The 144,179-nt window shown below is 39.7% G+C and overlaps 4 protein-coding genes and 3 long non-coding RNA genes across 9 annotated transcripts; 2 read left to right on the top strand and 5 right to left on the bottom strand.

Moving 5' to 3' along the window:
• Positions 1-369: 369 nt before the first annotated feature.
• Positions 370-37,103, top strand: LOC115195625 (uncharacterized). Its single transcript, XR_003878722.1, has 4 exons — positions 370-523; positions 12,662-12,813; positions 32,626-32,679; positions 37,085-37,103. It is a non-coding gene; the product is annotated as an uncharacterized LOC115195625 (long non-coding RNA).
• LOC115195621 (myosin-7-like) lies at positions 2,899-20,880 on the bottom strand. The gene is made up of 40 exons (XM_029755678.1): positions 20,538-20,880; positions 20,368-20,410; positions 18,945-19,153; positions 18,460-18,603; positions 18,208-18,364; positions 17,307-17,334; positions 17,109-17,214; positions 16,538-16,630; positions 16,044-16,107; positions 15,856-15,954; positions 14,783-14,886; positions 14,559-14,697; positions 14,335-14,453; positions 14,001-14,150; positions 13,727-13,897; positions 13,243-13,552; positions 13,056-13,129; positions 12,650-12,855; positions 12,428-12,551; positions 11,382-11,518; positions 11,037-11,292; positions 10,535-10,777; positions 10,270-10,446; positions 10,027-10,172; positions 9,859-9,949; positions 9,389-9,778; positions 9,158-9,284; positions 8,946-9,064; positions 8,661-8,857; positions 8,304-8,487; positions 6,084-6,249; positions 5,848-5,972; positions 5,454-5,762; positions 5,124-5,327; positions 4,531-4,827; positions 4,282-4,386; positions 4,070-4,165; positions 3,842-3,976; positions 3,500-3,548; positions 2,899-3,021 (listed from the first exon to the last, which is right to left on the bottom strand). The coding sequence occupies exons 3-39, from the start codon at positions 19,143-19,145 to the stop codon at positions 3,528-3,530; spliced, it is 5,814 nt and encodes a 1,937-aa protein (XP_029611538.1). The 5' UTR covers positions 19,146-19,153; positions 20,368-20,410; positions 20,538-20,880; the 3' UTR covers positions 2,899-3,021; positions 3,500-3,527.
• Positions 36,597-54,424, bottom strand: LOC115195622 (myosin-7-like). Its single transcript, XM_029755679.1, has 38 exons — positions 54,224-54,424; positions 53,714-53,857; positions 53,462-53,618; positions 53,353-53,380; positions 53,156-53,261; positions 52,562-52,654; positions 52,073-52,136; positions 51,887-51,985; positions 51,343-51,446; positions 51,118-51,256; positions 50,885-51,003; positions 50,552-50,701; positions 50,279-50,449; positions 49,795-50,104; positions 49,608-49,681; positions 49,227-49,432; positions 49,005-49,128; positions 48,130-48,266; positions 47,785-48,040; positions 47,283-47,525; positions 47,020-47,196; positions 46,764-46,909; positions 46,596-46,686; positions 46,114-46,503; positions 45,890-46,016; positions 45,673-45,791; positions 45,388-45,584; positions 45,035-45,218; positions 41,258-41,423; positions 41,022-41,146; positions 40,626-40,934; positions 40,310-40,513; positions 39,668-39,964; positions 39,419-39,523; positions 39,207-39,302; positions 38,979-39,113; positions 37,093-37,141; positions 36,597-36,719 (listed from the first exon to the last, which is right to left on the bottom strand). The coding sequence occupies exons 1-37, from the start codon at positions 54,422-54,424 to the stop codon at positions 37,121-37,123; spliced, it is 5,814 nt and encodes a 1,937-aa protein (XP_029611539.1). The 3' UTR covers positions 36,597-36,719; positions 37,093-37,120.
• A 19,827-nt stretch (positions 54,425-74,251) lies between these two features.
• On the bottom strand, positions 74,252-94,071 carry LOC115195619 (myosin-7-like). Of its 2 annotated transcripts, XM_029755676.1 has the most exons (40): positions 94,035-94,071; positions 93,865-93,911; positions 90,988-91,196; positions 90,544-90,687; positions 90,292-90,448; positions 90,179-90,206; positions 89,982-90,087; positions 89,733-89,825; positions 89,303-89,366; positions 89,114-89,212; positions 88,577-88,680; positions 88,354-88,492; positions 88,121-88,239; positions 87,823-87,972; positions 87,549-87,719; positions 87,056-87,365; positions 86,874-86,947; positions 86,468-86,673; positions 86,245-86,368; positions 84,284-84,420; positions 83,947-84,202; positions 83,461-83,703; positions 83,198-83,374; positions 82,942-83,087; positions 82,776-82,866; positions 82,294-82,683; positions 82,027-82,153; positions 81,810-81,928; positions 81,525-81,721; positions 81,157-81,340; positions 80,599-80,764; positions 80,153-80,277; positions 79,757-80,065; positions 79,444-79,647; positions 79,043-79,339; positions 78,804-78,908; positions 78,597-78,692; positions 78,365-78,499; positions 78,040-78,088; positions 74,252-74,381 (listed from the first exon to the last, which is right to left on the bottom strand). In XM_029755676.1, exons 3-39 carry the CDS (start codon positions 91,186-91,188, stop codon positions 78,068-78,070), a joined length of 5,814 nt encoding a protein of 1,937 aa, XP_029611536.1. In that variant the 5' UTR covers positions 91,189-91,196; positions 93,865-93,911; positions 94,035-94,071; the 3' UTR covers positions 74,252-74,381; positions 78,040-78,067. The 2 variants fall into 2 exon arrangements, with proteins under 2 accessions (XP_029611536.1, XP_029611535.1); XM_029755675.1 differs by lacking the exons at positions 93,865-93,911; positions 94,035-94,071 and having other exon boundaries at positions 90,988-91,223.
• Positions 94,072-95,830: 1,759 nt separating this feature from the next.
• Positions 95,831-126,296, top strand: LOC115195623 (uncharacterized). Of its 2 annotated transcripts, XR_003878720.1 has the most exons (5): positions 102,504-102,618; positions 104,604-104,680; positions 114,429-114,580; positions 124,674-124,740; positions 125,103-126,296. It is a non-coding gene; the product is annotated as an uncharacterized LOC115195623 (long non-coding RNA). The 2 variants fall into 2 exon arrangements; XR_003878719.1 differs by lacking the exons at positions 102,504-102,618; positions 104,604-104,680 and adding an exon at positions 95,831-96,049.
• LOC115195620 (myosin-7-like) lies at positions 104,782-119,258 on the bottom strand. Its single transcript, XM_029755677.1, has 38 exons — positions 119,058-119,258; positions 118,560-118,703; positions 118,312-118,468; positions 118,199-118,226; positions 118,002-118,107; positions 117,799-117,891; positions 117,210-117,273; positions 117,021-117,119; positions 116,498-116,601; positions 116,261-116,399; positions 116,028-116,146; positions 115,707-115,856; positions 115,434-115,604; positions 114,982-115,291; positions 114,795-114,868; positions 114,417-114,622; positions 114,196-114,319; positions 112,473-112,609; positions 112,130-112,385; positions 111,664-111,906; positions 111,336-111,512; positions 111,080-111,225; positions 110,914-111,004; positions 110,432-110,821; positions 110,192-110,318; positions 109,978-110,096; positions 109,692-109,888; positions 109,329-109,512; positions 108,799-108,964; positions 107,493-107,617; positions 107,097-107,405; positions 106,784-106,987; positions 106,388-106,684; positions 106,139-106,243; positions 105,927-106,022; positions 105,699-105,833; positions 105,378-105,426; positions 104,782-104,911 (listed from the first exon to the last, which is right to left on the bottom strand). The coding sequence occupies exons 1-37, from the start codon at positions 119,256-119,258 to the stop codon at positions 105,406-105,408; spliced, it is 5,814 nt and encodes a 1,937-aa protein (XP_029611537.1). The 3' UTR covers positions 104,782-104,911; positions 105,378-105,405.
• LOC115195624 (uncharacterized) lies at positions 123,070-143,511 on the bottom strand. Its single transcript, XR_003878721.1, has 8 exons — positions 143,331-143,511; positions 138,390-138,508; positions 138,182-138,249; positions 138,002-138,047; positions 129,662-130,011; positions 125,391-125,489; positions 125,080-125,272; positions 123,070-124,700 (listed from the first exon to the last, which is right to left on the bottom strand). It is a non-coding gene; the product is annotated as an uncharacterized LOC115195624 (long non-coding RNA).
• Positions 143,512-144,179: the final 668 nt, after the last annotated feature.

Raw genomic sequence — 144,179 nt, 5'->3', positions numbered from 1 at the left:
GATAAGGTGCTGAGACAAGGGGCATGAGGTCTTGGATTTGGAAGTGTCACACTGTTAACGATCAAGAAGTGTGACGCTGTTAACAAGGTGATGATGTAGTGGTGACAGCTGGAAAGAGTGTTACATCCTTCAAGACCTGTGCATATGACCCTTCTATAATATAATGTATATTGGGGCCCTTATGACTCATACAACTTCACACCTTGCACCTCGCTTCAGCCTTGAGGTTCCACAGCTGAACATACCATCCCCTAACCTTCAATGACTTGCTAAGGATCCCATTCCCAGCTGTCGTGTGTAACGCTTGATGTACTTGAACACATGGATTCACCTTAACCTATTCTTCTGTTGTCATTTGTCTCCATAGATTGCCAGACTGACAAGCCATCTCTACTGCTCCCCCAGGCTAAGACCATCTCTTCCCTCACTAAGGCACATGGGTTCCCTGACAGGGGGTGAAAGAAAGATGCAGGAGTAGCTTCCACAAATCTTCCTCTAGCAACAGAATCAGCACTGACCCAAGGTAAGTCATGACATTATCTTTAACTCCTAGAGAACTGTCAGCATGCAGTATTCAATGTGCAGGTGCAGGGATATTATCTTTTGAGAAATTAGTGTGGATATTATTTGTGTCATAGTCAGTATATGAAAGACTGAGAAAATAGCCTTGATTTTATAGGACCTCGCTTCAATCTCATTTTTGGTGTAGATCATTTGTTGTGAGTTCCCAGCTGGACTTGGTAGGAAGTACAGTTTGCAGCCCAAGAGATCACATCACAGTCCTCCCTGTAGTTAACAAAGATGGAATATTAGTGTGTTGTTTCTTAATGTTTTAGTAGTCAGGTATAACACTTAAAACTCTTGCATATAAAATAAATGTTAAGGTATTTCAGTAATAATGTGGTAACACTTCACAATAAGGGTACATTCAATTAAAATCCCAATTGTGCCAGTTATTGATGTTGAGTGACGCAAAGGTAAGATAGATCAAATGTAAGTAAATAGGAAGACAACACTGTCACGACTTCTACTGAAGTTGATGCCCCTCCTTGTTCGGGTGGTGTTCGGCGGTCGACGTCACCGGCCTTCTAGCCACCATTGATCAGTTTTTCATTTTCCATTGGTTTTGTCTGGTCTCTTTACACACCTGTTTCATATCCCAGTAATTATATGTTGTGTATTTAACCCTCTGATTCCCCTCATTTCTCTGTCGGGGATTGTTTGTTTGTTATGTACGTGTTGTTTCTATATCGGTGTGCGACGGGATATTGTTTTACCCGGATTCTTTTCTACGTTGGTTTTGGAAATAAATATTCCATTTTTTAAACCACTCTGTTTTCTCGTGCGCCTGACTTCCCTGCCACCTACATACACGGACTATGACAAACACATTGTGCAAAATAGTTTTTTATGCAAATAAAATAAAATATAATTGTTTTTGTTCCTTTTTCAGCTAGAAAGCATTGTCTAACGACCAGCCTAAATACCAAAAAAATATGCAACAATTATATTACTGATAGTTACATTTTAATTAGCGTCTTTCCAAAGCACAATGAAGAAAATGATAGCATTAGCCTATACAATAAGCAGAATACAAGACACGGTTGTGATTGAATTATAACCTAAATATGTGTAGGAGGTGTGAAAATCATACACATGTAGCCTAGTGAATTTTGAATTTAAATCTACATTTTGGGGGTTTAGAACGGAGCAGAAGACATATGTAAATGATTCACTGTAACGGACAATAAAGTTGTTTTCTATTCTAATAAGTGGGGTGTGGCTGTTGCCGTCTCTCAAGTTGTTGGCTTGTGGGGTGTAGCTTTAACTCTGTTTTGTTTATGCCACATTGTTTCCCTCCCTTTGTCCTTGAGCACATCTATAACCCAGTGAAATTCCTGCTGAGTGCCTTTCTCTGATTAAGATGGACAGCTTGTGAGGTACATTGATTTCTGAGATTAGCTAGTGGTCTATAAAAATGTCTGTTCACGGAAATTTGGTCACACATAAAGCAATTTAAGCAATTTGAGCCAGTAACCGGAAGGTTGCTGGATCAAATCCCTGAGCTGACAAGGTAAAAATCTGCTGTTCTGCCCCTGAACAAGGCAGTACTGTTCCCTGGGTGCTGAAGATGTGGATGTTGATTAAGGCAGCCCCCTGCACCTCTCCGATTCAGAGGGGTTTGGTTAAATGCGGAAGACACATTACAGTTGAATACATTCAGTTGGACAACTGACTAGGTATCCCCCTTACCTAATGAAGTAAAGAATGGTTACCTGCAGCATTCAAAGATATCCAACTTACTGCAGTAGACTAAACTTCACTTTTGTCATCCTTGTGGGATTCACAGATAAACATGGTAATGCTTTCATGGATTGCACATAAAGAAAGCTAGTTCCTACATAATAGAGTGCTTTCTTGTTATCCAACTAATCTTGTGTCCTTTCTGTTATCCTGTGAACCCGATTCATTGCTGCTCAAAGCTATACAGTGGGGGGAAAAAGTATTTGATCCCCTGCTGATTATGTACATTTGCCCACTGATAAAGAAAGGATCAGTCTATAATTTTAATGGTAGGTTTATTTGAACAGTGAGAGACAGAATAACAACAAACATATCCAGAAAAATGCATGTCAAAAATGTTATAAATTGATTTGCATTTTAATGAGGGAAATAAGTATTTGACCCCCTCTCAATCAGAAAGATTTCTGGCTCCCAGGTGTCTTTTATACAGATAACGAGCTGAGATTAGGAGCACACTCTTAAAGGGAGTGTGATAATTTACCTCTCTGTGAGGTAAGTTATCATTATATTCAATGAAAACCAGTGTTAACTTAATTTTGTTAAATAATAGTGGATTCCAAACCTGTTTGTAATATAATCAAGCAATACACAGAGTTTAAATTGACTTTATTCTTTATTCTGCTCATGTTACATGAAGAACAGAGAAAACTAAAGCACTACAGTCAGGAGATTTTCAGAAAGGTCCATCCGAGAGCTTCACTCTTCATCATGTCCTTTCTGTGACACAAGATGGATGAAGGTTAAAATGTAATAAACTACTGTAAACACTAAAAACATTCTAACAATATTCTGTGCATTGTCAACTCTATATTAAACGATGGGGCTCCTTGTTTGAGTGAATAGTATACACTATACATATCATTAATTACACCAACTCTGTCTACTAGTAAATGAAAGATTCTACAAAAATATTTAAAGAAGCAACGATGTCCAGCATTTATCACAATAAATATAATTGTGTTGCTTGCCATCACACAGTAACTCACCACTGAAACTAAAATGTGTCATGCTTTTGAAGATTTTTTTTGAACCCATGACGGCGCACAATATTCTAATTTATAGTTAGTAACATGAATGATAGTACGGTTATTGGAGATCAAATACTTAAAAATCAAATGAGGTCGGGGCTGTTGTCATACATGACTTGAGTTTGCAAATTATAACCAACATAATTATTTTGATTAAAAGAACTGACCTGGGAGCCGGCATCACAACTCTTGGCCTCACTCCTCATCCTTTCCTTTCTGTGACAGAGAACATAGATTGATTGATTACCAGATCATTTAAATTTGACTGTGTACCGAAAAACATTTTACTACCATATATTGTGTACTCTGGTTGAAATTTTACCATGTGGATCTTCAACAGGTATGAATAGTTACTTGGTAACAATGTAACAGATGATCCATGTATTACTTATTTTCTTCAGGAATCAATGGGTTAATATCAAGAATCCAAATGACCGTAAAACAGAGTCCCAGATCCCACAAAGTTTAGGCTTTTCCATACATTAAATTGAAACAGCAACTTCACGGACCTTGGAACCAGCATCACGACTCTTGGCTCTCATCTTGTTGACCTGAGACTCAGCAATATCAGCCCTCTCTTCTGCCTCATCCAGTTCATGCTGAATCTTACGGAACTTGCCCAAATTGGCATTGGCTTGTTCCTCCTGTGAGAAATGTTAAATATGATTTAAGTTTCTAGTAAACAAAATAATTTCAGAATTACAGATGCATCAGTTAGATGATAGAAGGTTACTTACAGCCTCCTCTGAAGTTCTCTTATAGGATTTGACCTTCAGCTGCAGTTTGTCCACCAGGTCCTGCAGGCGGCTCAAATTCTTACGGTCTTCCTCAGTCTGCACACAAAAAGAAGGGATAAAAAAAGAGTCATACTGGATATGTATCTTACATTTGATTCTGAGCATGTTAATGTGAATTGTTAACTCTGCACTGTCAAATTAAAACAATGTACCTGGTATGTGAGCTCCTTGATGCGTCTCTCATATTTACGGACTCCTTTCACAGAATCACTGCTCCTCCTTTGCTCCAGTTCCACTTCAGTCTCTAGCTCTCTCACCTAGAAAGATATGATCATTGTTAACACACCATTTACAATTACTTTGTTAGTTACCACTCCTTTCAATGTTGAAGCTAGAAATATGACTAGAAATATGAAATGTGGCATTGAATTAATAGACGAGAATGTAGCTTAGACACTTACTCTGGACTCCAGCTTCTGGATCTGCTTCTTGCCACCCTTCATGGCGATTTGTTCAGCTTCATCCAGGCGGTGCTGCAGGTCCTTGATGGTCTGCTCCATGTTCTTTTTCATGCGCTCCAGGTGAGCACTGGTGTCCTGCTCCTTCTTCAGCTCTTCTGCCATCATGGCAGCATCAGTAATGGCCTTCTTGGCCTTTTCCTCTGCATTTCTGCACTCCTGCACAGCCTCCTCCACTTCATTCTGAAGCTGGGATGTGTCGCCCTCTAGCTTCTTCTTCTGGCTCAGTAAGCTTGTGTTCTACACATATATATGACAAATTATGTTTATATTACCTCTACGTACCTCAGGTAGCAGACCTTTAAAGATGGAATCCGTAGTAGGGGAAACAGTCACACTGTCCATCCAAACACCATTGTTATTGTTTTGTTGGCAAAGCTGTTTTATTGTGCTTGCAATGACATCCAAAGGGAAAAAAACAGTGTTTGTTGTTTGTAGTAACTTCTTTGTTGTTGTAATTTCACGAACAGACATGTCAGTTTCACCATTAAGGACTCCATCTTTAAGGAGAACACTGTTCTATATTACTGTCTTACCTGTGAGTGGAGCAGCTGAACTCTCTCACTAACATCCAGCAGTTCCTGCTCAGCCAGTTTGCGGCCTCTCTCAGTCTGCTCCACCAGGACTCTCAGCTCATCCAGTTCAGCCTGCATCAGGTTGTTGCGTCTCTCCACAATGGCAATGTTCTCCTTCAGGTCATCGTTGCTACGAAGAGCATCATCCAGCTGCATTTGAGAATCCTGTAGAAAGAATTACTGATTTTACTAGATTTACTATTTACTTTGTATACATTTACTACACAGTGTGGTTTTTCTTTTTCTAAATACACAAGCAATGTCTTTAATTCAACGGTGTGGAAGTAATACCTTCAGATGGGAATGGAGACCCTTAAGTTGCTTCTGGGCCTCGGATGCCTGCCTGTTGGCCTGACTGAGCTGGATCTCCATCTCATTGAGATCTCCCTCCATCTTCTTCTTCAGCCTGAGAGCTTCATTCCTGCTGCGAGTCTCTGACTCCAGGGAGCTTTGCAGGGTATCCACAACTCTCTGCTGGTTCCTCTTATTCATCTCCATTTCCTCGTCTTTCTCCACCAGCTTCCGTTCAATGTCAGCTTTCACCTGATTGAACTCCAGCTGAGCTCTCAGGATCTTTCCCTCCTCATGCTCTAGGGAGGCCTATGAGAACACAGCCACCCATTGTTTGTAAAATCTTAATTAAATGCTGGTACTTTCACCATCAGTAAATGTTTTCTTTTCTCACCTCAGCTTCCTCTAGAGCAGACTGTATCTCAGCCTTCTCCTGCTCCAGCTGTTTACGGATCTTCTCCAGTTCATGGATGCTCTTTCCCCCCTCACCAAGCTGCTCAGTCAGGTCGGAAATTTCCTCTGTGGAAAATATTGTTATACATCAGAATCTTTTTGGCATAACTGATCTCTATAAAATATTATTATTTTATTGACTAAGTTATGTAGGTCAATTAATGCTAATGCTCTGACCTTGGAGGTTCTTGTTCTCCCTCTTCATGGTCTCCAGATGATCCAGAGACTCCTCATAAGAGTTCTTGAGTTTGAAGAGCTCAGTGCTGAGAGATCTGGCCTCTTTCTGGGAGCTCTCCAGCTCAGTCTGCGACTCCTCAAACTTCTGCTTCCACTCAGCCAAGACCTGAAACACATAGTTTTTTAAATGGTTTGAATACAGTATACAGTATGGTTCAGATAAGATGTACTTTATTGTGCCTTACTCAAGGCCACAATGGGAGGTGATGGTAGGATGTAGATTGATGCCAGCACAACCTTTTTTGAATCATGGCACACTTTGTTGGGATAAAAAATTCTGTTCCACAGCTAACATTTCCCTATTAATTTATTTAGTGGTAATGACCTCCATCGCATCGAATCCATATTTCTAATCATCTTTTTTTCAGACAACATTTTTTGAAGATTAAATAGGTTTTATTTGAACTACACTGGAGAGAAATATAAACGCAACATGTGAAGTGTTGGTGCCATGTTTCGTGAGCAGAAAATACAGATTTATCTCAAATTTAAACACATTTTTGGCATGCTGACCGCCGGAATGTCCACCAGAGCTGTTGTCAGAGAATTTATTGTTAATTTCTCTACCGTAAGCCGCCTCCAACGTCCTTTTAGAGTATTTGACAGTTCGTCCAACCAGCCTCACAACCGCAGACCACGTGGATGGGGTCATGTGGGCGAGCGGTTTGCTGATGTCAACGTTGTGAACAGAGTGCCCCATGGTGGCGGTGGCATTATGATATGGGCAGACATAAGCTACGGAAAACAAACACAATTGCATTTTATCAATGGCAATTTAAATGCACAGAGATACCGTGATGAGATCCTGAGGCCCATTGGTCGTGCCATTCATCTGCCGCCATCACCTCATGTTTCAGCATGATCATTTAAAAAATATATATATATTTCACCATTATTTAACCAGGTAGGCTAGTTGAGAACATGTTCTCATTTACAACTGCGACCTGGCCAAGATAAAGCAAAGCAGTGCGACAAAAACAACAACACAAAGTTACACATGGAATAAACAAGCGTACAGTCAATAACACAATAGAAAAAAAGAAAGTCTATATACAGTGTGTGCAAATGGCATGAGGAGGCAATAAATAGGCCATAGTAGCGAAGTAATTACAATTTAGCAAATTAACACTGGAGTTAAAGATGTGCAGATGAAAATAAAAACAATATGGGGATGAGGTAGGTAGGTAGATTGGATGGGCTATTTACAAATGCTATGTACAGCTGCAGCGATCGGTTAGCTGCTCAGATAGCTGATGTTTAAAGTAACTGGAAGGAAAGGCGGCCAAAGCAGGTGTTGGCTTTGGGGATGACAAGTGAGATATACCTGCTGGAGCGCGTGCTACGGGTGGGTGTTGTTATCGTGACCAGTGAGCTGAGATAAGGCGGAGCTTTACATAGCAAAGATGTATAGATGACCTAATGCACGGCCCATGTCGCAAGGATCTGTATACAATTCCTGGAAGCTAAAAATGTCCCTGTTCTTCCATGGCCTGCATACTCACCAGACATGTCACCCATTGAGCATGTTTGGGATGCTCTGTATTGACGTGTACGACAGCGTGTTCCAGTTCCCGTCAATATCTAGCAACTTCTCAAAGCAATTTAAGAGGAGTGGGACAACATTCCACAGGCCACAATCAACAGCCTGATCAACTCTATGCGAAGGAGATGTGTTGTGCTGCATGAAGCAAATGGTGGTCACACCAGAAACTGACTGTTTTTCTGGTCCACGGCCCTACCTTTTTATTTAAGTATATGTGACCAACAGATGTATATCTCTATTCCGAGTGGTGTTAAATCCATTAGGGCTTAATGAATTTATTTCAATTGACTGATCTCCTTTTATGAAGTGTAACTCAGTAAAATCTAAGAAAATGTTGCATGTGGCGTTTTACATTTTTGTTCAGTATATTTTCATAGTTCATGATGACTCATTTGTGTGTACCCCTGTAAGATGAATCCGCGCTAGAAATATTTTGCTTTAGCTCTGATAATAAAGTTTAGTTTAAAATAGGTTTGCGCAAGAGATTACCGGTTTTCTGCATTATAAAGGTGCCGCAGCACACTGGTTGAAAACCGTAGCACTAGGCTACCTGCCGCCCCTAATGTACTATAATGAAGGCTAATAGGACTTGTGTATTCCATATGTTTTTTTCTTACCTTGTCAAAGTTCCTTTGCTTCTTGTCCAGAGAGGCAGCCGCTGCATTAGATCTCTCCACATCCACCATGAGATCTTCAATCTCATTCTGGAGTCTGTGTTTAGTCTTCTCCAGGGATGAACATTTAGCATTTACAGCTTCCACAGCTTCCTCTGCATCCTGCAAACGCTGAGCCAGCTTCTTCCTAGATTGACATAGATGAGAAACACGTTTCCGAACAGCTGCCTTTATTTTCTAATATATAATGGTTGTGTAACAGGTAAACCATGTATTATTCAACATGTACTTTTGTGTATCGCTCATTCAGCCAAGGTTCAATAGCCTGAAAAGTAAGAGGAAGTTATAAAACATCCTTACTTTGCGTCCTCAAGCTCCTCAGTCTTCTGGATGGCATCAGTTTCATACTTGGTTCTCCACTGAGCCACCTCAGCATTAGCCTTGGACATGCCACGCTGCAGTTCAGACTTGGCCTCCTGCTCCTCCTCATACTGCTCCCTCAACAGATCTGAGTCATGGCGAGCAGACTGCACTGCATGGGCAAGCGCGTTCTTTGCCTGGTAAGGAAATTTAAAAAAGGATCTGTGATTATGCCTGAAGATAAATGTAGTTGGATAAGGGACTCTGCATTCTTTGTCTAAATACCTTGACTTCCTCCTCCAATTGTCTCTTGAGGTCTTCAATCTGCTGAACGTTGGACTGCTTACCTCTAGTCAGTTGGGAGACCAGAGAGTCCTTCTCCTCCAACTGTCTGGCAAGTTCACCTGTTTACACGCAATTCAAATTATTTGAAATTATATTACTTAATCAGGTAATTTATTGTGGTTGTTCAATTTATTCTTTTTTTGTTGATATACCATTCTCAGTTTGAAGCTTTGCTTTCTGCATGGTGAAATCATTGATGGATCGCTGTCCTTCCTCAGCTTTCGTCCTGTATTCACTCATCTGGTCCTCTAGAGTGCGGCACATTTTCTCCAAGTTTGTCTAAAAACAGATTTGTTTTTGAATGACAGAACAGCATCACTAGATTGTATCTTTAAAAAGCATGTATAGATTTTTTTCTTTGATTTACCAATGTTACCACATACTTTGGACTTGACAATCTGCTCCATGTTGGAGACCACATCATCCAGCTCCAGCCTGAGCTCACTCTTCTCCTTCTCCAGCTTCTGCTTCACTCTCTGAAGGTTGTCAATCTGTTCTCCCAGGTCAGCTACACTGTCAGCATTTTTCTTCCTCAGAGTGGCAGCTGTAGCCTCATGCTGCAGAGTAGCCTCTTCAAGGTCTCTGCGCACCTTCTGGAACTCAGCCTCCCTCTTCTTGTTCATCTCAATCTGGGCAGCAGTGGCTCCCCCAGCCTCCTCCAGCCTCTCACTGATCTCTTCTAGCTCTCTGGACAAGTCTGCCCTCTGTTTCTCCACCTTGGCACGGGCAGCTCTTTCAGCCTCCAGCTCTTCCTCCAGCTCCTCAATGCGGGCCTGAAATGGTAGGAATTCAATTCATCTAGTTCAAATGTGACTTTAAGAATTAAAATGTTTCAACAATTGTCTTGAATTACCTGCAGCTCCTTCAGTTTTTTCTGAAGCTGGGCACCCATGGCTTGCTCATCCTCAATCTTGCTGTTGAGTTGGCTCATCTCAAAGTCCTTCCTGTTGAGATGAATATCAATTTTTTGTGTTTTCTATTGAATAATACTTTGTTAGCATATTTTGATCTCTGATCTTACTTCTTCATTCTCTCCTCCATCTGCTGCTTGTCATTCTCCAGGTCCATTAGGCTCTCCTGGGTCAACTTCAAGTCTCCTTCCAGCTTTCTCTTGGCTCTCTCAAGGTCCATTCTCACCTTCTTCTCTTGCTCCAGAGACCCTTCAAGCTGATTAAGGTTATATAAAACAATATTTGGAGTAACCAATTCACTGAAGCCTGTTTTTAGGATATTACTAATTTTCCTATTCCTATTTGATACTCACATCATCAACTTGCTGTTCCAGTTTGGCTTTGGCCTTGGTCAGCGTGTTGACTTTGTCCTCCTCACTCTGCAGGTCATCAAGTGTTTGCTGATGAGCCTCTTGCAGAGCCTTCTTCTCCTTGGTCAGCTTGGCAATGATTTCATCCAGAGCTGCCATCTCCTCAGTAAGGTTTTTAACCTAAGAAAACAGAACAGTGTCATTACACTTTTATCCAAAATATTTAAATTGTCGTTTTAACATCACAAGAAAAATCAATTTATTTTACCTTGTTCTCTGTGGCATGCTTTTCCTTCTCCACTTTAGCCAGAGTGAGTTCCAGATCATCAATGTCCTTCTTGAGTTCTGAGCACTCATCCTCCAGCTTCCTCTTCTTAGCAGTTAGCTCTGAATTCATCTCCTCCTCATCCTCCAGTCTTTCTGTCAGCTCTTTGGCTTTGGCCTCAAGCTGGATTTTGCTTTTGATCAGACCTTCACATCTCTCTTCAGCATCAACAATAGTGTCTTCTTGCTGTCAAGGAGTCAATATATTGTAAGTATATCAAATTCTCCAATGCTCAGAAGTTTGTTTGGAGTAAAAATATTTGGACACTACAAATGATTGACAAATGGTGCACTGATTGTACATATCTATTTAGAAAACCATGTCTCTTTTCTCTCTGTTTTTCCATTTCTCTTGTTAGCTTATGGCTAAAAGCTAACTAGAAAGGCCATTTTGACCAAAGATGTGACTGCTGCAAAGTAACTGTAGTGCAGTTAAAGTTACTCACAGTTTGGACAGCGAGCTGCAGGTCATTCTTCTCTTGGAGAATGGAAACCATCTTTTCTTCCAGCTCCTTTCTACGGGCTTCAGATTTAGCATAAGCCTCTTTAAGCTTCAGGAATTCTTCCTTCATGTTGGCCATCTCCTTCTCAGTCTCTGCTGACTTCAGCAGAGGTTTGATCTTGAAGTACATCTTCATCCAGGGCCAATTCTTGACACCCATGAAGGCACGAATGTTCCATTGGATCACAAGCAAGGCATCCCTGCAAATTTTTTATAAAATATAGTTCATACAACCTTTCCTCACCCCTAACATATTGTCTGAAAAAGTTTAAGCTATTCTCATTCCTACCTGCGGTCAACCATTTTCTGGAACTCAATTCTAGCAAGTAGACCACGTGATCTGGCCTGGAGGCCAGTGATGATAAGAGCGAGACGATCGTCTCTCATCTCCTCAAGAGTACCCAGGAGACCAGCCTTGAAGAACACCTAATGATACACAAAGGCCTTCTTGTATTTGGTAGGATTGTATTTTTCTGCCAGATTACCATAAATAACTTGAATGTGGTATTCCACAGTTTTCCAAAACGTTCATGCCTCTAGGAAAATGGCACAAATTGATGACAAGGTGGCCCTGTAATGAGCAATTGATTTTACAACTTCCAACCCAGCATGTTGACCAAGAGTTACTAAATTTGGCAAGGTCTTTAAAAACATATACAGGAAGTCTATCGCAAACAGTATGGCCACTATGCTTTTAATTGCTCACTGTATATCTGGATCTACTACATTATGGCACTATACCAAGTATCTATTTTTATCTCTTGACTTGACCCATTTGCCCAAGAGACAGATAAAATGAGAAAAGCATGATCAGTGGTACATCAGCAATTATTTCAAGAGGCTTTGCTCAGGTTGGCCAGATGGTGATGTAGTGTTAATATACTGCTTGGACCCCGTAATTGCTGCTAATATTCCATCCTGGAATTTATGTTACGTTCATAACCAAGTGGTAGGTCTGCATTTACCATTTGAATGCATTCACATGCTTTGAAATCATAAAAAAACGCTGATTGGCTAATGGCCATCAAGCTGTGTGAACCATAAACTAAAAGTACAGCTATCATGCTTGTCAACAAATTATAGTGTTCAAAAACCATATTAATAGATTGCTTTTATAAACAATGTTTTGCCCGATAATGCTGTTATCGGGGTAATTTCCTTAGTAAGTCACGTCAGATGTCAGTATGTTGAAGAAGTGGGAGATCAGGATGATAGACGAGTTTCCCACTAGTAATTAATTACCAGTTGGAGGGGAGTTCAAGTGGATTATTTCGAGTCGTATGTGGTAAATTCCTACTTGCTACTTGGTTACGAACGCACCATTAGATAATTTACCTTAGTGTGTCCTAATCTGTACTGGGTGTGGTCAATGTCCAAAGTGCCCAGCAGTTTTTCTGATGCCTTCATGTTGTCCATGAACTGACCCTCAGGGATAGCATTTGGATTGAGGATGCGGTATCTGAATTTAAATCAGAAAGTAGTTATCTTTAAAAATGGAAGACCTGAATAGGTAAACAGTTGAATTTATTTTGGAAAGGAAATGAATAATTATTTTACCTTTGTTTGAAGTCAGCATACAGGATTCTGTTGGGGAAGCCCTTTCTGCAGATCCTGATGCCTTCCAGCACACCGTTACAGCGCAGCTGGTGCATGACCAGAGGATTCTCCATGGCCCCAGGAGTCTTGGTCTCGTTGGGGATGATGCAACGCACAAAATGGGGGTGAGTAGACCTCAAGTTGGTCATGAGTTTACCCAAATTCTCCTGTGAGTATGACAAATGTAGAATTTTACATCGGTGAATGAGTCTCCAAGTACCTTACGGGTCACCACAGCATTTAATGCTAACATGCCAATCCACAACATACTGGCATCTCAAATACTGTATAGCACAAACATAATACATTTGTTAATATTCTGACATGTGAAAACATCATACATATGTTTATTTAAGCTCAGATTTACCCTGTGCAATGCAGACACCGTCTGGAAGGAAGAGCCTTTCTTCTTTTTTCCTCCAGCCGCTTTTTCTTCAGGTGCTGTATGATAATGAAATAACTATTTAAATATGCTATTATTACTACTATCATATACTGTGGATTGTTATTTATTTGAGTGTGTTGTAGTCTTTGCAGATATAAACACATAGTACCTCCTTCTGCACCAGCATAGTTTGCAAATAGGTTGGCCAGGAACTTAAGACTTGACTTCTGGAACAGTCCGACCACAGTCTCATTCAGAGGATCCTTGTTCTTCACCAGCCAGTTACCAATGTTGTAGTCAACAATGCCAGCATAGTGAACCATGGAGAAATGGGCCTCTGGTTTACCCTTAACAATCCTAGGCTTCTGGAAGCATGCATTTTTGCCCAGATGCGTATCATACAGCTTAGCTTTGAATGTATTATCACTGGCCTTAGGGAACATGCACTCCTCTTCAAGGATGGACATGATACCCATGGGCTGGTGGAAGGAATGAATGAAAATACATTTATGTTAAGGGAAAAGCATTGTGAATAAATATCAGAATAATTTGTCTTTGAAACACATTTATGAAGACTGTCCTTGTAATATTTGAAATCTCAAAGATTACTTAGGATACATCATATAAACTACTGCACAACTGAAGATACCAACCCTTTCAATGAGGTCAATGCAGGCAGCCAAGTCCATGCCAAAGTCAATGAACTCCCAGACAATTCCCTCTTTCTTATACTCTTCCTGCTCCAGCACAAACATGTGGTGGTTGAAGAACTGCTGCAGCTTCTCATTAGTGAAGTTGATGCACAGCTGCTCAAAGGTGTTGAACTGGAATAGAAGTTCACAGTTACTTTATTTTGTCAGCTGTAATGTTCTAGATTAATTGTTTCATGTGTCCTTTTTTAAAATCAAATTTATATCAAACACTCACATCAAAGATCTCAAAGCCAGCAATGTCCAGCACACCAATGTAGTGCTGGCGAGCATTCTTAGTGTCCAGAGAAAGGTTGATTCTTATCACCATCCAGAGGAACATGTTCTCATAAATTTTCTTTGCCAGTGCACCAACAGCGTAGTACACCTACAAAATATTGAGAAAATAAATTACTGAAACATAAACACATAGGGACAGTTTTCCTAGACACAGATTAGGCCTAGTCCTGGACTAAAAAGCATGCTCAATAGGTTAATATAGGTATGAAAATCTTAGCAACTTTATAGACAAGTTGTATGCTCAATATTATAAAAACATTTTGGAGACTCACCTGGTTGACATTCTGACCTTTGGTGACCCACTCATTTCCTACTTTGACCCTAGGGTGACACAGCCCCTTGACTAGGTCAGCAGAGTTCAGGCACATCAGATATGCAGCTTTGTCAAGATCTAGAAAGGCAATGTTTTATGATTGGAAGAGGCAATCTAACTGATTTTTGATTATCAGATACTACTGCAAAATGAATTGAGAGGTTTTAAATCCTCAGCACTCACCCTCAGTGCCATCTGCCTCTGCTTGCTCCTCCCGCTGCTTATTCTTGAACTTCATGTTGCCGTAGTGCATGATGGCACCAGTCAGTTTATAAATGCCGTTCTTCTCCTCTTGGGAGAAGCCCAGCACATCAAAGGCATCCTAGTCCCAAATGAAAGGTAATTGTTTGCATTGGAGAAGGGGTTGGAATATTATTGCATATACAGTATATAGATATATTACTCACATCAGTAGCCATTAGCTCATCTGAATCATTAATGGAAGTTACAGCAATCTCTCCTTGGGAGATGAAGGCATAGTCATAGGGATTGCTGGTGATGAGTAGCATCTCTGAAAAGAATTGAACAGCTCAGTTTATTTGTGTTGATGCTGTGGTAAACTGTAGGTCATAACATAATATACTCTGCATTAGGGTTGGGGTCAATTAGAAAATTGCCATTGATTTATATTATAAATTGACAGGAAGGCAAATTAGTCATTAGAGTTTCAAAAAACCAGTGGTGGAAAAAGGACCCAATTTTCATTCTTGAGTAAAAGTAAAGATACCTTCAAAGAAAACGACTCAAGTAAAAGTAAAAGTCACGTAGTAAAATACTACTTTAGTAAAATACTACTTCAGTAAAAGTATAAGAATAAATCATTTAAAATGTCTTATACTGGGCAAATCAGATGACACGATTTAAAAATATATATATATATTTACGGATTGCCAGGGGCACAGTTCAACACTCAGACATAATTTACAAACGAAGCATTTGTGTTTAGTGAGTCTGCCAGATCAGAGGCTGTAGCAGTAGGGATGACCAGGGATGTTCTGATTGATAAGTGCATGAATTAGACAATTTTCCTGTCCTGCTAAGCGTTTAAAATGTAACAGGTACTTTTGGGTGTTAGGGAAAATGTAAGGAGTAAAAAGTACATTATTTTCTTTAGAAATGTAATGGAGTAAAATTAAAAGTTGTCAAAAATAGTAATAATAAATTAAAGTACAGATACCCCCAAAAAACTACTTAAATAGTACTTTAAATTATTTTTACTTAAGTACATTACACCACTCCAAAGAACTGCAGCTGGAGATTGTTTTGTGTGCATTGGATTTTAATGTTGTGTGCTTAAATGTAATTTAAACAATTGTTACTACATAAATCATGCTATATTGTGTTGGGAGTTTTACAGTGGGGGATAGGAGTAGCACACTGCCTGGGCTGGCTGTGCTGCATCATAAGAATTGAATTGGATTTCATCAGAAATGTTCAGTTTAATCCAGAATCGACCTCAGTTTGATGATTTAATACTCACCCAGCAGTTCTGGTTTTTGTTGGGACAGGATCTGGTAGAATATGTGGTAGTCTCTCTCAGCCTTGAGCTGGAAAGTTACACGTGACTTCTCCAGAAGATCTGATCAGTATGGAAAGTGCTTTTGGTATTAATGTGTTTCCTGTCAAAGAGATCTGTTCAAGCCTGGGCAAATTGAGTATTGTACTCACAAGTCTCAATGTCAGCAGATGAAAGCTTCCCAGTGACTCCAAAATGAATTCGGATGAATTTACCCTGTAAGTTATTGTCAAAGCAGAAATTAATAATCACATTAGATCAGAGTTCAAGTAGTATTTGTTTTCTTTTTGAATACCTTAGTAGGTGCGCATGATTGAGCTTGCATTGTGCAATGGAACTGATGGAATAGTCCTACAAGTTTAAATTCCACCTATCTGGTTCTCAATCAAACACAGAAAATATTGAAAAGAAAACAAATACTATTGAAACCCAGCTCTGTTGCACACATACATATTTGATATTTGATTTGATTTGATATACAGTCCCAAAAGGGTTGATTAGCTGATGGACCTGAGGAAAATTAGCTGATGTGATGACATCAATTAATTGTATCCTAATAAATTTCAACCACAAAATACAACAGATAAGATGAACATGTATGATAAGATTTAAATGTTATTTGACTGCAAACAAAGACCGAACGTACAAATCGGGAGGAGTTGTCATTCCTGATGGTCTTGGCATTACCAAAAGCCTCCAGGGCAGGATTGGCCTGGATGATTTGATCCTCCAGGGTCCCCTACAAACCAACAACCACACAGTGTTAAAATGATGCAATAAAGATCTGTAGTCAACATATGCTTATCCAGCAATGAGGAATGTTTAATTTAGGATTAATAGTGATTCAGTGTTTCATTTAGTTGTTTTTTTGGCAGGGGGGGGGGGGCGAGGGGGCAATGGCATGGGGCTGAGTTTATTATTATTCTTTAAAGCGAATTTCCTTCAACAACTATACACATTATAACATGGCTTATGCCTAGTTCTTATGCTTTGTTCTTATGCTATCTGAGTGACTCAAACATTGTAACAAAATCAATGGGGGCCCCATGACAAAACACAGACTGTTTTATTATTTTGATAATTGGTCGTTTTGAAAGATGATCTTATTAAGAAATATATTATACATTATATTATCTACATACTTAAAAAATGAAGTTAGTGGCGGCCATGATTTAAATGCATATTGGGAAATGCTGAATATTTGCCCTCTATTTTACCTTTTTTTCTTCTGATACACTTTTCTTTCCGCTAACAGCAGCAATGCTGGCGAAATACTGGATGACTCTCTTGGTGTTTACAGTCTTTCCAGCACCGGATTCTCCACTGGGATTTAAAAATACAAATGTTGATGTCTCAGAATTTCTCTTAACTTTAAATAGTCTCAAATGGATATAACCTTTGGTTGATGTACTTACGTGATAAGGACAGACTGATTTTCCCTGTCTGTTGAAAGAGAAGTATCAGTAAATGTGTCATTTAAAAACATTTTACGTCACTGTAGACTAGTGCGGAGCGATTAGTGCTTTTTGAGGTCAGTTCGGTTTCGGTTTGATTATTACATTTATATATTTTTTTGAAACATTAAATGCATTATGAAATAATGACATAAAAATAATTTGAGGTTTTTAACATAAATTCCAAAAGCCAAAATTCAGTTGCCAAAACATTGAAAATATCCCATTGTCTCCGTCAGGTCCACATTGGGTAGACATCAATAGTAAAATAGGAAATTGCTATTAAAAATAATAAAATATTTCAGTTGTGTATATGACTTAGTTTTTATTTAATGAATGTGTTATTTTCATTCCTTAAAAGTCATCATCTCATCTCTGCTCAGGCAGTAGCAGCCAATCAGCCAGACAAAGTTCTCTCCTCTCCCCATACTGTACTATCTTTAGTCATCCTATTTAGCTAGGCTAGCCTGCCTAAGCATGGTGAGAGCTGTCTGAAGTAATAATACTTTCACAAACTGTCTCAAGCCCCCCTCTTATCATTGTGTTGTTTACATTCCTCTCTCATGTGGTCCGTGTGTATCTAACCTAACGTAACAGGCTCAATGGAGTTTGGTAATTGTAGTTAATTACCACGTTCCTGTGCTGAACTAGGTTGAATATTTGCTTAATGAAAACTACGACTCCCTTCAGCCCAGCGTCCCACTCTCTCGTTTTGATTTGAAACAGGCGTTGGGTTTACAAAACAATTCACGAAATGGAATTCAGGTAAATACGGTCAATTATTTGTTTAATATCCCCCCTCAACAAAAAAAAAAGTTGGTTAATCGCTCAGCACTAATGTAGATGAAAAGTTATATTTTACCTGACAACATGTACTGGTAGGCATTGTCAGATATGGAGAAGATGTGAGGTGGAGCTTCACTCCTCTTCTTGCCTCTATATGCATTGACAACAGACTGATCGTACACTGGCAGCCACTTGTATGGGTTGACAGTGACACAGAACAGCCCTGAGTAGGTCTGTGGAAGACAAGAGGGATACCGCAGATTTAGTTTCATTCATTTGAATGAATGATTGATTTATTGGAGATATTAGCAGACAGGTCATTACTTACATAGATCATCCAGGCTGCGTAACGCTCTTTGAGGTTAAACAGCACAGCGGGCTCGTGCAGGAAGGTGAACATCGCCATGTCCTCAATTTTATCAAACTTTGGCGGGTTCTGGGGGTGGACGTCGTCCTCCTTCACAGAAACAGTCTGAAAGAAGAGCAAATTATTATTTCTTTTTTTACATTTTCAATGTGCAGAAGTATTCAATTTGAGACAAACCTTAACTTGAGATTACACACAGTGTAACATTTTCACAAATCATCCATTTACATGTAATGCAAGATTTGCATGGAAGTTAAAGATTTCAAGTTAAGATTCTGCTCTTTGTTGTCTCTTGTTAGAAAGATATTAAACATTAAAGAACATAACTCATTTCAGTTCATAACTCATTTTTCATCAATCATAGAGTTATCCTAGTATAACAAATTATTATCTTATGATTTTCCAGGTCATATATTTTCAGAAATGTTTTTCACCAAAATATTTACCTTTCCAAACTCCGTATCAGCGGTGACTTTAGCTCCATCTCTGCTGGTGATTGTGGCCTTGACGTATTCAACCTCAGGGTCAGGCACATAGCACTCTCTCTTTATGTCAAAGGGTCTAGTCTGGCATTCCATACGCTCCTTGTCTGATTTACGCAGAAAGGAAGCTGCGACGCCAAACTCTGCCATCAAACTGTCCCCCATTCTTAAACCTGTAAAGGCAGGAACAGAGTGTTGAATACATACATATGTACATATTTTATACAGTACAAGGTTTTAATGCAGCCCCAAACTCTACCATCAATGCGGCCCCCATTCTTAAATCTGTGCAGGTATGTATCTATTATTATTAGGTTGAATTTGCTAAACTTCCCAATTTACTTGTGCCAGTTCTCACTGTTGCCTTGGTTTGTTGTATACCAGGATTCTCATGACAAACGTTTCTTAAAATTAACAAAGAACAACCATTTAGTTCTTCATACTTTACAGTATTTTTTACAATATCAACCATATATTGATAGTTTTACATTTTATTATATTCATGACAAAGGGAACCGTGCATATTGTTGTAATAATCTAATATCAGTGTAAAGCACTAATATTAAATAATATTAAATAAATCAACAACTTTAGGGCATCAGGGCTGTATTTCACTTCTCTCTGGTACCATTTTTGGAATGCATAATGTAAATAAAACATTTGATCCCAAACATTTTCCACCAAAGACCTATGTTAATTGGAAAATTGTATACTAGTATCACTACTGTATGTATACAGGTGTACTGTATATGAGTAGTATATTGTATCATAGCATAATGGTCATGGCAGAACAATAGAACTTTAAAATATAAGCCTAAAATAGACACAAGGGTCAAGGCAGAACACCAGTAGGCTACCAGATTTAGAGTCATAGATTAATAAGAGTTTATCTGAACAATATGTAGGTGAGTAAACCAATAGAACATTGAATATAAACCAAAACATGTGAGGTTGACACTGACAACATGTAATTACTATACAGGAAATATGTATTATGCAATATATACAGATGTAGGATCTTAATTTGACCTATATTATCACAGCAAAATAATCCTACAGCAAAAGGATTTGAACGTCCATAATGTTGCTTGACCGGTGGTTAGGCTATTATTAGCTGGCCAAAAGTAGGCTACATGAAAAGTGCAATACAGTTCATTTAACCGTGTGTTAGTATTGGTTTTCAGTGAATTCATGTAACTCACGAAGCTCATCTGCATTTCCTGCATTGCAGAAAGATTCTCTTCAACAAAAGACTGTGTACATCTGTACAAGTTGACTACATTGATGTGTACAGACACTCAAATGTTTTGCATTAATATGCATATTTGTCAAGCTGTTATAGTTTTCATGTTGTTGACCATCTATTTTAGAAGATTGTGATTCTTACCTGTTGGTCACCCCTGGGATACGTTTGGTTGAAAGGATCTCGACTGTAAATGAAGTAGACAACGAAATACCAATATCAGTCTACTGACCAGCTATGTGTGGTTATGACTATTGTTAGGTTGTATAATGATTATCTTTGCCCTCCTCAGCAGACTGCCTCTATATGCTTACCTTCAGGATGTCCGGTGCCTTGTGTCTCCCCCTGGTCTGTCTCCCCCTGGTCTCCGACACCCTTTATAAAGAGTGTTGCTCAGCCCTATATGGAGATGGGCCATCTATTATAATAAATTAGTCGGATTATTTTAGAAGATCTGTATTTGGGGCTAGAGGTGTATACCTCTTTGACCTATCAGGCTGGTTGTAACAACAGGCTATTCCAGGGTGGACAACGGATGCATTGAAAGCATTACCCATGTTTTGCTTCTGAGATTCTCATTGTGAGGTAGCATTGGATAGACAATAGCAAGCAGCAGGTCTTTACAGTTCTATTTTTACCCCTTCGATCAAATTGCAGTTTCAGGCAACGTACTCATCTAAAAATGCCTACATAAACTTAATGGAAATTCTTCAAATTCTGTATTTTTATGCAATGACAAATTGCTAGTTTTAAAGATTGATTTAATAGTTTTTATGCTAATTTGTGAACACTTGGGCATTTGTATGGGGCGGCAGGTAGCCTAGTGGTTAGTGCATTGGGCCAGTAACCGAAAGGTTGCTAGATCGAATCCCCGCGCTGACAAGGTAAAATTCTGTCGTTCTGCCCCTGAACAAAGCAGTTAACCCACTGTTCCTAGGCTGTCATTGTAAATAATAATTTGTTCTTAACTGCCTTGCCTAGTTAAATAAAGGTGAAATAAATAAAAAAATAAAGGTGACATGATAAAGTGTTCTTGCCATGTGTAAGCTCATTTCATATTTGAGTTATTATGATGTAGACAACTGCAGCTGTCCTCCTTTGTTCACCAAGGCAAGGTCACTCCCCAATCCGTTATCACCAAGAGTAATAACCCTAGGTCCTGTTGACCCGGCATTGTTCCCTTTCCTTTATTGTCGATGACAAAAATGATCCTGTGAATTTGTTCTTGGATCTACTTTCTTGGAGTGTCTAACATTAGTCCCAAAATGATGAAAAATAAGTTAAAACATCCTAATTTAATTTCCTAAACTATATTCAGCTGGTTATTTCAGTTATACTATACTAACATCAAGGCGGTGACCCGATCCTGTAGGTTCATGCTCTACAACATTCGCAGAGTACGACCCTGCCTCACACAGGAAGCGGCGCAGGTCCTAGTCCAGGCACTTGTCATCTCCCGTCTGGATTACTGCAACTCGCTGTTGGCTGGGCTCCCTGCCTGTGCCATTAAACCCCTACAACTCATCCAGAACGCCGCAGCCCGTCTGGTGTTCAACCTTCCCAAGTTCTCTCACGTCACCCCGCTCCTCCGCTCTCTCCACTGGCTTCCAGTTGAAGCTCGCATCCGCTACAAGTCCATGGTGCTTGCCTACGGAGCTGTGAGGGGAACGGCACCTCCGTACCTTCAGGCTCTGATCAGGCCCTACACCCAAACAAGGGCACTGCGTTCATCCACCTCTGGCCTGCTCGCCTCCCTACCTCTGAGGAAGCACAGCTCCCGCTCAGCCCAGTCAAAACTGTTCGCTGCTCTGGCACTCCAATGGTGGAACAAGCTCCCTCACGACGCCAGGACAGCGGAGTCAATCACCACCTTCCGGAGACACCTGAAACCCCACCTCTTTAAGGAATACCTGGGATAGGATAAAGTAATCCTTCTACCCCCCCCCCCCCCAAAAAAAGATTTAGATGCACTATTGTAAAGTGGTTTTTCCACTGGATATCTTAAGGTGAATGCACCAATTTGTAAGTCGCTCTGGATAAGAGCGTCTGCTAAATGACTTAAATGTAAATGTAAATGTTATAGCTTTTAATGGTGGATTGATTGACTGCTTCTGTGGACAGGTGTCTTTTTTACAGGTAACAAGCTGCGGTTAGGAGCACTCCCTTTAAGAGTGTAAAGCACTAATATTAAATAATATTAAATACATCAACAACTTTAGGGCATCAGGGCTGTATTTCACTTCTCACTTCTCTCTGGTACCATTTTTGGAATGCATAATGTAATTAAAACATATGATCCCAAACATTTTCCACCAAAGACCTATGTTAATTGGAAAATTAGATGTACAGTATAATGCAGTAAGATTAGCATTGACCTACTTAATCACACATGATTTATTCACCAGAGATGTTTAGAATAAGTTTGACTCTAATGTTCACAAAGTTATAATAACCTCTGTAATGTGATGGGGAATGGATTTAGAGTAACCTGTGTAGAATACCAGCTTCAAACAGCTGAAAAGCAATTTCACAGTCGTTTATATGGTACAATAATTATCACATTGCTTGTTTTTTCACTAAACTGAAATTAGGCAAACTATTAGAATTTTTGAAACCAGGAAATGGTTGAGTGATTCTGTATATTGCAGCTTTAATAAGGAGTTGAACCAACGGGCATAAAGTCTTTGATTTGTAACACTCTCTTAAAGGTTGAGATAAATGTCAATGCATTAGTGTGAAGCTGTCTACAAGCTGTCTACAAGGTGATAATATAGTGTTGATCATCGCCAGAAACTGTTTCCCTCCTTAAAGACCTGTGTAGGGGCCATAGAGGTGCCTTACAACTTAACACCCTGGGTCTCCTTTCAGCAGTGATGTTACCTAATTAGCTTCCAGAGCTGGATATATCACATGCTACTCAATGACACTGTTAAGGGTCGAATTCCCAGCTGTCGTGTGTGTGGGCGTGTGTTAATATTTGTGATTGGAGGGGAAATATTTGTAGATTTTTATTTTAAAAACGTGTGTGAATCTACACTCCCCTATGTACAGTGGGGGGGAAAAGTATTTGATCCCCTGCTGATTTTGTACATTTGCCCACTTACAAAGAAATGATCAGTCTATAATTTTAATAGTAGGTTTATTTGAACAGTGAGAGACAGAATAACAACAAAAATATCCAGAAAAACACATGTCAGAAGTGTTATCAAATGATTTGCATTTTAATGAGGGAAATAAGTATTTGACCCCTCTGCAAAACATGACTTAGTACTTGGTGGCAAAACCCTTGTTGGCAATCACAGAGGTCAGACGTTTCTTGTAGTTGGCCACCAGGTTTGCACACATCTCAGGAGGGATTTTGTCCCACTCCTCTTTGCAGATCTTCTCCAAGTCATTAAGGTTTCGAGGCTGACGTTTGGCAACTCAAACCTTCAGCTCCCTCCACAAATTTTCTATGGGATTACGGTCTGGAGACTGGCTAGGCCACTCCAGGACCTTAATGTGCTTCTTCTTGAGCCACTCCTTTGTTGCCTTGGCCGTGTGTTTTGGGTCATTGTCATGCTGGAATACCCATCCACAACCCATTTTCAATGCCCTGGCTGAGGGAAGGAGGTTCTCACCCAAGATTTGACGGTACATGGCCCCGTCCATCGTCCCTTTGATGCGGTGAAGTTGTCCTGTCCCCTTAGCAGAAAAACACCCCCAAAGCATAATGTTTCCACCTCCATGTTTGACGGTGGAGATGGTGTTCTTGGGGTCATAGGCAGCATTCCTCCTCCTCCAAACACAGCGAGTTGAGTTGATGTCAAAGAGCTCCATTTTGGTCTCATCTGACCACAACACTTTCACCAGTTGTCCTCTGAGTCATTCAGATGTTCATTGGCAAACTTCAGACGGGCATGTATATGTATTCTTGAGCAGGGGGAACTTGCGGGCTCTGCAGGATTTCAGTCCTTCACGGCGTAGTGTGTTACCAATTGTTTTCTTGGTGACTATGGTCCCAGCTGCCTTGAGATCATTGACAAGATCCTCCCGTGTAGTTCTGGGCTGATTTTTCACCGTTCTCATGATCATTGCAACTCCACGAGGTGAGATCTTGCATGGAGCCCCAGGCCGAGGGATATTGACAGTTCTTTTGTGTTTCTTCCATTTGCGAATAATCGCACCAAATGTTGTCACCTTCACACCAAGCTGCTTGACGATGGTCTTATAGCCCATTCCAGCCTTGTGTAGGTCTACAACCTTGTCCCTGACATCCTTGGAGAGCTCTTTGGTCTTGGCCATGGTGGAGAGTTTGGAATCTGATTGATTGATTGCTTCTGTGGACAGGTGTCTTTTTTACAGGTAACAAGCTGCGGTTAGGAGCACTCCCTTTAAGAGTGTGCTCCTAATCTCAGTTCGTTACCTGTATAAAAGACACCTGGGAGCCAGAAATCTTTCTGATTGAGAGGGATTCAAATACTTAATTCCCTCATTAAAATGCAAATCAATTTATAACATTTCTGACATGCGTTTTTCTGGATATTTTTGTTGTTATTCTGTCTTTCACTGTTCAAATAAACCTACCATTAAAATTATAGATTGATCCTTTCTTTGTCAGTGGGCAAACGTACAAAATCAGCAGGGGATCAAATACTTTTTTCCCCCACTGTACTTATTTGGACAGTGAAGCAAAAACTTTTCATTTGGCTTTATACTCGAGCATTTTGGATTTCAGATATATTCATGCATATCTGTTCTACCGTTTAGAAATGGAAGCACTTTATTTACACTATGTATACAAAAGTATGTGGATACCCCTTCAAATTAGCGGATTTGCTATTTCAGGCACACCCGTTGCTGACCGGTGTATAAAATCGAACACACAGCCATTGCAATCTCCAAAGACAAAGATTGGCAGTAGAATGACCTTACTAAAGAGCTCAGTGTCTTTCAACGTGGCACCGTCATAGGATGCCACCTTTCCAACAAGTCAGTTCCTCAAATTTCTGCCCTGCTAGAGCTGCCCCGGTTAACTGCAAGCGCTGTTATAATGAAGTGGAAACGTCTAGGAGCAACAACGGCTCAGCCTCGAAGTGGTAGGCCACACAAGCTCACAGAATGGGTCGGCCGGGTGATGAAGCGCGTAGCGCGTAAAAATTGTCTGTCCTCGGTTGCAACACTCACTACCGAGTTCCAAACTGCCTCGGGGAGCAACATCAGCACAATAACTGTTTGTTGGGAGTTTCATGACATGGGTTTCCATGGCCGAGCAGCTGCACACAAGCCTAAGATCCCCATGCGCAATGCCAAGCGTCGGCTGGAGTGGTGTAAAGCTCACCGCCATTGGACTCTGGAGCAGTGGAAACGCGTTCTCTGGAGTCATTAATCACACTTCACCATCTGGCAGTCCGACGGATGAATCTGGGTTTGGCGGATGCCATGAGAATGCTACTTGTCTGAATGCATAGTGCCAACTGTAAAGTTTGGTGGAGGAGGAATAATGGTCTGGGGCAGTTTTCCATGGTTTGGGCTAGGCCCTTTAGTTCCAGTGAAGGGAAATCTTAACACTACAGCATACTATGACATTCTAGACGATTCTATGCTTCCAACTTTGGGGCAACAGTTTGGGGAAGGTCCTTTCCTGTTTCAGCATGACAATGCCCTTGTTCACAAGCGAGGTCCATACAGAAATAGTTGGTCGTGATCGATGTGGAAGAACTTGACTGGCCTGCACAGAGCCATGACCTCAACCCCATCGAACACCTTTGGAATGAATTGGAACGCCGACTGCGAGCCGGGCCTAATCGCCCAACATCAGTGCCCGACCTCACTAATGTTCTTGTGGCTGAATGGAAGTAAGTCCCCGCAGCAATGTTCCAACATCTAGTGGACAGCCTTCCCTCGACGAGCAGGTGTCCACATACTTTTGGTCATGTAGTGTATCTTGAAGGTGTCATAAGTATTTGGACAAATTCACTTATGTTCATTAAAGTTGTCCAAACTTAGTATTTGGTCCCATACTCGTTCCTATATTCCTAACACACAATGATTACATCAAGTTTGTGACTCTACAAACTTGTTTGATGCATTTGCAGTTTGTTTTGGTTGTGTTCAGATTATTTTGTGCCCAACAGAGATCGATGGTAAATGTTTTGTGTCATTTTGGAGTCACTTTTATTGTAAATAAGATTATGGATATGTTTATAAACACTTCTACATTAATGTGGATGCTACCATGATTAAAGATAATCTTGAATGAATCGTGAATAATCACAAGTGTGAAAGTTACAAAGGCACAAAGATCATATCCCCAAGACATGTTAACCTCACCCTTAACATTAACAGGGGAGGTTAGCATATTTTGGCGAGTATGGTATTTATGCTTCTGTAACTTTCCCACTCTTCATTATTCACAATTCATTAATGATTATCTGTAATCATGGTAGCATTCAGGTGATCAAAAACATCTCAAATCTGGTGCTTTCCACTCAGTCTTAAGGCACGGACTGACCAGTGCGATGGTCAAGTCTCTGCCGGCCGAGAGAACTTAGCACCTCTGATCGGAGTGCACAACGTAATTTGCTAAATGATTCTTTACTGAACAAAAATATAAACGCAACATTGTTGGTCCCATGTTTCATGAGCTGAAATAAAAGATCCCATACATTTTCCTTACTCACAAGCTTGTTTCTCAAATTTTGTGGAAACTTTGTTTACATCCCTGCATTTCTCCTTTGCCAAGATAATCCATTGACCTGACAGGTGTGGCATTTCAAGAAGATGATTAAACCGCATGATCATTACACAGGTGTACCTTGTGCTGGAGACGATTAAAGGCCACTCTAAAATGTGCAGTTTTGTCACACAATACAATGTCACAAATGTCTCAAGTTTTGAGGGAGCGTGCAATTGCCATACAGACTGTAGGAATGTCCACCAGAGCTGTTGCCAGATAATTTAAATGTCTTTACCATAAGCCAACAAGTTTTATAGAGTTTGCCAGTACATCCGACCGGACTAAAAACCGCAGACCACGTGCAACCATGCCAGGACAGGACCTCCACATCTGGCTTCCTCACCTGTGGGATCATCTGAGACCAGGCACCTGGACAGCTGACGAAAATGAGGAGTATTTCTGTCTGTAATAAAGCCCTTTAGTAGGGAAAACTCAATCTGATTGGCTGGGCCTGGCTCCCCAGTGGCTGGGCCTATGCCATCCCAGGCCCACACATTGCCATAGATTAGGCCCTAATGAATTTATTTCAATTGACTGATTTCCTTATACACTGCTCAAAAAAATAAAGGGAACACTAAAATAACACATCCTAGATCTGAATGAATGAAATAATCTTATTAAATACTTTTTTCTTTACATAGTTGAACGTGCTGACAACAAAATCACACAAAAATAATCAATGGAAATCCGATTTATCAACCCATGGAGGTCTGGATTTGGAGTCACACTCAAAATTAAAGTGGAAAACCACACTACAGGCTGATCCAACTTTGATGTAGTCCTTAAAACAAGTCAAAATGAGGCTCAGTAGTATGTGTGGCCTCCACGTGCCTGTATGACCTCCCTACAATGCCTGGGCATGCTCCTGATGATGTGGCGGATGGTCTCCTGAGGGATCTCCTCCCAGACCTGGACTAAAGCATCCGCCAACTCTTGGACAGTCTGTGGTGCAATGTGGCGTTGGTGGATGGAGCGAGACATGATGTCCCAGATGTGCTCAATTGGATTGAGGTCTGGGGAACGGGCGGGCCAGTCCATAGCATCAATGCCTTCCTCTTGCAGGAACTGCTGACACACTCCAGCCACATGAGGTCTAGCATTGTCTTGCATTAGGAGGAACCCAGGGCCAACCGCACCAGCATATGGTCTCACAAGGGGTCTGAGGATCTCATCTCGGTACCTAATGGCAGTCAGGCTACCTCTGGTGAGCACATGGAGGGCTGTGCGGCCCCCCAAAGAAATGCCACCCCACACCATGACTGACCCACCGCCAAACCGGTCATGCTGGAGGATGTTGCAGGCAGCAGAACGTTCTCCACGGCGTCTCCAGACTCTGTCACATCTGTCACATGTGCTCAGTGTGAACCTGCTTTCATCTGTGAAGAGCACAGGGCGCCAGTGGCGAATTTGCCAATCTTGGTGTTCTCTGGCAAATGCCAAACGTCCTGCACGGTGTTGGGCTTTAAGCACAACCCCCACCCGTGGATGTCGGGCCCTCATACCACCCTCATGGAGTTTGTTTCTGACCATTTGAGCAGACACATGCACATTTGTTGCCTGCTGGAGGTCATTTTGCAGGGCTCTGGCAGTGCTCCTCCTGCTCCTCCTTGCACAAAGGCGGCGGTAGCGGTCCTGCTGCTGGGTTGTTGCCCTCCTACGGCCTCCTCCACGTCTCCTGATGTACTGGCCTGTCTCCTGGTAGCGCCTCCATGCTCTGGACACTACGCTGACAGACACAGCAAACCTTCTTGCCACAGCTCGCATTGATGTGCCATCCTGGATGAGCTGCACTACCTGAGCCACTTGTGTGGGTTGTAGACTCCGTCTCATGCTACCACTAGAGTGAAAGCACCGCCAGCATTCAAAAGTGACCAAAACATCAGCCAGGAAGCATAGGAACTGAGAAGTGGTCTGTTGTCCCCACCTGCAGAACCACTCCTTTATTGGGGGTGTCTTGCTAATTGCCTATAATTTCCACCTGTTGTCTATTCCATTTGCACAACAGCATGTGAAATTTATTGTCAATCAGTGTTGCTTCCTATGTGGACAGTTTGATTTCACAGAAGTGTGATTGACTTGGAGTTACATTGTGTTGTTTAAGTGTTCCCTTTATTTTTTTGAGCAGTGTATGAACTGTAACTCAGTAAAATATTGATATTGTTTCATTTACAGTTTTGTTCAGTATACATGTAGAAACGGCGAGAAAGTACATCCGTCAGTCGCCCAGTCCCTATAACACACAACGGTGAACGAACGGACCCCAACTATGCAGACCTACAATCTGCATAGTTGGGCAAAAAAATGGCCTGCACTAAATTATTTAAAATTCAAATTAATTTGGTTGGAGGCAATGATTCTCATTTACTGTGTAATTTCTCACCTGTGGTAAGTAGCAGGTGCCTACACAGTAAAAATAGCCATTTGTCACTGGTGTAGAGGAGTAGGCAGTCACTGGTTTAGAACTACTGAATTTATTTAAGCACCATAGAACAAAGCGGGACAAAACCCCTAACGCTGTTGTGCTCAAAATATATCTTCATTAACAAAAAGGCACAGGGCGAACCCAAAGTGCAAAATATAAAGTACTTAGGAAATAGTAGGCTGAGATTCTTCTCAGGAAAACAAGTAACATTTTACAACGACCGACAAAGACAAATGGCAGAGGGAGTATACAGTTGGAAGTTTACATACACCTTAGCCAAATACATTTAAACTCAGTTTTTCACAATTCCTGACATTTAATCCTCGTCAAAATTCCCTGTCTTAGGTCAGTTAGGATCACCACTTTATTTTAAGAATGTGAAAATGTCAGAATAATAGTAGAGAGAATGATTTATTTCAGCTTTTATTTCTTTCATCACATTCCCAGTGGGTCAGAAGTTTACATACACTCAATTAGTATTTGGTAGCATTGCCTTTAAATTGTTTAACATGGGTCAAACGTTTCGGGTAGCCTTCCACAAGCTTCCCACAATAAGTTGGGTGAATTTTGGCCCATTCCTCCTGACAGAGCTGGTGTAACTGAGTCAGGTTTGTAGGCCTCCTTGCTCGCACACGCTTTTTCAGTTCTGCCCACACATTTTCTGTAGGATTGAGGTCAGGGCTTTGTGATGGCCACTCCAACACCTTGACTTTGTTGTCCTTAAGCCATTTTGCCACAACTTTGGAAGTATGCTTGGGGTCATTGTCCATTTGGAAGACCCATTTGCGACCAAGCTTTAACTTCCTGACTGATGTCTTGAGATGTTGCTTCAATATATCCACATCAATTTCCTCCCTCATGATGCCATCTATTTTGTGAAGTGCACCAGTCCCTCGTGCAGCAAAGCACCCCCACAACATGATGCTGCCATCCCCGTGGTTCACGGTTGGGATGGTGTTCTTCGGCTTGCAAGCCTCCCCCTTTTTCCTCCAAACATAACGATGGTCATTATGGCCAAACAGTTCTATTTTTGTTTCATCAGACCAGAGTCTTGTCCCCCTGTGCAGTTGCAAACCGTAGTCTGGCATTTTTATGGCAGTTTTGGAGCAGTGGCTTCTTTCTTGCTGAGCGGCCTTTCAGGTTATGTCGATATAGGACTCATTTTACTGTGGATATAGATACTTTTGTTCCTGTTTCCTCCAGCATCTTCACAAGGTCCTTTGCTGTTGTTCTGGGATTGATTTGCACTTTTCGCACCAAAGTATGTTAATCTCTAGGAGACAGAATGCGTCTCCTTCCTGAGCGGTACGACGGCTGCGTGGTCCCATGGTGTTTATACTTGCGTACTATTGTTTGTACAGATGAACGTGGTACCTTCAGGCCTTTTGAAATTGCTCCCAAGGATGAACCAGACTTGTGGAGCTCTACAATTTTTTTTCAGGGGTCTTGGCTGATTTCTTATTTTCCCATGATGTCAATCAGAGGCACTGAGTTTGAAGGTAGGCCTTGAAATTCATCCACAGAAACACCTCCAATTGACTCAAATGATGTCAATTAGCCTATCAGAAGCTTCTAAAGCCATGACATAATTTTCTGGAATTTTCCAAGCTGTTTAAAGGCACAGTCAACTTAGTGTATGTAAACTTCTGACCTACTGGAATTGTGATACAGTGAAATAATCTGTAAGTAAACAATTGTTAGAAAAATTACATGTGTCATGCACAAAGTAGATGTCCTAACTGACTTGCCAAAACTATTGTAACGACCCTGGGTACACTATAGTTTGTTAACAAGAAATCTGTGGAGTGATTGAAAACGAGTTTTAATGACTCCAACTTAAGTGTATGTAAACTTCCTACTTCAACTGTATATACAGTGATAGAGTGGGGATTGGAACCAGGTGTGTGTAATGATGATGAGACAAGTCCGGGGTTGATGAGTGAAGGGCGTTTTCCAGCAGTAGGTTCGGCAGCAGCTAGCCGGCGATGCCGAACGCCTGAGCTGGACAGGAGGGGGAGCCAAAGCGAAGACTGGTGTAACACCATTCAACCAGTTTTGAAAAAACATTTTTTTTCTCCATTGCACTGCTTTTTAAAATGCAACGGTGCCAATATATTTGACCGCATCCATAGCTAGTTAACTGATGTTAAACTACATCTAAACAAATGATTACTTCTATTAACTTGAACAGTCTATTCTAGGCTCAACCTTTCTTTATAGGTCCTCATTCTCAGCTGTCCAGTCTGCTTGTGTTATGAGCACTGTCTGTCAGACAGAAGAAGTGATGGCTGGACACCTTACCACTGTTCTGCTGTTGAAACGTGTAACCTGACCCTCCTATGTAATTTAAAGACTGGCCTATAATTAGCACCTGTTCTGACTGGAAGGTCATAGAGAACTCAACTCATGTCAGCTGATGACAATTGCGAAGTCATAAGCATGACTTGAGTAAGGACACAGAGAGCAAGTCATAGTGTCATAGTGTCTCTATGTTGATGTTTTTTACGAGGAGTTAAAAAATGTAGGAGCACACAGAGACATGTAGGAAAACAACGAAAAGTATTCAAGGTATTTTTTGAATGATAAGAATTTTCAGCAATGACAAATACAGGCATTGTTGATATTGAGAATATAGACTACATTATGAATCCTTGCTACTTTTGAAGCATATGTCCTGAAGAAGCTCTCTCTTTTATTTTTGTTCCACAAACGTTTTGCATACAGACTACTGGTAAAGTTACCAGGTTATTAACTAGCTAATGCTTTAACATGACAGAACAAGGTTGTTTAAGTTTAGCGACTCGCGAGTAGTTTTAGAATGGCCTATGACATGGTTTATGAATGTAAAATGCATCCTGCCAATCCGAGATAGAAAGAAAAAAAACGTTGTACCTCATAACTTTTGAACGGTTTTCTCTATAGTAATTGTGCAACCACGACGGTCACAAGCTGCATTTGTTCATTGACAGGCTAATTGTTTACTCTGTCCCACTGATATTTGCAGATATTTAATATTAGACAGTTGTGCAGAATTATATTAATCAGAATTATATTATTTGTTTATTAGAGAGGATAGCATGCAACCTACACAGAATGTTTAATTTGGTATATGTTTGCTTTCCCTTTAGTGTTCCTGACTGTTGGAAAGTGGCTTACTTACAAATAACAGGATGACATAAGTGTTCTGTTTGGATGCAGACAGTTACTGTGGCATTTACCTTATTTGTATGTATCATCACTCTCTCCTGCATGTGACTCACAGATGCAGGTCCAGCCTCTTGCATTGAGAGATTTCCTGTCAGGGACAGCAAGCATGGTAAGAAGTTAACAATCTTGGCTAGCATTACATTGTACACTATTAAAATATCTATTGGATTTATTTACCACAAATCAAAAAAAATGTTTTACTCTGGGCAGCAAGTTTAGAATGTTCATCTTTACAGTATGGCATGGTGTGCAGTCAGAGACTCTGTGATGTAATGGAGGATAAACACAGTTTACACACTTATTTTGTGAATAGGGTTTATGCACATTTATTTTATTATCTAGGTTAGTCTCATTGAGATAACAATCTGGTAATATCTGCAATATTGCAGTGTCTGCAATCAGAATCAGGGTGGCTGTGCAAAGTCAAGTGTAGTGGAATAGTTGTTTATTTGCTTTTATACAACGGGTGGGTCTAATTCTGGATGCTCATTGGTTAAAACCGCATTCCAGCCGGTGCCTATTCAACAAGTTACCACCAGCTAAAGCTATGACGTTGAAATGCCTATTTACTTTGTTCCATCTTACTGCGCAATCCACTGTCTCATCAGCCCAGCCAGGCAATGTCCATCTCCACTATAAAAAGCATCTAGACATTATCTCCCATTTCTTTTAGACTAGGAATTGGTTTTCAACAGCGGAGATTTGTATATACCTTGCTGTCTGTCTCTCCGACATCTGCAACATTGTTTCAATATTTCAATTAGATCTCCAGCTGTCCCATAGTAATGAAGTTGTTGGGAGTCAGGACAAGTGACAGGCAGGCAGCTTTTCTCAGTCAGTCAAAATCATGAATCACCATCATTTTTATTTACATATACAAAAAAAATGTCAATAGAAAACTTCAATTTGAAGTGATTGTGTTAGCTGTGTTGGTGGCCTGTTCCTCTGAACAACAGTCTTCTATACCAGGTGAAATCGCGCATCATTCGCTTATTCTTATGAATGTATGCAAATAAATGTCACTAAAAAACAGCTTAAACAGCAATTACTTTGCTGTTAATCTGGCTGCACTGTTTGACGTGACTGTAAATTAGCCATAGTTGGCTAGCTAGCAAACAAGGGATAAGAACGTTGCCAGCCAGTATGGCAATAGAACATTTAGAACGAACGACTGGGACACTTCCATAGATACAGAACAAAAAGACTTAACGACTGGGTCGCGTCTCTGGCAACCGAACAGATAGAACGAACGACCAGCCGGCTTTGGTAGCAATCATAGATTTGCGTCAGGACTATATCTTGTGGAAGGATGAAATAGTATGAGTAAATGTATGAAAATAAAGATTTAATTAAAATATATCCATTTTTATTTGAATGTGTTGCTAACCCATTGTATAAAATTGATAGTGACTTCGAAGCCGGTGTTTGGAGTATATATCGGCACGGTTTGCCTGCACTCGACTTCATCTCGGGCCTAACAACACCCATGCCAATATATCCTCCAAACACCGGCTTCTCGGGCATTATCACTTAATTATTTGAATCCTGACCTGAAGTTTTCTGTAAGGTTTTTGATGACACATTAAATGTATGTCTCTACTGTACCTCATTAAACTGTCCTGTTGATTGGGTTATCAAACGCATATCAGTAAACAAAGCCACTGGTCCAGACAACATCATTAATCATGATCTGAAATCCTGTCATAAGGAATTATCAGGTGTGTTCTGTTAGCTGTTCAATCGCTCCCTGAGTACCAACTTTGTGGCAATTATTTTATTTATTTTGGTAATTCAAGTTTTATCTCATTGATGCTAGAACAAGGTTTTTTGTCAACGATCTACAAAAAATACTCTAATGTCAAAGTGGAAGAAACCCCCCCCCCCCAAAAAGAAATAATCATGGAAAATGGAAAATTAATACTGTATATTTTGATTAGATAAGTATTCAACCATCTGAGTCAATACTTAGAATGACCTTTGGCAGCAACTAGAGATGTGAGTCTTTTTGGGTAAGTGTTTAAGAGCTTAGCACACCTGGATTGTACAATATTTTCCCATTTATTCTGTTTAAAACTCTTCAAGCTCTGTAAAGTTGGTTGTTGATCATTACTAGACAGCTGTTTCCAAGTCTTGCCATAGATTTTCAATCTGATTTCAGTCAAAACTGTAACTAGGCCACTAAGGAACATTCAACGTCGTCTTGGTAAGCAAATCCTGTGTATTTTTGGCCTTAGGTTATTGTCCTGCTGAAAGGTGAATTTTGCCTTTGCTTAGCTCTATTCTGTTACTTTTTATCCTAAAAACTGCCCATAACAGGATGCAGACCCCCATGCTTGAAATATGAAGAGTGGTACTCAGTGATGTGTGTTCAGGATTCAGCTTTGCATTCAGGACAAAAAGTACATTTCTTTGCCACATTTTTTGCAGTATTACTGTAGTGCTTTTCTTTAGTGCCTGATGGACATTCATCATATCATTGTTACAGTTGTAAATATGTATATATTATTATTGTAATTGTTTAATTCACTTCTCTTTTTGACCTGCACTGTTGGAGCTCGGAGCTTAAGAATTACACTGCACCCTGCAATTACATATGCGACCCTGTGCATATGACTAATAAACTAATCTAAACTATAGAAGTACCCACCCTGAGACCACCTACATCAAATACTTGGATGACACTTGTATCCTTGACACATCCAATTCTGGAAAGTTTGACCTCTGGTGTAAGAAGAACATCCAAAGACCTCATCATAAACTTTAGGAAGGTAGCATCAGCTCCAGAGACCAGAGCATAGAAGAGGTGGAGGAATACAAACAGTATCTCGGCACAATAAAAAACGATGGGCGAGTGTAGTAAAAAATGTCAATCCATACTGTATTTGCAAAAGCTAAGAAGGTTGAATGCGAATCAATCCGTTTTGCAGTCCTTTTTATAGATGCTTTATTGAGCTTGTCATCACATTTAGTATAGTTGTCTATTTGGCTCGCTCACATAGGCAAGTCAGAATAACAGAGAGAGGTGTGCAGGTCAGTGAAAAGATTGTAGGGTGTAAAGCTCTCACAAGAGGGGGAAAGAAATTGCTTTAGATCAAGTACACATCTACTGAATAATCAATATGTAATAGTACTTCCTTAAGGGTGCAGTTTTCAGGTCTTTACCTCTTAAAACCAAGAGAGCCACTAACAGTTTTTTACCGGCATCAGTATCTGTTATGTTTACTATAGTTTTGCAGCAACTGAAGTTCCTTCTGCGAAACATAAAGTGATTCTATTTTATCTGTCTCTGGATTCCTTGTAGAATCAAGAATTCCTCTTGATTCCTACGTTTTCCCTCAATTTGATATTACATTTTACTTCTCATCTCTTGCTTATTCCTTTTGCTTTTGGATTGAATTTGTATAAGTATACTTTTAGTAACTTCATACAGTTCAGGTACCCACTTTTATTGGGTCTCTATGTATGTTAAACCATTCTCCTTGTTTTTGACATCATTGCCATTGGACATCGTATTGGCCAATAATTGTCTATTTGCAGTCTGGTTAAGGTAAAGACAGATCAACCAAATTACAACTAGCTGAAGATATTTTTCATTACTACATCAAAATGTTTCATTTTTATTGTTATCTGGGTTGTTTTGTCCACTGCTCAGAATCACATAAAACTGTCATTAAAAAATGTAATATTTCTAGTAATGTAAAAATACTATTTATTTTGTATAAATCCTGACCATGATGACATTAACTGCCAATGATGTCCTTAGGCCTAGGGCAAGCTAATACTCACAGCACTGAAATGATGAAAGATCCCTTTCAGTATGTATGACAACAGATTAACAATATGATATGATGTGGGTACTAGTGGACAAGTCCATTTCTGTCCAGCATATCACTGGGCCAGGTGATTATTAGTCAATTTGAGATAAATGACCTATTTAGATTATGGAACGTTAAATGTCCCTGATGTCTATACCAGACATGGGAAACCTTTGGCATACAGGTAACATGTTACAAGCAATACACAGAGTGGCTATTTAAATTGACTTTATTCTTCTCATGTTGCATGGAGAATAAAGAAAGACCAAAGCACTACAATCAATAGATTTTCAGAAAGGTCCATCCGAGAGCTTCACTCTTCATAATGTCCTTTCTGTGACAAAGAAGATAAATAAAGGTTGAGAAAATTGTGTATTTTCAAAAAACATTCTTATGAAATACTGTTCTTCATGTAAATCTTACCATCAACTATTCCAATAAATCATTTATTAAAACATTTTTGCTTGCCATAGCACAGAAAGTGACCACTGAAACCAAGATATGCTTTTGAAATAATGTTTGTGAACAATAATCCAATTCATATTTGATCCTGTCTTATACAATATATAACAAAAAATATGTAATGAATAATAGTATGGCTGTTGGACATCAAATACTTACAAAGCGATTGAGGTAGAGGCTGTTGTCATACATGTGGGAATTTACAAATTATAACCAACATAATTCTTTTCATTAAAGGAACTGACCTGGGAGCCGGCATCACAACTCTTGGCCTCACTCCTCATCCTTTCCTTTCTGTGACAGAGAAGATGGATGGATTATGAGAACATTTTAATACTACTGGGTAAAGGAAAACATTTTATACTGCCATTTACTGGGTCCTTAAAATATATGATGGGAAACTTAAACAGTATGTGTATTATGGTACACTATGAACATCATGCTGTCCCATACAGATAGTAAACATGTATCTGATTCTCTTTACTGTGTTATAGACAACAGTAAGCTTTTACTAAATGTTTATTGGAGCAATATCGTCCAATTAAAGAATTCAATAAACACTCATATATTTTTCTCTTCAACTACAGTATTACAGAAATGAGTTACAACTGTTAAAGCTGTTTGCCACACAGATTCAAGGAGTAATCTAAAACAATTCTAGATTTAGCCACAATTAATAGGGAACTCCTCTCAAAAATCATTATCAGCTATGTTGGTCCTAGCCTGAGGTATTGAAAAATAAATCCATGATGTCATTCTGACTATTGGCATTCAATCAAAATGTCCCTTGATCTTGTCCTGTATAGTTTTAGAACACAATAGATGGCAGCAAATGAATAAACATACATTGTTATCAATTATGAATAACAATATATATATATAATGATATTATGAATAGCACATTTAATGAATATGCCTTAAAGCTTTTCAAATTGGAGGCTTTTTTCATCTACAGTGCCTTGCGAAATTATTCATACCTCTTGGATTTCTTCATGTTTTATTGTGTTACAAAGTGGGATTCAATTGGATTTAATTTACATTTTATTGTCAACAATCTACTCAAAACACTCTGTGATGTCAGCGGAAGATATATATTTTTTGATTAATACAAATTGGATAACTAAAATATAGTCGTTGCATAAATATCCTGCCCCTTGGTTTAGGCTAGCCTAAATAAATTCAGGAGTAAAATTTGTCTTAACAAATCACATGGACTCACTTTGTGTGAAAAAGGGTTGAAATTATGTTTTTTATGACTAACCCTTCCTCTATCCCCCATACATACATCTGTAAGGTCCCTCAGTCAAGTATTGCATTTCAAGCACAGATTTAACTAAAAGACCAGGGAGCTTTTAGAAAGCCTCATAAAGAAGGGCAGTGATTGGTAGATGGTTAACAATAACAAATCAGACATTGAATATCTCTTTAACCTTAAGCATGGTCAAGTTAATCCACCTAGACACATCAAAGATGCAGTCGTCCTTCTGAACTGAGCTGCAGGACAGGAATGAAACAGCTCAGGAGTGTCACCATTTGGCCATTGGTGTTTTAAAAAAAGTTAGTGTTCAATGGCTGTGAAGGGAAAAAACTGACGATGGATCAACAACATTGTAGTGACGCCACAATAATGACTTAAAAGAAAAATACAAATATACAGAATAAAATTAATTCTACAAAACAAAACACAGCAAAGGAATATACTTTTTGGCTTAACTAGGCCTAAAATTGCTGCCTAGCCATGATCCCCAACATCTTGACAGAACTTGAATAATTAGGAACATAATAATGGGCTAATATTACACAATCCAGGTGTGTAAAGCGCTTAAAGACTTACCCAAGAAGACTGACAGCTGTAATCGCTGCCAAAGATTTATTGACTTTGGGAGATGAACTCTTGAATTTCTATTCATCTTTGACATTACAGAGTATGTGTAGATTGTATGTGTATTTTGTGCAGATTGTTGACAAAAAATGCAGTTAAATCTATTTTAAATGCACTTTGTAATACAACAAAATGTGAAGAAATCCAAGGGGTATGAATATTTTGCAATGCACTGTACATTGGGACACTGCAGTATAAGGGAATTCTGCAAATGATCCTTTAGGATTCTTAAAAAGTGACTTTACTGACCTTGGAACTGGCATCACGACTCTTGGCTCTCATCTTGTTGACCTGAGACTCAGCAATATCAGCCCTCTCTTCTGCCTCATCCAGTTCATGCTGAATCTTACGGAACTTGCCCAAATTGGAATTGGCTTGTTCCTCCTGTGAACATTTTTAAATATGATTTAAGTTTATAGCAAACAAAACAATTAGAAAATTACAGATGCATCAGTTAGATGATAGAAGGTTACTTACAGCCTCCTCTGAAGTTCTCTTGTAGGATTTGACCTTCAGCTGCAGTTTGTCCACCAGGTCCTGCAGGCGGCTCAAATTCTTACGGTCTTCTTCAGTCTGCACACAAAAAGAAGGGACAAAAAAAGAGTCATACTGGAGATGTATCTTACATTTGATTCTGAGCATGTTAATGTGAATTGTTAACTCTGCACTGTCAAATTAAAACAATGTACCTGGTATGTGAGCTCTTTGACGCGTCTCTCATATTTACGGACTCCTTTCACAGAATCACTGCTCCTCCTTTGCTCCAGTTCCACTTCAGTCTCTAGCTCTCTCACCTAGAAAGATATGATCATTGTTAACATACCATTTACAATTACTTTGTTAGTTACCACTACTTTCAATATTGAAGCTAGAAATATGACTAGAAATATGAAATGTGACATTGAATTAATAGAAGAGAATGTAGCTTAGACACTTACTCTGGCCTCCAGCTTCTGGATCTGCTTCTTGCCACCCTTCATGGCGATTTGTTCAGCTTCATCCAGGCGGTGCTGCAGGTCCTTGATGGTCTGCTCCATGTTCTTTTTCATGCGCTCCAGGTGAGCACTGGTGTCCTGCTCCTTCTTCAGCTCTTCTGCCATCATGGCAGCATCAGTAATGGCCTTCTTGGCCTTTTCCTCAGCATTTCTGCACTCCTGCACAGCCTCCTCCACTTCATTCTGAAGCTGGGATGTGTCGCCCTCTAGCTTCTTCTTCTGGCTCAGTAAGCTGGTGTTCTACACATATATATGACAAATTATGTTTATATTACCTCTGCGTACCTCAGGAAGCAGACATTTAAAGATGGAATCCATAGTAGGGGAAACAGCGGCACTGTCTGTCCAACCGCCTTTCTTATTGTTTTTGTTTTGTTGACAAAGCAGAGGTGAGGAGTGTCACACAACATGGTACAGTACATTTTCTGCTGTTTTATCGTGCTTGCAATGATGTCCAAAGGGAAAAAACGGTGTTTTTCATTTGCAGTAACTTCTTTGTTGTTGTAATATCACAAACAGACATGTCAGTTTCACCATTAAGGACTCCATCTTTAAGGAGAACACTGTTCTATAATACTGACTTACCTGTGAGTGGAGCAGCTGAACTCTCTCACTAACATCCAGCAGTTCCTGCTCAGCCAGTTTGCGGCCTCTCTCAGTCTGCTCCACCAGGGCTCTCAGCTCATCCAGTTCAGCCTGCATCAGGTTGTTGCGTCTCTCCACAATGGCAATGTTCTCCTTCAGGTCATCATTGCTACGAAGAGCATCATCCAGCTGCAGTTGAGAATCCTGTAGAGAGAATTATTGATTTGACTATATTTATTGTATTGTTTCACAGTGTGGTTTGGCTTTTTCTGAATGCACAAGCAATGCTTTTAATTCAATGGTGTGGAAGTAATACCTTCAGATGGGAATGGAGACCCTTAAGTTGTTTCTGGGCCTCGGATGCCTGCCTGTTGGCCTGGCTGAGCTGGATCTCCATCTCATTGAGATCTCCCTCCATCTTCTTCTTCAGCCTGAGAGCTTCATTCCTGCTGCGAGTCTCTGACTCCAGGGAGCTTTGCAGGGTATCCACAACTCTCTGCTGGTTCCTCTTATTCATCTCCATTTCCTCATCCTTCTCCACCAGCTTCCGTTCAATGTCAGCTTTTACCTGATTGAACTCCAGCTGAGCTCTCAATATCTTTCCCTCCTCATGCTCTAGGGAGGCCTATGAGAACACATCCACCCATTGTTTGTAAAATCGTAAAATAAAATGTTGGTACTTTCACTATCTGTAAATGTTTTCTGTTCTCACCTCAGCTTCCTCTAGAGCAGACTGTATCTCAGCCTTCTCCTGCTCCAGCTGTTTACGGATCTTCTCCAGCTCATGGATGCTCTTTCCTCCTTCACCAAGCTGCTCAGTCAGGTCAGAAATTTCCTCTGTGGAAAAATGTAGTTGTACATCAGAATATTTTTGGGATATCTGATCTCTATAACATATCAATATTTTATTGACTAAATTATATAGGCCATTAGTTCTTATGCTCTGACCTTGGAGGTTCTTGTTCTCCCTCTTCATGGTCTCAAGGTGATCCAGAGACTCCTCATAAGAGTTCTTGAGTTTGAAGAGCTCAGTGCTGAGAGATCTGGCCTCTTTCTGGGAGCTCTCCAGCTCAGTCTGAGATTCCTCAAACTTCTGCTTCCAGTCAGCCAGGACCTGAAAATCATACAGGTATTTTAGGTAGTTTGAATGCAGTGTATGATTAAGATGAGATGTACTTTATTGTCCAATAACTTACAGAGAACAAAAATGTGTCTTTATGCTAACAAGCCAACTCCTTGAGACACACAGTATCCGGAAGCAATGGGTCAGGGGGTAAAGTGCCTTGCTCAAGGCCACGACGGCAGGTGATGGTAGGATGTAGGATGATGCCAGGAACTCTACGGTTTCCATCTCACTCCGCACCAGGCTTTCCGGTCTGAGGTTGCTAGCTAGATTTTCTAACCACTCGACCAGTGGTTCCCAACCTTTTTTGAACCATGTCACACTTTGATGGGCTAAAAAATTCTGCAGCCTCCCAAGTGGCGCAGCGGTCTAAGGCACTGCATCGCAGTGTTATGTGGCATCACTACAGCCTGGGGTTCGATCCCCAGGCTGTAGTGACTGGGAGTCCCATAAGGCGGCACATAATTGGCCCAGTGTCAGGGGAGGGTTTGACCGGGGGGGCTTTACTGGGCTCATCGCGATCTATCGACTCCTTGTGGCGGGCTGAGCGCCTGCAGGCTGACTACAGTCGTCAGTTGAATGGTGTTTCCTACGACACATTGCTGCTGCTGGTTTCTGGGTTAAGCGAGCGGGTGTTAAGGAGCGTTGTTTGCGGATCATGTTTCGGAGGACGCATGACTCAACCCCCGTCTCTCCCGAGCCCGTTGGGGAGTTGCAGCGATGAGACAAGATCGCAATTGGATATCACAAAATTGGGGAGAAAAAAGGGGTAAAAATATATGTATACTGTATATAAAATCTGCAGCACAACAAAAATTGTCCAATTAATTTATTTTGTGGTATTGACCTCCATCTGATCCATATTGCGAATCATCTATTTTCAATGACAAAGGTTTTTATAGATGAAATTGTGTTTATTTGATCTATTTTCATAGTCCCTTACTCATTATGATTAATTTGGAAGTACCCCTTTAAGAGCTTCCCGTGAATCCATGCTATAAATATTTTGTTTTCCTCTGTACATTAGGTCTTTAGATTAAAATAGGTTTGGGTGAGAGAAGACCGGTTTTTCTGCATTGTAAAGGTGCAACCACGGACACAAAACTATGCTCTGCCTTTTTCTATGGCAGAGGCTATGATACACAGCTAAGCATAATCAGACTTGCCTTTGCTAATGGTTTCTCACAAGGTGAAGTAAAATGATACAAATGACTTTGAAAATGGATTCAATTGAGATTATTTTCGTAATTGGCCTAAACACAATACCCCGTACTGTCAAAGTGTTATTAGGTTCCTCAAAATCTTACAATACAAATTCATTAAAAATGAAAAGTTGAAATGTCTTGGGTCAATAAGTATTCAACACTTTGTTATGGCAAGCCAAATAAATTCAGGAGTAAAAATGTGTATAACAAGTCACATAATAAATTGCATGGAATAACTCTGTGTGCAATAATAGTGTTTAACAGGATTTAACAGGACTACCTCATCTCTGTACCCAACACATACAATTATCTGTAAGGTCTCTCAGTCAATTTCAAACAGATTCAACCACAAAGACCAGGGAGGTTTTCCAATTCCTCACAAAGAAGGGCACCTATTGGTAGATGGTTAAAAAAAGTAGACAGAATATCTCTTTGAGCATGGTGAAGTTATTAATTACACTTTGGATTGTGTATCAATACACCCAGTCACTACAAAGATACAGACATCCTTCCTAACTCAGTTGCCTGAGAGGAAGGAAACCGCTAAGGGATTTCACCATGAGGCCAATGGTGACTTTAAAACAGTCACAGAGTTTAATGGCTGTAATAGGAGAAAACTGACAATGGATCAACAACATTGTACTTACTCCACAATACTAACCTAATTGGCAGAGTGAAAAGAAGGAAGCCTGTACAGAAAAAAACACTCCAAAACATGCATCCTGTTTGCAACAAGGCACTAAAGTAATACTGCCAAAAATGTGGCAAAGTAATTCAATTTTTGTCCTGAATACAAAGTGTTATGTTTGGGGAAAATCCAATAGAACACAGTACCACTCTCCATATTTCAAGCATAGTGGTGGCTGCATCATGTTATGGATATGCTTATAATCATTAAGGACTGGGGAGTTTTGGGGGGATAAAAAAGAAACGGATTGGAACGAAGTACAGGCAAAATCCTAGAGGAAGATGAATTTACCTTTCAGCAGGAAAATAAAACACAAAGCCAAATCTACAAGACATTGAATGTTCCAGAGTGGCCAAGTTACAGTTTTGACTTAAATCTACTTGGAAAATCTATAGCAAGACCTGAAAATGGTTGTCTCACAATGATCAACAACAAATTGACAGTGCTTCAAGAATTTTGAAAACAGTAATGGGCAAATGTTGCACATTCCAGGTGTGGAAAGCTCTTAGACTTCAACAAAGTATTGACTCAGGGGTCTGAATACTTATTTAAAGGAGATATTTCTGTATTTAATTTTCAATAAATTTGCTAACATTTCTAAAATCAAGTTTTCACTTTGTTATTAGACAGTGTGTTGAAGAAGGCGCAACATCGCCTCTTCAACCATAAAATTTGTCTTGGCCCCTAAGACCCTCACAAACTTTTATAGATGCACAATTGAGAGCATCCTGTCGGCCTGTATCACTGCCTGGTACGGCAACTACACCACCCGCAACCGCAGGGCTCTCCAGAAGGTAGTTCGGTCTGCCCAACGCATCACCGGGGACACACCGCCTGCCCTCCAGGACACCTATAGCACTCGATGTCACAGGAAGGTCAAAAATATCATCAAGGACGTCAACAACCCTAGCCACGGCCTGTTCACCCTGCTATCATCCAGAAAGCAAGGTCAGTACAGGTGCATCAAAGCTGGGACCGAGAGACTGAAAAACAGCTTCTATCTCAAGGCCATCAGACTGTTAATTAGCCATCACTAGCCGGCTACCACCCGATTACTCAACCCTGCACCTTAGAGGCTGCTGCCCTATATACATACACATGGAATCACTGGTCACTTTAATAATGGAACACTAGTCACTTTAATAATGTTTACATACTGCTTTACTCATTTCATATGTATATACTGTATTCTACTCTACTGTATTTGAGTCAATGCCATGTCGACATTGTTCATCCTAATATTTATATATTTCTTAATTCCATTATTTTACTTTTAGATTTGTGTGCATTGTTGTGAATTGTCAGATATTACTGCAATGTCGGAGCTAGGAACATTAGCATTTCGCTACACCCGCAATAACATCTGCTAAATATGTGTATGTGACCAATGAAATTTGATTTGATTTGAAGTTTTCACTTTGTTATTATGGGGTATTGTGTGTAGATGGGTGAGGAAAAAAATCGAATTCATCCATTTTGAAATCAGGCTGTAACACAACTAAATGTGGAATGAGTCAAGGGGTATGAATACTTTCTGGAAGCACTGTACTCCCAAGTCAAAATTCCATGTGTATTCCAAAGGACACGTTTATAAGTGAGTGTTCCAAAATCTTACCAGTCGAAAACCACTGCACAAGGCTACCTGCCACCCCTAATGTACTATAATGAAGGCTAATAGGACTTGTGTATTCCATATGTTTTTTTGTTACCTTGTCAAAGTTCCTTTGCTTCTTGTCCAGAGAGGCAGCAGCTGCATTAGATCTCTCCACATCCACCATGAGATCTTCAATCTCATTCTGGAGTCTGTGTTTAGTCTTCTCCAGGGATGAGCATTTAGCATTCACAGCTTCCACAGCTTCCTCTGCATCCTGCAGACGCTGAGCCAGCTTCTTCCTAGATTGACATACAGTAGATGAGAAACACATTTCAAAACAGTTGTTTAATATATAACGGTTGTATAAAAGGTAATCCATGTATTATTCATCATGTACATTTGTGTATCGCTCTTTCAGCCAAGGTTCAATAGCCTGAAAAGTAAGAGGAAGTAATAAAACATTCTTACTTTGCGTCCTCAAGCTCCTCAGTCTTCTGGATGGCATCAGTTTCATACTTGGTTCTCCACTGAGCCACCTCAGCATTAGCCTTGGACATGCCACGCTGCAATTCAGACTTGGCCTCCTGCTCCTCCTCATACTGCTCCCTCAACAGATCTGAGTCATGGCGAGCAGACTGCACTGCATGGGCAAGCGCGTTCTTTGCCTGGTAAGGAAATTTAAAAAACGATCTGTAATTATGCCTGAAGATAAATGTAGTTGGATAAGGGACTCTGCATTCTTTGTCTAAATACCTTGACTTCCTCCTCCAATTGTCTCTTGAGGTCTTCAATCTGCTGAACGTTGGACTGCTTACCTCTGGTCAGTTGAGAGACCAGAGAGTCCTTCTCCTCCAACTGTCTAGCAAGTTCACCTGTTTTCATGATATTCAAATTATTTTAAATTATATTACTTAATCAGGTTATTTATTGTGGCTGTTCATGTGGATGTCCAGGTTTTTTGTTAATATACCATTCTCAGTTTGAAGCTTTGCTTTCTGCATGGTGAAATCATTGATGGATCGCTGTCCTTCCTCAGCTTTCGTCCTGTATTCACTCATCTGGTCCTCTAGAGTGCGGCACATTTTCTCGAAGTTTGTCTTAAAACAGATTTTTTTTAATGACAGAACAGCAAACACTAGACAGCAACACAAGAAAAAGCATATATTTTATAGATTGCTCAATGATACCACATACTTTGGACTTGACAATCTGCTCCATGTTGGAGACCACATCATCCAGCTCCAGCCTGAGCTCACTCTTCTCCTTCTCCAGCTTCTGCTTCACTCTCTGAAGGTTGTCAATCTGTTCTCCCAGGTCAGCTACACTGTCAGCATTTTTCTTCCTCAGAGTGGCAGCTGTAGCCTCATGCTGCAGAGTAGCCTCTTCAAGGTCTCTGCGCACCTTCTGGAACTCAGCCTCCCTCTTCTTGTTCATCTCAATCTGGGCAGCAGTGGCTCCACCAGCCTCCTCCAGCCTCTCACTGATCTCTTCTAGCTCTCTGGACAAGTCTGCCCTCTGTTTCTCCACCTTGGCACGGGCAGCTCTTTCAGCCTCCAGCTCTTCCTCCAGCTCCTCAATGCGGGCCTGAAATGGTAGGAATTCAAATGTTCTGGTATGATCAGAACATAAGCATATGTAACAGAAAGATTCCCTTTTCAACGATGCTATTGAAATACCTGCAGCTCCTTCAGTTTCTTCTGAAGCTGGGCACTCATGGCCTGCTCGTCCTCAATCTTGCTGTTGAGTTGGCTCATCTCAAAGTCCTTTCTGTTGAGATGAATATGCATTTTTAGTGTTTTCTATTGAATAATACTTTGTTAGCATATTTTGATCTCTGATCTTACTTCTTCATTCTCTCCTCCATCTGCTGCTTGTCATTCTCCAGGTCCATTAGACTCTCCTGGGTCAACTTCAAGTCTCCCTCCAGCTTTCTCTTGGCTCTCTCTAGGTCCATTCTCACCTTCTTCTCTTGCTCCAGAGACCCTTCAAGCTGATAAAACATATATTGAACAATATTCAGAGTAACCAATTTACTGTAGCTAATGTTTTTGATATAACTGATTTTGCTGTAATTTTTATGAATTCCTATTTGATACTCACATCATCAACTTGCTGTTCCAGTTTGGCTTTGGCTTTGGTCAGCGTGTTGACTTTGTCCTCCTCACTCTGCAGATCATCCAACGTTTGCTGATGAGCCTCCTGCAGAGCCTTCTTCTCCTTGGTCAGCTTGGCAATGATTTCGTCCAGAGCTGCCATCTCCTCAGTCAGGTTTTTAACCTTAGGAAACAGAACGTTGTCATTACACTTCCTCCAAACTTATTAATTTGAGTTTTAACAACACAGTAATAAAGAAAAGTGTTTACCTTGTTCTCTGTGGCATGCTTTTCCTTCTCCACTTTAGCCAGAGTGAGCTCCAGATCATCAATGTCCTTCTTGAGTTCTGAGCACTCATCCTCCAGCTTCCTCTTCTTAGCAGTTAGCTCTGAATTCATCTCCTCCTCATCCTCCAGTCTTTCTGTCAGCTCTTTGGCTTTGGCCTCAAGCTGGATTTTGCTTTTGATCAGACCTTCACATCTCTCTTCAGCATCAACAATAGTGTCTTCTTGCTGTCAGTGTGTCAATATATTGTAAGTATGTCATATTCTCCAATGCTCAGAAGTTTGTTTGGAGGAAAAATATTTGGACACTACAAATGATTGACAAATGCTCCACTGATTGTACGTATCTATTTAGAAAATCATGTCTCTTTTCTCTCTGTTTTTCTATTTCTCTTGTTAGCTCTTAGCTAAAAGCTAACTAGTAAGGCCATTTTGACCAAAGATGTGACTGCAGCAAAGTAACTGTAGTGCAGTTAAAGTTACTCACAGTTTGGACAGCGAGCTGCAGGTCATTCTTCTCTTGGAGAAGGGAGACCATTTTCTCTTCCAGCTCCTTTCTACGGGCTTCAGATTTAGCATAAGCCTCTTTAAGCTTCAGGAATTCTTCCTTCATGTTGGCCATCTCCTTCTCAGTCTCTGCTGACTTCAGCAGAGGTTTGATCTTGAAGTACAGCTTCATCCAGGGCCAATTCTTGACACCCATGAAGGCACGAATGTTCCATTGGATCACAAGCAAGGCATCCCTGCAACATTTTTATAAAATATGGTTAATACAATCGTTCCTCACCACTAACATATGCTCTGCAAAATTTTAAGCTAATCTAATTTCTACCTGCGGTCAACCATTTTCTGGAACTCAATTCTAGCAAGTAGACCACGTGATCTGGCTTGGAATGCAGTGATGATAAGAGCGAGACGATCATCTCTCATCTCCTCAAGTAGACCCAGGAGACCAGCCTTGAAGAACACCTGAAGATACACAAAGGTCATATTGTGGTGCTTGGATCGTCTTGTATTTGGTGGGATTGTATTTTTCTGACAGTTGACTATAAATAATTTGAATGTGGTATCCCCCAGATTTACAAAACGTGGCAGTCATGATAAGATTGCTGATTTCTTGCTTCTGTATGGAGCAATTGATTTTATAACTTCAAACCCAGCATGTTGACCAAGAGTTACTAAATTTGGCAAGGTCTTTAAAAATAGAAAGTCCATCTCAAACGGTTTAGCCATTATGCTTTTAACTGCTTACTGTAGATCTAGATCTACTACATTGTGGCCCTATATCAAGTATAAATGTGTATTTCTTGACTTGACCCATTTGCCCAAGAGACAGATGACATGATATAAGCATTATCAGTTGTATATTAGCAGTTATTTCAAGAGTGGTTAATGGCCAACAAGCTGCATAATCCATAAACTAAAAGTAAAGCTATCATGCTTGTTAAAATAATTATAGTTTTCAACAACCATATTAATAGATTTCTTTTTATAAATAAAGTTTTGTCCGAAAATGCTGTTTGAGGTCCTTTCCTTAGTAGGTGACGTCAAGAGTTCAGCTTGTGAGAGAAGAGGGAGCTCAGGATAATTGACGATTTTCACACTAGAATTATCATTTGGATGAGAGTTCAAGTGGATATTTTATGAGTCATATGTGGTAAATTCCCACTTCCCACTTGGTTACGAACACACAATTAGAGAACTTACCTTCGTGTGTCCTAATCTGTACTGGGTGTGGTCAATATCCAGAGAGCCCAGCAGTTTTTCTGATGCCTTCATGTTGTCCATGAACTGACCCTCAGGGATAGCTTTTGGATTGAGGATGCGGTATCTGAATTTAAATTAGAAAACAATAATCTTCAAAAATGGAACACCTGAATAGGTAAACAGTTGAATTTATTTTGATAAGGAAATGAATCATTATTTTACCTTTGTTTGAAGTCAGCATACAGGATTCTGTTTGGGAAGCCCTTTCTGCAGATCCTGATGCCTTCCAGCACACCGTTACAGCGCAGCTGGTGCATGACCAGAGGATTCTCCATGGCCCCAGGAGTCTTGGTCTCATTGGGGATGATGCAACGCACAAAGTGGGGGTGAGTAGACCTCAAATTGGTCATGAGTTTACCCAAGTTCTCCTGTGAGTATGACAAATGTAGAATTTTACATCGGTGAATGAGTCTCCAAGTACCTCACGAGTCACCACAGCATTTAATGCTAACATGCCAATCCACAACATACTGGCATCTCAAGTATAGTGCAAATATAATATATTTGTTAATCATACATATGTTTATTTAAGCTCAGATTTACCCTGTGCAATGCAGACACAGTCTGGAAGGAAGAGCCTTTCTTCTTTTTTCCTCCTGCCGCTTTTTCTTCAGGTGCTGTATGATAATGAAATAACTATTTAAATATACTATTTTTACGACTATGATATACTGTGGATTGTTATTTATTTGAGTGTGTTGTAGTCTTTGCAGATATAAACACATAGTACCTCCTTCTGCACCAGCATAGTTTGCAAATAGGTTGGCCAGGAACTTAAGACTTGACTTCTGGAACAGTCCGACCACAGTCTCATTCAGAGGATCCTTGTTCTTCACCAGCCAGTTACCAATGTTGTAGTCAACAATGCCAGCATAGTGAACCATGGAGAAATGGGCCTCTGGTTTACCCTTAACAATCCTAGGCTTCTGGAAGCATGCATTTTTGCCCAGATGCGTATCATACAGCTTAGCTTTGAATGTATTATCACTGGCCTTAGGGAACATGCACTCCTCTTCAAGGATGGACATGATACCCATGGGCTGGTGGAAGGAATGAATGAAAATACATTTATGTTAAGGGAAAAGCATTGTGAATAAATATCAGAATAATTTGTCATTGAAGCACATTTATGAAGACTGTCCTTGTAATATTTTAAATCTCAAAGATTACTTAGGATACATCATATAAACTTCTGCACAACTGAAGATACCAACCCTTTCAATGAGGTCAATGCAGGCAGCCAAGTCCATGCCAAAGTCAATGAACTCCCAGACAATTCCCTCTTTCTTATACTCTTCCTGCTCCAGCACAAACATGTGGTGGTTGAAGAACTGCTGCAGCTTCTCATTAGTGAAGTTGATGCACAGCTGTTCAAATGTGTTGAACTGGAATAGAAGTTCACAGTTACTTTATCTTGTCAGCTGTAATTTTTTAGATGAATCGTTTTATGATGTGTCCTTTTTATCAAATTTTTATCAAACACTCACCTCAAAGATCTCAAAGCCAGCAATGTCCAGCACACCAATGTAGTGCTGGCGAGCATTCTTAGTGTCCAGAGTAAGGTTGATTCTTATCACCATCCAAAGGAACATGTTCTCGTAAATTTTCTTTGCCAGTGCACCAACAGCGTAGTACACCTACAAAATATTGAGAGAAGAAAATACCTCAACATAAACACATAGGGACAGTTTCCAAGACACCGATCGGCCTAGTCCTGGACCAAAAAAGCATGTTAAATCGGGAATTACAGGTATGAACATCTTAGCAACTTTATAGACAAGTTTCATGCTCAATATCATGACATTTTTTGGGAGACTCACCTGGTTGACATTCTGACCTTTGGTGACCCACTCATTTCCAACCTTGACCCTTGGGTTACACAAGCCCTTGACTAGGTCAGCAGAGTTGAGGCACATCAGATATGCAGCTTTGTCAAGATCTAGAAAGGCAAAGTTTTATGATTGGAAGAGGCAATCTAACTGATTTTAGATTTTCAGATTTTTCAGATACTACTGCATATTGAAGTGAAAGGTTTTAAATCTTCAGCACTCACCCTCAGTGCCATCTGCCTCTGCTTGCTCCTCCCGCTGCTTATTCTTGAACTTCATGTTGCCGTAGTGCATGATGGCACCAACCAACTTATACATGCCATTCTTCTCCTCTTGGGAGAAGCCCAGCACATCAAAGGCATCCTAGTCCCAAATGAAAGGTAATTGTTTTGCATTGGAGAAGGGGTTGGAATATTATTGCATATACAGTATATAGATATATTACTCACATCAGTAGCCATTAGCTCATCTGAATCATTAATGGAGGTTACAGCAATCTCTCCTTGGGAGATGAAGGCATAGTCATAGGGATTGCTGGTGATGAGTAGCATCTCTGAAATGGAATTGAACAGCTCAGTTTATTTCTGTTGATGGTGTGGTATAGGTCATAACATAATATAATCAGTATTTGGATTGGGGTCAATTAGAAAATTGGCATTGTTTTTAAAACAGGTCATTTTATAAATAAACAGGTCAACAAATTAGCCCTAATCAAGTTTCAAAAACTGTAGCTTGAGATTGTTTTGTGTGTATTGAGTATTAGTGTTGTGTGCTTAAAAATCATTTAAATAATTGTAACTTTCTGGTGGACAAAGAAAATGTTAAAAACCACACTATATTGTTTTGTGAGGTTTACAGTGGGGGGGATGGGGGTAGCACACTGCCTGGGCTGCCTGTGCTGCACCATAAGAATTTAATTGGATTTCATCAGAAATGTTCAGTTTAATCCAGAATTGACCTCAACCATACTCAGTTTGATGATTCAATACTCACCCAGCAGTTCTGGTTTCTGTTGTGACAGGATCTGGTAGAAGATGTGGTAGTCTCTCTCAGCCTTGAGCTGGAAAGTTACACGTGACTTCTCCAGAAGATCTGATCAGTATGGAAAGTGCTTTTGATATGAATGTTTCCTGTCAAAGAGATCTGTTCAAGCCTGTGCATATTGAGCATTGTACTCACAAGTCTCAATGTCAGCAGATGAAAGCTTCCCAGTGACTCCAAAATGAATTCGGATGAATTTACCCTGTAAGTTATTGTCAAAGCAGAAATTAATAAGCACATTACATCTGGGTTCAAGTAGTATTTGTTTTCTTTTTGAATACCTTATGTGCGGATAATTGAGCTTGCATGGTGTAATGGAACTGATGGAATACTCCTACAAGTTTAAAATCCCACCTATCTGGTTCTCTAGGCAAACTCAATCAAACACTGAAAGTATTTAAAGGAAAACAAATAATATTTAAACCCAGCTTTGTTGCACACATACAGTCCCAAAAGGGAAGATTAGCTGATGACCTGAGGAAGATTAGCTGAAGTCATGACATCAACTAATTATATCCTAATAAAATCCAGATCCTAATAAAATTCAAACACAGAAGATAACAGATAAGACTAACATGTATTATAAGATTTAAATGATATTTGACTGCAAACAAAGACCGAACGTACAAATCGGGAGGAGTTGTCATTCCTGATGGTCTTGGCATTACCAAAAGCCTCCAGGGCAGGATTGGCCTGGATGATTTGATCCTCCAGGGTCCCCTACAAACCAACAACCACACAGTGTTAATATGCTGCAATAAAGATCTGTATGAAATATTTGGTTAACACATTCAGCCATGAAAAATGTTGCGGGCGTGGCAAATGGTGCAATTTTACAGTTTCAAAGCAAAAATTCTGCAATTCTATACATTTTGCCATGCGGCTGAGAATATTATTTTTAATTTTAAAGTTAATTTCCTTCAATAATTCTACACATTATGCCATGGCTTATACCTTGTTCTTATGCAATCTGAATGACTGAAACATTATAACATTTTGGGAATTTTAAATTCTCCCTGACTGTTTAATTTTTAATTGAGTGATTATTAGTTTTCAAAGATTATCTTATTTAAAATATTTTGATCCTTTATCGTTTCTATATACTTATCTGGTTTTAGTCGTTTAAGTTTACACTGAAAACGTATTTACCATCCCCACATTTTTTTCAAAAAATTATTATTAATATTAAAAAGTATATAAATGTTTTGTATTCTATTTTACCTTTTTTTCATCAGATGCACTTTTCTTTCCGCTAACAGCAGCAATGCTGGCGAAATACTGGATGACTCTCTTGGTGTTAACAGTCTTTCCAGCACCGGATTCTCCACTGGAATTGAAAATACAAATCTTTATGTCTCAGGATTTCTCTTCATTTTAAATAGCCTCAAATCAATACAGCATTGGGTTGATGTACTTACGTGATAAGGACAGACTGATTTTCCCTGTCTGTTGAAAGAAAACAGACAGTACATTTGTCATTTTCAAATGTAATTTTTCATGTCAATGAATAGGAAAGTTATATTTTACCTGACAACATGTACTGGTAGGCATTGTCAGAAATGGAGAAGATGTGAGGTGGAGCTTCACTCCTCTTCTTGCCTCTATATGCATTGACAACAGACTGATCGTACACTGGCAGCCACTTGTATGGGTTGACAGTGACACAGAACAGCCCTGAATAGGTCTGTGGAAAACGATGGGGATGCCGTAGATTTAGTTTTCTTAATTTGAATTAATATTTGATTTAATGGAGATATTAGCAGACAGGTCATTACTTACATAGATCATCCAGGCTGCGTAACGCTCTTTGAGGTTAAACAGCACAGCGGGCTCGTGCAGGAAGGTGAACATCGCCATGTCCTCAATTTTATCAAACTTTGGCGGGTTCTGGGGGTGGACGTCGTCCTCCTTCACAGTAACAGTCTGAAAGAAGAGCAAATTAAATTGTTTTGTTACATTTTAAAGATGAAGAGACAAATCCTAACTTGAGATTGATTACAAACAGTGTTGAATTTTCGCAAATTATACATTTACATGTAATGCCTAATTTGCATGTAATGCCTAATTTGCATGTAATGCCTAATTTACATGTAATGCCTAGATCTCATGTTAGGATTCTGCTTTTTTTATTTTCTCTTGTGAGAATAATTTTAATAGTAAACATTAAAAGCACATAACTCAGCACATAACTCAGTTTATAATTAATAGTTCATCAATCATAGAGTTATCATAGTAGAAAAATGTATTATCTTATGATTTTCCAGAAATGTTTTTCACCAAAATATTTACCTTTCCAAACTCAGTTTCAGCGGTGACTTTAGCTCCATCTCTGCTGGTGATTGTGGCCTTGACGTATTCAACCTCAGGGTCAGGCACATAGCACTCTCTCTTTATGTCAAAGGGTCTAGTCTGGCATTCCATTCGCTCCTTGTCTGACTTACGCAGATAGGACGCTGCGGCGCCAAACTCTGCCATCAAACTGTCCCCCATTTTTTATTCTGTAAAGGCAGGAACAGAGCATTGAATACATACAGTATGTACATATTACGTACAGTACAAGGTGCAGACCCAAACATTGCCATCAACGCGGACCCCATTCTTAAATCTATGCAGGTATGTGTGTATCTATTATTATTAGGTTCAATTATCAATTACATTTATTTCAGTCAAATGTATTTATAAAGCCCTTTTACATGAGCCGATGTCACAAAGTGTTATACAGAAACCCAGCCGAAAACCCCAAACAGCAAGCAATGCATATGTAGAAGCAGATGTAGCTAAACTTCCCGATTTACATGTGGCTGTCCTCTCACTGTTGCCATGGTTTGTTGTATGCTAGGATTCTCATGACAAACAATTCTCAAACTTAAGAAAGAACAACCATTTAGATCTTCATACTTTACAGTATTTTTTACAATATGAACCACATTTTGATAGTTGTACATTTTATTCTGTTCATGACAAAGGGAACCATGCATATTGTGGTAATAATCTAATATCAGTGTAAAGCACTAATATTAAATAATTTTAAATACATCAACATCTTTAGGGCTCCAGGGCTGTATTTCACTTCTCTCTGGTACCATTTTTGGAATGCATAATGTAAATAAAACATTTGATCCCAAACATTTTCCACCAAAGACCTATGTTAATTGGAAAATTGTATACTAGTAGCACTACTGTATGTATACAGGTGTACTGTATATGAGTAGTATATTGTATCATAGCATAATGGTCTCGGCGGAACAATAGAACTTTCAAATATAAGCCTAAAATAGACACAAGGGTCAAGGCAGAACAGCAGTAGGCTACCAGATTTAGAGTCATAGATTAATAAGAGTTAATTTTAACAATGTGAAGGTCAGCCAACCAATAGCACATTGTATATAAACAAAATCATGTGACTTTCACAGCAGGCCAAAGGTAGCTACGTCCACTGTAGCTGATATTTACCGCTTGTGTTAGTGATGAAACTGACTATTGTAATTAATTACTTTACAGGAGAGATATGTTATACAATATATACAGATGTAGCATCTTAATTTGACCTATATTGTCACAGCAAAATAATCCTGTAGCAACATGATTTTAATGATTAGTCCATAATGTTGCTTGTTCAGTGGTTAGGCTGTTAGCTGGCCAAAAGTAGGCTACATGAAAAGTGCAATACTGTTTATATAACCATCTGTTACTGTGGGTTTTCAGTGAAATTATGTAAATCTCGAAGCTCATCTGCATTTCGTGCGTTGCATGAAAACTCATCAACAAAAGAGTCTGTACATCTGTGAAAGTTGACTAGATGGATGTGTATAAACACCAAAATGTTTGCATTACAAATTTGGCAAGCTGTTATACTTTTCATGAAACACATTTGGAGACTTCACTCAAACCATTAGGAGGCATCTTGTACAACCAATTTTTTAGAAGATTATGATTCTTACCAGTTGTTGATTACCCCTTGGATACGTTTTGGTGGAAATAATTTCTACTGAAAATGAAATAGACATACAAGTACCAATATCAGTCAACTGACCAGCTATGTGTGGTTATGTCCATTGTTAGGTCCTGTAATGATTATCTTTGCCCTCCTCAGCAGACTGCCTCTATATGCTTACCTTCAGGATGTCCGGTGCCTTGTGTCTCCCCCTGGTCTGTCTCCCCTGGTTTCCATCACTCTTTATAAAGAGTGTTACTCAGCCGTATATGGAGATGGGCTATGTCATGACATAAATTAGACTGATTATTTCAAAAGATCTGTATTTGGGGCTAGAGGTGTATACCTCTTTGACCTATCAGGCTCGTTGTAGGCTATTCCAGGGTAGACAGAGGATGCACTGAAAGCATTACCCATGTTGTTTTACTTCTGAGTTTGTTATTGTGAGGTAGTTTGGATTGACAATAGCAAGCAGCAGGTCTTTACAGAAAAATAAGTTAAAACATCCTCATTTAATTTCATAACCTGTATTCAGCTGGTCATTTATGTTTTTAGGGATGTTAATGGTGTGTAATTGGATGTACAGCATAATGCAGTTAGATGTTCATTGACCTACTTAATCACATATTATTTATTCATCAGAGATGTTTGGAATAAGTTTGACTCCTCTAATGTTCAATGTAGGTGAGCATAGAGAATCTCAAGAACATTCGCACAGTAATAGAGACATGTGATTACATTTCCTGAGCACTTTCCTCTTGACAAAGTTATAGTAAGTAACCTGTGTAATGTGATGGCTAATAGGTTAAGAGTAACCTGTGTAGAATACTTAATAAGGAGTTGAGCCAAGGGGCATAAGGGCTTTGATTTATAGTAACACTCTCTGAAAGGTCGAGATAGCTGTCAATACATTAGTGTAAAGCTGTCTACAAGCAGTCAACAAGGTGATAATAAGTAGTTGTCATCGCCAGAGAGAGTTCCCCTCCTTAAAGACCCGTGCAGGGGGCATAGAGGTGCCTTACAACTTAACACCCTGGGTCTCCTTTCAGCAGTGATGTTACCTAATTAGCTTCCAGAGCTGAAAATATCACATGCTACTCAATGACACTGTTAAGGGTCGAATTCCCAGCTGTCGTGTGTGTGGGTGTGTGTTAATATGTGATTGGAGGGGAAACATTTGTAGATTTCAATTTTTATTTGGACAGTAAAGCAAAAACGTTTCCTTTTTGGATTTGAGATAAAATGTTTCATATGAGGCGACAGTACAGAATGTCACCTTTTATTTAAGGGTATTTTCAAACATATCTCTTTTACCGTTTATAAATGACATCACTGTATGTATCTGGTCCCAGCATTTGTCATAAGTATTTGGACAAATTCACATATATTTATTAAATTAGTCAAAGTTTAATATTTGTTCCCATATTCCTAGCACGCAATGACTACATCAAGCTTGTGACTACTAACTTGTTGGATGCATTTTCTGTTTGTTTTGGTTGTGTTTCAGATTACAATGCATTCGGAAAGTATTCAGACCCCTTGAAGTTTTCTACATTTTGGTACGTTACAGCCATATTCTGAAATGGATAAAATCATTTTTTCCCTCATCAATCTACACACAATAACCCATAATGACAAAACAAAAACTGTTTTTTTAAATAAAAGTATTAAGAGCCTTTACGCAGTACTTTGTTGAAGCACCTTTGGTAGCGATTACAGCCTCGAGTCTTCTTGGGTATGACGCTACAAGCTTGGGACACCTCTCATTTCTCCCATTCTTCTCTGCAGAGCCTCTCAAGCTCTGTCAGGTTGGATGGAGAGCGTTGCTGCACAGGTCTCACCAGAGATGTCCGATCGGGTTAAAGTCCGGGCTCTGGCTGGGCCTCTCAAGGACATTCAGAGACTTGTCCTGAAACCACTCCTGCGTTGTCTTGACTGTGCTTAGGATCGTTGTCCCGTTGGAAGGTGAACCTTCACCCCTGTCTGTCCTCTCTCTACTTTGCTACGTTCATCTTTCCCTCGATCCTGACTAGTCTCCCAATTAAGCAATAAGACCAGAGAGGGTGTGGTATATGGCCAATATACCATGGCTAAGGGCTGTTTTTCCGCACGACACAATGCGGATTGCCTGGACACAGACCTTAGCCTTGGTATATTGGCCATACTGTATACCACAAACCCAGAGGTGCCTTATTTCTATTATAAACTGGTTATCAACGTAATTAGAGTAGTAAAAATAAATGTTTTGTCATACCCGTGGTATACAGTCTAATTTGCCACGCCGGTCAGCCAATCAGCATTCAGGGTTCGAGCCAACCAGTTTATAATGACAGTTAGCCAGCATTTAATGTTGCGTATGTGGTAATGAATGTCCCTTCTGTTGACAAGAATCAATGCTTAAATTTACTAACTTAAAATCTACTGATTGTGTAAAAAAAAAAGTGTAATCATTACCCTGAAGAAATATCAGTTCATGCTTAAAATATTGTCTCTCTTAAAGATTCATTTCAAAAGAAGCAACAGCCAAGATGATATTGATTGAATCCTAATTACCAGCATAATACATTTCACAGCATTGTTATGAAAGTTCTCTTGAGGACTGAGGACCAACTGAACTTTTCAAGTTTGTTTATTCGTTCTAAATGAGGCTAATGATGATTTAATCTAAATTACACTATAGTGCCTTGGAAATACGATGACATTGCTAAAGTAGGCAAATAATTAGTAGGAAACCACTTTGTCATCATTATGGTGTCAACAAGTTTACTTTAGGCAGATGGCAATGGTACAATTAGTTAGCAGATATCGTCATATATACCTAGCAAAACTACCGTGAGCTAACTAAAATATGTTGCTTTCCACTCAGTCATTAGGCACGGACTGACCAGTACGATTTTCGAGCGTCTCCTATTGTTTGAGAGTATTTTGCACCTCTTCACAGAGTGACGGCTGTAATTTGCAAACCGACTCTACATGTAGAAACGGGCGAAAATGATGTCCGTCAGTCTCCCATCGGCAGGTGGGTGGTCCCTATAACACACTGTGCCGACAGCAAACGAATGAAAGGTGAACGAACGGACCACAACTTTGCAGTCCTACAATCTGTCTGGTGATTTTTCTCTTTTACAGATTCGGTAAAATATACTTGCACCCTTGTAAGATTATCTATTTCTTCAAAAATAAGTTGACATTTAAAATACTTTTGGTGTTTACACGATTATTTATTTTATTTATAACTGCACAGGACCAAGTAAAAAATGGCCAATAATAAATTATTTAAAATTCTAATTAATTTGGTTGTAGGGAATGATTCTCGTTTACTGTGTAATTTCTCACCTGTGGCAAGTAGCAGGTCCCTATAGGTTAAAAATATCTATTCAACCAGTTCTGAAAAAAAAAAGATTATTCTCCATTGCACTCCCCACATACAGGTCAAGGGTGCCAATATATCTGACCGCATCTGTAGCTAGTTAGCTGATGTTATTCTACATCAAAACATATGTGCATCTGTAGCTAGTTAGCTGCTGTTATTCTACATCAAAACATATGTGCATCTGTAGCTAGTTAGCTGCTGTTATTCTACATCTAAACATATGAATACTTCTATTCACTTCTACAACAATCTATTTTAGGCTTAACCTTTGTTTATACTTCCTCAGTCTGCTTCTGTTATGAGCACTGTCTGTCAGACTGAAGGAATGGCTGGGCACCTTTCCACTGATCTGCTGTTGGAACGTGTAACCTGACCCTCCTATGTGGTTTAAAGACTGTACTAACATTAGATTATCCATGCACCTGTTCTGACTGGAAGGTCATAGAGAACTCAACTCATGTCAGCTGATGACAATTCCGAATTCATAAGCATGACGTGATTAAGGACACAGAGAGCAAGTCATAGTGTTCCCTGCTCTACACTGACATGTTTTACAAGGAGTACATGTGCTATTAAGTTTTACAAAAATTAGGAGCACACAGACATTTAGGAGCACAATGAAAAGTATTCGAGGTAGTGTTTTAATGATAAGAATTGTCATCAATTACAAAATACAGGGTTAAGGAGCACCAGAAATAAATATCTTAAAGATTGAGAATATAACCTACATTAGGCCTATATGAATCCTAGTTACTTTTGAAGCAAATGTCCTGATGAAGGAAGTAGTTTTAGAACTGCCCATGACATGGTTTATGAATGTAAAATGTAGCCCGCCAACAGAAAAAAAAGAACATTTTGCCTCATAACTTTGAAACGGTTTGAGCTAGAAACAAGACATTTTCTCTGTAGTAATTGTGCAACCACGACTGTCACGTTTATTCTCTATACTATTCAGAGGCTGAGATACAGCAAAGCCTCATCATTACAACAATTATTATCTGTGTGGGGTTTTTCTAGGTGCACTGGTGCTCCCAAATAAATATGTTTTACTATTTTCTACATTGTAGAATAATAGTGAATATATAAACACTATGAAATAACACATATGGAATCATGTAGTAAGCAAGTGTGAAACAAATCTAAATATATTTTATATTTGAGATTCTTCATAGTAGCCACCCTTGCCTTGACAGCTTTGCACACTTTTGGCATTCTCTCAGCATTCCAGTTTCACTTGGAATGCTTTTCCAACAGTCTTGAAGGAGTTCCCACATATGCTGAGCACTTGTTGGCTGCTTGACCTTCACTCTGCGTTCCAACTCATCCCAAACCATCTCAATTTGGTTGAGGTCAGGTGATTGTGGAGGCCAGGTCATCTGATGCAGCACTCCATCCCTCCAGGAAAGATGTTCTTACACTTAGTACATTACAATTGAAAATTACATACATTGTCATTGAGTTTCAACACTTCACATAGTGCAATTCATTCTCAGAAGAAGGAAAGGAACATATGAATTTAAACATCAGTGCATACTTTATCACCACACTGTTACGTGAATTAAGTTATCAATGTTCTTAAACCGAACTTCAATTAAACTACTTCAATTAAACTACTCAGTTTTTAACCCATTATTATAGCATTATTTCGAATACATTTCAACAGGTTATAGGGTTTCTGAGTGAAATCATTTAGTCAAACCTTTAATCATATCATTTCCATTACAATCCACCCGATTGACAAATTATTTCACATACACTATAACACATCTATGTTTATTGGATTCAGAAATGTCACACAAAATCTAACTAATTCGGTAATGTTACACAAAATCAAACTATTTCAGAAATGTCACACAAAATCTAACTAATTCAGTAATGATACACAAAATCAAACTAATTCAGAACATCAAAGAAAACAAATGCATATACTGTCACAAAATCAAAGTAATTCAGACTATCAAGGAAAACAAATGCATATATTGTCAACACATACTTATCGATGACTGTTCTAAGCCTATCTCCAATCATAACACTTCGGATCAGGATTTTTGTTATGACCTTTACTTAAAGAAACAGTCTTTGTAAACTCTAAAAATGGTCTCATCTAACATGGGCTCCTCATAATTGAATGAATCCTCCACCATGCTCGGCGGTAAGTTTTTGTCGTCCCACTGATCTGAACTTGGAATCGGTCCGTATCTCACCATCTGCTCCATTATCGATCTCTCCAGAACCCTGGAAATGAGACCTCTCGCACACGGGACAAAACAACAACCACATAACACAAACTCACTCATACCGGTGAAAGCAGCCCATAATATAGATCTTACAACACTTTTCCATTTCCCAAACATGAGCTGTGTTATCAGGAATGTACGTGCAGCAATGAACCTAATCATTCTACCTACACCGTCCTCTTCTGCCAATAACATATCGAGTCAGTCTATTTTACCAGGTCATGAGGGAGGTGGCGGATAATTGGTCAGAGAACCCCTTTACTACATCCCCGGTTTCATTCATGAATCTTTGTTGCATTAACCCAATGATGTCATTAATCCAATCCACATTTTATTTATTGTCAACTACCAAAAGAACGTAGTGGTAAAGTCTTCACCTATTTGATTCATAGCTTTGTATTCATCTGGAACTTCCCTGAGGATGCCAATAGCATCCATCTAGACAAAGCTACTCCCATCCTGGTCAAAACTCCTCCTGTGCCTACTTTAACTGGCCTCTTGATGACTAACTCGAACTGGTTGGACCAACAACCCCGGGCGCAAGTTCCTAACCACCCTTTGTGGTATCTTCTGTCGTATGCGTCCTTTACTGGTACTAGCCCACCCTATATCAGTTATAGGTGCTATGAGGTTAAGAATTTTCTCCTGTGCTTTCAAACCTAAGTCAGTCCCATTAACGATTACCTTTCAGCCATTAAAATCGTCTAAGTTCTCTGTGCCATTCTTGTATTTATAACACTGGTACTCATCAGGAGTTAAGGTGAACCGAGGTTGTCACGGGCAGTAAATAACAGGAGGGATGAGTCAGGCGCAGGAGACTGAGGTTCATTGAACAAAAAAACGTATTTAATACTGCCAAAGGGCAAAAATCCAAAATACAAGGCAGGGTGCACAAAAGATAAACTAAGAGAACGACTCCACTCTCAAAGTTAAAATGGGGCGCAGCCCGGCAACCCTAATGCCTATCCAACACGTAGCACAAACAACTACGTACATAAATTCTGACCCCTATCACACGTAACATAAAACAATCCCGCACGAATCCTAACTAAACACAGACAAACTAAATACCCCCCACTAATGACAAACACGAAACAGGTGCAACCTAAAACAGACATAACTAACAGACACTGAAACATAGATCGGTGGCAGCTAGTAGGCCGGCGACGACAACCGCCGAGCACCGCCCGACCGGGGAGAGGCGCCACCTTCTGTGGACGTTGTGACAGAGGTGGGTTGACTGAGTACTTCAATCCGGCCAACCCCAATTCCTGTACAGTTGTCTGCTTCCCCAGGAAATTGTTTAATGTTTACCTTAAATTCTACATCTTGATCTTCTTTGATTCCTTATTCTGTATGTCACTCCAGTGTATTATATAGTTTATCTTTTACTTCTTCTCAATGACAACGGTATCGTATGATTAGTACCGGAAGGTGGTGGATCTGAATGTATCAGAAAGGTTACCAAAACTATGATGCAGCTCAGAGTCCCTACTCTTCCCAAAAACCGCCAACCCTCTCCTGCCCTTAGTCTCTCTGCTAGGTACCACCCCATACTCATACCTCTAGGAGCACACACAGTGATGGAACGGTCGGGATAGAGAATCTTCATTAAGGAGGTGACCCCCGGACCCTGTTGGTACTCGGTTCTTCTCCTAACTCTGTGTGTGATCAGCAGTGCTCATATGTGTACATACCTTCTTGCAGTGGATAACATGGACCCAAGTGACTTTCTCAGTTTTTCTAATGGCAAAGGCAGTGGTTTAACAGAACCTGATATGGGCCTTCCCAATGGGGCTGCTTCCAGTCTTTTCTCCTCAGGGAATGGATCCACACCCAGTCTCCTGGTTGGATTGAGTGAATCACCTTCTCCTGTAATTCACCTGTTGGACACAAAACCTTGGACATACGGGTTTGGTTAACCTCTTACATCTACACGTTCCGCTAGCGGAATGTCTGCTCCAATATCCAATGATGGGCGGGGCACGAAATACAAACTCCTCTAAAGCCGAAAACTTCCACTTTTCAAACATATGACTATTTTACAATTATTTAAAGACAAGACTCTCCTTTATCTAACCACACTGTCCGATTTCAAAAAGGCTTTACAGCGAAAGCAAAACATTAGATTATGTCAGCAGAGTACCCAGCCAGAAATAATCAGACACTCATTTTTCAAGCTAGCATATAATGTCACATAAAAGCAAACCACAGCTAAATGCAGCACTAACCTTTTATGATCTTCATCAGATGACACACCTAGGACATTATGTTATACAGTACATGCATGTCTGTTCAATCAAGTTCATATTTATATCAAAAACCAGCTTTTTACATTAGCATGTGACGTTCAGAACTAGCATTCCCACCGAACACTTCCGGTGATTTTACTAAATTACTCACGATAAACGTTCACAAAAAGCATAACAATTATTTTAAGAATTATAGATACAGAACTCCTCTATGCACTCGATATGTCCGATTTTAAAATAGCTTTTCGGATGAAGCACATTTTGCAATAATCTAAGTACATAGCCCGGCATCACAGGGCTAGCTATTTAGACACCCACACAGTTAACCTTCACCAAAATCACATTTCCTATAAGAAAAATGTTCTTACCTTGCTTGTTCTTCGTCAGAATGCAGTCCCAGGACTTCTACTTCAATAACAAATGTAGGTTTGGTCCCAAATAATCCATCGTTATATCCAAACATCGGCGTTTTGTTCGTGCGTTCTAGACACTATCCCAATGCTAAATCTCGGTCATGAGCATGACGCAGAATGTGACAAAAAATTTCTAAATATTCCATTACCGTACTTCGAAGCATGTCAACCGCTGTTTAAAACCAATTTTTATGCAATTTATCTCGTAGAAAAGCGATAATATTCCGACCGGGAAGGTGCATGCCTGTAAACTGAGGGAAAAACCGAAAGGCGGGGGCGGGGCGGGTCGCGAGCGTAAGGCTTACTCCACTGAGAGACCACTTAGCTTTTGCTCTCCTTTGTTTCAGCCAGGGCTTTGAATTACGTCATTCCTGTTTTTCCCGGGCTCTGAGAGGCCATTGGAGACGTGGGTATTGTCACGTAACAGCAGAGATCCTTAGTTTTTGGAAGAGATGTCAAAGAAAATAAATGGTCAGAGAGGGTACTTCCTGAACAGAACCATCTCAGGTTTTTGCCTGCCATAGGAGTTCTGTTATACTCACAGACACCATTCAAACAGTTTTAGAAACTTTGGAGTGTTTTCTCTCCAAAGCTAATAATTATATGCATATTCTAGTTTCTGGGCAGGACTAATAATCAGATTAAATCGGGTACGTTTTTTATCCAGCCGTGAAAATACTGCCCCCTAGCCATAAGAGGTTAACAAACAGTCTTCTCATGTGCTCTGCTAGTATTACTTCAACTTCTATGTCTACCTGTTCTGGTATCTCTAACTCTGGCATTCTATTCGTTCAACCCGATTAGCTAAAATGTCATCCATCATTTAAAGAGATAGATCCTAGTAAACCAACTCTAGGGATATAATCTTGACCTCATATTTTAGTTACCATAATCATGTCCACCAAGTAAGTTGGGAACGCTTCTACCCATTTGCTATACTTATCTATTATTGTTAAACACCCCTTCTTCCCCTCTCTTCAGAATAGTGCAATAAGTCCATTTCCAAATGTTGGAATGGATATCCTACAATTATTTTTTTAAAGTAGTTATTCTCTAGGCCACTAGGTCTTTCCTAACCTGCAGTGTTTCCTTACCTGCTCTATCACCTGTTCTACCATCCTACCCCCCTGTTGACACCTGGCTCTGCCCATGTGTCAATATTGCCGCATATCTAAACAGTGTCTTTGGTAAGATTAGTAAATTGTCCTTGTCAGACCTTCTCTTGTGGGATTGCCCCCCTTTCATTTTCCACATGTCCAATTCTCCCTGGGGCATTCATCCTTGGCTATCCTGTAACAATTCTCTGTCAAGTGTCTTTTCTTCTTTAAGATGTAACAACTACTTTCAACAAAATTATCATATATTTTCCTAGTGAATTTACCAAACATAACTTAAAATCAAAACTAAAATACCTGCCTCTCCTCCTAACTTTTCATATTTTTTAAAACCAATGGAGCCGATAGTCTCTCCATGAATTAATATCCTGAAGCTAAGTGAACCAAACTAAATTCTCTTCTATTCTTATTATGTCTTTTCTGTCTGTCCCAGTATTATTTCTGTCCTCACCTGTTTATAATTTAACTATGCTGGTCTCCACTCACTAACTGTTATCTAATTCTTCTGTGTCCCTTTTATCTTCTCTTCCTTGCTTATGCTCTCCTCCTGCTACTTCCAACCCATCAAGGTCTCAGCAGTGCAGGGGAGGACTTCTCCGTCTGCCCTTCCTTCTATCTGTCTGTCGCTCTTTCTCATAACAGTCAGTATCAAATATGGGATGTTTCCAAATATTGACTAAATGTCTCATTGTGTCCCTGGTTGCACTCTTGAATTTTAGAAAAATCAACCTGTCTTAGTCTTAATATCCAGATTATTCCATAGCTACTTAAATTTCTCGATACCCTCAATGATCCTGGATCACCTACATATGTCATATATTCCTGTCCTGTTGGCTTAGAATATATCCTCCTAAATACTTGACATAAGTCTACCATTATTAAACTTATTCAACAACAAAATATAATAATACTATTATATCAATTCCACAGCCTTGTTGTGTTAAATCTCTTCCACTGAATACAACCACAGCTGACTTCCTAAGGGAAAATACTTATCTAGATAATGTAAAAAATACCCCTACTACTGGTCAAAATATTTTCAAATAACATAATCAGATCAAAATGACTAATCTGAAGTACTCCACCAAGAAAAATTATTGTACCATTATCGTCATTCTGTCAACTCATTGGTTAAAATTACCAATTGTGTCAAAGAACTTTATCTCCATCATAATTAGCAGTTCTACGAATTTCCTTAACCTGTTTAGGATAGGGGGCAGTATTTTCACGGCTGGATAAAAAACGTACCCGATTTAATCTGGTTATTACTCCTGCCCAGAAACTAGAATATGCATATAATTGTTTGATTTGGATAGAAAACATCCTAAAGTTTCTAAAACTGTTTGAATGGTGTCTGTGAGTATAACAGAACTCATATGGCAGGCCAACACCTGAGAAGATTCTAAACAGGAAGTGCCCTCTCTGACCATTTCTTGGCCTTCTATAGCCTCTTTATTGAAAACAGAGGATCTCTGCTGTAACGTGACATTTTCTAAGACAGTCTTTGAACGAAAACAATGTCGCCCGGTCGGAATAATATCGCTATTTTACTAGAAAAATCGCATAAAAATTGATTTTAAACAGCATTTGACATGCTTCGAAGTACGGTAATGGAATATTTTGAATTTATTTGTCACGATATGCGCCGGCGCGTCACCCTTCGGATAGTGTCTTGAACGCAAAAACAAACGCAGCTATTTGGATATAACTATGGATTATTTGGAACCAAACCAACATTTGTTGTTGAAGTAGAAGTCCTGGGAGTGCATTCTGACGAAGAACAGCAAAGGTAATCCAATTTTTCTTATAGTAAATCTGAGTTTGGTGAGTGCCAAACTTGGTGGGTGTCAAAATAGCTAGCCATGATGGCCGAGCTATCTACTCAGAATATTGCAAAATGTGCTTTCACCGAAAAGCTATTTTAAAATCAGACATATCGAGTGCATAAAGGAGTTCTGTATCTATAATTCTTCAAATAATTGTTATGTTTTTTGTGAATGTTTATTGTGAGTAATTTTGTAAATTCACGGGAAGTTTCGGTGGGTATGCTAGTTCTGAACGTCACATGCTAATGTAAAAAGCTGGTTTTTGATATAAATATGAACTTGATTGAACAAAACATGCATGTATTGTATAACATAAGGTCCTAGGAGTGTCATCTGATGAAGATCATCAAAGGTTAGTGCTGCATTTAGCTGTGGTTTTGGTTTTTGTGACATATGCTAGCTTGAAAAATGGGTGTCTGATTATTTCTGGCTGGGTACTCTCCTGACATAATCTAATGTTTTGCTTTCGTTGTAAAGCCTTTTTGAAATCGGACAATGTGGTTAGATAAAGGAGAGTCTTGTCTTTAAAATGGTGTAAAATAGTCATATGTTTGAAAAATTGAAGTTTTGGGATTTTTGAGGAATTTGTAATTCGCGCCACGCCCTATCATTGGATATTGGAGCGGTGTTCCGCTAGCGGAACATCTAGATGTAAGATTAAAGTCAGTATCACAAATGACCTTAAATTCACTATCCAAATGGCTTTTCAATGCGGCTGATCAGACTGCAAAGGAAAAGTCACCAGAGGGGTCAAAAGTCATACCACCCTTTCAGAACCGTGTTTCTTACTACATTAGACAAATGAAAGCTAAGAACTTTAACTACATTTTGTATCCCAGGTTCCCAGAACATTCCCTATCAAAAGAATTTCACGTGTTTAATTAAAACTCAGAAAACAAAACTTCAACGATTCCATGGGTGTATAACTTCTAAGATTCCATATGTGTGTATACCCCTTTAAGATATCCTGTCCCTAGGAATTTGAAACGCTCCTTTTTCCAGAAAATACAACCACTTGGTCAGCATTTCATCATACTACACCGATTCAGAAACCCAAACGTTGACTACAAACAAAACCTAATGATACTTATAAGTCCATTGTACTCCCCCCAATCATTAGTTTTAATCTACATCAATGTATGTGTATGCTTACTGCACAGGCGCTACCATTAGATATAATTATCCTGGTATCATTACTAGACCAATGTCCAACAAATATGTGATATCTTTTTCACCTTTGGATTGTTCCTGTTACCCCACTAAATGAAACTAAATTCTGTCGCAAATGTAGTACATTTCTCAGCGTACGGAATCAGCAATATTTAATCCCAGGCATTTAATAAAATGTTGTTTGAGACAATACAATGTTTAATTAAGTGAAATCAACACCAAAAATAAACAATAAACACTAAACACTAAACAAACCCATAACCTCTTTTCAGCGATCAGATCACTTCAACCTGTTGCATAAATTTAGTAAAAACAATTAATGATCTTCCAATGAAGTTCCAATGTATGCAGATGATAGTCTTCCCTGTGGCTCAGTTGGTAGAGCATGGTGTTTGCAATGCCAGCATGGTGTGTGCAGCGCCAGGGTTGTGAGTTCGATTCCCATGGGGGACCAGCACACAAAAAAAATGCATGAAATGTATGCATTCCCTACTGTAAGTCGCTCTGGATAAGAGCGTCTGCTAAATGACTAAAATGTAAAATGTAAATGATACATTGATCAATGTTTCACACAAAGAAAACAACTGATGCCCCTGAGACAGATGTCTATGTATCAGGGGAAAAGTTCCACGTGATATCTGATTTTAAGTTCCACTGCCTCATACTTGATTCCAACCTCTCTTTTAAAAAGCAAATGAAAAAGGTAATTCAAATAACCAAATGCAACCTAGCTAATTTCCAAAACATATGAAATTGCTTTGCTACAGAGGTACCAAAACTATACTTCAAGGGCTCAGACCGAGTGACGTCACCGATTGAAACACTATTAGCGCGCACCACCGCGGTTACACTCACCCCCCTTACAAATAGCGCGTCCTCGCGTTAGCTTGCGACTCTACGTCCTACAGGAACGCACACGCCGGCCAGGCACACGCACAACTGTGATTAATTTGCACTGTTCCTGCGAAATAAAATAAACTCAACCTGCAATTCACTTTACTGAACTGACATTGTTTCACGTAATGGAAAAAGATTATAAGGCTAGAATACAATCACTTCCTTCTCAATCCACTGCTGTTACTAAATAATCAAACCAAGAATCAATAACCAGAAACTATCACAGAGCTTTTACAATTCAACTATCCAAACCTGAACTGCTTTACAGCCAATATATATATCCCCGTGAGCGCTCACCCAACGTTCTGCTTTACCTCTATCGTAAGATTAAACATATGTTACAACTTTCTCCTGTCTTTCAACTTCACACTTATGAAATGTCTATGACCTTAAATGTACCATGTAAATCGCCAAATTTATAAAATACTTAATACAACTCCCTTCAAATAAGAAAAAAAAACATTTTGCTTGGTACTATTCTATCGCATTCACCTATCCGCTCATTATAATTCATTTGATTTCGGTAACTGTCTCTTCAATTTAAACTAAACAAGCCATCAAAACATTCGGTTTATATCTTAAACAACCGTATCTTTCCAGGCAAAACATACCAACAGTTGAATGGCAATCAGCAACCCCAAATTTTAATCCACTGATGCATAGGCTGAGAATTGAACCCGAGCCTCCCGCATGGCAGGCAAGACTTCTACCACAGAACCTACCACAGAACCACCAACGCGCTATTGAACTGATGGACACTCCTCGCAAATAACCCTATTTATCAATGTCTGTAGTCGTAAACTTAGGCACGTACTATCGATACAATTTCCAGAACATAGCCCTAAAGTAAATGTCTAAGCCTTTCTCCTGCGACTGTTGACTGCCTCTCTCGTTTTCTACACTTGCCTTCTTCTTCGGGCTTCAGACAGCCACACCCTGGCTATGTCTAACCCTCGACATGCTGTTTCCCTGTCTTGTCCCCACAACTTATGCATCTTCCTTACCATTAGTCCCAACTTTTCTACAACCAAACTTCCATCAAATTCATACTTCCTCCTCCACATTGGACCGAAATAAATATTTATTTTATAACATTTAACTCCATGTATCACTCATCTCCCGTTAATTCCTGCACCTCCTTTGAGGATTTGCCACCCATGGTTATCCAATAACTATCGTTGTTATTATGCTATTTCTCACAATCGGTGTGTACTTACTATTAATCTCTATGTGTGTGCTATTTACCGTAACCTAGAATTTTAGAATAATTATTCGTATGGATCCTGACATATTATTTATATCTCACACGTATACGACCATAAGTTGTACTTGTTTCCCGGTCGTTTCTCGCGATTGTTTATATCTCACATGTATACGACCATAAGTTATACTTGTTTCCCGGTCGTTTCTCGCGACTGTTGACTGAACAATATATCTATCTCTCACGCAACCAATTATCTTCTATGTGTGTGTTTTTAAGTCAATTTAAAACTTCTATGTGTATCATTACCCGAGGTATTTCCTTCTCACAATATAGAATTTTGTTTTTAGAATGATCATTCGTATGGACCCTGACACACTGTTTATATCTCACGCATAGACGAACCTGTCTTTCCCCGCGACTGTTGACTGAACAATATATTGACCTCACACGCGACCAATCATCCCAGCATAATTATTCCATCTCTCTCGAAACTTTTTCTATAGAGTTGTTTGATCGGACAGTAGGTCGCATAGGTATGCAATTATAAGCTACTTTCCAGGGGTCGTAAAGCCCTAGTTAATGGCCTATTTATCTATTGCTCCCTTGTAACAATAATATCTCTTCTCACTCCGCCATATTAGGTTTCCCTTCTTCCATAAAATAGTCAGACCAAGTTTTGCGCCCTGTTAGGTCTCAACTACCCTCCCCGCTAATATACTCTAGATCAGTTATCCGTTAGATCTCAGTACATTAGCCCGCCTAATGTATATTGACCAATTTAACGCTTAGGCCTCAACATTAGATAGTTTACATTGGTAGTGGCCACAGATACCTAGGGTCATTACGGACCCCCGCTTCGTTGCCTATTCCTCTCTTCCAATCGCATAGAATACTGCCTATATCAGGGTTCTCTATACCATATTCTGAAGACAGGTCACCAGGTTAGTATGCCCTACCGGGAACGGATATTTCGGCCCTGTCGACCTTAGATATTTACCGGCCTGTTATGGAACCCCAATTTCAGGGGACAGGTCTTTGATTCACGAGTCAATGACCCGCCCGTGCACGGTTTTCGGCGTGTTACCTTAGAAAGACAGGGACAGATTTTGGATCCGGCTCGAAGGACCAATTGTTACGTGAATTAAGTTATCAATGTTCTTAAACCGAACTTCAATTAAACTACTCACTCTGCCCCCCCCAGAGTGTGTAAGATTCTGGTTGAATGAAGCAGACGGATAGCCAGCCCACAAGGGTCAAAACGTTTATTTATGAGAGCTCTGAAAATCCTTACAATGTACAAAGCCTTTTATATTAACACACACACACACACACACACACACACACACACACCAGTAGAGAACTCCACCCAGCTTTAGACGGCTGTATTCCACAATACCCAGACCACCTGTCTCCTTATCTTTTGCCAGCCAAGCTGTTCCCAGGCCGTTGTTTCTCTCCCTAACTTAGGGAGACCTCTTCTCCTGTTCCTTTCCCAAGGTCGTCTTATCAACTCTGCCCTGCTCATTTTTTGAAGTGATTACAGTGTCTTACTCACACACAGTATTGGAATATAGTTTTTAACCCATTATTATAGCCTTATTTCGAATACATTTCAACAGGTTCTAGGGTTTCTGAGTGAAATCATTTAGTCAAACCTTTAATCATATCATTTCCATTACACACACATAAGGAAATCACTTCGTTGAGACTATCCATATTGCCACAGGGTCACCATGACGGTAGGCCCTTAACTCTACCTTGGGAGCATTATTCACATATCCCCCGCCATGAGCATGGCCTATGGTCATGCTGCACCATTAACTCAGTGTTTTTATCTTGGTGTTATTGATCATCATCGTCTTCATCAGACATGTAATCAGACATAGGAAATAAATCAGATAGGTAAAGGGAGATACAGTTGAAGTCGGAAGTTTGCATACACCTTAGCCAAATACATTTAAACTCCATTTCCATCTCCATTCACAATTTTTCACATTTAATCCTAGTAAAAATTCACTGTCTTAGGTCAGTTAGGATCACCACTTTATTTTAAGAATGTGAAATGTTAGAATAATAGTAGAGAATAATTTATTTCAGCTTTTATTTCCTTCATCACATTCCCAGTGGGTCAGAAGTTTACATACACTCAACTAGTATTTGGTAGCCTTACCTTTAAATTGTTTAACTTGGGTCAATGTTTCAGGTAGCCTTCCACAAGCTTCCCACAATAAGTTGGGTGAATTTTGGCCCATTCCTCCTGACAGAGCTGGTGTAACCTAGTCAGGTTTGTAGGCCTTCTTGCTCGCACACGCTTTTTCAGTTCTGCCCACAAATTTTCTATAGGATTGAGGTCAGGGCTCTGTGATGGCCACTCCATTACCTTGACTTTGTTGTCCTTAAGCCATTTTGCCACAACTTTGGAAGTATGCTTGGGGTCATTGTCCATTTGGAAGACCCATTTGCGACCAAGCTTTAACTTCCTGACTGACGTCTTGAGATGTTGCTTCAATATATCCACATCATTTTCCTCCCTCATAATGCCATTTATTTTGTGAAGTGCACCAGTCCCTCGTGCAGCAAAGCACCCCCACAACATGATGCAGCCACCCCCGTGCTTCACGGTTGGGATGGTATTCTTCGGCTTGCAAGCCTCCCCCTTTTTCCTCCAAACATAATAATGGTCATTATGGCCAAACAGTTCTATTTTTGTTTCATCAGACCAGAGGACATTTCTCCAAAAAGTATGATCTTTGTCCCCATGTGCAGTTGCAAACTGTATTCTTGCTTTTTTGTGGCGGTTTTGGAGCAGTGGCTTCTTCCTTGCTGAGCGGCCTTCCAGGTTATGTCAATATAGGACTCATTTTACTGTGGATATAGATACTTTTGTACCTGTTTCCTCCAGCATCTTCACAAGGTCCTTTGCTGTTGTTCTGGGATTGATTTGCACTTTTCGCACCGAAGTACGTTCATCTCTAGGAGACAGAACGCATCTCCTTCCTGAGCGGTATGACGGCTGCATTGTCCCATGGTGTTTATACTTGCGTACTATTGTTTGTACAGATGAATGTGGTACCTTCAGACGTTTGGAAATTGCTCCCAAGGTTGAACCAGACTTGTGGAGGTAAACCATTTTTTTCTGAGGTCTTGGCTGATTTTTTTTTATTTTCCCATGATGTCAAGCAAGGAGGCACTGAGTCTGAAGGTAGACCTTGAAATACATCCACAGGTACACCTCCAATTGACTCAAATGATGTCAATTACCCTATCAGAAGCTTCTAAAGCCATGACATCATTTTCTGGAATTTTCCAAGCTGTTTGAAGGCACAGTCAACTTAGTGTATGTAAACTTCTGACTTACTGGAATTGTGATACAGTGAATTATAAGTGAAATAATCTGTCTGTAAACAATTGTTGGAACAATTACTTGTGTCATGCGCAAAGTAGATGTCCTAACCGATTTGCCAAAACTATAGTTTGTTAACAAGAAATTAGTGGAGTGGTTGAAAAACGAGTTTTAATGACTCCAACCTAAGTGTATGTAAACTTCCGACTTCAACTGTATGTAAGTAAGGTGTTTCTGTTCTTTATTTTTAATAAATTAGCAAAAAAATCTAAACATTTGTTTTGAACATTTTGCAGAATCAAATAAACCACATATAGGCTGTGATTTTAAAAAATCCAGTATGCCTCTAGGGTCAAAATGACACCAGTCTGTAGTTTGAGGGTTACATTTTTCATGAAGCCACACAAATCCTTAATGTTAGGCCAAAAAAATATGATATTGCTCATGGGTGTGAGTAAGTGTTTCCGTTTCTTTAATAAATAATGGTGAATTCCATTCTTCCAAAATCTAGTCTAGAATTCCTGTCTGAATAGAATCAAGCAATACACAGAGGGGCTATTTAAATTGACTTTATTCTTTATTCTGCTCATGTTACATGGAGAATAGAGAAAAAACTAAAGCACTACAGTCAGGAGATTTTCAGAAAGGTCCATCCGAGAGCTTCACTCTTCATCATGTCCTTTCTGTGACACAAGATGGATGAAGGTTAAAATGTAATAAACTACTGTAAACACTAAAAACATTCTTACAATATTCTGTGCATCATCAAATATATATGAAACTTTAGGGCTCATTGTTTGAGTGTATAGAATACACTATAAACATCATGAATAACACTAACTGTGTCTACTAGTAAATTAAAGATTTCACCAAATATTTAAAGAAGCAACGATGTCCTATATTTATTGCAATAAATCCATCACATTGTAAGTGACCACTGAAACATATATATCATGCTTTGCACAATTTTTTTTAAACCCATGACAGGGCACAATATTTAAATTTATAGTTATATGAATGATCGTAAGGTTATTGCAATGAGCATTGGCAGGTGTACAGAAGTTAATCTATCGTTAAACCATCAATACCCAATAAAATCATCCTCACAACTGATCTCAATTGCAACCATCATTGGCCACTGAATTTTCGCTCCCTACAGCGGATGTCAGCGTTACACGGAACCCAAACCGGCTGTGCGCGTGCTCCATTGTGCGCCATCTTGCATAAATTTGTTTTGTCCTCCCACACCAAACGCGATCACGACACGCATGTTAAAATATCAAAACAAACTCTGAACCAATTACATTAATTTGGGGACAGGTCGAAAAGCATTAAACATGTATGGCAATTTAGCTAGCTAGCTTGCACTTGCTAGCTAATTTGTCCTATTTAGCTAGTGTCACGGTTGTCGTCGGTGAAGGAGGACCAAAACGCAGCAGGTACGTGTATGCTCATCTTAAATGATTATTTATTTTCAAAACAACTGAATACAAAAATAACAAAACCACTAGAACTAACAAACGAACGAACGAACGAACAACAACAAACAGTCTGGTAAAGCCTAGGCTCAACACAGAACAATCACCCACAAAAATCAACCACAAACACACCCTAATATATGGGACTCTCAATCAAAGGCAGATAGACAACACCTGCCTTCAACTGAGAGTCCCAACCCCAATCAACACAACATAGAAACACACTCACCAGACTAGACATAGAAATACAAAAACATAGACTATAAACCAAAACCCCGAAAATACTAAATCAAACACCCTTTAACCAAACACACCACCCTGAACCACATAAAACAAATACCCTCTGTCACGTCCTGACCAAACTACAATACTAATTAACCCTTATACTGGCCAGGACGTGACAGCTAGCTTGCTGTTGCTAGCTAATTTGTCCTGGGATAAAAACATTGAGTTCTTATTTTACCTTAAATGCACAATGTCCTCTAGTCTGAATTAATCCACACATAAAACGGTCAACCGAATCGTTTCTAGTCATCTCTCCTCCTCCTAGGCTTTTTCTTCTCTTGACTTTATATTGCGATTGGCAACTTTCATAAATTAGGTGCATTACCGCCACTGACCTCGTTCGTCTTTCAGTCACCCACGAACCAATGAGGAGATGGCACGTGGGTACCTGCTTCTATAAACCAATGAGGAGATGGGAGAGGCAGGACTTGCAGCGTGATCTGCGTCTCAAATAGAACTGACTTCTATTTTAGCCCTTGGCAAAGCAGACGCTCGTGCGAGCAGTGTGGGTGCAATAATTGAATAATATAGATTTCTAAATGTATTTTGCAACGCTCGCGCATGCGACGCTCGCGGTGTAGTCAGCCTGTTAGCTTGTAGCCCTGATTGTTGCCAAAGTATTTTCGTGATATGGTGGGTATTATCATCGGAACAAATTAGCTCTGCTTTTTAACAACCATTCCGTACAACCGAAACAAAGTATTTCATTGTTTTCCACGGCAATCTACTATGGCAATGTAGCATATTCATATTGTATGAATGGAAAAGTCATGTTGGTGTACTCCTTTTAATTTTTAGTTTCCAAATTATGTAATCCATTAATGACTTTACTCTTCTAAATAAAATATGGGAACGTTTTCGTGGTTAGGCTGGCAGTGAAGAGTAACATTTCAAATGTTTTGTGTATATACGTGATTATTTATTTATTTACAGATCGTGATAACACTGAATAGTGGACGTTTATCTTTTCTTACGGGGATACATTTATTAGGCCAGTTGGCTGGCCTACTGTGGCATATTGTGCTATATTAAAGAAACAATCTCTGAATTGGAAAGAAATCTGGTAGGGAAAGTAATTTCTTATTAATTTCACCAGGAGAGATCATGGTATAATGTTACTTGGCTAGTTAGCTACTAGCTAGCAACACTTGGGCTAGCTATTGTTTGCTTGCTAGCTAGCTAACCTTGTGTTCACAGTATATTTGGCAGAACGAGTCCAGCTATATTGTAACATTTCACCAGAAATATCATAATTTTATTATTTTCATGTGGTAGCAAGCTTGTTAGCCACGTTTTGGCTAGTTAGCTAGCTAGTTAGCTGTCTGCAGAATCAATGGATGTCTAGCTAGCTAACTTTCTAGCTAACTAGCCAGTTTACTTCTTGGGAAACGATAATTCTGCTTAGTGTATTAGCTAGCCAACATTATTATACATGACTTGTGTCATCCAACAATTTCTTATTAACTCAAAAATGTAGCTAGCTAGTTAGCTAACTGGTGTAAGCTGTTTGAATGACAGCCTCATCACATTTATTGGGAATTTACTGACTGGCTATAGCTAGCTAACTAGTCACATATCTCATTATCTGCATATGAGTGATCAATATTTACATGCATGTTTAATCCCCATATATATAAGTGTCGTCTCACATCATGTCAGTATAATATGTTTAATTTCTGATCCAGAAAAGCGCTCACAAAGCCACATCTGTAGCATGTGTTGCTTGCAGTAAACCATTGTTGTTTTCTTTAAGCTTTGAAATGATGTCCTCCTTGCATTCTATGGCCAGAAAATGAAATCTTCAACAAAAAGTAGAAATGAACGCCAAAATGTGATGATAGACAAAAATGCTGTTGTGGATTATTTAATGAAGCCTACATGAGCATTATTATTAAGTGTTATGGTTTTTATGGAGACCTTTACCTTTAATCAATTAAATATGCAAAGTGCTTCATTTTATATTGATATGTAGATTGTCTGTTACAGATGTTGCTGCAATCCATTTCACTTTCGTTTACAATGTTTTCATTAATTAAAAGTTGTTCTTCAATAACTTTATTTTCGCAGAAGAGTAGCCTCGATGTAGGCATACTTTGGCATAATAAGTAATTGTCTGCAATTAAATATGATGACAAAATCCTTGTACTACCAGGATTTTCTAGTCTAATCATATTTTTTGTTGTTGTTATATGACATTACTCAGTTTAACTATATAGATTTTGTTGTTCTTGATGTTACTTCTTTCGGGCGGGAGTAGTGAACACAGACAATGACCATTTCCGATGTCTTGTATCAAGCCGGCTTGGTGCCGTAACATCATAATATCAGCTAATCTGCTAGTTTATTCCGGTGTTCCTTTCGTTGCAGCCACGGTTAGCACAGAGCTCTGTGTAATCTCCCGGAAGAATCGTTTTGAGGAAACCAGCGCTAACACAGCGGTACCTGAGAAGTTCAGCTTGTTAGTTGCAATCAACCTTTTATACTTACAAAGCAATTGAGGTTGGGTCTGTCATCATGCGTGGCATAAGGGAGTTTGCAAATTATAACCAACACAATTATGTTGATTGAAAGAACTGACCTGGGAGTCGGCATCACAACTCTGGGCCTCACTCCTCATCCTTTCCTTTCTGTGACAGAGAGGATAGATAAATAATGAGAACACTGTTTTCTGGTTGAAATTGTACAATGGGGAAATTCAACAGGTATGTATAGTTACTTAGTAACAATTTATGCATTTATTACTTATTTCAGGAATAAATGAGAGAATATCGAGAATTGATATGACCATTAAATAGAGTCCCAGATACCAGACGTTAAAACGATTTAAGGTTGAGGCTTTTGTCATGGGAAACTGCAACATTATAACCTATACAACACTGTACATCGACAGCAACTTCACTGACCTTGGAACTGGCATCACGACTCTTGGCTCTCATCTTGTTGACCTGAGACTCAGCAATATCAGCCCTCTCTTCTGCCTCATCCAGTTCATGCTGAATCTTACGGAACTTGCCCAAATTGGCATTGGCTTGTTCCTCCTGTGAACATTTTTAAATATGATTTATGTTTCTAGCAAACAAAACAATTAGAGAATTACAGATGCATCAGTTGGATGATGGAAGGTTTTCTACTTACAGCCTCCTCTGAAGTTCTCTTGTAGGATTTGACCTTAAACTGCAGTTTGTCCACTAGGTCCTGCAGCCGGCTCAAATTCTTACGGTCTTCCTCAGTCTGCACCGAAAAATAATGGGAAGAATGTAGTCATACTGAATACAGTATGCATTTTACATTTGATTCTGAACATGTTAATAGTGCACTTTCAACTTAAACTTTATGATGTACCTGGTAGGTGAGTTCTTTGATGCGTCTCTCATATTTACGGACTCCTTTTACAGAATCACTGCTCCTCCTTTGCTCCAGTTCCACTTCAGTCTCTAGCTCTCTCACCTGGAAAGATATTAACGCACCATTTCCAATTATTTTGTTAGTTACAGCACTTTTAATACTGCAGCTAGAAATATTACTAGAAATATGACATGTGACATTGAATTAATAGACGAGAATGTAGCTTAGACACTTACTCTGGACTCCAGCTTCTGGATCTGCTTCTTGCCACCCTTCATGGCGATTTGTTCAGCTTCATCCAGGCGGTGCTGCAGGTCCTTGATGGTCTGCTCCATGTTCTTTTTCATGCGCTCCAGGTGAGCACTGGTGTCCTGCTCCTTCTTCAGCTCTTCTGCCATCATGGCAGCATCAGTAATGGCCTTCTTGGCTTTTTCCTCAGCATTTCTGCACTCCTGCACAGCCTCCTCCACTTCATTCTGAAGCTGGGATGTGTCGCCCTCTAGCTTCTTCTTCTGGCTCAGTAAGCTGGTGTTCTACACATACAGTATGTATGACAAATAATTTGTATATTACCTCTACGTACCTCAAGTAGCAGATATTTAAGGAGAACACTAACTGTTATGTATTACTGTCTTACCTGTGAGTGCAACAGCTGAACTCTCTCACTAACATCCAGCAGTTCCTGCTCAGCCAGTTTGCGGCCTCTCTCAGTCTGCTCCACCAGGGCTCTCAGCTCATCCAGTTCAGCCTGCATCAGGTTGTTGCGTCTCTCCACAATGGCAATGTTCTCCTTCAGGTCATCATTGCTACGAAGAGCATCATCCAGCTGCATTTGAGAATCCTGTAGAAAGAATCAATGATTTTACTAGATTTATTTTGTTACACACTGTGGCTTGGCTTTTGCTGAAGGCAAAAGCTATGTTTTTAATTCAGTGTTATAGAAGTAATACCTTCAGATGGGAATGGAGACCCTTAAGTTGCTTCTGGGCCTCTGATGCCTGCCTGTTGGCCTGGCTGAGCTGGATCTCCATCTCATTGAGATCTCCCTCCATCTTCTTCTTTAGCCTGAGAGCTTCATTCCTGCTGCGGGTCTCTGACTCCAGGGAGCTTTGCAGGGTATCCACAACTCTCTGCTGGTTCCTCTTATTCATCTCCATTTCCTCGTCTTTCTCCACCAGCTTCCGTTCAATGTCAGCTTTCACCTGATTGAACTCCAGCTGAGCTCTCAGGATCTTTCCCTCCTCATGCTCTAGGGAGGCCTATGAGAACACAGCCACCCATAGTTTGTAAAATCTCAAAATGTAGTTCTGGTACTTTCACTACCAGTAAATATTTTCCAATCTCACCTCAGCTTCCTCTAGAGCAGACTGTATCTCAGCCTTCTCCTGCTCCAGCTGTTTACGGATCTTTTCCAGCTCATGGATGCTCTTTCCTCCCTCACCAAGCTGCTCAGTCAGGTCAGAAATTTCCTCTGTGGAAAATATAATTGTACATCAAACATTTCTTGTGATATCTGATCTCTATAGCATATCGATCTTCAATTGACTAAGTTATATAACCCAATGATTCTTATGCTCTGACCTTATTTTTTTAAATTACACAACAAACCCCAGGCCTTTATAACCTATCGTCTAGTTTGGCTATAACAAAATGTTTTTTATTAGTGGATTTTTTCTTAACTTCAACGATCCCAATTCCGTTTTAACGTTTAAACATTCACACTCGTAATCTCTATTACATATCGATCTTTCATTGACTAAATTATATAGGCTAATAATGCTCATGTTCTGACCTTGGAGGTTCTTGTTCTCCCTCTTCATGGTCTCCAGATGATCCAGAGACTCCTCATAAGAGTTCTTGAGTTTGAAGAGCTCAGTGCTGAGAGATCTGGCCTCTTTCTGGGAGCTCTCCAGCTCAGTCTGAGACTCCTCAAACTTCTGCTTCCACTCAGCCAAGACCTGAAAATCATACAGGTATTTTAGGTAGTTGGAATACAGTGTATGATTAAGATGAGATGTGCTTTATTGTCCATTAACTTTCAAAGAATGGAAATGTGTCTTTGTGCTCAAAACCCAACCCCCCGAGACACACAGGCGCTGGAAGCTATGGGTCTTCCACAGTGCAGTGCCCCTGGAGCAATTATTAGGGTTTAAGTACCTTGCTCAAGGGCACAACGGCAGGCGATGTAGGATGATGCCAGCAACCCTCCGGTTGCCAGCGAACTCCGCACCAGGTTTTCTTGTCTGAGGGTGTTGGCCCACTTCTCGAACCACTAGGCTACCTGCCACCCCTATCATGTATAATAATGAAGTCTAATAGGACTTGTGTATTCCATATGTTTTTTTCTTACCTTGTCAAAGTTCCTTTGCTTCTTGTCCAGAGAGGCAGCAGCTGCATTGGATCTCTCCACATCCACCATGAGATCTTCAATCTCATTCTGGAGTCTGTGTTTAGTCTTCTCCAGGGATGAACATTTAGCATTTACAGCTTCGACAGCTTCCTCTGCATCCTGCAAACGCTGAGCCAGCTTCTTCCTAGATTGGCATAGATGAGAAACACATTTCAGCTGCCTTTTTTCTGTCTGAAATACAGTATAATGGTTGTTTAATACTTAATCAATGTATTTTATATTGATCATGTACAGTACATTTGTGTATCGCTTTTTCAGCCAAGGTTCAATAGCCTGAAAAGTAAGAGAAAGTAATAAAACATCCTTACTTTGCGTCCTCAAGCTCCTCAGTCTTCTGGATGGCATCAGTTTCATACTTCGTTCTCCACTGAGCCACCTCAGCATTAGCCTTGGACATGCCACGCTGCAGCTCAGACTTGGCCTCCTGCTCCTCCTCATACTGCTCCCTCAACAGATCTGAGTCATGGCGAGCAGACTGCACTGCATGGGCAAGCGCGTTCTTTGCCTGGTAAGGAAATTTAAAAAAGGATCTGTGATTATGACTGAAGATAAATGTAGTTGGATAAGGGACTCTGCATTCTTTGTCTAAATACCTTGACTTCCTCCTCCAATTGTCTCTTGAGGTCATCAATCTGCTGAACGTTGGACTGCTTACCTCTGGTCAGTTGAGAGACCAGAGAGTCCTTCTCCTCCAACTGTCTGGCAAGTTCACCTGTTTTCATGATATTCAAATTATTTTAAATTATATTACTAATTGTGGTTATTCATTTTGTCTGTTCATATGCATGTCCAGGTTTTTAGTTAATATACCATTTTCAGTTTGAAGCTTTGCTTTCTGCATGGTGAAGTCATTGATGGATCGCTGTCCTTCCTCAGCTTTCGTCCTGTATTCACTCATCTGGTCCTCTAGAGTGCGACACATTTTCTCCAAGTTTGTCTGAAAACATTTGTTTTTTAGATAACACAGCACAACCTTCATAGATTGTATCTACTAACCTAATGGCATGTGCAGTTCCATTTGCTATATCTATCTGATCTCAGAAAGGTATTGTATTTTGTCATTATGAATCCACTGACCTTAGCCTTGACAATCTGCTCCATGTTGGAGACCACATCATCCAGCTCCAGCCTGAGCTCACTCTTCTCCTTCTCCAGCTTCTGCTTCACTCTCTGAAGGTTGTCAATCTGTTCTCCCAGGTCAGCTACACTGTCAGCATTTTTCTTCCTCAGAGTGGCAGCTGTAGCCTCATGCTGCAGGGTAGCCTCTTCAAGGTCTCTGCGCACCTTCTGGAACTCAGCCTCCCTCTTCTTGTTCATCTCAATCTGGGCAGCAGTGGCTCCACCAGCTTCCTCCAGCCTCTCACTGATCTCTTCTAGCTCTCTGGCCAAGTCTGCCCTCTGTTTCTCCACCTTGGCACGGGCAGCTCTTTCAGCCTCCAGCTCTTCCTCTAATTCCTCAATGCGGGCCTGAAATGGTAGGAATTCAAATGTTCTGGTAAGATGAGAACATAAGCATATGTAACAGAAAGATTCCCTTTTCAACGATGCCATTGAAATACCTGCAGCTCCTTCAGTTTCTTCTGAAGCTGGGCACCCAAGGCTTGCTCATCCTCAATCTTGCTGTTGAGTTGGCTCATCTCAAAGTCCTTCCTGATAAGTAAATAACACATTTGAGCACCTTCTGTAAAATAACTATTCATGAGGTGTTATGGGTTGTGATCTTACTTCTTCATTCTCTCCTCCAGCTGCTGCTTGTCATTCTCCAGGTCCATTAGGCTCTCCTGGGTCAACTTTAAGTCTCCCTCCAGCTTTCTCTTGGCTCTCTCAAGGTCCATTCTCACCTTCTTCTCTTGCTCCAGAGACCCTTCAAGCTGATAAAGGATATATTAAACAACATTCGGAGTCAGCAATTTACTGTAGCGTATTTTTAGGATATAACTAATTTTCTTGTACTTTTTGTGAATTACTATTTGATACTCACATCATCAACTTGCTGTTCCAGTTTGGCTTTGGCCTTGGTCAACGTGTTGACTTTGTCCTCCTCACTCTGCAGGTCATCAAGTGTTTGTTGATGAGCCTCTTGCAGAGCCTTCTTCTCCTTGGTCAGCTTGGCAATGATTTCATCCAGAGCTGCCATCTCCTCAGTCAGGTTTTTAACCTTAGGAAACAGAACGTTGTCATTACACTTCCTCCAAACTTATTAATTTGAGTTTTAACAACACAGTAATAAAGAAAAGTGTTTACCTTGTTCTCTGTGGCATGCTTTTCCTTCTCCACTTTAGCCAGAGTGAGTTCCAGATCATCAATGTCCTTCTTGAGTTCTGAGCACTCATCCTCCAGCTTCCTCTTCTTAGCAGTTAGCTCTGAATTCATCTCCTCCTCATCCTCCAGTCTTTCTGTCAGCTCTTTGGCTTTGGCCTCAAGCTGGATTTTGCTCTTGATCAGACCTTCACATCTCTCTTCAGCATCACCAATAGTGTCTTCTTGCTGTCAATGTGTCAATATATTGTATATATAAGTATTATAAGTATTTGAAGTTTGTTTGGTGGCAAAATATTTGGACAGTACAAATAATCGACAAATGCTCCACTGATTGTATGTATTTCGCAAATCATGTTGCTCCTCTCTCTGTTTTTCTATTTCTCTAGTTAGCTAAAAGCTCATTTTGACAAAGGACATTTTGACAAATGATGTGAATGCAACAACTGTAGTGCAGTTAAAGTTACTCACAGTTTGGACAGCAAGCTGCAGGTCGTTCTTCTCTTGGATAAGGGACACCATCTTTTCTTCCAGCTCCTTTCTACGGGCTTCAGATTTAGCATAAGCCTCTTTCAGCTTCAGGAATTCTTCCTTCATGTTGGCCATCTCCTTCTCAGTCTCTGCTGACTTCAGCAGAGGTTTGATCTTGAAGAACATCTTCATCCAAGGCCAATTCTTGACACCCATGAAGGCACGAATGTTCCATTGGATCACAAGCAAGGCATCCCTGTGAAATTGAATAGAATTATACAGCCTTTTCTTCCTCCACCATATTGTCTGCAGAAGTTGTATCTATTCTTATTCCAACCTGCGGTCAACAATTTTCTGGAACTCAATTCTGGCAAGTAGACCACGTGATCGGGCCTGGAGACCAGTGATGATAAGAGCGAGACGATCGTCTCTCATCTCCTCAAGGGTACCCAGGAGACCAGCCTTGAAGAATACCTAAAGATACACAAGTTCATAATGTAGTGCTTGTATTGTCTTGTATTTGGCAGGATTGTATTTTTATACCAGTTGACCATAAATAACTTCAATGTTTTATCCCCAGATTTACAAAACATGGTAGTTCTATTTAGATTGCTGATTTCATGGCAATTCTTACAAAAATTACACAAATTGACCACAATTTGGCCCTGTAATGAGCTAATTATATTTGGCCAAGGCTTTGGATCCGTAGGTAACCGCCCCATCCTGCCCCCATCCTGCCTCCCTGGATCCCGCTGGAAAGATCAGTATCATGTTCTGTTTCTTTACCTTCAGGCCTGCATTTTTGTTGTCCCTCTCCCTTCACATTTCTCACTGTCAATTGTGAATGATAATTCTTCAAGTTTTACCGGTGAAACATCTTTGCAAAAACTGCATGCCTTTCATTTGATTTCAATCAGTTCCATGGGAATATGCATTTAGATCTTCTAGTCGTGTAGATTGAGCGAGTTTAATAGCAGATGGTGTTAACAACCTGTAGCATACCTGTGTTTTGTTTCAACTAAAGTACATATTTTGCTTAGTGGCGCGCACTGTTGAGTTCTGGCCACATGAGACGAAAATGCAACCATTCGCACAATCCTCCAAAAAACTCCTAAGAAATGAGGTGTTGTTTTTTTCTTACAGTAACGTTATATAATGATATTATAGTCCGTTCTGTTATGTAGAATACTGTCATTGGGATCTTGCAGACATTGATTCAGCTTTGATCTAACTTTATTAAACAAGAACAATTCGCCAGAGTAGCCTGTTTTCTACGAGTAGAGCAGAGACTGTGCGTGAGTAGAGAATCCCACACATGTGCAGAAGCTTTGGGACCTTTAACCTGGGAACAGGGGTCCAGAAAAGTCAGCTCCACAGCCACTCTGTTGATTTTAGAACTTCAATCCCAGCATGTTGACCAAGAGTTACACAATTTGGCAAGGTCTTTAAAAACATGTACAAAAACAGTATGGCCACAATGCTTTTAATTGCTTATAAGTAGCTACTTTAGTTCTGGATCTACCACATGGTGGCACTATACCAAAGATACGCTGAGTATAACAAACATTAGGAACACCTTCATAATATTGACTTGCATCTCCCCCCTTTGCCCTCAGAATAGCCTCAATTCGTTCAGGCGTGGACTCTACAAGGTGCCGAAAGCATTCCACAGGGAATGCTGGCCCAAGTTGACTCCAACGCAGTTGTGTCAAGTTGGCTGGATGTCTTTGGGTGGTGGAACATTCTTAATACACACGGGAAACTGTTAACTGTGAAAAACCCAGCAGTGTTGTAGTTCTTGAAACAAACTGGTGCGCCAAGCACCTACTATCATACCCAGTTTAAAGGCACTTCCATTTTTGTTTTTCCCATTCACCCTTTGAATGGCACACGTACACAATCCATGTCTCAATTCTCTTAAAGCTTAAAAATCATCCTTTAACCTGTCTCCTCCCCTTCATCTGCACTGATTAAAGTGGATTTAACAAGTGACATCAATAAGGGATCATAGCTTTCACCGGGATTCACCTGGTCAGTCTGCCATGGAAAGAGCAGGTCCTCGACTTGACCCATTTGTTCTTAATGTTTTGTATACTCAGTTTTTATCTCGACTAGACACATTCTCCCTAGACACAGATGACATGAGGTAAGCATGATCAGTGGTATATCAGCACTTATTTCAAAAGGCATTGCTCAGGTTACCATGATAGTGATGTATTGGTAATATTGCTGCTATTTTTCCATCCTGGTCCAACAGGTTGCTTTTTTTATTGCTTTTCCTCTATTTAGAGAACTTACCTTAGTGTGTCCTAATCTGTACTGGGTGTGGTCAATATCCAAAGTGCCCAACAGTTTTTCAGCTGCCTTCATGTTGTCCATGAACTGACCCTCAGGGATAGCATTTGGATTGAGGATGCGGTATCTGAATTTAAATCAGAAATCAATTATCTTAAAAAAGGGAACATTTGAATAGTTAAACAGCTGAATTTATTTTAGAAAGGAAATTAATTATTATTTTTACCTTTGTTTGAAGTCAGCATACAGGATTCTGTTTGGGAAGCCCTTTCTGCAGATCCTGATGCCTTCCAGCACACCGTTACAGCGCAGCTGGTGCATGACCAGAGGATTCTCCATGGCCCCAGGAGTCTTGGTCTCGTTGGGGATGATGCAACGCACAAAATGGGGGTGAGTAGACCTCAAGTTGGTCATGAGTTTACCCAAGTTCTCCTGTGAGTATGACAAATGTAGAATTTTACATCGGTGAATGAGTTTCCAAGTACCTTACGAGTCACAACAGCATTTAATGCTAACATGCCAATCCACAACATACTGGCATCTCAAATACTGTATAGCACAAACATAATACATTTGTTAATAATCTGACATGTGAAAACATCCTACATATATTGATTTAAGCTCAGATTTACCCTGTGCAATGCAGACACCGTCTGGAAGGAAGAGCCTTTCTTCTTTTTTCCTCCAGCCGCTTTTTCTTCAGGTGCTGTATGATAATGAAATAACTATTCAAATATACTATTATGACCACAATATTGTCTATTTGTATTTATGTTAGCGGTTTGTAGTCTTTGCAGATATAAACACATAGTACCTCCTTCTGCACCAGCATAGTTCACAAAGAGGTTGGACAGGAACTTAAGACTTGACTTCTGGAACAGTCCGACCACAGTCTCATTCAGAGGATCCTTGTTCTTCACCAGCCAGTTACCAATGTTGTAGTCAACAATGCCAGCATAGTGAACCAGGGAGAAATGGGCCTCTGGTCTACCCTTAACAATCCTAGGCTTCTGGAAGCATGCATTTTTGCCCAGATGGGTGTCATACAGCTTAGCTTTGAATGTAGAATCACTGGCCTTGGGGAACATGCACTCCTCTTCAAGGATGGACATGATACCCATGGGCTGGTGGAAGGAATGAATGAAAATAAATTAATGTTAAAGCTTAGTGAATAAAAGCATAGTGAATAAATATCAGAATAATTTGTAATGGAAGCACATTTATTTAGATTTCCCTTGTAATGTTTGAAATCTCAAAGATTACTCAGGTCATATCATATAAACTTCTGCAAAACTGAAGACACCAACCCTTTCAATGAGGTCAATGCAGGCAGCCAAGTCCATGCCAAAGTCAATGAACTCCCAGACAATCCCCTCTTTCTTATACTCTTCCTGCTCCAGCACAAACATGTGGTGGTTGAAGAACTGCTGCAGCTTCTCATTAGTGAAGTTGATGCACAGCTGCTCAAAGGTGTTGAACTGGAATAGAAGTTCACAGTTACTTTATTTTGTCTGCTGTAATGTTCTAGATGAATTGTTTCATGTGTCCTTTTTTAAAATCAAATTTATATCAAACACTCACATCAAAGATCTCAAAGCCAGCAATGTCCAGCACACCAATGTAGTGCTGGCGAGCATTCTTAGTGTCCAGAGTAAGGTTGATTCTTATCACCATCCAGAGGAACATGTTCTCGTAAACTTTCTTTGACAGTGCACCAATAGAGTAGTACACCTACAAAATATTTAGAAAATAAATTACCAAAACATAGGCTCAACATAAACATGGGAATTACAGGTATGAAAATATTAGCAACCCTATACAGAAGTGTTAGGCTAAAAATTATTAGCTCCTTGAAATGTAAAACTATTTTGAGACTCACCTGGTCGACATTCTGACCTTTGGTGACCCACTCATTTCCTACTTTGACTCTTGGATGACACAGCCCCTTGACTAGGTCAGCAGAGTTCAGGCCCATCAGATATGCAGCTTTGTCAATATCTGGAAAGGCAAAGTTGTATGATTGGAAGAGGCACAGTAACTGCTTTTAGATTTTCAGATTTTTCAGATACTACTTTATAATGAAGTGAAAGGTTTTAAATCCTCAGCACTCACCCTCAGTGCCATCTGCCTCTGCTTGCTCCTCCCGCTGCTTATTCTTGAACTTCATGTTGCCGTAGTGCATGATGGCACCAGTCAGTTTATAAATGCCGTTCTTCTCCTCTTGGGAGAAGCCCAGCACATCAAAGGCATCCTAGTTCAAAAAATACCATTGTTTTGTATTGGAGAAAGAGTTGGATACAAGTGGGAAATGATCGTATGTACATATTTTACTTACATCAGTAGCCATTAGCTCATCTGCATCATTAATGGAGGTTACAGCAATCTCTCCTTGGGAGATGAAGGCATAGTCATAGGGATTGCTGGTGATGAGTAACATCTCTGAAAAGAATTGAACAGCACAGTTTAATTTGTGTTTGGGCTGTGGTAAACTGTAGGTCAGAACATAATATTCTCCGCATTAGGATTGGGGTCAATTCTAAAATTGGCATTGTGTTATATTTATAAAAAGACAGGACGGCAAATTGGTCATAATCAAGTTTTGAAAAACTGCAGCAGGAGATTGATTTGTGTGCATCCAATTTCAGTGTTGCGTACTTGCATAGAATTTAAATAATTTCAACTTTCTTATGAAAAAAGTTAACGTTACAACATAAATCACGCTACATTGTGCTGAGGGTTTTACGCTGGGGGATGGGGTAGCACACTCTCTGGGCTCGCTGCACCATAAGAATTTAATTGGATTTCATCAGAAATGTTCCGTTTAATCCAGAATTGACCTCAACCCTACTCAGTTTGATGATTCAATACTCACCCAGCAGTTCTGGTTTCTTTTGGGACAGGATCTGGTAGAAGATGTGGTAGTCTCTCTCAGCCTTGAGCTGGAAAGTTACACGTGACTTCTCCAGAAGATCTGATCAGTATGGAAAAGTGCTTTTGGTATTAATGTGTTTCCTGTCAAAGAGATCTGTTCAAGCCTGGGCAAATTGAGTATTGTACTCACAAGTCTCAATGTCAGCAGACGAAAGCTTCCCACTGACTCCAAAATGAATGCGGATGAATTTACCCTGTAAATTATTGTAATAGCATAAATTAATGAGCCCACGAGAACTGGGTTCAAGTAGTATTTGTTTTCTTTTTGAATACCTTAGGTGCGCTTGATTGAGCTTGCATGGTGTAATGGAACTGATGGAATACTCCTAAAAGTTTAAATCCCACATTTCTGGTGGCTCAATCAAACACAGAAAGTATTTGAAAAGACAACAAATACTTTTTAACCCGGGTCTGGTACACAGATAGTCCCAAAAGGGAAGATTAGCTGATGGACCTGAGGAAGATTGGCTAACGTCATGACATCAGCTAATGGTTATACAATTCAAATCCAGAGGATAAGCTTTGAATGATATTTGACAAACAAACACGACCAAACGTACGAATCGGGAGGAGTTGTCATTCCTGATGGTCTTGGCATTACCAAAAGCCTCCAGGGCAGGATTGGCCTGGATGATTTGATCCTCCAGGGTCCCCTACAAACCAACAACCACACAGTGTTAAAATGATGCAATAAAATAAATACTGTAACGAACAAATATTGGATTTTGTCAACATGCTGTATGCCCATCCAGCCATGAAGAATGTTTAATTTTGGATCAATAATAATGAATATTTGCATTCTTTTTTACCTTTTTTTCTTCTGCTGCACTTTTCTTTCCGCTAACAGCAGCAATGCTGGCGAAATACTGGATGACTCTCTTGGTGTTAACAGTCTTTCCAGCACCGGATTCTCCACTGGGATTTAAAATACAAATGTTGATGTCTCAGAATTTCTCTTAACTTTAAATAGTCTCAAATGGATATAACCTTTGGTTGATGTACTTACGTGATAAGGACAGACTGATTTTCCCTGTCTGTTGAAAGAGAAGTATCAGTAAATGTGACATTATCCAAATATCATTTGATTTATATAGATGAAAAGGAAAAGTTATATTTTACCTGACAACATGTACTGGTAGGCGTTGTCAGAGATGGAGAAGATGTGAGGAGGAGCTTCTGTCCTCTTCTTGCCTCTATATGCATTGACAACAGACTGATCGTACACTGGCAGCCACTTGTATGGGTTGACAGTGACACAGAACAGCCCTGAGTAGGTCTGTGGAAGACAAGAGGGATACCGCAGATTTAGTTTCATTCATTTGAATGAATGATTGATTTATTGGAGATATTAGCAGACAGGTCATTACTTACGTAGATCATCCAAGCTGCGTAACGCTCTTTGAGGTTAAACAGCACAGCGGGCTCGTGCAGGAAGGTGAACATCGCCATGTCCTCAATTTTATCAAACTTTGGCGGGTTCTGGGGGTGGACGTCGTCCTCCTTCACAGTAACAGTCTGAAAGAAGAGCAAATTAAATTGTTTTGTTTCATTTTCAAGGTGCAGAGGTGTTCTCATCCTAATTTGAGATTACACACAACATTGAATTGTCACAAACAACCATTTACATGTAATGCCTGATTTACATAAAACATGTTTGAGATCTCAAGTTAGGATTCTTCTTTTTGTTGTCTCTTGTGAGAATCATACTTATAGTAATCTATAAAGCGGATAGAGTTTTCCTAGTAGGAAAATGTATTATTTTATGATTTTCCATGTGTCCATTTTCCAGGTCATATTCTTCAACAAAATATTTACCTTTCCAAACTCAGTATCAACGGTGACTTTAGCCCCATCTCTGCTGGTGATTGTGGCCTTGACGTACTCAACCTCAGGGTCAGGCACATAGCACTCTCTCTTTATGTCAAAGGGTCTAGTCTGGCATTCCATACGCTCCTTGTCTGATTTACGCAGAAAGGAAGCTGCGGCGCCAAACTCTGCCATCAAACTGTCCCCCATTCTTAAACCTGTGCAGGCAGGAACAGAGCATTGAATACATACATTGCCTTCAGAAAGCATTCATATCCCTTGACTTATTCCACGTATTGGTTTTTTCATCCAGAATTCTAAATGGATTAAATCGATTTAGTGAGTCCATGCAACTTATTATGTAACTTGTTAAGCAACTTTTTATTCCTGAACTCGTTTAGGCTGGTGGTTGAAAAAGTGGTTGAATACTTATTGACTCAAGACATCTCAGCTTTTTATTTTTTATTAATTGTAAAAATGTCTAAAAACATAATTCCATTTTGACATTATGGGGTATTGTTTGTAGGCCCGTGACACAAAACTCCAAGCGTGCTGTCATGTGCCTTTTACTGAGGAGTGGCTTCCGTCTGGCCATTCTACCATAAAGGCCTGATTGGTGGAGTGCTGCAGAGATGGTTGTCCTTCTGGAAGGTTCTTTCCACAGAGGAACTCTAGAGCCCTGTCAGAGTGACCATCGGGCCCTTCTCCCCCGATTGTTCAGTTTGGCTGGGTGGCCAGCTCTAGGAAGAGCCTTGGTGGTTCCAAACTTCTTCCATTTAAATATGATGGTGGCCACTGTGTTCTTAGGGACCTTCAATGCCGAATGCATTTTTTGGCACCCTTACCCAGGTCTTTGCCTTGACACAATCCTGTCTCGGAGCTCTACGGACAGATCCTTCGACCTCATGGCTTGGTTTTTTCTCTGACATAGACTGTCAACTGTGGGACCTTGTATAGACAGGTGTGTGCCTTTTCAAATCATGTCCAATCAATTGAATTTACCACAGGTGGACTCCAATCAAGTTGTAGAAACATCTCAAGGATGATCAATGGAAACCGGATGCACCTGAGCTCAATTTCGAGTCTCATAGCAAAGGGTCTGAATACTTGTGTAAATAAGGTATTTCTAAATGTGGTAAAAGTCAAGGGGTCTGAATTCTTTCCGAAGGCACTGTACATGTGGCTGGTTTCTCACTGTTGACATGGTTTGTTGCATGCCAGGATTCTCATAACAAACATTTCTCAAACTTAAGAAACCATTAAGATCTTCATACTTTACCGTTTTTTGGGGGTTTTTTTTACAATCGGTTGAAGGACACCAGCTTCTAACAGATGAAAATACAATATTTTTGGTTTAGATGGTACAATGATTCTCTACACTGTACTGTTTTGTCACATAAACTGAAAGTAAGCTAACTATTAGAATTTTAGCAACTAGGAAATGGCGACGCGATTTCTGCATATTCCACCTTTTAATACTTAAAAAATATATATTATTAAAACAGTGGTCCCAAAACTGTTAACCCAAAGACCTAAAAAAATTGTATCATGTGAAATTAGTATTACTGTATGTACAGTGGTGTTATTGACACCTTTTGATAAAGATGAGCAAAAATGACTGTATAAAATAAAAGATTCAGATACTGAGCTATATTGTATGCTCAAAAACATTTGGAAATTATATTATTTTATAGTAATATAATTGTTCAGAGAGATTTTATTAAGTAATACTTTTTTCTCTAATAGGTACAGGGTAAAAATGATTGACACCCCTGTTTTCAATACCTTTCAATACCTCACCTTGTGAGGATAATGGCACTGTGGCCCTTGTTCAGGTCAATGGCATCATGACCTTTACCCAGTACAAGGACAATTTAGGCAAAGACCTGGTTTCCTCTGGGAGGAGGCTGAAACTTGATCGCAAGTGGATCTTCCAACAAGACAATAACCCCAAGCACACATCAAAATCCACAAACAAATGGTTAATTGGCCACAAAATCAACATTTTGCAATAGCCATCTTAGTCTTCAGACTTGAAACCTATTGAAAACCTGTGGTTTGAATTGAAGAGGGCAGTCCATAAGTGCAGACAAAGGATATCAAGGCTCTGGATGGATTCTGTATGGAGGAATGGTGGAAGATCCTCCATAATGTGTCCCAACTTGTGATATATTTTAGACCAATTATTCTCACAAGGTGGGGTATTGAAAACAGGGAAGTCAATAATTTCGACCCCTTCCTTTTGAGAAAAGTTTTTTAACTTGTTAAACAAAATATCTTTCTCTGAGCAATTGTATTAGTATAAAATATTATAATTTCCCGAATTTATTTAGGATACTAAATAGCTCAGTATTTGAATTATAATAATTTTGGACCCCACTGTATATACTGTATATGAGTAGTATACTGTACCAGCCATGGCATAATGGTCATGGCAGACCAATAGAACTTTAAAATATAAGCTTAAAGAAAACAACGGTTGAGGCAGGACAGCAGTAGGCGACCAGATTTAGAGTCCTAGATTAATAAGTGTTTATCTGAACAATACAAAGGTCAGTAAACCAATAGCACATTGGAAATAAACCAAAACATGTGAGGTTCAGAGCAGACCAAAAGTAACTAGGTCCACTGTAGCTGAAATCTACAGCTTGTGTTAGTGATGACACTGACAACATGTAATTACTGTACACGATAGATTGACTAGATTGATGAGTACAGACAAGAAAATTGAGTACATCAAATAAATAATGTTATTTTTATCTTTATTTTTGCATTAGTATACAAATTTGTCAAGCTGTTATAGTTTTCATGAAACACATTTAAAGACTTCACACAAACCACTAGGAGGCTTATAGAACCTTTATTTTAGAAGATTATGATTCTTACCAGTTGTTGATTACCCCTTGGATACGTTTTGGTGGAAATAATTTCTACTGAAAATGAAATAGACAAATACAAATATCAGTCTACTGACCAGCTATGTGTGGTTATGTCCATTGTTAGGTCCTGTAATGATTATCTTTGCCCTCCTCAGCAGACTGCCTCTATATGCTTACCTTCAGGATGTCCGGTGCCTTGTGTCTCCCCCTGGTCTGTCTCCCCCTGGTCTCCGCCACCCTTTATAAAGAGTGTTGCTCAGCCCTATATGGAGATGGTTCATGTCATGACATAAATTAGACTGATTATTTCAAAAGATCTGTATTTGGGGCTAGAGGTGTATACCTCTTTGACCTATCAGGCTCGTTATAACAACAGGCTATTCCAGGGCGGACAGAGGAGGGGAGAAATTGGCTGCATTGAAAGCCCACTTGATCAGGGGGCGGTTTCAGGCTCTGTAGTTATCTAAACATTACAAGCATGTATGTTTGACCAATGAGAATTCATCAAATGATGTATGTGACATGAAATGACAGAAAGTAAGTTAGCTCCAAAAATCTGGGAAGTAGAGGTGTGCACCTCAGACCTATCAGGCTTGTTGTAACAACAGGCTATCAATGAGGAGGGAGAAGGGGAGAAAAAACCCAGGGTTCATGTAGAGCATCACCCTTTGCTATAATTTCTTTTTTGGAGTGAGGTGGGGTGGCTACATGATGACATTATGACATTTCAGAGCCCATTTTAGCACCCTCCTTTACTGGGCAGTTTCAGGCTCAATGGACATCTAATACATATCAATATTGTATGTTTGAGCATTGGAAATCCCTTGAATTAAGTAAGGGGGAGTTCTCATCATTTTTATGGAGGTTAGTTTTGAGTTTTATGTTCTAGTACATGTTTGGGAACAAACTAGAACGTCTTTGTGTTGTGATTGCTTAAGGTAATTGGATGACATGAGAAAGTCATCATATATGGTGTGAAATCATTGCAAGACAACTGCATCTGTCAGTTGTTCACCAAGGCAAGGTCACTTTCCATTCCATTGTCACCAAGAGTCCCAGCTACTGTAAGCATAACCCTAGGCCCCATCTTGTTGACGTGGCATTGTCTCCTTTTTATCCTTGAGGACAAATATAAACCTGTGAAATTGTTCTTGGATTCCTTCAACTGACCATGAGGCACTTCAATGTGCTTGAATGTGTGGGCCTCACCATCTGACATTGTAATAGCTGCAGCCTTCTCACATAAATAATTCCAGGCCACAAATGGAAGGGAGGACTCCATTTACCTCATGAGTTGTTAACAAAACTTTCACCCAGGCACGTCATACCTGAGTTGGAAACAGAAGATATTGTTTATTTTACACATAATTAATTCAAAGATATTCAATTTACTATCAGTGCTCCTAAAAAAAGGGGTACATGACGTTTACATGTGTCCAACATGTCAGATACTTGTAACGCTTTCAAAAACAATATGCTAATGAAACCTTGGTGAATAGCCTTTTGTTTATTCCCCCTGCTATTTATTAGCATCCTCTGTGTAAAGTTTGCATCAACTCAGTCTTAGTACATTGCATACACAAAAACATGCATAGCCCCTGTGTATTTCTCCATTAGACTGAGTGAGTATCTGATAAGGTGCTGAGACAAGGGGCATGAGGTCTTGGATTTGTAAGTGCCACACTGTTAACGATCAAGATGTGTGAAGCTGTTAACAAGGTGATGGTGTACTGGTGACATAGCTGGAAAAGGTGTTACCTCCTTCAAGACCTGTGCATATGACCCCTGTATAGAATAATGTATGTTGGAGCCCTTTTGACTCTTACAACTTCACACCTTGGCCCTCACTTCAGCCTTGAGGTTCTGCAATTAGCTTCCACAGCTGAACATACCATCCCCTAACCTTCAATGACTCGCTAAGGATCCCATTCCCAGCTGTCGTGTGTCGTGCTTGATGTACTTGAACACATGGATTCACCTTAACCTATTCTTCTGTTGTCATTTGTCTCCATAGATTGCCAGACTGCCAAGCCATCTCTACTGCTCCCCCAGGCTAAGACCATCTCTTCCCTCACTAAGGCACATCGGTTCCCTGACAGGGGGTGAAAGAAAGATATAGGCTAAATAGGTTAGTGATGCAGGAGTAGCCTCCACAAATCTTCCTCTAGCAACGGAATCAGCACTGACCCAAGGTAAGTCATAATGACATTATCTGTAAGTCCTACCGGACTGTCAGCATGCAGTATTCAATGTGCAGGTGCAGGGATATTATCTTTTAAGAAATTTGTGTGGATATTATTATCATATAGGAAATTCGTGTCATAGTCAGAATACAAAAGACTGAGAAAATAGCCTTGATTTTATAGGACCTCGCTTCAATCTAATTTTTGGTGTAGATCATTTGTTGTGAGTTCCCAGCTGGACTTGGTAGGAAGTACAGTTTGCAGCCCAAGAGATCACATCACAGTCCTCCCTGTAGTTAACACAGATGGAATATTAGTGTGTTGTTTCTTAATGTTTTAGTAGTTAAGTATAACACTGAAAACTCTTGCATATAAAATAAATGTTAAGGTATTTCAGTAATAATGTGGTAACACTTCACAATAAGGGTACATTAAATTAAAATCCAAATTGTGTCAGTTATTGATGTTGAGTGATTCAAAGGTAAGATGCACAAAATGTAAGCAATTAGAAAGACAACAGATAAGGCAAAATGTTTTTTATGCGAATAAAATAGAACATAATAGTTTTTGTTCCTTTTTCAGCTAGAAAGCATTGTCTAACGACCAGCCTAAATACCCCAAAATATGCAACAATTATATTACTCATAGTTACATTTTAAATGGCGTCTTTCCAAAGCCCAATGAAGAAAATTAAAGAGAAGCACCAACAGTAGCTTATACAATAAGCTTATATCATACAATACAAGACACAGTTGTGATATTATAACATAAATATGTGTAGGAGGTGTGAAAATCATACACATGTAGCCTAGGGAATTTAGAACGGAGCAGAAGACATATGTAAATTATTCACTGTAACGGACAATAAAGTTGTTTTCTATTCTAATAAGTGGGGTGTGGCTGTTGCTGTCTCTCAAGTTGTTGACTTGTGGGGTGTAACTTTAACTCTGTCTTGTTTATGCCACATTGTTTCCCTCCCTTTGTCCTTGAGCACATCTATAACCCAGTGAAATTACTGCTGAGTGCCTTTCTCTGATTGAGATGGACAGCTTGTGAGGTACATTGATATCTGAGATTAGCTAGTGGTCTATAAAAATGTCTGTTCACTGAGATTTGGTCACACATAAACAAAGCAATTTAAGATCATTACTATAATAATTAGGACAATGTTCGTCCTTGAACAGAAGCATCACTAAACGTAAATGGAGGGAATGTATTAATTATTTTAAGTTTACTGTAACCAATGCATGATTGTCAAGGCCATAGAGAGGAAACATTTCTGAGAAGCATTCACTACGAGAACTAGTTGGTGTGTTTGATTGAAACGTAGTTGAGTATTGGAATGTGCATTCTAAGCTTGAGGGCAGGAGGCTACAACAGCAAGCAAATGGTTAAGTTTTAGGTCAGAGGTTAATTGCTGCAACGCAACCTTCTTCTAACACCATCTCATGGAGGGACTGCTCCAGAGTACATTGTTTAAGCCTCTTCACTGAGGATTGTAGTTGTGTTTTATGTTTGTGTTGTTATGTATATTCTTTAGGGGCTTACAGCAAAGCTGTGAAACCTGTTGGTATTCTTATATATTTTTTCCTTGACATGGTCAAATAATTCAAACATAGACCATGTGTGACTTGGTCTAAAATAATGGCACCAATTGGCCTATGGGTGGCGCTGTTACAAGCAGTCTAACTTAAACCTGCATATTTGTCACCCGTTTGACCTATAGACTTGAAACTTTGTATGTAGGTGACGTTCCTCGCACTGAACAAATCTGTCTTAAGGACCCCGTCAGGATAAATTGTCCTCCAATGTTTGAAAACCTTTGAAAAATGTATTCTCGTGAACCGTAAATCCAAATATCACCAATTTGGTATGTAGGCCCATGGTACATCTCTTAACTTAGTTTGAGAAAATCAACGGGATTGGTTAACAGATGGCTGATTAATTGATAAATTTGATTAAATGGCCTATCAACATGAAACATTTTAGGGTCATCAAAGACATTAATTACCATGATGAACCATGTTACGTTTGGCATTGATAGCAAAAAATTAAATAATCATGAATCTTCTTCTCATTGACTAAAAGTCAGATTCACTCCAACTGTGTTCTTTGGACTCATCACAATAGTCCCTAAAGACTTTGAGTAAAGAACATTGATGCATTCAAAGACGTCCACACTATACCAGTAGATGCATATTAGCACTTACGCTAATATGATAAAATATGCCAAAAATTCTTCAAAAATCTTCTTCTCAATTTAGGACCAATTGACACCAAATGTGGAATGTAGGTCCATGGTACTTGTCTTAACTTAGTTTGAGTGGATATATACTCATTGGAATCTTAGATGGCTGCACCAGACCAGTTGGTGGCACTATAGATGTCATTGACACCAGTGGCACCATAGGATACTAGAGAAATAACTATTGATCAAATGGACTTTGTCTCGTGTAAGTTAATGATACATTTTAATTATGCAGACAAACTATGTGAAATATCATGAAAATAAAACGGACAATTTTTCACAAATCTTAACATGAACTATTAGTTAAATTGACCCCAGAATTGGTATAAAATCGATATATTAAGTAATGAAGTTAAGAATTATTACCTGCAGCATTTAAAATCAAATCAAATTTTATTGGTCGCATACACATATTTAGCAGATGTCAGTGTGGTTGTAGCGAAACGCTTGTGTTCCTAGCTTCAACAGTGCAGTAGTATCTAACAATTCACAACATTACACACAATCTAAAAGTAAAAGGATGGAATTAAGAAATATACAAATATTAGGACAAAACCAGTGATTCCATGTCTATGTACATAGGGCAGCAGCCTCTAAGGTGCAGGGTTGAGTAACCGGGTGGTAGCCGGCTAGTGACAGTGACAAAGTTCAGGGTATTGGGTGGAGGCCGGCTAGTGATGGCTATGAGACAGTCTGATGTCCAAGAGATGAAAGCTGTTTTTCAGTCTGTCTCGGTCCCAGTTTTGATGCACCTCTACTGACCTCGCCTTCTGAATGATAGCGGGGTGAACAGGCCGTGGCTTGGGTGGTTGATGTCCTTGATGATCTTTTTGGCCTTCCTGTGACATTGGGTGCTGTACAGTAGATGTCCTGGAGGGAATGCAGTGTACCCCCGGTGATGCATTGGGCCAACCGCACCACCCTCTGGAGAGCCCTGCGGTTGCGGGCGTTGCAATTGCCATAACAGGAGGTGATACAGACCGACACGATGCTCTCAATGGTGCGTCTGTAAAAGTTTGTGAGGGTCTTAGGGGTCAAGCCGAATTGGATGATAGCCGGGTGAACAGGCTGTGGCTTGGGTAGTTGATGTCCTTGATGATCTTTTTGGCCTTCCTGTGACATTGGGTGCTGTAGATGTCCTGGAGAGCAAAGCTGTCATCAAGGCAAAGGGTGGCTACTATGAAGAATCTCAAAAATAAAATGTATTTTGATTTGTTTAACACTTTTTTGGTTACTACATGATTCCATATGTGTTATTTCATAGTTTTGATGTCTTCACTATTATTCTACAATGTACAAAAATAGTAAAAATAAAGAAAAACCCTTGAATGAGTGGGTGTGTCCAAACTTTTGACTGGTACTGTATATGTTAATGTTATTCAAAACATTCTTGAAGCATGGATTCCGATTGGTCAGACCAGCGTTGACTAGACCTTTGCTAAGGCTGGACAGTATACCGTACTTTATTATATACCTGTATTGATGACGGTTTGGGATTTTAGTTTACCTTCTATACCAGTATTTGAATGTTTGTTTTGTTAAATGTGATACGCCAAGTGTAACGTCATCTCTGCTCTTTCTCTCCGTGCCACTTTCCACACAGACCTAGCCACGCCACTTGTCACTCGAGTGCATTTGATGTTCCTCAACCACGCAGTCTTGCCAATTTAGCGACCTTGTCGCTATATTTAGCGAGCATTTAGACCCCTCTAGCGACACATTTTCAAAAAAGCGACTAGCGACAAATCTAGCGACTTTTTCTGGTGTTATTGGAGACTTTTGGAGACTCTGATGTGAAAACATGTATCGTTCTTACTCTTCTCAACTAGCAGCGGAGTGCTGCCGTAGGCCCAACCCCCACTGCAGTCAGAGCAGGAGATGTTCACCCCTCCGCGTCCAGACTGCAAATGAATCGCGCATGTGGGAAGCCACCGCTGGCTGATCCCGCCCTGGCTTACATTAAAACATTTTTTTTTACCTGAATTAGGGCCAGACTAGTTACCATAATTTACTCACATTGCCATTGATAGTTTTTTCTATTGTCTCTTTTTGGTCCATTTAGATTGTTAATGTAGATTGTATAGATTTTTTTTTTTTTTTTAAATGTTATGGTTCATGTTCATGTTTTACTGTGACTTGTTGTAGGCTCCTAAGTGGACCATAAGGTTAAAAACCAAACCAAATTAAGAAAACTAAACTAAAAAACAAAAAATTGTAATAAAAAATGTAATAAAAAACTAAGTAACTCAGCCAGTGTCTCTTTTGGGTCACTTTTGCCGGTCCCAAGCCCGGATAAAGGAGGAGGGTTGGAATTGTGACATTAAAAAAACAAGAATCGACAGAAGAAAGTTAATTTGTAATTCTAAATATATTTAGGGTGTTTTTTACTGACTTTTTGTCTCTCCCACAATGTTATTCCTCTCTCCTACAGCGTCCATCACAATTACATGCACTTGGCCAATTATGCAAATTAGGTGATGGCGTCATTTAGGGACTTCTAGCGACTTTTAGGACAGCCAATAGCTACTTTCCTTACTGAGGATTTGGCAACACTGCAACCACGAGACACTTATGATCAGTCTGCATGGTCAATGCAGTACTTGCACCAATGTTGATGACAACAATGCTGTTTTCACTTTGCTTCTTAATATAAATCCACGAGCGTTCTATAATGACACTATTAGTTTGTGTTTCTTACATCAGCAAACAGCTAGTTTGTCTTTTCTTAGCAAGTTGCCCTAAATCTTGTTAGCCGCTAATAGCTAGCTAGCTAGCTAGCTAATAAATGTAATGAGTAAGTGCAAACGTAGCTAGCTAATACAGCCTGATAATACCAGTGATGGTGTATACCTAAATCAGCATGTTGTCTGTGCAACAGTATCTTCTAAATCAAAGAGGAATATGCAAAGCAAGAATATGTTAGCTACATGAAGTAGCTAAGAGAAAACATGCAATGTCGCCAAAGCGTATAGGGTCCCCTAGGAAACACTAATCAACACTTTAGTTCCTACCCTGTCACAATAACTCCTCCCTGGCATTTTAATTTGTCGTCATCTCAAACACTGTATTCAAAGTGCCCACTATTATATTCTAACTATAGAATTAGACTAGTCATTCTATTTCCATGATTCCAACCGTTTTGCTCTAATTCGCAAGTCAAATTCGCAATTGCAACATTTGGTTAATAAGTTGTAGATGATTTGCCCATATCGTGCAGCCCTACGTGGCAGTGTGGAAATGATCTCAATTGAGCAGTGGTGTAAAGTACTTGAGTAAAAATACTTTCAAGTACTACTAAAGTAAAAATGCTTTCAAGTACTACTTAAGTAGTTTGTTTTTGGTATCTGTACTTTACTTTACTATTTATATTTTTGACAATTTTTACTTTTACTTCACTACATTCCTAAAGAAAATACTGTACTTATTACTCCATTTCCCTGACACCTAAAAGTACTTGTTACATTTTGAATGCTTAGCAGGACAGGAAAATGGTCCAATTCATGCACTTGTCAAGAGAACATCCCTGGTCATCTACTGCCTCTGATCAGGAGGACTCCCGAAACACAAATGCTCTGTTTGTAAATTATGTCTGAGTGTTGGAGTGTGCCCCTGGCTAACCGTAAATAAAAAAAACAATAATCTGGTTTGCTTATTATAAGGAATTTGAAATTATTTATACTTTTACATTTGATACTTAAGTACATTTTATCAATTACATTTACTTTTGATACTTAAGTATATTTAAAACCAGACTTTAAATATACTTTTAGACTTTTACTCAAGTAGTATTTTACTGGGTGACTTTCACTTTTACTTGAGTAATTGTCTATTAACGTATCTTTACTTTTACTCAAGCATGACAATTGTGTACTTTTTCCACCACTGCAATTGAGTGCAGGAGATGCAGAAATGATAAAAGTGCTGAAATTTGTTTTGGTTGAAGTTGAATTGAACAGTATAAAACAATCAGAATGGAGAAAGACTCATTGAAATCACTTAGAATGTATGTGTTGCCACCCTAGGATCACTCACCACTCATAAAGCATATGTAGAACTTTTATTATTCAAAAACTAAAAATACCGTCATACCGCCCAATTTTTTTTAAATACCGGGATATAATATTTTGGCCATTTTGCCCTACTTAGCACAGGTACTTCCTGTTTGAGTTTCTGCCTATAGTAAGGGAGTAGCAGAATGGAGTTCTGATTTGATCTGATTTGCCGAAGGGCAGGTGGGGGAGGGCCTTGGAGCAATCCCGGAAGGGAGAGTAACAATGGTCGAGAGTTTTTGAAGCAAGAGTACTACAGGCAATGTATTGATAAAACTTCGGTAAGATAACCAACTTACAGCTCTTGACTAAACTTCACTTTCGTAATCCTTGTGGTATTGAGAGATAAAAATGGTAATGCTTTCACTGATTACACATAAAGGAAGCTAATTCATACATAATAGAGTGCTTGCTTGTTATCCAACTGATCTTGTGTCCTTGCTGTCATCCCGGGAACCCCATTCATTGCTGCTAACAGCTATATGTTATTTTTGTGTTCAAATCAAATTTTATTAGTCACATACACGTGTTTAACAGATGTTATTGTGGGTGTAGCGAAATACTTGTGTTTCTAGCTCCAACAGTGCAGTAATATCTAACAAATAATATCTAACAATTTCACAACAATACACACCAATCTAAGTAAAGGAATGGAATTTAGAATATATAAATATACTGACGAGCGATGTCAGAGTGGCATAAACTAAGATACAGTAGAATAGAATAGAATACAGTATATACATATGAGATGAGTAATGCAAAATACAGTTGAAGTCTGAAGTTTACATACACCTTAGCCAAATACATTTAAACTTAGTTTTTCACAATTCCCAACATTTAATCCTAGTAAAAATTCCCTGTCTTAGGTCAGTTAGGATCACCACTTTATTTTAAGAATGTGAAATGTCAGAATAATAGTAGAGAGAATGATTTATTTCAGCTTTTATTTCGATCATCACATTCCCAGTGGGTCAGAAGTTTACATGCACTCATACACTCAATTAGTATTTGGAAGCATTGCCTTTAAATTGTTTAACTTGGGTCAAACTTTTCAGGTAGCCTTGGAGAAATGTCCTCTGGTCTAATGACACAAAAATAGAACTGTTTGGCCATAATGACCATCGTTATTTTTGGAGGAAAAAGGGGGAAGCTTGCAAGCCGACGAACACCATCCCAACCGTGAACCACGGGGATGGCAGCCTCATGTTGTGGGGGTGCTTTGCTGCAGGAGAAACTGGTGCACTTCACAAAATAGATGGCATCATGAGGGAGGAAAATGATGTGGATATAGTGAAGCAACATCTCAAGACATCAGTCAGGAAGTTAAAGCTTGGTCGCAAATGGGTCTTCCAAATGGACAATGACCCCAAGCATACTTCCACAGTTGTAGAAAAAATTGCTTAAGGACAACAAAGTCAAGGTATTGGAGTGGCCATCACAAAGCCCTGATCTCAATCCTATAGAAAATTTGTGGGCAGAACTGAAAAAGTGTGTGCGAGCAAGGAGGCCTACAAACCTGACTCAGTTACACCAGCTCTGTCTGGAGGAATGGGCCAAAATTCACCCAATTTATTGTGGGAAGCTTGTGGAAGGCTACCCGAAATGTTTGAACCAAGTTAAACAATTTAAAGGCAATGCTACCAAATACTAATTGAGTATATGTGAACTTCTAACCCACTGGGAATGTGATGAAAGAAATAAAAGCTGAAATAAATCCTTCTCTCTACTATTATTCTGACATTTCACATTCTTAAAATAAAGTGGTGATCCTAACTGACCTAAGACAGGGAATTTGTACTAGGATTAAATGTCAGGAATTGTGAAAAAACTGAGTTTAAATGTATTTGGCTAAGGTGTATGTAAACCTTCGACTTCAACTGTAAATCACCCAGAAAATATACCTCTCTGTTGATACCACATACATTATCAAGCATTTCACACGTTATCCAGATACTGACTGTTAGCATTTGGTGGTCTATAGCCGCTTCCCACAAGAATGGGCTTCATGTGAGGCAGATGAACCTGTAGCCATATTACTTCAACAGTATTTAACAAGAGATCCTCTCTAGTCTTTACAGGATTGTGGTTCTGAATATAAACAGCAACACCTACACCATTATATGATCTAATAATAATCAATTTCTAATTAAACCACACAAATCCTTACTTTTTTGCCAACAAAATATGATATCGCTCATGGTTGTGGGTAGGTGTTTTACTCTATGTCTATATAGGTATTTTCTGAACAATATATCTGTTCATTTAGGGGACCCAATTTGGCTCAGAAGCACCCCCAGATGAAAAAGTGAGAGATATTTGTCTATTGTCATGATTCTCTGTGAGGTAAGTTACCAGTATATTATGAAAACCAGTGTTAACTTAATTTTGTTAAATAATAGTGGATTCCATACCTGTTCGTAATAGAATCAAGCAATACACAGAGGGGCTATTTAAATTGACTTTATTCTTTATTCTGCTCATGTTACATGGAGAATAGAGAAAAAACTAAAGCACTACAGTCAGGAGATTTTCAGAAAGGTCCATCCGAGAGCTTCACTCTTCATCATGTCCTTTCTGTGACACAAGATGGATGAAGGTTAAAATGTAATAAACTACTGTAAACACTAAAAACATTCTTACAATATTCTGTGCATCATCAACTGTATATTAAACTATGGGGCTCCTTGTTTGAGTGTATAGAATACACTATAAACATCATGAATTGCACAGACTGTGTAGACTCGTAAATTAAAGATTTTACAAAAAAAATTCAAGAAGCAATGATGTCCAGCATTTATCACAATACTTCAAAGTGTGTTGCTTGCCATCACACAGTAAGTAGTAACTCACCACTGAAACCAAAATATATCATGCTTTTGAATATATATATTTTTAACCCATGACAGGAAACAATATTCCAATTTATAGTTATATGAATGATAGTATGGTTATTGGACATCAAATGCTTGGGACTGTCATCATACTTGAGATAAGTTTGCAAATTATAACCAATATAATTATTCTGATTAAAAGAACTGACCTGGGAGCCGGCATCAAAACTCTTGGCCTCACTCCTCATCCTTTCCTTTCTGTGACAGAGAAGATAGATAGATTGATTGATTATTAGAATTGTGTACTGAAAACCATTTTATATTGCCATATACCATGTCCTCATGTTGAAATTTTACAATGGGGAACTTCAACAGGTATGTATAGTTACTTGGTAACAATGTAAAAGATTATGCATTTATTACTTATTTTCTTCAGGAATCAATGGGTTAATATGGAGAATTGAAATGACCATTAAACAGAATCCCAGTTCCCAGAAAGTTGAGGCTTTTGAAACAGCAACTTCACTGACCTTGGAACCGGCATCACGACTCTTGGCTCTCATCTTGTTGACCTGAGACTCAGCAATATCAGCCCTCTCCTCTGCCTCATCCAGTTCATGCTGAATCTTACGGAACTTGCCCAAATTGGAATTGGCTTGTTCCTCCTGTGAATTTTTTTTAATATGATTTAAGTTTCTAGCAAACAAAACAAATTGAGAATTAAATATGCAACATATGGATGATAGAAGGTTACTTACAGCCTCCTCTGAAGTTCTCTTGTAGGATTTGACCTTCAGCTGCAGTTTGTCCACCAGGTCCTGCAGGCGGCTCAAATTCTTACGGTCTTCCTCATTCTTCACACAAAAAAGAAGGGAAGAAATAGAGTCATATACTGTATGTATCTTACATTTGATTCTGAGCATGTTAATGTGAATTGTTAACTCTGCACTGTCAAATTAAAACAATGTACCTGGTATGTGAGCTCCTTGATGCGTCTCTCATATTTACGGACTCCTTTCACAGAATCACTGCTCCTCCTTTGCTCCAGTTCCACTTCAGTCTCTAGCTCTCTCACCTAGAAAGATATGATCAATGTTAACACACCATTTCCGATTACTTTGTTAGTTACCACTACTTTCAATATTGAAGCTAGAAATATGACTAGAAATATGAAATGTGACATTGAATTAATAGATGAGAATGTAGCTTAGACACTTACTCTGGCCTCCAGCTTCTGGATCTGCTTCTTGCCACCCTTCATGGCGATTTGTTCAGCTTCATCCAGGCGGTGCTGCAGGTCCTTGATGGTCTGCTCCATGTTCTTTTTCATGCGCTCCAGGTGAGCACTGGTGTCCTGCTCCTTCTTCAGCTCTTCTGCCATCATGGCAGCATCAGTAATGGCCTTCTTGGCCTTTTCCTCAGCATTTCTGCACTCCTGCACAGCCTCCTCCACTTCATTCTGAAGCTGGGATGTGTCGCCCTCTAGCTTCTTCTTCTGGCTCAGTAGGCTGGTGTTCTACACATATATATGACAAATTATGTTTATATTACCTCTACGTACCTCAAGTAGCAGATATTTAAGGAGAACCCTAATTGTTCTATATTACTGACTTACCTGTGAGTGGAGCAGCTGAACTCTCTCACTAACATCCAGCAGTTCCTGCTCAGCCAGTTTGCGGCCTCTCTCAGTCTGCTCCACCAGGGCTCTCAGCTCATCCAGTTCAGCCTGCATCAGGTTGTTGCGTCTCTCCACAATGGCAATGTTCTCCTTCAGGTCATCATTGCTACGAAGAGCATCATCCAGCTGCATTTGAGAATCCTGTAGAGAGAATTGATTTTACTATATTTATTTTCTTGTTTCACAGTGTGGTTTGGCTTTATCTGAAGGCAAAAGTAATGTTTTTAATTCAATGGTGTGGAAGTAATACCTTCAGATGGGAATGGAGACCCTTAAGTTGCTTCTGGGCCTCGGATGCCTGCCTGTTGGCCTGGCTGAGCTGGATCTCCATCTCATTGAGATCTCCCTCCATCTTCTTCTTCAGCCTGAGAGCTTCATTCCTGCTGCGAGTCTCTGACTCCAGGGAGCTTTGAAGGGTATCCACAACTCTCTGCTGGTTCCTCTTATTCATATCCATTTCCTCATCCTTCTCCACCAGCTTCCGTTCAATGTCAGCTTTCACCTGATTGAACTCCAGCTGAGCTCTCATGATCTTGCCCTCCTCATGCTCTAGGGAGGCCTATGACAACACAGCCACCCATAGTTTGTAAAATCTTTAAATAAAATGATGGTACTTTCACCATCAGTAAATGTCTTCTATTCTTACCTCAGCTTCCTCTAGAGCAGACTGTATCTCAGCCTTCTCCTGCTCCAGCTGTTTACGGATCTTTTCCAGCTCATGGATGCTCTTTCCTCCTTCACCAAGCTGCTCAGTCAGGTCAGAAATTTCCTCTGTGGACAAAATATTATTGTACATCAGAATGATTTTGTGATAACTATTGTTGATTAGGGATGAGGCAAATGGGAAAAAAATCCCAACGTTTAATCAGAGATGTTGTATCGGTTTTCCGTTAAAACGGTTTTAAAAATGCATAAAATTCCACGTGTATTCACACTGCAGCTGCGCTGCTGCCAGCAACGGTTTGGGTCTCACGGTGTGTCCCTTTCAGATGGTAAAGCACTGCACCTGTACTACCATTACTGTACCTCAATCCTACCTCGCAAAGTTTGCATTTCACCACCTTCTCATTTAATTTGTCAAAGTATTGACATATAGGACTTCACTGCTGTCTCTTGCCTTTGCCATTTTTCCAACTGTTAATGATGATGATTTAGTGGTGGAGTGTCGACTCCAAAATAATTGATTCCTCGACTCCTTCCACGTCATCTCCATGTGTCGACTCCCATTTGTGAGTGTCAAGATTAGATTCCGCGACTCCTCAACTCCTAAAATTCAGTAATTTTGGAAAGGAGGAGATTGATTAGTTGCCATACTACCGAGAACACTCACATTTTCTATGGCGAGCTAGAGACGGGCGGAGAGAGGGGGGAGGGGCACAGTATAGGCAGGACGGCCACCATGCAGACAGAGTCAGAACCGTGCACTTGGCCTATCTATTGGGTAATCAAAAGCTGTATCTCCAAATGGAAGCTGTATCTCGCAATTTCTTGGCTTGCAATAGGCTAGGATATTCTACACGCAACAGACCGGAAGACTGAACACATATTTGCATCATTAGCAAAGAGCAACAGCAAGCGAGCCAGCGTGAGTGAGAGAGAGGACGGGGCCATTCTCATATGTCTTGGTAATCTGTAAATTTACCAAAGTAGCCTAAAATTTGCCTCTTTCCCCTCTGGTTTTATTTAAATTACACAACAAACCCCAGGCCTTTATAGCCTATCGTCTAGTTTGGCTATAACATGGCAAAGAATATGTTTTGTGATAACTGCACTGTGATTTTAATTTTGTGGGGAAAAAACAAAAAAAAAATGTTTTTTGTTAGTGGATTGTTTTCTTAACTTCAACGATCCCAATTCCATTTTAACGTTTAAACATTCACACTCATAATCTCTATTACATATCGATCTTTCTTTGACTAAATTATATAGGCTAATAATGCTCATGGTCTGACCTTGGAGGTTCTTGTTCTCCCTCTTCATGGTCTCCAGATGATCCAGAGACTCCTCATAAGAGTTCTTGAGTTTGAAGAGCTCAGTGCTGAGAGATCTGGCCTCTTTCTGGGAGCTCTCCAGCTCAGTCTGAGACTCCTCAAACTTCTGCTTCCACTCAGCCAGGATCTGGAAATCATACAGGTGTTTTAGGTAGTTGGAATACAGTATATCATTAAGATAAGATATACTTTATTGTCCATTAACTTACAGAGAACTCACAACCCAATTCTCCAAGAGACACACACGGGCTGGAAGCAATGTTTCAGCCGCAGTGCAGCTGGAGCAATTATAGGGGGTTAAGTGCCTTGCTCAATTGCACAACGACAGGCGATGGTAGTGTGTAAGATGATGCCAGAAACATTCTGGTTGCTAGCTCACTCAACATCAACCTTCTTGCTAGCCCACTTCTCGACCCCACTAGGCTACCTGCCGCCCCTCATGCACTATATTGAAGCCTCTTACGACTTATCCAAAATGTGTTTATTTTTACCTTGTCAAAGTTCCTTTGCTTCTTGTCCAGAGAGGCAGCAGCTGCATTGGATCTCTCCACATCCACCATGAGATCTTCAATCTCATTCTGGAGTCTGTGTTTAGTCTTCTCTAGGGATGAGCATTTAGCATTTACAGCTTCCACAGCTTCCTCTGCATCCTGCAGACGCTGAGCCAGCTTCTTCCTAGAAAGACATAGATAAGGACCACATTTCCGAACATCTGACTTTTTCCTTTCTGATATACAGTGATTGTTTAACAGGTATTGAACTTATTATTTATTCGTCATGTACTTTTGTGTATCGCTCATTCAGCCAAGGTTCAATAGCCTGAAAAGTAAGAGGAAGTAATAAAACATCCTTACTTTGCGTCCTCAAGCTCCTCAGTCTTCTGGATGGCATCAGTTTCATACTTGGTTCTCCACTGAGCCACCTCAGCATTAGCCTTGGACATGCCACGCTGCAGCTCAGACTTGGCCTCCTGCTCCTCCTCATACTGCTCCCTCAACAGATCTGAGTCATGGCGAGCAGATTGCACTGCATGGGCAAGCGCGTTCTTTGCCTGGTAAGGACATTTAAAAAAGGATCTGTAATTATGCCAGAGGATAGATAGTAGTTGAATAAAGGGCACTGCATTTGTTGTATCAATACCTTGACTTCCTCCTCCAATTGTCTCTTGAGGTCTTCAATCTGCTGAACATTGGACTGCTTACCTCTGGTCAGTTGAGAGACCAGAGAGTCCTTCTCCTCCAACTGTCTGGCAAATTCACCTGTTTTCATTCAATTCAAAATATTTTCAATGATATTACATACTGTGGTTATTCATTTTGGCTGTTCAGGTTTTTTGCTAATATACTGTATGTACCATTCTCAGTTTGAAGCTTTGCTTTCTGCATGGTGAAATCATTGATGGAACGCTGTCCTTCCTCAGCTTTAGTCCTGTATTCACTCATCTGGTCCTCTAGAGTGCGGCACATTTTCTCCAAGTTTGTCTTAAATTTAAAAAAATAAATAAAAATACAGAAAAGCATCACTAAACTTCTTCTTCAAAAAGCATGTTGAGAAAAAACATACATTTTATAGATTGCTCAATGATACCACATACTTTGGACTTGACAATCTGCTCCATGTTGGAGACCACATCATCCAGCTCCAGCCTGAGCTCACTCTTCTCCTTCTCCAGCTTCTGCTTCACTCTCTGAAGGTTGTCAATCTGTTCTCCCAGGTCAGCTACACTGTCAGCATTTTTCTTCCTCAGAGTGGCAGCTGTAGCCTCATGCTGCAGGGTAGCTTCTTCAAGGTCTCTGCGCACCTTCTGGAACTCAGCCTCCCTCTTCTTGTTCATCTCAATCTGGGCAGCAGTGGCTCCACCAGCCTCCTCCAGCCTCTCACTGATCTCTTCTAGCTCTCTGGACAAGTCTGCCCTCTGTTTCTCCACCTTGGCACGGGCAGCTCTTTCAGCCTCCAGCTCTTCCTCCAGCTCCTCAATGCGGGCCTGAAATGGTAGGAATTCAAATGTTCTGGTATGATCAGAACATAAGCATATGTAACAGAAAGATTCCCTTTTCAACGATGCTATTGAAATACCTGCAGCTCCTTCAGTTTCTTCTGAAGCTGGGCACTCATGGCCTGCTCATCCTCAATCTTGCTGTTGAGTTGGCTCATCTCAAAGTCCTTCCTGATAAGTAAATAACACATTTGAGCACCTTCTGTAAAATAACTATTCATGAGGTGTTATGGGTTGTGATCTTACTTCTTCATTCTCTCCTCCAGCTGCTGCTTGTCATTCTCCAGGTCCATTAGGCTCTCCTGGGTCAACTTTAAATCTCCCTCCAGCTTTCTCTTGGCTCTCTCAAGGTCCATTCTCACCTTCTTCTCTTGCTCCAGAGACCCTTCAAGCTGATAGAGGATATATTAAACAATATTCAGAGTAAGCAATTTACTGTAGCGTGTTTTTAGGATATTACAAATTTTGTTGTAATTTTTATGAATTACTATATGATACTCACATCATCAACTTGCTGTTCCAGTTTGGCTTTGGCCTTGGTCAGCGTGTTGACTTTGTCCTCCTCACTCTGCAGGTCATCAAGTGTTTGTTGATGAGCCTCTTGCAGAGCCTTCTTCTCCTTGGTCAGCTTGGCAATGATTTCATCCAGAGCTGCCATTTCCTCAGTCAGGTTTTTAACCTATGGAAAATGAACAGTGTCTTTACACTTTCCTCCTAACCAATTAACTTGGCTCGAACCAAGAGGGCATGTGTGGTCCGGAGTCGGGAGCTACACCAGACTACACCAGACCGCTACACCAGACTCCACAAGAATAAAGAAAAGTGTTTACCTTGTTCTCTGTGGCATGCTTTTCCTTCTCCACTTTAGCCAGAGTGAGCTCCAGATCATCAATGTCCTTCTTGAGTTCTGAGCACTCATCCTCCAGCTTCCTCTTCTTAGCAGTTAGCTCTGAATTCATCTCCTCCTCATCCTCCAGTCTTTCTGTCAGCTCTTTGGCTTTGGCCTCAAGCTGGATTTTGCTCTTGATCAGACCCTCACATCTCTCTTCAGCATCACCAATAGTGTCTTCTGACTGTCAATGTGTCAATATGTTGTAAGTATATCAAATTCTCCAAAGCTCAAAAGTTTGGTGGCAAAATATTTGGACAGTACAAATGATCGACAAATGCTGATTGTACGTATCTATTTAGCTTATCATGTCTCTTCTCTCTCTCTTTTTCAATTTCTCTAGTGCTAATAGCTAACCAGGAAATGCCATTTTGACAAAGGATGTGAATGCAGCTATTATTACTCACAGTTTGGACTGCAAGCTGCAGGTCGTTCTTCTCTTGGAGAAGGGAGATCATTTTCTCTTCTAGCTCCTTTCTACGGGCTTCACTTTTAGCATAAGCCTCTTTAAGCTTCAGGAATTCTTCCTTCATGTTGGCCATCTCCTTCTCAGTCTCTGCTGACTTCAGCAGAGGTTTGATCTTGAAGAACATCTTCATCCAGGGCCAATTCTTGACACCCATGAAGGCACGAATGTTCCATTGGATCACAAGCAAGGCATCCCTGTGAAATTGAATAAAATTGGCTTGTTATAAAAACCTTTTCCACATTCACCATATTGTCTGCAGAAGTTTTGTTTATTATTCCTACCTGCGGTCAACCATTTTCTGGAACTCAATTCTGGCAAGTAGACCACGTGATCGGGCCTGGAAGCCAGTGATGATAAGAGCGAGACGATCGTCTCTCATCTCCTCAAGTAGACCCAGGAGACCAGCCTTGAAGAACACCTAATGATACACAAAGGTCATAATGTGGTGCTTGGATCGTCTCATATTTGGTAGGATTGTATTTTTCTGACAGTTGACCATAGATGACTTGATTGTGGTACCCCCCAGATTTACAAGACTTGGTAGTCATGTTTAGATTGCTGATTTCTTGTCTCTGTACAAAAATTTCACAAATTGAACACAATTTGGCCCTCTTATGTGCAATTGATTTTACAACTTCAGTCCCAGCATGTTGACCGAGAGTTACACATATTGGCAAGGTCTTTAAAAATAAGTACATACAGTCTAACAGTGTTCATTTCTGTTAACAATAACTATGTCACAGAATATTTGTCAATGACGTATTTTCCCTGAAGAAAACTAACGACGAGATGAGGAGATGCCATGACATTTTTTTATCAAACTCTAACAAATTAGTATTCATTTTAGTTGCTAAAAATGTGATGAGACTTGAATTTCATGTGAGACTAATGGGCATTCAATTTGACATGAAGCTTATTTTCATCTGTATTGTCCAATCATAAACATTCATGCCTTTGCAGAAGATTTAAAGCTGCAATATGTAACTTTTTGGGCAACCTGACCAAATTCACATAGAAATGTTAGTTATAAATCTGCCATTCTCATTGAAAGCAAGTCTAAGAACCAGTAGATCTGTTCTATGTGACCTATTCATATGCTTCCCATTCTTAAGTTTTGGTTTTTACTTTTGGTTTTGTACACCAGCTTCAAACAGCTGAAAATACAATATTTTTGGTTATGGAAAATACATTTCACAGTGTTTTAGATGGTACAATGATTCTCTACACTATACGTGCTTGTATTGTAACATAAATTGGAATTAGGCGAACTATTAGAATTTTAGCAACCAAGAAATGGCAGAGCAATTTCTGCATAGTGCACCTTTTAATGCAATCCTCTCATTGGCAGAATGAACATCTTTCAGTAGCCTTGGCTATATGGTAAATCATTGCTGGCATTGGTTACAATCTGCCACAATATCAATGTGCCAGCTATATGAGGGGATAGTAGGCCTAGTGGGACAAGGTAATCTTAATATCCACATATTGGAAGTTAAATATTAATTATTTAATGGAAAAATAATGCACTGAATAATATGTGATTAAATGACTGGGACTAAGACTAAAATTGTCCAGAATTTTAGTTGACTGATAACTAAAACCAAGAAGGGTGAAATGACTAAAATGGGACTAAGACTAAAAGGTATTTTAGTCATAAAATCTAAGACTAAAACTAAATCCAAAATAGCTGACAAAATGAACACTGAAGTCTACTTCAAACATCATGGCCACTATTCGTTTGCTTACTGTAGATCTGGATCTACTAGCTTGTGGCACTATACCAAGTATAAATGTGTATTTCTTGACATGACCCATTTGCACTAGAGACAGATGACATGATATAAGCATGATCAATGGTATATCAGCAGTTATTTCAAGAATCATTCCTCAGGTTGGCCAGATGGTGGTGTATTGTTAATATACTGCTCCGAACTGATAATTGCTGTTATTTTTCCATCCTGTTCCAACTGGTCTTATTGCCTTTCATCTATTTAGAGAACTTACCTTAGTGTGTCCTAATCTGTACTGGGTGTGGTCAATGTCCAGAGAGCCCAGGAGTTTTTCTGCTGCTTTCATGTTGTCAATGAACTGACCCTCAGGGATAGAATTTGGATTGAGGATGCGGTATCTGAATTTAAATCAGAAAGAAATGATCTTATTTCAGGAAGACCTGAAGAGGTAAACAGTTGAATTTATTTTGATAAGGAAATGAATCATTATTTTACCTTTGTTTGAAGTCAGCATACAGGATTCTGTTGGGGAAGCCCTTTCTGCAGATCCTGATGCCTTCCAGCACACCGTTACAGCGCAGCTGGTGCATGACCAGAGGATTCTCCATGGCCCCAGGAGTCTTGGTCTCGTTGGGGATGATGCAACGCACAAAATGGGGGTGAGTAGACCTCAAATTGGTCATGAGTTTACCCAGGTTCTCCTGTGAGTATGACAAATGTAGAATTTTACATCGGTGAATGAGTTTCCAAGTACCTTACGAGTCACAGTGGCATTTAATACTGTTATCTCAAATTTTGTGCAAATGTAATACATCTGTTAATAATCTTCCATGTGAAAACATCAGAAACATATTGATTTAAGCTCAGATTTACCCTGTGCAATGCAGACACCGTCTGGAAGGAAGAGCCTTTCTTCTTTTTTCCTCCAGCCGCTTTTTCTTCAGGTGCTGTATGATAATGAAATAACTATTCAAATATACTATTATTACTACTATGATATACTGTGGATTGTTATTTATTTGAGTGTGTTGTAGTCTTTGCAGATATAAACACATAGTACCTCCTTCTGCACCAGCATAGTTTGCAAATAGGTTGGCCAGGAACTTAAGACTTGACTTCTGGAACAGTCCGACCACAGTCTCATTCAGAGGATCCTTGTTCTTCACCAGCCAGTTGCCAATGTTGTAATCAACAATGCCAGCATAGTGGACGAGGGAGAAATGGGCCTCTGGTCTACCCTTAATAATCCTAGGCTTCTGGAAGCATGCATTTTTGCCCAGATGGTTTTCATACAGCTTAGCTTTGAATGTAGAATCACTGGCCTTGGGGAACATGCACTCCTCTTCAAGGATGGACATGATACCCATGGGCTGGTGGAAGGAATGGATACAAATTAATTCATGCTAACGGAAAAGCATAGTGAATAAATATCAGCACATTTATAAAGATTGCCTTTAAAATATCAAATATTACTAAGGTCACATCAACTACTACAAAACTGAAGACACCAACCCTTTCAATGAGGTCAATGCAGGCAGCCAAGTCCATGCCAAAGTCAATGAACTCCCAGACAATCCCCTCTTTCTTATACTCTTCCTGCTCCAGCACAAACATGTGGTGGTTGAAGAACTGCTGCAGCTTCTCATTAGTGAAGTTGATGCACAGCTGCTCAAAGGTGTTGAACTGAAATAGAAGTTCACAGTTACTTTATTTTGTCAGCTGTAATGTTCTAGATGAATTGTTTCATGTGTCCTTTTTTAAATCAAATTTACATCACACACTCACATCAAAGATCTCAAAGCCAGCAATGTCCAGCACACCAATGTAGTGCTGGCGAGCATTCTTAGTGTCCAGAGTAAGGTTGATTCTTATCACCATCCAGAGGAACATGTTCTCGTAAATTTTCTTTGCCAGTGCACCAACAGCGTAGTACACCTACAAAATATTGAGAAAATAAATTACTGAAACATAAACACATAGGGACAGTTTCCTAGACACAGACTAGGCCTAGTCCTGGATTAAAAATCATGCTCAATGAGGGAATTACAGGTTTGAACATAGACAAGTTTTATGCTGAATATTATTTAAAAAATGTTGAAGACTCACCTGGTTGACATTCTGACCTTTGGTGACCCACTCATTTCCTACTTTGACCCTTGGGTTACACAGACCCTTGACCAAGTCAGCAGAGTTCAGACACATCAGATATGCAGCTTTGTCAATATCTGGAAAGGCAAAGTTTTATGATTGGAAGAGGCAATCCAACTGATTTTAGATTTTCAGATTTTTCAGATACTACTGCATATTGAAGTGAAAGGTTTTAAATCCTCAGCACTCACCCTCAGTGCCATCTGCCTCTGCTTGCTCCTCCCGCTGCTTATTCTTGAACTTCATGTTGCCGTAGTGCATGATGGCACCAGTCAGTTTATAAATGCCATTAATCTCTTCTTGGGCAAATCCAAGCACATTAAAGGCATCCTAGTTCCAAAAATAAAAGGCCATTGTTTTGTATTGGAGAAGGGGTTGGATACAAGTGAAATGTTATTGCATATACAGTATATAGATATATTACTCACATCAGTAGCCATTAGCTCATCTGAATCATTAATGGAGGTTACAGCAATCTCTCCTTGGGAGATGAAGGCATAGTCATAGGGATTGCTGGTGATGAGTAGCATCTCTGAAATGGAATTGAACAGCTCAGTTTATTTGTGTTGATGCTGTGGTAAACTGTAGGTCAGAACATAATATACTCCGTATTAGGGTTGGGGTCAATTAGAAAAATTGCTTTGTGCAAAAAGAAAACTGTAATATTATAAATAGACAGGATAGTTTAAAATAAACTGCTGGAGATTGTTATGTGTGCATAACATTTTTATGTTGTGTGCTTAAATTACATTTTAATAATTGCAACTTTTTTATAAACAAAGAAAATGTTACAACATAAATCATTTAACATTGTGTTTTACAGTAGGGAATGGGGGTAGCACAAGGCCTGGGCTGGCTGCATCATAATAATTTCATTTGATTTCATCAGAAATTTTCAGTTTAATCCAGGATTGACCTCAACCCTACTCAGTTTGATGATTCAATACTCACCCAGCAGTTCTGGTTTCTTTTGGGACAGGATCTGGTAGAAGATGTGGTAGTCTCTCTCAGCCTTGAGCTGGAAAGTTACACGTGACTTCTCCAAAAGATCTGATCAGTATGGAAAAGTGATTTTGGTATTAATGTGTTTCCTGTCAAAGAGATCTGTTCAAGCCTGGGCAAGTTGAGTATTGTACTCACAAGTCTCAATGTCAGCAGACGAAAGCTTCCCAGTGACTCCAAAATGAATTCGGATGAATTTACCCTGTAAATTATTGTCAAAGCAGAAATTACAGAGCACACCAGATCTGGGTTCAAGTAGTATTTGTTTTCTTTTTGAATACCTTAAGTGCACTTGAGGTTGCATGGTGTAATGCAGGAATGGGCAACTTTGATAGGGATGGAGACCAGTCACTCTCACTCTCACTCAAATATCATATTAAAAACATTTCTCTCCACTCTAACACAACATGCCATTGGAACACAGGAGTGATGGTTGCTGAAAATGGGCCTCTGTACACCTATGTAGATATTACATAAAATAAAAAAGCAACCGTTTCCAGCTACAATAGTCATTTACAACATTAACAATGTCTACACTGTATTTCTGATCAATTTGATGTTATTTTAATGGACAGAAATGAGCTTTTCTTTCAAAAACAAGGACATTTCTAAGTGATCCCAAACTTTTGAACACTAGTGTTTTTTGCAGCGGTGGTCCATGTAGGGGAAACACTGAACTTGTATAATAAGATTTGAATAATATTTGACAAACAAAGACCAAACGTACGAATCGGGAGGAGTTGTCATTCCTGATGGTCTTGGCATTACCAAAAGCCTCCAGGGCAGGATTGGCCTGGATGATTTGATCCTCCAGGGTCCCCTACAAGCCAACAACCACACAGTGTTAAAATGCTGTGATAAAAAAACAATACTCTATGAATAAAATAGGGTTTTGTCAACAAATACCCATCCAGCCATGAAGAATTGTACCTTTTTTTCTTCTGCTGCACTTTTCTTTCCGCCAACAGCAGCAATGCTGGCGAAATACTGGATGACTCTCTTGGTGTTTACAGTCTTTCCAGCACCGGATTCTCCACTGGGATTGAAAATACAAATGTTGATGTCTCAGAATTTCTCTTAACTTTAAATAGTCTCAAATGGATATAACCTTTGGTTGATGTACTTACGTGATAAGGACAGACTGATTTTCCCTGTCTGTTGAAAGAGAAGTATCAGTAAATGTGACATTATCCAAATATCATTTGATTTATATAGATGAAAAGGAAAAATTATATTTTACCTGACAACATGTACTGGTAGGCATTGTCAGAGATGGAGAAGATGTGAGGAGGAGCTTCTGTCCTCTTCTTGCCTCTATATGCATTGACAACAGACTGATCGTACACTGGCAGCCACTTGTATGGGTTGACAGTGACACAGAACAGCCCTGAGTAGGTCTGTCAAAGACAAGGGGATGCATATTTAGTTTAATTCATTTGAATTAATATTTGATTTAATGGAGATATTAGCAGACAGGTCATTACTTACATAGATCATCCAGGCTGCGTAACGCTCTTTGAGGTTAAACAGCACAGCGGGCTCGTGCAGGAAGGTGAACATCGCCATGTCCTCAATTTTATCAAACTTTGGCGGGTTCTGGGGGTGGACGTCATCCTCCTTCACAGTAACAGTCTGAAAGAAGAGCAAATTAAATTGTTTTGTGTTATTTTCAAGGTGCAGAGCTATTCACTTTGAGACAAACCCTAACTTGATATTACACACAACATAGAATTTACACAAATCATCCATTTACATGTAATGCCTGATTTACATGAACTTCAAAGATTTAAAGGATTCTGCTTTAGTATCTCTTGTAAGATTTTTTTTAATACTAAACAGTAAAGTGCATAACTCAATTCAGTTTATAAATAATTGTTCATCAATCATAGAGTTATCTTAGTAGAAAAATGTATTATCTTATGATTTTCCAGGTATCCATTTTCCAGGTCATGTTTTTTCAGAAATGTTTTTCACCAAAATATTTACCTTTCCAAACTCAGTTTCAGCGGTGACTTTAGCTCCATCTCTGCTGGTGATTGTGGCCTTGACGTATTCAACCTCAGGGTCAGGCACATAGCACTCTCTCTTTATGTCAAAGGGTCTAGTCTGGCATTCCATACGCTCCTTGTCTGATTTACGCAGAAAGGAAGCTGCTCCCCCAAACTCTGCCATCAATGTGTCCCCCATTCTTAAACCTGTAAAGGCAGGAACAGATCATTGAATACATATGTATATATTACATACAGTACCAGGTTTGAGTTGGAATAATACCATGTATTTGTTGTTGCGGATAGTGTGTATGTACTGTATATTCTATTTATTATTATTATTATTATTATTATTAGGTTCAATTTGCTAAACTTCAGATGTACATGTGGCTGTCTTCTCACTGTTGCCATGGTTTATTGATTGCCAGGATTCTCATAACAAACATTTCTCAAACTTAAGAAACAACAACCCTTTTAGATATTCATACTTTACAGTATTTTTTACAATAGCAACTATATTTTGATAGTTTTACATTTTATTCTGTTAATGACAAAGGGAACCATGCATATTGTGGCTGTATTTCGCTGTTCTCTGGAACCAGTTTTGGAATTCACTGTAAATTAGACCTTTGTCCTGATTTTCCCTTCATACAACAACAACAAAACATTTTCATAAATGTTACCCCAAAGACCTAAATGAATTGGAACATTAGATATTAGTATGACTGTATGTACAGGTAACTGCCAAAATAAAGGAAACACCAACATTTAGTGTCTTTGCTCCCGAGTGGCGCAGTGGTCTAAGGCACTGCATCTCAGTGCAGTCCCTGGTTGTAATCTAGGCTGCATCACATCTGACTGTGATTGGGTGTCCCATAGGGCGGCGCACAATTGGCCAAGTGTCGTCTGGGTTTGGCCGGGGTAGGCCGTCATTGTAAATAAGAATTTGTTCTTAACTGGCTTGCCTGCTGAAATAAAGGTTAAATTAAAATAAATACAAAATAGGGCGTTGGGCCACCACAAGCCAGAAAAACTTCAATGAACCTTGGGATAGATTCTACAACTGTCTGGAACTCTGTTGGAGGGATATGACAACATTCTTCTATGAGAAATTAAATAATTTGGTGTTTTGTTGATGGTGGTGGAAAACGCTGTCTCAAAAGAGAGAGTGCTATGTGCCAGAGTCTCCCATAAGTGTTCAATTGAGTTGAGATCCGGTGACTGAGACGGCCATGGCATATGGTTTACGTCGTTTTCATGCTCATCAAAGCATTCGGTGACCACTCGTGCCCTTTGAAATAGGGGCATTGTCATCCTATGGGGGTATAGCCATGGTAGCCAAAATAATGGCCTGCCCATTATCATTATACATGACCCTAAGCATGATGGGATGTTAACTGCTTAATTTACTCAGGAACCACACTTGTGTGGAAGCACCTGCTTTCAATACACTTTCTATCCCTCATTTACTCAAGTGTTTCCATTATTTTGGCAGTTACATGTATATACCGTATATGAGTAGTATAATGGTAATAATGGTCATGGCAGACCAATAAAAGTGAAATATAAGCCTAAAGAAACACGAGGGTTGATGCAGAACACCAGTAGGCTACCAGATTTAGAGTCATAGATTAATAAGAGTTTATCTGAACAATATGAAGGTGAGTAAACCAATAGAACATTGAATATAAACCAAAACTTATGAGGTTCAGAGCAGACCAAAAGTAACTAGGTCCACTGTAGCTGAAATCTACAGCTTGTGATAGTGATGACACTGACAACATGTAATTACTATACAGGAAATATGTATTATGCCACATAAACAATGTTAATGCATTTTTTGCATTAATATACACATTTTCTGAAACACAGTTAAAGACTTCACACAAACCACTAGGAGGCTTGTAGAGCCTTTATTTTGGAAGATTATGATTCTTACCTGTTGTTGATCACCCCGTGGATATTTGGTGGAAAAGATCTCAACTGAGAATGAAATAGACAAATACAAAGACCAATATCAATGGATTTGCCAGTTTTATGCGGTAAGACAGTTATTAGGTTGTATAATGATTATCTTTGCCCTCCTCAGCAGACTGCCTCTATATGCTTACCTTCAGGATGTCCGGTGCCTTGTGTCTCCCCTGGTCTGACTCCCCTGGTCTCCATCACTCTTTATAGAGAGAGTTGCTCAGCCCTATATGGAGATGGTTCATGTCATTACATAAATTAGACTGATTATTTCAAAAGATCTGTATTTGGGGCTAGAGGTGTATACCTCTTTGACCTATCAGGCTGGTTGTAACAACAGGCTATTCCAGGGCGGACAGAGGAGGGGAGAAATTGGCTGCATTGAAAGCCCACTTGATCAAAGGGCAGTCTCAGGCACTGTAGTCATCTAAAAATGACCAGCATGTATGTTTGACCAATGGGAATGCATCAAATTATGTATTTATGTGCAATGACACGAAGTAAGTTAGCTCCAAAAACAGTTTAGTAAGATATGTCTTTTTTTTTAAGATTTACACTCTCCCTGTCCTTCCCCCCTGTCCCCCCATTCGTTGCTCTTTGTGATGACTTGTGGATTTTAGTCTTGCTACTCCTACAACATTGCGTTGGGTAAATGAGGTGACATGAGAAAGTGTTGTTGCAGTGTGTAAATGAATTGCATGATAGAGTTCTTATGATGTAGACAAGTGCAGCTGTCCTTTGTTCACCAAGACAAGGTCACTCTCACATCTATTGTCACCAAGAGTAACAGCTATTGTAAGTATAACACTAGACCTCGACTTGTTGACGTGGCATTGTTTCCTTCCCTTTGTCATTGAGGACAAAAATAACCCTGTGAAATTGTTCTTTGAGTGTACAGTATATGAAGTGCACATAAGTAAATTAATTAAAGCCATACATTGAGTAATACATGTCACTTTCTTCAAGAAACTCATGCTAGAGGGACTCAATCTATGTTAGGAATATGAATGTTTTAAAATGAAATGTTAAGAAAAAACACTTACGTTATAAATGTTAGGATGTCACTTCTACCTTTTTTGTTATAATAACCTGTGTAAGGTGCTGGCTAATCAGATCAGAAAAGCCTGGGTATAATACTATATAAGGTGCTGACCCAAGGGGCATCAGGTCTTTGATTTGTAGTAACACACTGTAAAAGGTCAAGATAGCTGTCAATGTGTGAGTGTGAAGCTGTCTACAAGCTGTCTACAAGGTGACAACATAGAGGTTGTCATCGCCAGAGAGAGTTCCCCTCCTTAGACAGAGAGGAGCACCTTTGACTCCTACAGCTTTCACACCTTAAGCATTCAGCCTCAATGTTTCCTAATTAGCTTCCACATGCTACTCCTCAATGATACTGTCAGGTGTCCAATTCCCAGCTGTCGAGAAATGAATTCCTGTCACTACAGGAGCAAATGCATACTGATCATGAAAAAACAGTGTGACCTTTTACCCTAAAACAATATCAGTAGATGGCTAAAAACAAATCTTGAAGATGGATTTTAAAAGAAGCAACGTTTTGTAAGCCAATACTTTCACTGCCACGTTATTCTTTCCCTTGAGGATAATGTACAGTGGGGTCCGCTATTACTGACACCCCAAAAGATTCTTATGAATAAAGTAGTCAAAAGTTTTGTATTTGGTCCCATATTCCTAGCACGCAATGACTACATGACGCTTGTGACACAAACTTGTTGAAAGCATTCGCAGTTCGTTTTGGTTGTGTTTCAGATTATTATGTGCCCAATAGAAATGAATGGTTAATAATGTATTATGTCATTTTGGAGTCACTTTTATTATAAATAAGAATAAAATGTGTTTCTAAATACTTGTGTATTAATGTGGAAGCTACCATGATTACCGATAATCCTGAATGAATCGGGAATAATGATGAGTGAGAAAGTTACAGAGGGTCAAAGATCATACCCCCAAGACATGCTAACCTCTCACCACTCCCAATAACAGGGAAGGTTAGCATGTTTTGGGGGGTATGATCTTTGACCTTCTGTAACTTTATCACGATTCAATTAGGATTATTGGTAATCATGGTAGCTTCCACATTAAAATAAAAGTGTTTAGAAACATATTTTATTCTTATTTATAATAAAAGTGACTCCAAAATGGATTATCCGTAATCATGGTATAAATGATCCGTAATCAGGATAGAATCATTTTAGTATAAAATAATATCATTTCCACATTTTTATTGAGCATACAATACCGCTCAGTATTTGAATTAGACATTTTATACAGTCATTAACGCTCATCTTTATCAAGGGTGTCAATCATTTTGGACCCCGCTGTACATCCACCCCACCCATCAGCCAATATATTTCAAGCCTCTAAAATCTGCCATGATACACAACATATTGACATAGTATTTGTATTCACTTGTGTTTTGCATTAGTGCCTCTTACATACTATTGCCCAATGCTCTAGTATTTAACTTTTTAAAAACCTGTTTTACATTGCGCTGTTTGATTTGACCCTCAAATGTTCTACTCCCCTCATAAAGCTCCGTACTTAGTCTCATTACTTGAACAGTCTATTCTAGGCTCAACCTCTCTTTTTACGCCTCATACTCATACTCAGCTGTCCAGTCTGCTTGTGTTATAAGAACTGCCTGTCAGACAGAAGGAATGATGGCTGGACACCTTACCACTGCTCTGCTGTTGAAATGTGTAATCTGACCCTCCTTTGTATTTCAAAGACTGCCCTATAATTAGGACGCCCATGCGTCTGTTGTGACTCAAAGGTCATGGAGAACGCGCCTCACTTCTCAGTGTTGTCTTTGTCCTTGCTTTGCCTTTCCCACTCTGATGCTATTAGGCTTGTGTTATTCACACACTGTAGATACGTTAACATAAAACTGTGATTGAAATGTGTTGGACTCAATGTAACTAACTGATTGCTGGTTTTATCATTATTTAGAAAGTTGAGCTTAAACGGGCAGTCTGCAGTTGCTATATCATTTTTGGAGTTATACATTCAATATATGTACCCATTGATTCTTGAAGATTATAACTTTGAAATGCCAGTCAGTCCTGGCATCCATAGCTCTATCTATGAATTTAGGAGTAGTTACATTTCTCCAGCTCCATCCCTTTAGATTTTTACTGAAACAGGGGCGGGGACAAGCTTTGCTATTGTCTCAACTGCTGATTGCTGCTTTAAAGTGAAGGTTGCAAGAAAGGTTGTTTTTTTTCCACCTGAACGTATGTTTTATCCCAATACAAAGGTGCACATCTCTGTACAGCAAAGTAGCTAGTTACGTTTGTTCATTGCTGGCCACATGTTTTACTCTGTCATGCTGATATCCACAGATACTGGACATTAGACAGTTAGGCAGAATTTTGTCACACTGTGTTAGTTTCGTGGGGAAACAAACATGCAATCTACTTTAAGAATCTTTTTATTTGTGGGGTAACGGAAAAATGTTTTTGATCTCCCTATGGAGTTACTGGCTGTTGGAAAGCGCCGCACTATGGCTTATTAGCAATTAACAGGATGACATAAGTGTTCTGTTTGGACGCAGGCAGTTACTGTGTGATATTTACCTTATTTGTATGTATCATCAATCTCTCCTTCATGTGACTCACTGATGCAGGTCCAGCCTCTTGCATTGGGAGACCTTCTGTCAAGGACAGCAAGCATGACCACACACAAGAGAAATGGTATGAAGTGAACTGTCTTTGGTAGCATTAGATTATACACTATTATAGTGTCTATTGTTTTATTTACTTCTAATTAGATTTGTTATGTCTTTAATTTCCATCTTTTGATACAGATGTGTTGGTTAACAAGTTACCTTTTTTGCTTGTGTCACGCTTCAGCAGCAAGCATAATTGCCCGTTTTATTTTCATATAACGTTGCAAGCTAGTTTATATATATATTTTTTTAAAGAATTTACCAGAACGCCAGATATTTATTGAATTAGCATCGGGACAAAGGCTGACTTTTAAACCAGTAGATCTGTATGATTCCCTTTGCTTTTTCCTCCATTTGATCTTACATTTGATCTTTCTTCTCTTTCAGCTGATTCCTTTTGCTTTTAAGTTCCTTCTCCCCTCAACATCTGCACATCAGCCCCAACCAGGAGGCTCCAACCAAAAAATTATAAAAAATGTGGGCCCAGTGTACACTTGTAGATCACTTCAATGTAGTCTCAGGATAGTGTTTTCTTTCCACAGGGACCACAGAAGCATCTGAGCAGGATAATATAACAGATGATGTATTGTTATTCTGAAAGGTATATTTTACCTCACTTGAAAAATATTAAGAAGGAATACAATCTGATACTTTTAATATAACACTACTACTCACAACACTTGTAGGGCCAATTCACTATTCCAGGTCATTCTTGGACTTGCCCCAACCTCCAGTCAAAAACAGATTCTGCACGCAGCTCTTTACTGTGTAGAACTTTGGATTGTATGGACTTCGTGTTACATGCTTTATTTGATATAGAAAAACATTTAGTCTCTAGTGTAGCATTAGTGCACCTCTTGTTCTGAATGTACACTGCTTTCACTATATTATTATTATTATTGAGTTCTCTAACTGGTTAACATTACTCAAATTGATTTCAACAGAATATTGTCATAGAATAATGTTGTCATATGTATTCAAGGCTGTTGACAAGACACTGTTTGAATACAGTGGTCTAAAATGTAAGTACACTTCGGATGATGCAGATATGGAGGCTAAATTGTAATGACACAAAAAGGGTTACTGTTCAAGACAATGTATAGATACGGTCACACCTTTACCATTGTTGATGGCAAGAATCCGAATTTTCCCTCCCTCGTATTCATAGTGTCATCTTTGTTTTGTATATAAAATTGGTAAATAACCCAATTAAATTTGAGACATACTGTAAATATTACTCACAATTTTATCAAAACGTAAGCGAGGTGTTAAATGTTTGTCTTTTACTATGATACCATTTGACGTATGTTATCTGTATTTTTTTATTAAAATCAGTGTTTTTATATATAATTATGTTAAATAGTGCATTTTATTCTTCCAAAATGTCTAGAAATCTTATTCATAATGGCATCAACACCAACCTTGATATCTATACCAGACATGAAAAACCTTTGGCACAAAAGGTAACATATTACAAGCAATACACAGAGATGCAATTTAAATGTACTTTATTATTTATTCTGCTCAGTAACATGGAGAAAAACTAAAGCAATAAAGTCAGGAGATTTTCTGAAAAATCCATCTGAGAGCTTCTCTTTATTGTGTCCTTTCTGTGACAGAAGATGAATAAAGGTTGCGAAAATTAACTACTGTATATTCCGAGAACATTTTTATTATATACTATGGATTTTCACATTTTAATGGGGCAACTCCATTAAGTGTTTATTCCGAATTATACAATGGGTGGGTCTAATCCTGAATGCTGATTGGTAAAAACCGCATTCCAACCAGTGTCTATTCCACAAGTTACCACTGGCTAAATCTATGATGTTAAAATGCCTATTTACTCTATTCCATCTGACTGCGCAATTTACTGTCTCATCAGACCAGCCAGGCAATTTATAAACTTAATCTCCACTAAAGGCATCTAGACATTATCTCATTTCTTTTAGACTAACATTTAGTTGACAACAGCGGAGATTTGTATAAACCTTCCTGTCTGTCTCTCCGACATTTGCAACATTGTTTCAATATTCAAATTCGATCTCCAGCTGTCCCAAAGTAAAGAACGTGTCCAGATGAGACAGACAGGCAGGCAGCTTTTCTCAAGCCTGTCGAAATCATGAATCAGCATAATTTTCATGGATATACAGTTGAAGTCGGAAGTTTTTATACATTATATACAAGTTTATATACATATATACAGTCATTAAAACTCGTTTTTCCACAACTCCACAAAGTTTTTGTTTACAAACTATAGTTTTAGAAAATTGGTTTAGGACAAAAACAATTTTTTACAGACAGATTATTTCACTTATAATTCACACTATCACAATTCCAGTGGGTCAGAAGTTTACATACACTAAGTTGACTGTGCCTTTAAACAGCTTGGAAAATTCCAGAAAATGATGTCATGGCTTTAGAAGCTTCTGATTGGCTAATTGACATCATTTGAGTCAATTGTAGGTGTACCTGTGGATGTATTTCAAGGCCTACCTTCAAACTCAGTGCCTCTTTGCTTGACATCATGGGAAAATCAAAAGAAATCAGCCAAGACCTCAGAAAAACAATTGTAGACCTCCACAAGTCTGGTTCATCCTTGGGAGCAATTCCCAAACGCCTGAAGGTACCACCTTGATCTGTACAAACAATAGTACGCAAGTATAAACACCATGGGGCCACGCAGCCGTCATACCGCTCAGGATGGAGACGCGTTCTGTCTCCTAGAGATGAACGTACTTTGGTGCAAAAAGTGCAAATCAATCCCAGAACAACAGCAAAGGACCTTGTGAAGATGCTGGAGGAAACAGGTACAAAAGTATCTATATCCACAGTAAAACGAGTCCTATATCGACATAACCTGAAAGGCCGCTCAGTAAGGAAGAAGTCACTACTCCAAAACCGCCATAAAAAACCCAGACTACGGTTTGCAACTGCACATGGGGACAAAGATCGTACTTTTTGGAGAAATGTCCTCTGGTCTGATGAAACAAAAATAGAACTGTTTGGCCATAATGACCATCGTTATGTTTGGAGGAAAAAGGGGGAGGCTTGTAAGCCGAAGAACACCATCCCAACCGTGAAGCACGGGGGTGGCAGCATCATGTTGTGGGGGTGATTTGCTGCAGGAGGGACTGGTGCCCTTCACAAAATGGATGGCTTCATGAGGGAGGAAAATTATGTGGATATATTGAAGCAACATCTCAAGACATCAGTCAGGAAGTTAAAGTTTGGTCGCAAATGGGTCTTCCAAATGGACAATGACCCCAAGCATACTTCCAAAGTTGTGACAAAATGGCTTAAGGACAACAAAGTCAAGGTATTGGAATGGCCATCACAAAGCTCTGACCTCAATCCTATGAAAAATGTGTGGCAGAACTATAAAATGTGTGGCAGAACTGAAAAAGCATGTGCGAGCAAGGAGGCCTACAAACCTGACTCAGTTACACCAGCTCTCTCAGGAGGAACTTATTGTTGGAAACTTGTGGAAAGCTACCCGAAACGTTTGACCCAAGTTAAACAATTTACAGGCAGTGCTATCAAATACTAATTGAGTGTATGTAAACTTCTGACCCACTGGGAATGTGATGAAAGAAATTAAAGCTGAAAAAATTAATTCTCTCTACTATTATTCTGACATTTCACATTCTTAAAATAAAGTGGTGATCCTAACTGACCTAAGATAGGGAATTTTTACTAGGATTAAATGTCAGGAATTGTGAAAAACTGAGTTTAAATGTATTTGGCTAAGGTGTATGTAAACTTCTGACTCCAACTGTATACAAAGAACTATCAAAATGCAGCTAGTTTGCAGTCTTTCCAGCTTCAGTTTAAAGTGATTTTGTTAACCTTTTTGTTGGCTAGCTCTCGTACAACAGTGTCCTGACAAAAGAGCATATTTTCTATTCCAGATGAAATCGTGCATCATTAGCTCAATGTCGCTAGAAAACTGCTTAAAAAATGCAAATGCAGCTCCTCTGTTGTTGTTCTGGCTGCACTGTTTGAGTGACTGTAAATTAGCTGTTGTTGGCTAGCTAGCAAGCAAGGTGTTGTTGCCAGCCAGTATGGCAATAGAACATTTAGAATAAACAACTGGGTCGCGTCCATATGTGCAGAACAAGACAGAGTGGTTTGGGTAGCAACCCTAGATTTGTGTCGGGATTTTATCTTGTGGAAGGATGAAATTGTATGAATAAATTCATCAAAATAACTTTTTTTATGAAAATATGTCTATCGTTATTTGAATATGTTGATAACCCGATGTATAAAAGTCATAATGTCCTCAAAGCCAGTGTTTGGAGGATATATTGGTACGGTTTGCCGGCACGAGATGAAAACACCCGTGCCAATATCCACCAATCCCCAGCTTTGAGGGCATTATCACTTAAATGGGAAATTACCCTGTGTCTGTGACATCCTAAGCTGTAGTGCTTCTCTTATCAAACTAATGAACAGGTAAAAGTCTACACTTTGATTTAGTGTTCTTTTTTTAATTTACTAGGCAAGTCAGTTAAGAACAAATTCTTATTTTCAACAACAGCCTAGGAACAGTGGGTTAACTGCCTTGTTCAGGGGCAGAATGACAGGTTTGTACCTTTCAGCTCGGGGATTTAATCTTGCAACCTTCCGGTTACGAGTCCAACACTCTAACCACTATGCTACCTGCCGCCCCACATTACACACTACCTTCTTATGAAACTACCATGTATATACATTTCATTTAAAGTTTGATCTTTTTTAGAGAGGAAATGTATCCTTGTATAGTTTTAGAACACAATAGATGCTAGCAAGTTAATTCATATAAATGTACTGTATATATTCAATTATTAACAATATTATGGCTGTTGGATATCAAATTCCTTAAAAATGTTCAATGATCAGCTATAAATTAAATGGGGGAATCTACCATTTATAATTAATAGAAAATTGAAACAGCAACCACTGACCTTGGAGCCGGCATCACGACTATTAGCTCTCATCTTGTTGACCTGAGACAGCGATATCAGCCCTCTGCTCTGCCTCATCCAGTTCATGCTGAATCTTGCAGAACTTGCCCGAATTGGCTTGTTTCTCATGTGAAAAAAATATTGATGTATTTTTTACCCTTCAAATCAAGGGAACCATTGAGTTATATGATGGAAGGTTTTCTAATCAATCTTTGATTTAACAGAGATATCAGCAGGCAGGTAATTACTTACGTAGATCTTCCAGGCTGTGTAACACTCACCACGTCATCAATTTTATACAACTATGGCAGGTTCTGGGGGTGGCAGTCAATCTCCTTCACAGTAACAGCCTAAAACAAGAGCAAATTAAGTTTCCAAAGTTAATGTTGGCTCTGGCTGGAGCAGCCTACTATTTTAATTTATTAGATAAATTAAACCAATTAATCACTGTTTTGTTTCAAAGTACAGAGGTTTTTTATTCAATATCAGTAAGGGAAAGGTGCATAATTCATTATATCGAGTTGTACATATTGTTCCCCATTGTCTATCCATGTGAAAACCTTTAATTAAAATATTTACCATCCCAAACTCAGTGTCAACAGTGACTTTATTCACATTTTTTCCTGGTGATTGAGGCCTTGACGTACTTAGCACATAGCTCTCCTTCTTTATGTCAAATGCTCGAGTCTGGGCTTCCATACGCTCCTTGTCTGATTTACACAGAAAGGAAGCTGCCACCCCTAACTGAACGTGCCCCCCATCTTGAAAGAGGAACACTGAATATCTACACATACATCTACAATTTCATTTAAAATATCACTTTCTGACGTGAGTAAACCTGAAAATTGTCTGTGAAAACAGGGTTTCAACGACACTTTTAAAATAATATTTATCCCGTGCAGTCTGAAATGATAAGCAGTCTGATGTTCCATTCGTTTTGTTTCACATTGAATGCATTGTTTGTTTAGTACATTCATCAAAATAAGTTACTTTTTAATTCGTGGGGATTGTACATTCATTCTTAGAATCATTAAGTTATAGTTAATACTGAATAAGCAAATTAAATGTTCTTAACTTCAGATTTATATCAGTTGTATTCTCACAGATGCTTCCATGGTTTGTTTTGTGGTAACACATTAGGGTGTACAGTCGTGGCCAAAAGTTTTGAGAATGACACAAATATTAATCTTCACAAAGTCTGCTGCCTCAGTTTGTATGATGGCAATTTGCATATACTCCAGAATGTTATGAAGAGTGGTCAGGCAGGGCTGAAACGCAGTGGAAATGTTTTTTGGGGGATTCGGTTTATCGGCATGGCAAAGAGGGACTTTGCAATTAATTGCTGACATCATGTCAGTGATTATCTCATTAACACAGGTGTGAGTGTTGACGAGGACAAGGCTGGAGATCACTCCGTCATGCTGATTGAGTTCGAATAACAGACTGGAAGCTTCAAAAGGAGGGTGGTGCTTGGAATCATTGTTCTTCCTATGTCAACCATTGTTACCTGCAAGGAAACATGTGCCGTCATCATTGCTTTGCACAAAAAGGGCTTCACAGGCAAGGATATTGCTGCCAGTAAGACTGCACCTAAATCAACCATTTATCGGATCATCAAGAACTTCAAGGAGAGCGGTTCAATTGTTGTGAAGAAGGCTTCAGGGCGCCTAAGAAAGTCCAGCAAGAGCCAGGACCGTCTCCTACAGTTGATTCAGCTGCGGGATTGGGGCACCACCAGTACAGAGCTTGCTCAGGAATGGCAGCAGGCAGGTGTGAGTGCATCTGCACCCACAGTGAGGCGAAGACTTTTGGAGGATGACCTGGTGTCAAGAAGGGCAGCAAAGAAGCCACTTCTCTCCAGGAAAAACATCAGGGACAGACTGATATTCTACAAAAGGTACAGGGATTGGACTGCTGAGGACTGGGGTGAAGTCATTTTCCCTGATGAATCCCCTTTCCGATTGTTTGGGGCATCCGGAAAAAAGCTTGTCCGGAGAAGACAAGGTGAGTGCTACCATCAGTCCTGTGTCATGCCAACAGTAAAGCATCCTGAGACCATTCATGTGTGGGGTTGCTTCTCATGCATTATGATCACATAATTACCCTATTGGCTAGGATTCTCAATTGGTGTTCTGAATAACAACTTGGTCTCAAGCTAGAGAGACTGCAATCTCCAATGCTCAACACATGTCCTCACAATACTTTCCAACCTGGACTCAGGTAGATGTAACATAGTAAACGAAAATCCGGGACACTCAAATTAGTATGATATGTTAAGTTTGGTATGGTATGTATTCATTTGTGCATATCCATCATCCATTACATATGATATGTTGTGAATTACAATAAGTATATATTACGAATTACAATTTGTTGTGCTAACGTTACCTAGGTGGCTAACGTTAGCTAGTGGGATAACGATAGCTAGGCTAAGGGTTAGGATTAAGGTTAGGAGTTAGGTTAAAGGGTTAGGGGAAGGGTTAGCTAACATCCTAAGTAGTTGCAAAGTAACTAAACGTAGTAAGTAGTTGCAAAGTTGCTAATTAGCTAAAGTTGTCCGTGAAGAGATTCAAACATGCAACCTTTGGGTTGCTAGACCCTCATGTAATACGCCCACCCACCTCAACCAATCACACTTCTCATTTTTTCCCTTAACCTGTTGGGGCTAGGGGGCAGTATTTGCACGGCCGGATAAAAAAACGTACCCAATTTAAACTGGTTACTACTCTTGCCCAGAAACGAGAATATGCATATAATAAGTAGATTTGGATAGAAAATGGTGTCTGTGAGTATAACAGAACTCATATGGCAGGCCAAAACCTGAGAAGATTCCATACAGGAAGTGCCCTGTCTGACAATTTGTTATCCTTCTGTTGCATCTCTATCGAAAATACAGCATCTCTGCTGTAACGTCACATTTTCTAAGGCTTCCATTGGCTCTCAGAAGGCGCCAGAAAGTGGAATGACGTGTCTCCTGTCTCTGGGCGAAGAACAGCAGGAGATTTTGTGAGTGGTCAGGCTAGGAACAGTGACACTGGAGATGCGCGTTCATGAGAATTCTCTATTTTTTTCTTTCAGCCTTTGAATGAATACAACGTTGCCCGGTTGGAATATTATCGCTATTTTACTAGAAAAATGGCATAAAAATTGATTTTAAACAGCATTTGACATGCTTCGAAGTACAGTAATGGAATATTTAGAAATGTTTTGTCACGAAATGCGCTCGCGCGTCACCCTTCGGATAGTGACCTGAACGCACGAACAAAACGGAGCTATTTGAATATAACTATGGATTATTTGGAACCAAAACAACATTTGTTGTTGAAGTAGAAGTCCTGGGAGTGCATTCTGACGAAGAACAGCAAAGGTAATCCAATTTTTCTAATAGTAATTCTGAGTTTGGTGAGGGCCAAACTTGGTGGGTGTCAAATTAGCTAGCCTGTGATGGCCGAGCTATCTACTCAGAATATTGCAAAATGTGCTTTCGCCGAAAAGCTATTTTAAAATCTGACACCGCGATTGCATAAAGGAGTTCTGCATCTATAATTCTTAAAATAATTGTTATGTATTTTGTGAACGTTTATCATGAGTAATTTAATAAATTCCCCGGAAGTTTGCGGTGGGTATGCTAGTTCTGAACATCACATGCTAATGTCAAAAACTGGTTTTTGATATAAATATGAACTTGATTGAACAAAACATGCATGTATTGTATAACATAATGTCCTAGGAGTGTCATCTGATGAAGATCATCAAAGGTTAGTGCTGCATTTAGCTGTGGTTTTGGTTTTTGTGACATATATGCTTGCTTTGAAAATGGCTGTGTGATTATTTTTGGCAGGGTACTCTCCTGACAATCTAATGTTTTGCTTTCGCTGTAAAGCCTTTTTGAAATCGGACAATGTGGTCAGATTAACGAGAGTCTTGTCTTTAAAATGGTGTAAAATAGTCATATGTTTGAGAAATTGAAGTTATAGCATTTCTGAGGTATTTCTATTTCGCGCCACGCGATTCCACTGGCCGTTGACTAGGGTGCTAGCCCATAGAAGTTAACCTGTCTCTACACATCTACACTGATTTGAAGTGGATTTAACAAGTGATATCAATAAAGGATCATAGCTTTCACCTGGATTCACCTGGTCAGTCTATGTAATGGAAAGAGCAGGTGTCCTTAATGTTTTGTAACATTAGGTTTTCAATGATTTAAAGCTATAGTGGTCTTAGTTTGTATGATAACGTGAGGCAGTTGTACAACATTTTATTAAAGTACAAATACGTCATATTCTTTTAAATCAAGGGATATATTTCAGCGTTGGGGAGTGGTAGGTGAACCAAATTCAAATCTTGGTAGTTTTTTCTGTGGTGTAGCTAACTACTGGAACTACACACTACTTTTTGGGCGAAAAAAAGAGAAAAGAATATAGGGGAAATAGGCGATCATTTCCTTTAATATTCAGCATCAGACTTGCCTAATTCTCACTTCAAACATAGTTTTTGTGCTTAATAGGCTAAGTTACACATTCTGTTAACAACTGACCCAGAGTGATCTGATCTTGCAATTTGTAGTCTGACATTACAGATTTAGATATGATGATTTTTCCCAAAGTAGCTTGGATGTAATGAACTACTTTTCAAAGTAGCTTTAGTTCAGTAAAAAAAATAATTCTTAACGGTAGCTTTAGTGTAGCTTAACTTCTAATGTAAAGTAATTGGTGGTTTGGTAAACTATGATTTTGGAGTAGCTTCCCGAAAACGTATATTTTATTATTTGAAATGACTGTACATTTTACAGACTGTGGCTTTAAGAACAGGTGCTGTTTCACTTGAATAACCAATTACAATGGGTTGTATTCATTTTCAAATCAAATCAAATTTTATTAGTCACATGCGCCAAATACAACAGGTGTAGACCTTACAGTGAAATGCTTACTAACCAACAAAGCAGTTTAAAAAAAATATGGATAAGAATAAGAGATAAATGTAACAAGTAACTAAAGAGCAGCAGTAAAATAACAATAGCGAGACTATATACAGAGGGGTACCGATACAGAGTCAATGTGCGGGGGCAACGGTTGGTTGAGGTAGTATGCACATGAAGGTAGAGTTATTAAAGTAACTACGCATAGATGGCAACAGAGAGTAGCAGTGGTTTAAAGAGGTGGGGGGGCAATGCAAATAGACTAGATGTTCAGGAGTCTTATGGCTTGGGGGTAGAAGCTGTTTAGAAGCCTCTTGGACCTAAACTTGGCGCTCAGGTATCGCTTGCCGTGCGGTAGCAGAGAGAACAGTCTATGACTAGGGTGGCTGGAGTCTTTGACAATTTTTAGGGCCTTCCTCTGACACTGCCTAGTATAGAGGTCCTGGATGGCAGGAAGCTTGGCCCCAGTGATGTACTTGGCTGTTCCCACTACCCTCTGGAGTGCCTTGCGGTTGGAGGCAGAGCAGTTGCCATACCAGGCAGTGATGCAACCTGTCAGGATGCTCTCGATGGTGCAGCTGTAGAATCTTTTGAGGATCTGAGGACCCATGCCAAATCTTCTAAGTCTCCTGAGGGGGAATAGGTTTTGTCTTCATGACTGTCTTGGTGTGCTTGGACCATGTTAGTTTGATGGTGATGTGGACACTAAGGAACTTGAAGTTCTCAACCTGCTCCACTACAGCCCCGTCGATGAGAATGGGGGTGTGCTCGGTTCTCTTTTTCCTGTAGTCCACTATCAGCTCCTTTGTCTTGATTACGTTGAAGGAGAGGTTGTTATCCTGGCACCACCCTGCCAGGTCTCTGACCTCCTCCCTATAGGCTGTCTCGTCGTTGTCGGTAATCAGGCCTACCACTGTTGTGTCATCTGCAAATTTAATGATCGTGTTGGAGTCGTGCCTGGACGAGCAGTCATGAGTGAACAGGGAGTACATGAGGGGACTGAGCACACACCCCTGAGGGGCCCCTGTGTTGAGGATCAGCGTGGCGGATGTGTTGTTACCTAACCTTACCACCTGGGGGCGGCCCATCAGGAAGTCCAGGATCCAGTTGCAGAGGGAGGTGTTTAGTGCCAGGGTCCCTAGCTTATTGATGAGCTTTGAGGGCAATATGGTGTTGAACGCTGAGCTGTAGTCAATGAATAGCATTCTCACATAGGTGTTCCTTTTGTCCAGGTGGGAAAGTGCAGTGTGGAGTGCAATAGAGATTGCATCATCTGTGGATCTGTTGGGGCGGTATGCAAATTGGAGTGGGTCTAGGGTTTCTGGGATGGTGGTGTTGATGTGAGCCATGACGAGCCTTTCGAAGCAGATCATGGCTACAGATGTGAGTGCTACGGGTCGGTAGTCATTTAGGCAGGTTACCTTAGTGTTCTTCGGCACAGGCACTATGGGGGTCTGCTTAAAACATGTTGGTATTACAGACTCGGACAGGGAGAGGTTGAAAATGTCAGTGAATACACTTGCCAGTTGGTCAGCGCGTGCTCGCTTTTCACATCCTGGTAATCCGTCTGGCCCTGTAGCCTTGTGAATGTTGACCTGCTTAAAGGTCTTACTCACATCGGCTGCGGAGAGCGTGATCACACAGTCTTCCAGAACAGCTGGTGGTCTCATGCATGTTTCACTGTTATTTGCCTCGAAGCGAGCATAGAAGTAGTTTAGCTCGTCTGGTAGGCTCGTGTCACTGGGCAGCTCTCGTCTGTGCTTCCCGTTGTAGTCTGTAATGGTTTGCAAGCCCTGACACATCCGATGAGCATCAGAGCCGGTGTAGTACGATTCGATCTTAGTCCTGTATTGATGCTTTGCCTGTTTGATGGTTCGTTGGAGGGCATAGCGGGATTTCTTATAAGCTTCCGGATTAGAGTCCCACTCCTTGAAAGCGGCAGCTCTAACCTTTAGCTCAGTGTGGATGCTGCCTGTAATCCATGGCTTCTGGTTGGGGTATGTACGTACGGTCACTGTGGGGACGATGTCATCAATGCACTTATTAATGAAGCCAATGACTGATGTGGTGTACTCTTCAGTGCCATCGGAGGAATCCCGGAACATATTCCAGTCTGTGCTAGCAGTCCTGCAGCTTAGCATCTGCTTCATCTGACCCCTTTGTTATTGATCTAGTCACTGGTGCTTCCTACTTTAATTTTTTGCTTGTAAGCAGGAATCAGGAGGATAGAATTATGGTCAGATTTGCCAAATGGAGGGCGAGGGAGAGCTTTGTATGCCTCTCTGTGTGTGGAGTATAGGTGGACCAGAATTATTTTTCCTCTGGTTGCACATTTAACATGCTGATAGAAATTTGGTAAAATGGATTTAAGTTTCCCTGCATTAATGTCCCCGGCTGCTAGGAGCACCGCCTCTGGGTGAGCGTTTTCTTGTTTGCTTATGGCGGAATACAGCTCATTCAATGCTGTGTTAGTGCCAGCCTCTGACTGTGGTGGTATGTAAACAGCTACAAAGAATACAGATGAAAACTCTCTCGGTAGGTAGTGTGGTCTATAGCTTATCATGAGATACTCTACCTCAGGCAAGCAATAGCTCGAGACTTCCTTAGATATTGTGCACCAGCTGTTATTTACAAAAATACATAGTCCACCGCCGCTTGTCTTACCAGACGCTGCTGTTCTATCCTGCTGGTACATCGTACAACCAGCCAGCTGCATGTTGATATTGTCGTCGTTCAGCCACAACTCCGTGAAGCATAAGATGTTACAGTTTTTAATGTCCCGTTGGAAGTTTAGTCTTCTGCGTAACTCGTTGATTTTATTCTCAGAGGATTGCACGTTTGCTAGCAGGATGGAGGGAAGTGGGGGTTTATTCGATCGCCTACGAATTCTCAGAAGGCAGCCCGCCCTTCAGCCCCTCTTTCTCCGCCTCCTCTTCACGCAGATCACGTGGATCGGAGCCTGTTCCCGAGGAAGCAGTATATCCTTCGCATCGGGCTCGTCAGAGTCGTGAAAGGAAAAAAATGATTCTGCTGATCCGTGCTGAGTAATCACAGTCCTGATGTCTAGAAGTTATTTTCGGTCATAAGAGACGGTAGCGGCAACATTATGTACAAAATAAGTAAAACAAATAAGTTACAAACAACGCAAATAAACGAACAAAAGCACAATCGGTTGGGGCACGTAAAACGTCTGCTTTCTTCTCCGGCGCCATTTTAGCTCACACCCAATGTCCATGGGATAAATAGCTTGAGGAGTGTGTCAGTTGTAGCGTGGTTAACACCTAGACAGCATAAACATTCTGAATGAACTTGCAGTTTGTGCTTCCTTTACTGCATTGTGTGAAAATAGATTGAATTGGGGCCTTTCTCAAGAGTGTGTGCCTACACTCTACAAACTGGGTGTGGAAGTTTATGACTCTTACCTGTTGTTGGACACCTCTTGGATAGGTTTGGTGGAAAGGCTCTCTACTGAGAATGAAATAGACAAATACAAAGACCAATATCAGTCAACTAACCAGCTATGTATTTGCTGATTTGTGCAATCATAGTAGTTAGGTCCTTTAATTATTATCTTCCTTTGCAGACTGCCTCTATGTGCTTACCTTCATGTGTTCGGTGACTTGTCTCGCTTCAGGCCTGTATCCATCTTTATAAAGAGTGTTGTTCAGCCCTACATAGAGAGCCCATAAAAAAGTGTGTCATTATTCCTTCCCTTTATCCTTGAGGACAAATATAAACCTGTGAAATTGTTCTTGGATTCCTTCAACTGACCATGAGGCACTTCAATGTGCTTGAATGTGTGGGCCTCACCATCTGACATTGTAATAGCTGCAGCCTTCTCACTTAAATAATTCCAGGCCACAAATGGAAGGGAGGACTCCATTTACCTCATGAGTTGTTAACAAAACTTTCACCCAGGCACGTCATACCTGAGTTGGAAACAGAAGATATTGTTTATTTTACACATAATTCATTCAAAGATATCCCATTTTAATATCAGTGCTCCTTAAGAAAAAGGGTACATGACATTTATATGCATCCAACATGTCAGATACTGGTAACACTTTCAAAAACAATATGCTATTGAAACCTTGGTGAATAGCCTTTTGTTTTTTCCCCCTGCTATTTATTAGCGTCCTCTGTGTAAAGTTTGCATCAACTCAGTCTTAGTACATTGCATACACAAAAACATGCGTAGCCCCTGTGTATTTCTCCATTAGACTGAGTGAGTATCTGATAAGGTGCTGAGACAAGGGGCATGAGGTCTTGGATTTGGAAGTGTCACACTGTTAACGATCAAGAAGTGTGAAGCTGTTAACAAGGTGACGATGTACTGGAGACATAGCTGTAAAGGGTGTTACATCCTTCAAGACCTGTGCATATGACCCCTGTATAGTATAATATATGTTGGAGCCCTTTTGACTCTTACAACTTCACACCTTGGCCCTCACTTCAGCCTTGAGGTTCTGCAATTAGCTTCCACAGCTGAACATACCATCCCCTAACCTTCAATGACTCGCTAAGGATCCCATTCCCAGCTGTCGTGTGTAACGCTTGATGTACTTGAACACATGGATTCACCTTAACCTATTCTTCTGTTGTCATTTGTCTCCATAGATTGCCAGACTGCCAAGCCATCTCTACTGCTCCCCCAGGCTAAGACCATCTCTTCCCTCACTAAGGCACATCGGTTCCCTGACAGGGGGTGAAAGAAAGATATAGGCTAAATAGGTTAGTGATGCAGGAGTAGCCTCCACAAATCTTCCTCTAGTAACGGAATCAGCACTGACCCAAGGTAAGTCATAATGACATTATCTGTAAGTCCTACCGGACTGTCAGCATGCAGTATTCAATGTGCAGGTGCAGGGATATTATCTTTAAAGAAATGTGTGTATTAAATAGCTGCAGCCTTCTCACATAAATAATTCCAGGCCATGAAAGAACACATACCTTCCTCAAGCAACTCATGTTAGGCTTTTAACAAAGAGGACTCCATTTATTTATGAGAATCTTCCACCCAGGGCGTCATGGAAAAATACAATACATTGTTTATTTTACACATAATTAAGTAACATTTATCGAATTTACTATCAGTTTCTCCTTTAAAATAATAGGTGCATTACTCCTCTGCTTTCACCATGGCAGATGTCATTCACCTTCCAAGACAATATCCCAATTGAAACCTTGGTAAATAATATTTTCTATCGTTTTTCTCTTGTGATTTATTAGCATCCTATGTTTAATGTATGCATTAACTCAGTCTTAAGCCCTGGTTACAACACTGTATTATTTTAATAGGATCCCCGTTAGCTGTTGTGATAGTTAGGGTTAGATGATCGGTAGACGGGTTGCGAACTGAGTGTGATCAGATCTTCCTGACCACCTCCAGAGATAGTTCGGGACGTGTTGCATAATTGTGTAGATGTGTAAATGAATCTGGACATTCAAATAGTTTCAATTGGGCCAACGTCAACATTATCCTGCCCTGTGACAATGGATAACGTAATATCACTGAATAATATAATAACTTATTTTATAATGTATTAAAAATGGATAATGTAATAAAAAGCCAGTTAATGTGAAACGAATGTTGAACTGATATGTTACTGTGTCCCAGGTAATGTAATAGGTTATTGCATTATCTGGTGGTCATTACAATATCAGGTGAGCAACAAACGTTCTGACCTGCTTGATAGTTTTTGGGGGTCTCAGTTGATGACTACCCAGATAAGTGCAACAGACGTTGTGTCTGAGACACATTGGCTGTAGGAAGAGACTAGTGAAAGTGTGAAGCTGTCCACAAGGTGGTAATGTAGTGGTTGACATAGCTGGAAAGAAAGTTACCTCCTTCAAGACCTGTGTGTGCAGGGCATAAGTGCCCTGTATTGTCTACTGTAATCCCTTTTGACTCCTACAACTTCACACCTTGTGCCTCGCTTCAGCCTTGAGGTTCTGTCATTAGCTTCCAGAGCTAAACATGCCAGTCTGTGTACCTCAATGTGTCCCAATCCCTCCCATTCCCAGCTGTTGTGGGGGTAGGGAGGGTACATTTGAGACTTGCTTGATGCACTTGAACAAATGTTCACTTAGGGCTGAAGATCTGCCCTATATCGCAATGTTCCCTCGTTCGGGGAGACTGAATTCACAGTAAACACTGCATTTGTTGGCTCAATCGGAAATTACCTTCAGCGCTATCTTCAGCGCTATGGATTGAATCAAGCCCTTACAGTTATTGAAGGGGTTGAAGAAATGGTTCAACTAAATTACAAAATGACATATTGGTTTCATTAACCAGTAAGCAGTCTATGGACTAGGTAAGACAGCAATCCGTGCTTTGGTTTTGTTTACCTGGCCACTGTCTACAAATGCTAACTTTTTTGCATTTCTGACCTAAAACCAATGCAAGTCAATATCCCAGATACAAGGAAACTGATATGCAAATGCGTAATTTGGGTGAACTATCCCTTTATGGGTTTATTTGAGTCTTGTTTGATGTACTTGAACACATGGATTCCCCTTAACCTATTCTCCAGTCATCCTTTGTCTCCATAGATTTACAGACTGCCACACCATCTCCACTGCTCCCCCAGGCTACGACCATCTCTTCCCTCACAGGGAGTGAGTGAAAGAAGAGAGGATGTGTCGTTGGCTAGCAAAGTGATGCAGAGGTAACTTCCACTCCACACCAGAGTGCTGTGTGTGCTCTTAAAATGATTTCCAACAAAATAATATGTTGCTTAGGCATTTTTATTGCGACTTTCACCAGATTGAAAAACAAGTAGAATTTCTTAAAGTACTATTCAACATGCAGTATTGCTTTCCAGAATCTTAGATCATTCCTCAGATATCATATGACGATCGCTTTACTACATGTACATCAAACAAATTGTCCTCTAGCAACAGAATCAGCACTGAACAAGGTAAGTCATAATGACATTATCTTTAACTCCTCTCGAACTGTCAGCAGGCAGTATTCAATGTGCAAGGGATATTATGTTTTTGACGGCTAAGAGAAAACTGGATATTAACTCAGGCTTTAGATGTAATAATAAAAGTAAAACAAGTACAAAAAAGTAGTATACTTATAAACAAAAGCAGTACATTTCCTAAATTGATTGAATTATACTTCAAATAAATTATTTGGGTACTTTTTTGGTTTCAATTTGCCCACTTCTTTGTACTATTTGTACTCTGAATGCATTTTAGTCACATTTATTATTTTCAGTATAACTTATAATAGAGCTTCCATAAAATAATCTAATTAAATTATTTATTTTTATAATTAAATGTCTGTTTTTTTTAAATTTAATTTCACCTTTATTTAACCAGGTAGACCAGTTGAGAACAAGTTCTCATTTACAACTGCGACCTGGCCAAGATAAAGCAAAGCAGTGCTACACAAACAACACAGAGTTACACATGGGATAAACAAACATACAGTCAATAACACAATAGAAAAATCTATTTACAGTGTGTGCAAATGTAGTAAGATTAGGGAGGTAAGGCAATAAATAGGCCATAGTGGCGAAATAATTACAATTTAGCAATTTAACACTGGAGTGATAGAAGATGAATGTGCAGAAGATGAATGTGCAAGTAGAGATACTGGGTGCAAAGGAGCAACAAAATAAAAATAACAATATGGGGATGAGGTAGTTGGGTGTGCTATTTACAGATGGGCTGTGTACAGGTGCAATGATCAGTAAGCTGCTCTGACAGCTGATACTTAACGTTAGTGAGGGAGATATAAGTCTCCAGCTTCAGTGATTTGAGCAATTCGTTTCAGTCATTGGCAGCAGAGAACTGTAAGGAAAGGCAGCCAAAGGAGGAATTGGCTTTGGGGGTGACCAGTGAAATATACCTGCTGGAGCGTGAGCTACAGGTGGGTGCTGCTATGGTGACCAGTGAGCTGAGATAAGGCGGGGCTTTACCTAGCAAAGACTTATAGATGACCTGGAGCCAGTGGGTTTGGCAACGAATATGAAGCGAGGGCCAGCCAACGAGAGCATTCAGGTCGCAGTGGTGGGTAGTGTATGGGGCTTTGGTGACAAAACGGATGGCACTGTGATAGACTACATCTAATTTGCTGAGTAGAGTGTTGGAGGCTATTTTGTAAATGACATCGCCGAAGTCAAGGATTGGCAGGATAGTCAGTTTTACGAGGGTATGTTTGGCAGCATGAATGAAGGATGCTTTGTTGCGAAATAGGAAGCCGATTCTAGATTTAATTTTGGATTGGAGATGCTTAATGTGAGTCTGGAAGGAGAGCGTACGGTCTAACCAGACACCTAGGTATTTGTAGTTGTCCACATATTCTAAGTCAGAACCGTCCAGAGTAGTGATAAGTGGCAGCATATAACACTAATAATAACAATAATAATGTACTGTGTCTCAACCCCATACACAGAGACCTGCATCAACTTATAACAAGTAAAAACAGACATTTAGGGCTCTATTCAATCAGATAAACTTTAGTCTACATCCGCATAGCGGTTGTTTTAGCCGTGTCGGAGGTGGAACTGCATTAGAGCTGTCAAATCCACAAGTGCCTTCTGGCATTATAAATAAAGCAGACATTGCCATTGGCTGCACTAAGAGTTGTATTAAGAGGAATCTTATCCAGAGCGACTTACAGTAGTGAATGCATACATTTCATACATTTTTTTTCCTGTGCCTTCATTTTATAGGACCTCACTTCAATGTCATCTCTCTTTTTTGGTGTAGGACAGTCCATGAGTTCTGTTAACTTACCAGAAGTGGCAGGAGAAGCCAGTACAGAGGTGGTTAATGGTACAGCTTATTTTCTACCTTCCCCAAGTGGGCAGCGTGGGAAGTACAGGGAGAACATTCTGAGTTTACAGCCCAGGAGGTCACACACACTGGTTTCACCCGTACTGTAGACAGGGGAAGACAGAAGAAGTGTTAGCTCGTTGTTTCCTTGTAGTCTTTGTATTTTTAATTAAAGGTAAGCAAAATATTTTACTCCTTAGTGGGAAATAGATGTTCCTATATTTACCATCTGTAATAATATTTTGTTGATTAGTACAGTGATGCAATGAATGTTTTGTTGAATAAATATTGTGTTGACCAATAATGAGTAGTGTCATTAATTCAATAAATTAATAAAGCAGAACTGTTTCAGTAGCCTAAATGTCTCTTTAATATTGTGCATTTTAAATTTTTTTATTTAACATTCATGTGACCCACAAAATAAAAACATGTCTGGTGTCTTTATACAGTAAGATATGTAGCCATGCTTGGTTAGTTGTCCATAATCTATGACCTAATAATATGTATTATAACCCTACCATTGACATTGGCAAGCCTAAAATGGTCCGATTGACAAAACTTTGCCTTCATGTCATGCAAAATAGACATCATGCGTTTGAAAGGTTAGCTAGGCTCTTTTGGCTGTTCTGAGACACTTGTTTCATGCTTTGAGACTCTCTCCAGTGTTAGAGCTATGTACAGCAATATGGCAAAACAAAAAGGACTTCACTATAAGATTTCTGCAGTGACGCATGGGAGCGAAGTAGCTTAAGTTAATTACATTGACCTCTCAGACTGAAGTGCACAAATTCTAAGGATCAATGCAAATCT

This window comes from Salmo trutta, chromosome 6 (assembly GCF_901001165.1).
Source record: "Salmo trutta chromosome 6, fSalTru1.1, whole genome shotgun sequence".
In the NCBI taxonomy this organism is placed as follows: Eukaryota; Metazoa; Chordata; class Actinopteri; order Salmoniformes; family Salmonidae; genus Salmo; species Salmo trutta.
The sequence above is the reverse complement of the archived record's forward strand: the minus strand, read 5'-3'. Positions and strand labels throughout refer to the sequence as shown.

Coding starts and splice junctions, on each gene's coding strand:
- LOC115195621 (XM_029755678.1), bottom strand. CDS start 19,145: ATGGGGGACAGTTTGATGGCAGAGTTTGGCGTCGCAGCTTCCTTTCTG. Junction 13,553..13,726: donor GCATTGACCTCATTGAAAGG/GTTGGTATCTTC, acceptor TCCTTCCACCAG/CCCATGGGTATCATGTCCAT. Junction 9,950..10,026: donor ATGGAGGAGAGAATGAAGAA/GTAAGATCAGAG, acceptor TCATCTCAACAG/GAAGGACTTTGAGATGAGCC.
- LOC115195622 (XM_029755679.1), bottom strand. CDS start 54,424: ATGGGGGACAGTTTGATGGCAGAGTTTGGCGCCGCAGCGTCCTATCTG. Junction 53,858..54,223: donor CTGAAACTGAGTTTGGAAAG/GTAAATATTTTG, acceptor CTCTTCTTTCAG/ACTGTTACTGTGAAGGAGGA. Junction 51,986..52,072: donor ATCTGCTGACATTGAGACTT/GTGAGTACAATG, acceptor CATACTGATCAG/ATCTTCTGGAGAAGTCACGT.
- LOC115195619 (XM_029755676.1), bottom strand. CDS start 91,188: ATGGGGGACAGTTTGATGGCAGAGTTTGGCGCCGCAGCTTCCTTTCTG. Junction 87,720..87,822: donor CTGGCTTTGAGATCTTTGAT/GTGAGTGTTTGA, acceptor CTTCTATTCCAG/TTCAACACCTTTGAGCAGCT. Junction 83,088..83,197: donor TGGAACAGCAAGTTGATGAT/GTGAGTATCAAA, acceptor ATCCTTTATCAG/CTTGAAGGGTCTCTGGAGCA.
- LOC115195620 (XM_029755677.1), bottom strand. CDS start 119,258: ATGGGGGACACATTGATGGCAGAGTTTGGGGGAGCAGCTTCCTTTCTG. Junction 111,226..111,335: donor TGGAACAGCAAGTTGATGAT/GTGAGTATCATA, acceptor ATCCTCTATCAG/CTTGAAGGGTCTCTGGAGCA. Junction 111,005..111,079: donor CTGGAGGAGAGAATGAAGAA/GTAAGATCACAA, acceptor TTTACTTATCAG/GAAGGACTTTGAGATGAGCC.